This window comes from Acartia tonsa, chromosome 7 (assembly GCF_053477335.1).
Source record: "Acartia tonsa isolate MP-2025a chromosome 7, ASM5347733v1, whole genome shotgun sequence".
Taxonomy (NCBI): Eukaryota; Metazoa; Arthropoda; class Copepoda; order Calanoida; family Acartiidae; genus Acartia; species Acartia tonsa.
The window spans coordinates 29,484,511-29,616,931 of NC_137266.1; the positions used below are offsets into that span (position 1 = coordinate 29,484,511).

The 132,421-nt window shown below is 32.7% G+C and overlaps 4 protein-coding genes across 6 annotated transcripts in view; all 4 read left to right on the forward strand.

The window, feature by feature from the left end:
- Positions 1-49,669: 49,669 nt before the first annotated feature.
- Positions 49,670-70,797, forward strand: LOC145325231 (uncharacterized). The gene is made up of 21 exons (XM_080168153.1): positions 49,670-49,710; positions 51,420-51,455; positions 51,707-51,758; positions 52,516-52,688; positions 53,273-53,333; positions 56,662-56,768; positions 57,180-57,269; positions 60,664-60,761; positions 61,139-61,248; positions 61,680-61,748; positions 62,882-62,933; positions 63,138-63,183; positions 63,454-63,522; positions 66,668-66,728; positions 66,955-67,003; positions 67,354-67,409; positions 67,791-67,897; positions 68,600-68,727; positions 68,990-69,042; positions 69,589-69,657; positions 70,178-70,797. The coding sequence occupies exons 1-21, from the start codon at positions 49,694-49,696 to the stop codon at positions 70,292-70,294; spliced, it is 1,620 nt and encodes a 539-aa protein (XP_080024279.1). The 5' UTR covers positions 49,670-49,693; the 3' UTR covers positions 70,295-70,797.
- Positions 70,798-78,543: 7,746 nt separating this feature from the next.
- Positions 78,544-101,347, forward strand: LOC145324258 (uncharacterized). Of its 3 annotated transcripts, none has more exons than XM_080166880.1 (23): positions 78,544-78,622; positions 79,127-79,173; positions 84,623-84,724; positions 85,191-85,235; positions 85,503-85,566; positions 85,931-85,954; positions 86,688-86,783; positions 88,371-88,488; positions 89,016-89,074; positions 89,464-89,567; positions 90,426-90,468; positions 92,146-92,217; positions 92,765-92,877; positions 93,448-93,531; positions 94,398-94,455; positions 94,961-95,079; positions 95,719-95,799; positions 96,177-96,237; positions 96,844-96,962; positions 97,270-97,350; positions 99,819-99,879; positions 100,498-100,616; positions 101,228-101,347. In XM_080166880.1, the coding sequence occupies exons 1-23, from the start codon at positions 78,549-78,551 to the stop codon at positions 101,281-101,283; spliced, it is 1,800 nt and encodes a 599-aa protein (XP_080023006.1). In that variant the 5' UTR covers positions 78,544-78,548; the 3' UTR covers positions 101,284-101,347. The 3 variants fall into 3 exon arrangements, with proteins under 3 accessions (XP_080023006.1, XP_080023008.1, XP_080023009.1); XM_080166882.1 differs by having other exon boundaries at positions 85,506-85,566; XM_080166883.1 differs by lacking the exons at positions 95,719-95,799; positions 96,177-96,237; positions 96,844-96,962.
- Positions 101,348-101,485: 138 nt separating this feature from the next.
- On the forward strand, positions 101,486-105,518 carry LOC145324259 (macrophage receptor MARCO-like). Its single transcript, XM_080166884.1, has 7 exons — positions 101,486-101,736; positions 102,435-102,497; positions 102,771-102,876; positions 103,693-103,732; positions 104,141-104,213; positions 104,864-104,926; positions 105,415-105,518. Exons 1-7 carry the CDS (start codon positions 101,640-101,642, stop codon positions 105,435-105,437), a joined length of 465 nt encoding a protein of 154 aa, XP_080023010.1. The 5' UTR covers positions 101,486-101,639; the 3' UTR covers positions 105,438-105,518.
- Positions 105,519-131,965: 26,447 nt separating this feature from the next.
- The window catches only part of LOC145325236 (uncharacterized), a 14,548-nt gene continuing 14,092 nt past the window's right edge, over positions 131,966-132,421 (forward strand). Inside the window, exon 1 of the mRNA XM_080168162.1 lies at positions 131,966-132,037. Within this exon, the coding sequence (XP_080024288.1) occupies positions 131,991-132,037 (47 nt within the window). The 5' untranslated portion in view covers positions 131,966-131,990. The remainder of the gene's footprint in view (positions 132,038-132,421) is intronic.

Below are 132,421 nucleotides of genomic sequence, written 5' to 3' on the forward strand. Positions count from 1 at the left end.
ATAACCCTGCGTGACTTCCCAGAACAAAATTTAACCTAACCTAACTTAAAACAAAGTAGTAAAATAATAAACGAAAACTATTAACCCCCCCCCCCCTTACTCCTTTATTTTATTATTTATTATCAATAATACAAAGTATTACGATGTCTGTCTGTCTGTCTGTCTGTCTGTCTGTCTGTCTGTCTGTCTGTCTGTCCGTCCGTCCGTCCGTCCGTCTGAAGCTTAAGATCTCGGTAACCACTGAACCGATCGGATTCTACTCTTGAGGGTATATACCTATTGGTCCTGTAGTGGTTTTAAGCTATTTTCTTGGGGGGTGGGACACCCCTAACCCCCCCAAAAACAAAAAATCCCCCCTTTATTTTTTATTTTGCTCTGGTACAGGCTGCCGCAGGCTGCCCTTTTTATTATTTTTTATTCCAGCATTTATTTTGAATGTAAGAATAGCAACATTCTCTCACTAAAACAATAAATATTAATTTTTTTATCACCTCTTGGGGCAAAGCCGCTAGTTTCAGAATAAGGGAAGAAGGTTTCTGTGCTCTAAAAGAAAAGGGAACTTGTTAACAAACGCATAGCTTCTTTTCATTACATCTTCAGTGTTACATCCGCAAGTGATTTAGTTCTTTATGTTCCTACACTTTAATGCAATAATTGATTTTATATAAATACCAAAGTATAGAAAACAAATATTTACCTTGTTAATATTAAATGGCAATAAAGTAGAAACAATTGTTTTTGCAACAATTAACTTTTTTACCTTTGTCCCAGGTTCTTATTATAAAGTCTACACAAAACTCTAATTAAATTTGATTGTTTAAATGCATTTGCTTTAAAATATTAAATGAATAAAAAAAGTTAAAATAATTCATTAATAATATATGTAAAATAAAGGGGACAAATTTCTTTTAAACTTTTGGCATATTGGATTAATTATGAATTGCATTAATAGACAAATTATTAGTAAACAACCATAACATTTTTTGTAATAATATTTTTATTCAAAAATATTATTTTAAAAAGTAAGAAAATTGTAAAATCAACAGGCGGAGCAAAATATTATTGGATTTTTATATGTTTATAAATAACAAACTTTAATCTCGAACTTTTTTGTAATTCATAGTTGCGCACTCTAAAAAATGTCTAATATTGCATGACAGAATTGGAGAATAATTGCTGGGAATTATAAAATATCCCTTTTATAGGAATAATTTAACTTTTTACTGCCACAATTATTACAAGACTTTATTTAGAGAAACTCGGGTAAAACCACGTTGGATCATTCAAACTTATATTTTTGCAGTTGAAAGTAAAAAATGGCAAAACAAAATCGGCAACTTTTTAGTCAAACAGATATAGATCCAGAGTTAAGAAAGCAAAGCCTCGTAGATCACGTGATGAACCCGCCGGTGGGTGACTTAATCCTCCTCCCCAATTGTTTCCATTCATTTTAAGGCTTCTGTCCATGACACTCAAACGTCAGATCCAACAACCCAGGTTAGCTAAGGGGAGCCTAATCTCTCCTTTTCTGTCCAAACACCCGGGGTATTAGGTTAAGTAACAACCATCAGACAACCAACTGTTTGATTGAATGACCTTTGCCTCGAAGCCGTAACTGTGCATAATAATTAGTTACGCCTGTTTTGGGCCAAGGCATTCCGCCTACTCTAACTTTTATTGTTGCGCACATGACATAGCAGCAGTAGGAACCATTTTTAACGTCTTAAGTTTTATTCGGTGTATCACCTCCCCGACGACGAGCGGATGCGCTAGGTGTTGAGCCACGGTAGCGGACCCTGTGGGCACTTTGAGGGAAAGCACCGTACACGCTTTGTAAGTTAAACGTTCAATTTGTGTAGTTTTTTGTTTGTTTTTCTTTCTAGTAAAAGGGTTTACTGAAGCTGTAGCTTTTCTAAAATCTCGTCAAAGTTCTATGATATATTTTAAATCTTTATCAAACCAAAAAAATATTTTCAGACCATAGTGTTGATTTGTATTTGATGGTTTCTTTTTATTACAATTTCAACTTTTACTCTTCGTCACGGGCAGGTACATAACTTCTAGATAACATGAATGACTGTGATGCAACGCAACAGACAGAACAGAATTACTGTGCATGGTAATAATGACTCCTATCATGCAGAACCTCCCCCCCCCCCCCCCTCCCTCTAACAGAACCCCTAAAATAACAATTAATGCTGCATATTTTACATAATATCAGTAGGTACATGTTTTCAATATTTACTCATAATTTGAGATGGACCGTCGATTCAAATGGATTTATTACAGTTGTGACTGCAAAAGTTCTACAACAATTCCTTTTTCATAATAGTTATGCCAAACCTTGTATTTATAAGTTTATGGGTCAGGTTAATTTTATTTCCCAACAAAAAGAATTATGGCATGTGACTTTAAACTAGGCATAGTATGCAAACATTAGGCGCTGCGCCCCTAGTCTTCTTCTTAAAAAATGAACTGATATAAACAAAATAAAATGACTTTCTGTTTATCAATATTTAGTTTTCTTTATAAAAAAAATCTATTAATATGGAAAGATTTCTTTTTTTATGGTTTGAACTAACGATCATATTGATGTCCTTGATTGATAGCGAATGATACCGCTATCCCCTGGACCAATATAGTAATCCTTTACAGTTAAGATTGTTATATGACAAGGTAGAGTATATAAATATTTTTAGGAAGAGCCTGCATGCAATTTCTCAAGAGAAATTGCCCCTATAATAAATCCACCCTTTTCTTTCTTGCTCCTAAAGGCCTCTACAGGTCGTAGCCGCTAGCATATATTGTTCTTGTAATAAATTAAGCAAAGCCAACATGTTGGAACAAATCTTGCGATATGTTTGAAATGCTTAACTCCTAGTTCAATTTTGATATACCTTTCATATACAGATTCAATTCTAAATAAATTGTCAAATAGGCAAAGTTTCAAGATTCTTTGGAAAATACACTCACATACACACACACACACACACACACACACACACACACACACACACAAACACATATACGTATGCACAAAATAACTTCAGTTGGAAGCCTAAATTTGTTGTCATAAAGTCAAGTATCGAATTTTAGAATTACAAAGATGCAGACCATAAAGAGAGAAAAATAGTTTCTATAGGTTAAAGAATTTTTCAATAATAGGTCAAACTTCATTGATTCATGTCGTTTTTTTTACCCCGAGAAAGATTGTTTAGTCCTTTTAAACAATACATAATTTATAATTAAATGTTCAGTTCTTAGTTTCTTTCATTTTAACAGTATCGCTTCGAAACCAATTGATATCCAGTGGATTATAACCGTTTCGCAGCCACACTAAAAAATATGTATAGCATTAGCATTGTAATGTATCTAGTTTTTTTATATCCGTGGAAAGCTGTTTATGATAAAATAAATATCTTATTATTGTCATTGTTAGAGACAGAAAAAAAATAACTCTAGTAATTACAAAGTAAATGTAAACACTTTCAGACCCCCAACTGTGTTGAGGCTAAAATTGAAAAGTTGTGGGTAAGGGTTTATTGTTGACCCTCCTTCGTTGGTTATCAGGGATTTGAAGAATTTAAAAGTTGTTAATATAAACAAAACTGATTCAATTCAATATGCAGGTATGTTTTTTAAGTAACATTTTACAATTAAAATTTATTGAACACCCCCAACCCCAAGGACTTCCAATGGGGGGATGCCCCCAAAATTTTGGAGTTTGAATTTTACACCCCCCCCCCCCCATAAAAAAATTAAAAGCTTGATGTCCTTGCCATATGATATAAAGATCACCCCAACCCCCAAATAAATTTTGAATTTTTACCCCCCCTCCTTTGCCCAACCCCCATTAATTTTGAAATGAAAAAAAAACAAGAGAAAGGAGTAATCTATTCCCTACTCTTGCGGGACCTATACCTTCAATGCCCTAGGATACCTAACCTAAATAAATAAACAAACGAAAAACTACTACTTCTCCCCCTTAACTTCTTATCTGTTTCAAAATTATTGAAAGGCACTTTGAAGGAAAAAGCCGATTTATTCAATATTTAAATATATGTCTATTTACATATTCCCTGAACCCTGTTGTGGTTAAAGCTGTGAATGGTTATGGCAGAACCAATACAAAATTTTGGTTAAATTCTCACACAGCAATTCCTTAACAACAAAACACAATGTATTCTTTTAACACTGGCTCCCATTGTTAATTAAATACCTAGTTTTGTATCAAAATAATGCATTAACTTTCTGTTATACCTATAGCTATACCTCTAGCTTAAAGTACCTGGTTTTTTTTTATTGCCCCTAGGGCCTAACATCTAGGATATAAACAGCGGAAAACCAACTCAAAATATTTAGCTTCAGACAAATAGAAATATTACTTATGTTAAAGGGCAATTATACATTTAAGAACCTTAAATTATTATTGGAATGATTCCCTTAAAAGAAGAACTCAATCGGTATGGTAATATGCGAAATATTTTTCTTCTGACTAAAGCATAATGAAGAACATCATTTTGATTCGTCCTATCTATAATACAAAGTAGAATTTTGTCTGTCCGTCCGTCCATCTGTCCGTCTGTCTGTCCGTCCATCCCTTAAGATCTCGGAAACCACTGAATCGATCGGATTCTCCTCTTCAGGGAATATACCTACTGGTCCTGTGGTGGTTTTAGGCCATTTTCTTGGGGGGTGGGACACAACCGACCCCCCCCCAAAAAAAAAAAACAGAAAAATCCCCCTATATTTTTTTTAATTACCTCTTGGGGCAAAGCCCCTAGAGGCTATGGGTGAAGCCGCTAGTTATAAAAAAAGTAGCAAGGTTTTCTTGACTGTTCTACAAAATCACTTTAACCACTGAACCGATTAAGTTCTCAATTTTAGGCATTTTTGACATGGCTCTTGGGATGTTTTCTTTCTAATTTGTTATTGGAATAAGGTCTTGAAATAGTTTTATTTTATACCACCTCTCTAAGATCCCATATAGGTTAGGGTCAAAGCCACTAGCTAAATAAATATTGTGTAACGATGTTACATTTCTTAACCTTACATTATAAATTGTATGAAAACTGGTCTACTACTGGTTTGTACTAAATTAAGATTTTCCCTCCAATTAGGAGCCAATAAATTTGTCCAGACACTCACGGAGAAATAAAAGGTTTGGTAAATCAGTTTGGAGCAGGTTCATATACTCTGACGACCAAGGATTGTAAATCATAAGACAATAATAGACGATAAATTTATGTACATTTTCATAAAAAAAAAACGTCATTTCTTTAGAATTAAACCCTGGTGTTTGTACCAACCAATCAGTCTCAAAAGTGTTGAAGCTAACCTTGTTCGTGTTTATGAAACTTTGGGTATTTGTTTAATTAACAGTCCAATGTCCCTTCCCACCCTCCCTAACCATTCTAACAAGTACAAAAATAGTTTTTTTAAATAATATAATCAATATAAAACTTAGTGGTTGATTAGTCCACCTGCTAACGAGATCTTAATGGACATACAAACACCTATCTATTCCTTTTTTAGATTTATTTTCCAATTCTTTTATTCCTGATTTCCATAGTCTACACACTTCCTGGCCGTACAAAATATTATATTTTTACAATTTTTAGTAGATTCTTCATTTTTTTTGTCTAATTTAGAATAAAAATTAAACCAGTAACTTAATTCTAGCAATCCAATTTAATCGTAGAAGAGCTTCATTTTTAAAAATTGCAGCCCCATAAAATCATAATTTGATTTAAATAAATGCCTGCAATAATTGTATATGCAAAATTTATGTACAATTAATCATACATAATTTGTTTATAATTGCTTAGGCCACAAAACTTTCTGGATTAAGTCGGACGCATTAAGATAGGTCTCTTTTTTACTAGCTGGTTCTTAACAGCTAGTGGGTGTGCAGCGTACAATTTGTTAGGCTGCTGGCGGCTAAACGGCTGGTTTTATATACAACTCTATATATAGGCATCTGTTAGCGGTAAACTTGTACAGTGTATAGCATCTTTATATGCTGCTAGCAGCTGAACGGCTGGGTATAGCATACATTATTCAATATTTTTGGCTATTAAAAAGTTATGTAAGCATCGAAGTTCAAATCCTTTTTTAAGTTGTAGAAAATTAACGTTCTCAGTATTTTGGACTTGATTCAACTTTCTTTTTACAATAATTATTAGACATAATTATATACTTTCAAAAAACAGCACAAAATATTTTTTGAATACAATGCTTATGATTTTTTAAAATTATGAAGTAAAAGGGAGGGGTGGGAAACCGCGCATCAAATTTGAACCCGTTTGGATACTTTGAAAAGTTTTAGAAAAGAGGAATTGCTATATTTGTGTTATGTTTAGACTTCCAGCTGATTTATAAAATTGCATACATTGATATCCCTGAGGCTTACAGGCGGTTGACGTGCTGCTGCCGAGCTGTTAAATAGTTCATCTTTTTTAGTCCGTAATGTTTTTAAAGATGTAGTAAATTAATATTATATAACAATCATAAAGATAAAACTTGTTTAGAAAATGTTTAGTAGAAAAATATCTAGGCACCATTGGACATAATTGTCTTTGCACATTTTTTTTGCTTATTCGCCACTCCTTCAATAATTGCATAAGTAAAGAATAATTTAAATGCAGAGAAAATGCAATTTAAATTAAAATGCTTCTTTTACTTTGGAAAAATGCATTGGTAATTTTAGTAAAATATTTTTTTATGAACAAGGATGACAACATTCTACACTAGCAAAGAACAAAATATATTATAAATTGGCCAAGTGAGCTAAAAAGCAAATGTACAGGTGTCGTAAGTAAGAAAAAAGGGAGAGAGAATATAGTAAATCATAAAATCATGAAATCTTTATAAAAAATGTATTTATATCTTTTGAAGCATGATCGACAAACCACCGGACCAAGTTATTTATATACTAGATGCTTATCAGTGAAGGAAATCTTCACACACAAAAATCAGCAATATATCTTAAATAGCAATAGAAAAAAAATCACGATTCCCTATACCGTCTCACACAGACGGATGGACAGACGGACAGACATGTTGCATTATAGAGAATTAAACAATTTTGACTTTATTCAAAAGAGGCAAAGCTCAAAATAAAAATAACAACTTAAATCATTAGAACTATAAATCTGATGTAAGAACTATCTTTAATAATAACCAAGAAAGTTAACCCTTTAGCGCAGGGATCTTAAGGGATAAGACAATGAAGTATAAATTTGAATACATGCCACATTAGAATATGATTATTAGTTGAAAAGTTTGGCTTCTTTTAGTTGTTAACCAACAAAATAGAAAACAATTAAAGTACCCAAAGTTTTTGGAGCTAAAGAAAAACATAACAAAGTTATAAAACTTTGGGTACCAGTGTAATTTTCCCCTCCTCCAACTTTTACGTAACAGATAGTTACAATTGAATTATAGAGTAGCCATGTTTCTAAAATAGTAAACGATAGTATGTATTGTTTTTGTAAACCTATATTTGTAAACCAATAATAAAATGTGTGTGGAGTTAAATGAAATAAGTTTTCCAATATACCAAATCAGAGCTTAATTTACTTGGATATTTGAAGGTTAATCCGATGCTGAACATTGTGTAACTTCTTTTAAGTAGCGTAGCTACTATGTAATATACTGTCTGTTCTTTAGTACTTTCAGTCCATCTGTCAATCGCGTATGGGTTTAGTGTGATTATTTTCTTGGCTCCTATTTAAAAAAGGCTGTTGATTTTTGGTGAAGATACCCCTTACCAAAGAGCATTTGGCATTTAAACTTGAAAAACCATACCTTAGGAATTCTTTTGACAATCAAACACACTAAAAAGATCCTAATGTAAAGGTAACAGGGTGTTTGTTTGTGTCCTCTGACAATAGTTCTTCTTAACAGTTCTTCTTGTAAGTCTGCCCCCTCCAACCTCTTTCTTTTCAATGTCCCTAATGGACGTTAGATGCGTTGCCGCTAGTATTTAATTAAGAAGTATTTTGAATATAAAAGGTACTAATGTTGTTATTTTTCATTATTTCTCCAAGTTATATTTGTTAAGAATGCAGCCTCTATTTTCATTGCTCTATTATGGATGAATACTCCCTTGGGATGTATTATAACTACCATATTATAGCTCACATACGGTGTCCCATGCATTCTCATAAAATAACGTAATTGCAGGGTTCTTAATATGGGTAAATGATAGTTAAATTATTGTAAAAATTACCCATTAGTTATTAGAAGAAATGTTTGGACACTGCTAATTTGCTTTGTAGTTTACAAAGTCCCCAAAGTTTTTAAGCAAACGAATAAAAGAACATGTTTGTAAGATTTTATTTCCCCTCACTCCCTGAATAATTGCCAAGTGTTTCAAATTAGTTAATGAAGTTAAGTTAAAAGAATAGAAAAAGTTTGTTTTTTAGTTATGATTTGAAAAAAATGAGACTTTAAGCGGAAGCTATATTTCACCCTCACAAGCTAGGATTAAAAGAAATATTCTGAATCAACTAGTTTGAGAAGGTTATATCTAGAATTTAAATGAATAAAGCTTAAATATTTTTGTAAAAAAAGAAATTATATTAAAAATTATGATCTAAATTTTATAAAGGTACATACTTAAAATTAGTTAAAGAATACGCATTGAAGAATGTAAAAAAGAAGCAAGGTTATACAGGGTGTTTTTTTTTAATAAGTTAAAAGTTTTGCTTAATTTAACCCACTTGCCATTGACAGAAATTAATAATCTATATCTTAATCTCTTTATTTATGTGGGACATTTTGTATGAGAAAAACATATTTTGCGATTTTTAGCAAATTCTGCCTTAAAAACCGGTTTTTCCAAAGTACTTATATTTGGAAGATTTTTGGATCATGACTAATTTAAAGAGTATGCAAAAATGTGTACATTTTTAAAAATCAAATTGCGCGGCTTGTGTTAATAGTAGAAAAATGTTACGCATATCGTAGGAATTGTCATAAACTCTAGTTTTTGGAAATATATGTAACACATACATGCTATTTGTAGTATAGAAGCTACATTGGAAAATGTGAGAAATGTTGAAAATTTTAAGTAAGTCGGAACATTTTACCACGTAGCTTCTAAACTATACGTAGCACAGGAATAGTCCTTGAACACCTAAAAACTAGAGTTTATGACGATTCTAACGATATGCATAACATTTTTCTACTATTAACACAAGCCGCGCAATTTCATTTTTTAAAATGTACGCATTTTTGCATACTCTTAAAATTAGTCATGATTCAAAAATCTTCCAAATATAGGTACTTTTGAAAAACCGGTTTTTAAGGCAGAATTTGCTGAAAATCGCAAAATATGTTTTTCTCATACAAAATGTCCCACATAAATAAAGAGATAAAGATATAGATTATTAATTTCTGTCAATGGCAAGTGGGTTAAATTAAGCAAAACTTTTAACTTATTAAAAAAAAACACCCTGTATAAAACGTTGCCTGTAAGTTTTCAATTATTGTAATTATTCATCAAATTTGTTATAGCAACTTTTTAAAATATTTTTACCTTATTTTTTTATATTTTTACTCAACACACACAAACAGCCAATTTAATAAATAAAATCTCCTTAGATATGCAAAAAAAAAAGTTTCTATCCATTACATCCCTGGAATTTACTTTTCTGAACTCAGCATGTAATGTTTATATGTTGCGGATCTAACTATGTAAACCACTTCGCACAAAAACTATTAACAGTCGGGGATTTTTAGAGATATGACAATGGATGTTAATTGTATATAAATCCCCAACGATGATAAACAAAATTACTTCCTCCTTATATTCAAATTGTTTGGATACTACTAGTTTGGATATTACCAATTAAAATTTAATAAAAGTACTTAAAGCCAACGAATAAAATGAATTTTTGTACAATGTCCTCTGCTCAACAAGGCACTTTGAGAAAAACGCCGATTTATAAGTTCTTACTATTATTGTTCAATAAACAATTCCTGAACAAAAATTGGTTTCAATGAAAAAAACTTTTTAGCTTAAAGTATCGCCACTAATGTGCATGATCTTCCTTTTTTTCGAAAGAGTAGACATTGTAAATCATTATTAAAACAAGATAAGAACTATGGCAAAATATAAATAAAAGGATATTTAGATAATGAAATAATAGTGCATAATAAGAAAAGTCTTTATTAAATCGTCATTTTGATGATGATAATCTAATATCATATTGCCTAATCGCCAGGGCTGGGCAGCCGCACCAATCCCCGCGCATAAGCCTGAAGTTTAAACCCTCATGTGTGCAAAGGAAAGAGATTCCGAAAAGATAGATTGTCTGTTTAGGAACAGGTTTAGATAGCCAGCTAAATTTTAAAGTTATAAAATGAAAATTTCATTGAGGCTTACACGCGGCTTACGCGCGGCTGCTTAGCCCTGGTTATCGCCTATGTAATCACAGTTTCAAATATCTAGTGGATAGGATCTAAGTTGTCGTATTGTACGTATAGACGGATGAACAAACACAAAATGTAGAAAAGTTTCACAATTAAAAATTTTAAATTTTACGTAAACATAAATCAATTTTGTAGTTGTTATAATAATGAATATTAATCTCTGGAATAAAGAGAGTAAAGGTATTAATCTCAATTATCCATTATTATCAAAACTATTTTCTGGATGAAAAATCTTATGTGGTGTGTTGTCATTTACACACAAAAATAAAATAGCAAATCTCAATATGAAAAAAAATCATTAAAAAAGAAGCTTTATACTCTAATTTGCCAAAGATTACAAAACCGCTGAACCTATGTGGTTCTCCTTTACAGTGTAGCTTCTCATAGGTCCTGGATAGGTTTAAAACCTTTTTTGGGGGAAATACCTTAAGAGAAGTCGCTAAAAAATCGTTGTGTTTTTGCTTTTATACTTTTATAAATTGAAATATTTTTGGTTTTATGTCCCTTAGGATCCCAAAACTGTTAAAAAAAAAGGAAATAAAATGAGCTTTTTATGAGCATGATTGAGGTACAATACTTGAATAAATGAGGAAAAAAATGCCAAACCCAATTAAACTTTTTAGGCTAACCTAAAAGATGGGTTTTCCTAAATCTTACATATTTCTTGCTATCTATGTATGGCAAAGGAAATTCTAATTTTTAGGCTAGTCTAATAATTTGTTTTACTCAAATAAACTCTCTTTAATATTTGTAGCTTTTTAGGATAACTTTAAATATATAATCTGTTGGTTAGAATCATTAAGTAATGAAAATATTAAAATGTTTTAAAAATTATAATTTTCTTTATCTAAAATCAATATTGTTTTATATCAGAATCATATTTTAAATCTTAGCTGAAACTGCAATCTAGGTCATATATTATTGATTTGCTACATGAAAATACTGGACCTGATTTTCTCGGCTGCTATTCTAAATAGATGGTTGAATTTTTGTGAATATTTCATAGACCAAAGAGCATCCAGTATATACTTTACTATGTCCGTATGTCTGTAATGCTCTGACGGTCATTTGAATTATATTAGAACAATTTGATTACTTAAATGCTTTTATAGATCGAAAGCTTATTTTATTGATTGACTATTTTTCTATTATGCTTATACTCTATACCTCCCTTGGTTTGTATGTCTATCTATAAGAGTCTAGATGACATGAAATTTCTATAGGGAAAAAAAATTTGTCATAAATAATAATTACACATACTTATAAGCAAATATAGAACCCCTCTAATATAATACATTACATTAATTATTTGCTTTTAACAAGCAATTATTATTTTAGTTATTATTCTATTCAACTGTTTAGTAGCTCTATTGATGAGGTTTGTCCGTCTGTAACATTTTATTCACAATTCTTTCATATATTTTCTCAGGGGGCAATTTCTCTTCCTATAAGAAGATTGTACAGAATGTACATGTAAGAAATGTTTCATGTCGGTCCCTCGGTTAGCGAGATCTTATGCTTTAGACACACAGGCTAATAGATATTCCTTTCTGTACAGAGCTATACTATTGTGGTTATTAATGTCCTCGTTATTTCTTTATTGTAATAAATTCAGCATTTGTATGCCTATCAATTTGTCAAATTAAAAAAAGAATGTAATTACTATTTGAACACGTAAGTATCAGGTGGAAAGGAGACTTTAATTGAACTAAACCATTTTATATTAATAATTTATAGTCTAGATGTATAACCTGACACCTACCTGGATCCCCCTGTTGAGGACCTTTTTCATCTGCTAGCAAATTGCTTTTCTGTTCTTTTGTAGCAAATTGGCGATGTTTATATTTTTGATGCTATTGGTTGATATAAAGACCAAATTGAAAGTCGGCACAGGGTCCTCGGGAAGATGACATACAGTTATTTATTTGCTTTTTAATGCCTTTTGGTCAGTTAGTACATGCACACAATGAAATAAATGCACAGATTTAGAAACAATAGTTTAACGAAGTTTATTTTTAAAAATAAAATCTCAAACCAAATAATGTATCATCTTAAAATGTGGGTAATTATCGATATAGGTAGCCAGGCTGAAGCAAACAAATAGCATTTTAAAAATTATGTAATTGTACAGCAATATTCCCTTATAAAAGTAAAAGAATGTCTATTTAGATGTGTGTGCGTTTTAAGAAAGATCTCGTTAGCCACTGAACCGATACGGTTCTCATTTTCAGTAAAGCTTTTAATCGGTAATTAACTATTTTGGATAATGATCTCTGCATTATTGCCTTTTATTTGTTCAAATCACCTGTTCCTTACACCCTGAAATATTTCCATATATTTTTAATATTTTGATATTACCTCGTATTATTGGGTAAACATTGGAATAGGTAATATGTGTAATATATAGAATTTATAATTGGTTATTCAATACTTTACTCAAGACCCCAAAGCGATGTATACCCAATATCAAGTTTATTTTTGGTTTAATTTCTTAAATATTTTTTTTTGTAGCGAAGCTACTCTATAATTTCATCAGACACTAAGTTTGGGAAACGTGATTTTCTCGGTTCCTATTTAAGATAACATGCTGAAAATTCTTGTCAACATTCCCATTGATATGGAGCATAATTAACAATTAAACATCTATCGTGGTCTGGCTGCTTTTTAGAAGGTTTTTGGCTACTTTTCCTATTATTCACCTCTTGCATATTCTTAAGTGTATTTACACAAAAATGTTATTAAATTTGGAGGAAATTTATCACATGATGATTATGGTTAAAGCTTAGAAAAAATTCATTACCATTATTATATGAATGGTTGTGCAACTGTCACTAGAAAACAAGTAGGTGTCATTTCTATGGATTGTTTTATACAGTAAAATTACACAAAAATTGCTACCTATGACAGATTGTTATTATATTTCAGTTTTAGTTAATGGTGTTTAGGCAAAATAATCATTTTAATACTAAGAGATAAAATAAAAAGTTGAGATTAAAATTTATGCCAAAAAAAATTCGGACTATGAAAGGAAAATGAAGTAGCAGGCTTTTCACAGTAGCTTTTCTCCTATTTCTAGCCCCTGCGGTGGGCTCTAACTCTGAGGGCCTATTTCCCTAACCTGTGGGGCAATCATTAACATTTATCTAACCTAACCTAAAAAAAAATAAAAAAGAAATACTGTTAAATTACGACGAAACCCGCTACTTCGTTTTATTTCAATGATCCAAAATGTCTGTGCTATTAAAATGATTTTTATTAATTTAAAGATTTGTCTATTTTAAATATTTGGCATTTTTATACGAACGCCACATATAACCTAATATAAAGCCTGCTACCAACAAAACTAATGGAAATGATTAATCCAGTAATTGCCATACACTATTTGAAAAGCAGAACTTTGGGTATAGTCCTTTCCATGACATCGCTCCATATGGGGCGATGATTTTAATTGATCGCCTCTTATGACAAGGGGCGATGTATTGGCTCCTTGAAAGGAGCGATTTAATAGCCCCTTATAACAAGAGGCGATGTTATGACTCCTTGAAAGGAGCGATTTGATAGCCCCTTGCCCTAAGAGGCGATTAAATGATCCTTTATCGCTCCATAATCGCTCCTTCTAAAGAGGTAATGATATGTCCTCTTATCCCAAGGGGCTATTTAATAAAATATCGCCTCTTCATGGCCCCTTCACTATTATATATATCTTAGTCCCTTGATGGCCCCTACATCGCTCCTACATCGCCCCTTCATCGCTCCTCCATCGCTCCTTCTCCAAATTTATATTACATTGTACTTTGATGGCCCCTACATCGCCCCTCCATCGCTCCTACATCGCCCCTTCATCTCTCCTTCTTCAAATTTATATTACATTGTACTTTGATGGCCCCTACATCGCCCCTCCATCGCTCCTACATCGCCCCTCCATCGCTCCTACATCGCCCCTTCATCGCTCCTTCTTCAAATTTATATTACATTGTACTGTGATGGCCCCTACATCGCTCCTACATCGCTCCTACATCGCTCCTCCATCGCCCCTTCATCGCTCCTTCTCCAAATTTATATTACATTGCAACTTGATGGCCCCTACATCGCTCCTTCATCGCTCCTACATCGCTCCTTCATCGCTCCTTCTCCAAATTTATATTAAATTGTACTGTGATGGCCCCTACATCGCTCCTACATCGCCCCTTCATCGCTCCTTCTACAAATTTATATTACATTGCAACTTGATGGCCCCTACATCGCTCCTACATCGCTCCTACATTGCCCCTTCATCGCTCCTTCTCCAAATTTATATTACATTGCAACTTGATGGCCCCTACATCGCTCCTACATCGCTCCTACATCGCTCCTCCATCGCCCCTTCATCGCTCCTTCTCCAAATTTATATAACATTGCAACTTGATGGCCCCTACATCGCTGCTACATCGCTCCTCCATCGCTCCTACATCGCCCCTTCATCGCTCCTTCCACAAATTTATATTACATTGTACTTTGATGGCCCCTACATCTCTCCTCCATCGCTCCTCCATCGCCCCTTAATAGCCCCTTACCTTAATTTATATAAAAAAGCCCCTACATAGCCTCTCCATCGCCCCTTAATAGCTCCTTACCTTAATTTATATAACATAGCCCCTACATAGCCTCTCCATCGCCCCTTAATAGCCCCTTATCTTAATTTATATAACAAAGCCCCTACATAGCCTCTCCATCGCCCCTAATAGCCCCTTACCTTTATTTATATAACAAAGCTCCTACATAGCCTCTCCATCGCCCCTTAATAGTCCCTTACCTTAATTTATATAACATAGCTCTAACATAGCCTCTCAATCGCCCCTTAAAAGCCCATTACCTTAATTTATATAACATAGCCCCTACATAGCCTCTCCATCGCCCCTTACCTTAATTTATATAACATAGCCCATACATAGCCTCTCCATCGCCCCTTAATAGCTCCTTACCTTAATTTATATAACATAGCCCCTACATAGCCTCTCCATCGCCCCTTAATAGCCCCTTACCTTAATTTATATAACATAGCCTCTACATAGCCTCTCCATCGCCCCTTAATAGCCCCTTACCTTAATTTATATAACATAGCCCTACATAGCCTCTCCATCGCCCCTTAATAGCCCCTTACCTTAATTTATATAGCATAGCCCCTACATAGCCTCTCCATCGCCCCTTAATAGCCTCTTACCTTAATTTATATAATCCTTACCTTAATATATATAACATAGCCCCTACATAGCCTCTCCATCGCCCCTAAATAGCCCCTTACCCTAATTTATATAACATAGCCCCTACATAGCCTCTCCATCGCCCCTTAATAGCTCCTTACCTTAATTTATATAACATAGCCCCTACATAGCCTCTCCATTGCCCCTTAATAGCCCCTTACCTTAATTTATATAACATAGCCTCTACATAGCCTCTCCATCGCCCCTTAATAGCCCCTTACCTTAATTTATATAACATAGCCCTACATAGCCTCTCCATCGCCCCTTAATAGCCCCTTACCTTAATTTATATAGCATAGCCCCTACATAGCCTCTCCATCGCCCCTTAATAGCCTCTTACCTTAATTTATATAATCCTTACCTTAATATATATAACATAGCCCCTACATAGCCTCTCCATCGCCCCTAAATAGCCCCTTACCCTAATTTATATAACATAGCCCCTACATAGCCTCTCCATCGCCCCTTAATAGCCCCTTACCTTAATTTATATAACATAGCCTCTACATAGCCTCTCCATCGCCCCTTAATAGCCCCTTACCTTAATTTATATAACATAGCCCTACATAGCCTCTCCATCGCCCCTAAATAGCCCCTTACCCTAATTTATATAACATAGCCCCTACATAGCCTCTCCATCGCCCCTTAATAGCCCCTTACCTTAATTTATATAACATAGCCTCTACATAGCCTCTCCATCGCCCCTTAATAGCCCCTTACCTTAATTTATATAACATAGCCCTACATAGCCTCTCCATCGCCCCTTAATAGCCCCTTACCTTAATTTATATAGCATAGCCCCTACATAGCCTCTCCATCGCCCCTTAATAGCCTCTTACCTTAATTTATATAATCCTTACCTTAATATATATAACATAGCCCCTACATAGCCTCTCCATCGCCCCTAAATAGCCCATTACCCTAATTTATATAACATAGCCCCTACATAGCCTCTCCATCGCCCCTTAATAGCTCCTTACCTTAATTTATATAACATAGCCCCTACATAGCCTCTCCATTGCCCCTTAATAGCCCCTTACCTTAATTTATATAACATAGCCTCTACATAGCCTCTCCATCGCCCCTTAATAGCCCCTTACCTTAATTTATATAACATAGCCTCTACATAGCCTCTCCATCGCCCCTTAATAGCCCCTTACCTTAATTTATATAGCATAGCCCCTACATAGCCTCTCCATCGCCCCTTAATAGCCTCTTACCTTAATTTATATAATCCTTACCTTAATATATATAACATAGCCCCTACATAGCCTCTCAATCGCCCCTTAATAGCCCCTTATCTTAATTTATATAACATAGCCCCTACATAGCCTCTCCATCGCCCCTTAATAGCCCCTTACCTTAATTTATATAACATAGCCTCTACATAGCCTCTCCATCGCCCCTTAATAGCCCCTTACCTTAATTTATATAACATAGCCCTACATAGCCTCTCCATCGCCCCTAAATAGCCCCTTACCCTAATTTATATAACATAGCCCCTACATAGCCTCTCCATCGCCCCTTAATAGCCCCTTACCTTAATTTATATAACATAGCCTCTACATAGCCTCTCCATCGCCCCTTAATAGCCCCTTACCTTAATTTATATAACATAGCCCTACATAGCCTCTCCATCGCCCCTTAATAGCCCCTTACCTTAATTTATATAGCATAGCCCCTACATAGCCTCTCCATCGCCCCTTAATAGCCTCTTACCTTAATTTATATAATCCTTACCTTAATATATATAACATAGCCCCTACATAGCCTCTCCATCGCCCCTAAATAGCCCATTACCCTAATTTATATAACATAGCCCCTACATAGCCTCTCCATCGCCCCTTAATAGCTCCTTACCTTAATTTATATAACATAGCCCCTACATAGCCTCTCCATTGCCCCTTAATAGCCCCTTACCTTAATTTATATAACATAGCCTCTACATAGCCTCTCCATCGCCCCTTAATAGCCCCTTACCTTAATTTATATAACATAGCCCTACATAGCCTCTCCATCGCCCCTTAATAGCCCCTTACCTTAATTTATATAGCATAGCCCCTACATAGCCTCTCCATCGCCCCTTAATAGCCTCTTACCTTAATTTATATAATCCTTACCTTAATATATATAACATAGCCCCTACATAGCCTCTCAATCGCCCCTTAATAGCCCCTTATCTTAATTTATATAACAAAGCCCCTACATAGCCTCTCCATCGCCCCTAATAGCCCCTTACCTTTATTTATATAACAAAGCTCCTACATAGCCTCTCCATCGCCCCTTAATAGTCCCTTACCTTAATTTATATAACATAGCTCTTACATAGCCTCTCAATCGCCCCTTAAAAGCCCATTACCTTAATTTATATAACATAGCCCCTACATAGCCTCTCCATCGCCCCTTACCTTAATTTATATAACATAGCCCCTACATAGCCTCTCCATCGCCCCTTAATAGCTCCTTACCTTAATTTATATAACATAGCCCCTACATAGCCTCTCCATCGCCCCTTAATAGCCCCTTACCTTAATTTATATAACATAGCCTCTACATAGCCTCTCCATCGCCCCTTAATAGCCCCTTACCTTAATTTATATAACATAGCCCTACATAGCCTCTCCATCGCCCCTTAATAGCCCCTTACCTTAATTTATATAGCATAGCCCCTACATAGCCTCTCCATCGCCCCTTAATAGCCTCTTACCTTAATTTATATAATCCTTACCTTAATATATATAACATAGCCCCTACATAGCCTCTCCATCGCCCCTAAATAGCCCCTTACCCTAATTTATATAACATAGCCCCTACATAGCCTCTCCATCGCCCCTTAATAGCTCCTTACCTTAATTTATATAACATAGCCCCTACATAGCCTCTCCATTGCCCCTTAATAGCCCCTTACCTTAATTTATATAACATAGCCTCTACATAGCCTCTCCATCGCCCCTTAATAGCCCCTTACCTTAATTATGTAACATAGCCCCTACATAGCCTCTCAATCGCCCCTTAATAGCCTCTTACCTTAATTTATATAACATAGCCCCTATATAGCCTCTCCATCGCCCCTGAATAGCCCCTTACCCTAATCTATATAACATAGCCCCTACAAAGCCTCTCCATCGCCCCTTAATAGCCCCTTACCTTAATCTATATAACAAAGCTCCTACATAGCCTCTCCATCGCCCCATAATAGCCTCTTACCTTAATTATGTAACATAGCCTCTACATAGCCTCTCCATCGCCCCTTAATATCCCCTTACCTTAATTATATAACATAGCTCCTACATAGCCTCCCCATCGCCCCTTAATAGCCCCTTACCCGAATTTATATAACATAGCCCCTAAATAGCCTCTCCATCGCCCCTTAATAGCCCCTTACCTTAATTTATATAACATAGCCCCTACATAGCCTCTCCATCGCCCCTTAATAGTCCTTTACCTTAATTTATATAAAATAGCCCCTATATAGCCTCTCCATCGCCCCTTAATAGCAAATTTATATAACATAGCCGCTACATAGCCTCTCCATCGCCCCTTAATAGCTCCTTACCTTAATTTATATAACATAGCCTCTCCATCGCCCCTTAATAGCCCTCCATCGCCACTTAAAAGCCCCTTACCTTAATTTATATAACATAGCCTCTACATACATACAGACAAAGATCCTGTTACTTTATTATAAGGATTAAAATAAAATAGTTATTAACCTCCCCAGGACCTATGAGAAGCTACCCTATTAAGGAGAACGATCTCAGGACCTATAGGAATCTTCACTGTAAAGGAGAACCATATTGGTATAAGGATTAAAATGAAATAGTTATTAACCTCCCCAGGACCTATGAGAAGCTACCCTATTAAGGAGAACGATCTCAGGACCTATAGGAATCTTCACTGTAAAGGAGAACCATATTGGTTCAGCGGTTAGCAAGATCCTTCGGTACAGACAGACATTTATACATACAGACAAAGATTCTGTTAATTTATTTTAAGAAATACAGATAAAATTGTTATAAACCTTTCCAGGCCTAAAACCATCTCAGGACCTAATTTCTGCCGTTGACAACTCGAGTTAAGTTACTATATTATTTTTACAATGTTTAACTTATCTGTTATTATTGGCTGACGAAAAGTTTGGGCAAAAAAAAAGATTTATTCTTCAATGAAATATCTCTCCAGTATAATTTTGGCAAGTGCTAATTTATTAAGAATAAAGTTTGCCACAAATTTACCAAAAAATCTCATTGTCATTTCGCCAGGGAGGATTAGGATAGTTCCCAAAGTGTTATAAGTTGGCTTATCCAAGAGTGCTGTCTAGTCTCCAAAGTTTTATAATACCGTTTTCTTATTCGTTAGATTAACAACCTTGGGGACTTTTTATTGTTTTGTGATTGTTTAGTTCATTAAGTTGAGTGTCTAAATGTTTCAACCACTAATTCTAAACTAAAGAAGGGGTAATTTTGTGAATCATCAATGGGAATAATTAATATATAAACATACATATATATACAGTGTTTTTTTTATGAGAGCATTTTTGAAAGCAATTTTACCCTACTTATAGTTATCAGAATTTAATGAGTAATGGCTTATTCTCTTCGTTTTTTATAACCATTAACAGAAAAGCAAAAAAATATTTCAGTTTTTATTTAAAAAGTACAGTAAATTCAAAATTTCAAAACATGGGTGTCAACATCTAAAATAGTTATTTCTCGCATAGTATTATAAACGGCTTTCCGCGGATATAAAAAGTACAATTATGAGATTAAAACTGGGTTTAATCTTATGATTGTACATATCTATATTCGTAGAAAGCTGGATATAATACGATGCTAGACATAGTTTTTTCGTATGGATGAGAACCGGTTCCTATCCACCGGATTCAAATGAATACGAGAAATGGTTTTAGCGCATTTTTCTTATGCTCAAATCTTCTACCCTTTCCAAGAATGGAGGGAGTACATTGGGGGGCCAGTATTCCCTCCCTGGTTGAGATATGGCCTTCAAATTTCAAAATGTTCTAGTACATGTCACAAATAGTATCTATATAAATTTTTAGCTCTATATCTCAACTTTGAAGCGTTTTGCAGCCATTCTTGCAAAGGTAGATTATAAGAAAAATGCACTAAAACCATTTTTAGATGTTGACACCTAAGTTTTAAATTTTTTAATTTACTGTACTTTTTGAATAAAAACTGAAATATTTTTTGCTTTTCTATTAAAGGTTATAAAAAAGAAGAGAATAAGCCATTAATCATTAAATTCTGATAACTATAAGTAAGGTAAAATTGCTTTCAAAAAATTTCTCATAAAAAAACACACTGTATATATGTATATATATCATTTTATCGACAATCGTCTTATCCCTGTAGATCTCTGATTATCAGAGCATTTTTGAAATATTTGCTGCTTATTTTTTGGCTGCCTTTGGCAAAATAATTTTTTTCATAAAAAATGTATACAAAATTATCGTATTAATTTGGTAAATATATCATTGCACTTGAATTATTTTTAAGTCACTAACGGCTAATCCCATAGATGACCCTAGGAGTACTTTAATGAATAGATGTGGTGGAGAGGGGGGGGAGGGGGAAGGTTAAGAATTTAAGGGAAGTGATACCTTCCGGGGGCTGAAAGTGTTGGTCCCCTCCCCAAAATGAAAACTTTTCCTGCGAGTAAAATAAGCTTCAATGTAAAGGAGAAGCATATCGGTTCAGTTGATACTGATAAACATCCTGTTACGTTAATGTAAATATTAGTTTAAGGATAGTCTGTATAATCTCAGGGAGAAAGGAAACATTAGGCAATTTTTACAATAGTCTCCAAAGTTTTATAATGAAGTTTTCTTATTCGTTGGCTCAAAACTTTGGGGACTTTTGTCATATTTTGGTTGTAGTGTTGCAATTTTGTGTATCGTTATTAGGGATGGATAAAAATTTATCGGCCATTGTCTTATTCCTTTAGATCCTTGGTATAATCAACTGAATAACAGTTCCAACAACAAAAATTAAGATATTGCTTCGCTTTTTATGGACAAATATCCTGTTATTTTATTATAAGGAAAAAAAATAAACTATCTTAAAATCATCTCAGGACTCAGCGGTTAGCAAGATCCTACGGTATAGACAGACAGACATACATCATATCGGTTTAGCAGCAAACGAGATCCTTTGCTACAGACAAAAAAAAACTTTGTATATCGACTAGCGGCTACGCCCCCAGCATCTATTGGCTCTGTATTCAAAGGGGAATGAATTAAAGCCTAAAACCTTCCCAGGACTTAAAATAGAATAGCCTAAAACCATCCCTCGACTTAAAATAAAATAGCCTAAAGCCATTACAAGACAAATATTAAGCTTACCTGAAATAGAAAGCCCAATCTGTTTAGTAGTTATTGAGATCTTAAGTTTCAGAACAGAAAGCCTTACTAACGTGGACAAACGCAGGATGTTTCGGACAAATGTCGGAGTGGACATTATATAAGTAAAACGCAGAAGTGTCTATAATATCTTAAAAATTAGGTTTCAACAACATTTGTTTAGTTATTTCTACACAGGTTAGGTTAGGTTAAGATATAAATATACAAATAAGCCCCCTGCAGGGGTTAGGCATATAAAAAAACATATTTGACAGTTGTAAACAATGTGAGAAAAAAATATGTTTTAGTTTAATGAAATGTTCTATCTGTTTCAAACCTTTGCCTTTCGATAGAACTTACCTACTTTGGAAAACTGTTAGACTGATTTTAAAATTTCAGTCTGTGAGAAAAGATATTCAAGATTTTTTTTTGTTTTGAAAGATTTTTATCTTATAAATAAAATAAAAGACACTCCTGCGTTTTACATAAGCAATGTCCACTCCGACGATTGTCCCATTCCTAGGTTTGTCCACTCCAACGTTTGTTTATGTTTTACTACTTTATATAATAGGATAATATGTATTCTTCTTTTATATTTCTCTTTTCTTATTCACTTGCAGCTGCGCTCTTTTTAATGTAAGGAGGCAGAAAAATAGCCTAAACCAATTAGGGGCTTAAATCTGAAAATGAAAAAGCAAAAAACCATCCCATGACCTATGTGAAGCTTCCCTTAAATGGAGAATTTAGTCAGTTTATGAAATTTTTAAGCTTCAGACCAAAAAAAAATACTTTTTTTGTTAAAAGAGAGACTTTTCTACAATTAGGGTTAGTCCTTTCGTCATTGCTCTTCTCATTAAGTTAAGCATGTGGTTTTCTCTGCTATTGTTAAAGATAGACTGTTGAGATTTTTAGTGAATATTCCCATGACATATGTATATCCAGTCTATAAATTATTTTGTCTGTCTCTCAATTATGCTTCAAAAGACTTAGGTTTCGTGATAATCTTTGAGTAATAGCATATTCTCTTAAAGTCTGCTCTATAACTTACTTTGTCTGTTTGTCCATTATATGATCCTTATTCAATATTCTATTTAACTAAAAAATTTCATTCTCTTAGTTTATTCTTTTTTCTTTATTTCATTATGTTATTATATTATTTATATTTATTTTATTAATTCATTATATTTTCATTATAATTTTCCTTTTTAAATGCGAAACTTTTCTATAGTAAGGATTGGTTTGTCCGTACGTCCAAACGGTTTGACGACATTTTCTTTAATTTAGACATGTTATAAATATCCTATCGATTTCAAACTTTGCAGAATGATTTCTATAACAGTTGGGTACAATACTATATTCATTACTAGAAAGTATGTACGTCCATTTTTTTTGTATAATATCATTGTCCCATTCATCTGGGTTTTGGAGTAATGTTTCTTAGGACAACAAGGTTTAGTATTATAATCAAATACTAAAAATAAAATTATGCCCTTTTACTATATTCTATACTAGCAGATTCGCCCCTAGCCTCTAGGCCTCTAGGCCTCTAGGGATTTTTTTGTTTTTGGGGGGGTTGGGGGTATCCCACCCCCCAAGAAAATAGCCTAAAACCACCACAGGACCAGTAGGTATATTCCCTGAATAGTAGAATATAATCGGTCCAGTGGTTACCGAGATCTTAAGGACTGACAGACGGACAGACAGACGGACAGACAGACAGATTGATGGACAGACATCATTCTACTTTGTATTATAGATTTACGCTAATTTTAACAAAATTTATGTTTGACCTCCTGATTTTAGAGCTTTGCTTTTGTGAATGTTGTTATCCTTGTTATCTTGCTTTTTTTCCTTTTTCATAACCTATTATATAAAGTAGTAATCTTTTTTTTGTCTGTAGAAAAGCTAACCGCTGAACCTATATGGTTCTCCTTTACAGTGAAGCTTCTTTTAAGTTCATAGAGGGTTTATAATTATTTCGAGGGAGGGTATCTCCACCCTCCCAGAAAATTCACCCCAAGAAAAATATTACCCCATCCCCTCAAAAAATCTTTTTAACTTTTTAAAAGCAAAGCTTTTCTATATTAAGGATCAGTCCGTACGTCTGTAACGGTTAGCTATTTTTGTTAATTTAGGCATGTGATTCCTGTAGTAGAAAGGTACGATTTAGAAAGTCTATAATCATTATCAGAATATCCGTACGTCCATTTTAAGCATACTAATTATTAACTTAGAACAAATTTTTATGTATCAAAATTATCCGATTAATCTGATTTCTGGGATACTGATTCCTAGGACAACAAAATAGAATGTTATAAGCGAATCATATCTATAATCAAGTCCAAAAAATGTGAGTACGTCCTTAAGCATTTTCCTGCATGTAAGCAATTTCTCAATAAATTTACTTACAATTTTGTTTCGAATTTTAAATTTATGTTCTGACTATTCAGTTCTGACACTCTACATTATTAATGTTCATTAAACTTTTTTCTATCGTTTCAGAGCTTTGCTTTTATAAATGTTGTCATCCTTGTCATCCTTTTAAAACTTAAATTTAAAACTGTAGAGGGTCACATTCCTTCCTTACCTTAATGCCCTACCTTCTATAATGAAGGGGCAATACAATTACAGAGGCTGTACAGGAGCCATAAAGGGCCTATGTTATATAAATTAAGGTAAGGGGCGATGAAGAGGCTATGAAGGGGCTATGTTATATAAATTAAGGTAAGAGGCTATTAAGGGGCGATGGAGAGGCTATGTAGGGGCTATGTTATATAATTAAGGTAAGGGGCTATTAAGGGGCGATGGAGATGCTTTGTAGGGCCTATGTTATATAAATTAAGGTAAGAGGCTATTAAGGGGCGATGGAGAGGCTATGTAGGGGCTATGCTATATAAATTAAGGTAAGGGGCTATTAAGGGGCGATGGAGAGGCTATGTAGGGCTATGTTATGTAAATTAAGGTAAGGGGCTATTAAGGGGCGATGGAGAGGCTATGTAGAGGCTATGTTATATAAATTAAGGTAAGGGGCTATTAAGGGGCGATGGAGAGGCTATGTAGGGGCTATGTTATATAAATTAAGGTAAGGGGCTATTAAGGGGCGATGGAGAGGCTATGTAGGGGCTATGTTATATAAATTAGGGTAAGGGGCTATTTAGGGGCGATGGAGAGGCTATGTAGGGACTATGTTATATATATCAAGGTAAGGATTATATAAATTAAGGTAAGAGGCTATTAAGGGGCGATGGAGAGGCTATGTAGGGGCTATGCTATATAAATTAAGGTAAGGGGCTATTAAGGGGCGATGGAGATGCTTTGTAGGGCCTATGTTATATAAATTAAGGTAAGAGGCTATTAAGGGGCGATGGAGAGGCTATGTAGAGGCTATGTTATATAAATTAAGGTAAGGGGCTATTAAGGGGCGATGGAGAGGCTATGTAGGGGCTATGTTATATAAATTAGGGTAAGGGGCTATTAAGGGGCGATGGAGAGGCTATGTAGAGGCTATGTTATATAAATTAAGGTAAGGGGCTATTAAGGGGCGATGGAGAGGCTATGTAGGGGCTATGTTATATAAATTAAGGTAAGGGGCTATTAAGGGGCGATGGAGAGGCTATGTAGGGGCTATGTTATATAAATTAGGGTAAGGGGCTATTTAGGGGCGATGGAGAGGCTATGTAGGGGCTATGTTATATATATTAAGGTAAGGATTATATAAATTAAGGTAAGAGGCTATTAAGGGGCGATGGAGAGGCTATGTAGGGGCTATGCTATATAAATTAAGGTAAGGGGCTATTAAGGGGCGATGGAGATGCTATGTAGGGCTATGTTATATAAATTAAGGTAAGGGGCTATTAAGGGGCGATGGAGAGGCTATGTAGAGGCTATGTTATATAAATTAAGGTAAGGGGCTATTAAGGGGCAATGGAGAGGCTATGTAGGGGCTATGTTATATAAATTAAGGTAAGGAGCTATTAAGGGGCGATGGAGAGGCTATGTAGGGGCTATGTTATATAAATTAGGGTAAGGGGCTATTTAGGGGCGATGGAGAGGCTATGTAGGGGCTATGTTATATATATTAAGGTAAGGATTATATAAATTAAGGTAAGAGGCTATTAAGGGGCGATGGAGAGGCTATGTAGGGGCTATGCTATATAAATTAAGGTAAGGGGCTATTAAGGGGCGATGGAGAGGCTATGTAGGGCTATGTTATATAAATTAAGGTAAGGGGCTATTAAGGGGCGATGGAGAGGCTATGTAGAGGCTATGTTATATAAATTAAGGTAAGGGGCTATTAAGGGGCGATGGAGAGGCTATGTAGGGGCTATGTTATATAAATTAAGGTAAGGAGCTATTAAGGGGCGATGGAGAGGCTATGTATGGGCTATGTTATATAAATTAAGGTAAGGGGCGATGGAGAGGCTATGTAGGGGCTATGTTATATAAATTAAGGTAATGGGCTTTTAAGGGGCGATTGAGAGGCTATGTAAGAGCTATGTTATATAAATTAAGGTAAGGGACTATTAAGGGGCGATGGAGAGGCTATGTAGGAGCTTTGTTATATAAATAAAGGTAAGGGGCTATTAGGGGCGATGGAGAGGCTATGTAGGGGCTTTGTTATATAAATTAAGATAAGGGGCTATTAAGGGGCGATGGAGAGGCTATGTAGGGGCTATGTTATATAAATTAAGGTAAGGAGCTATTAAGGGGCGATGGAGAGGCTATGTAGGGGCTTTTTTATATAAATTAAGGTAAGGGGCTATTAAGGGGCGATGGAGGAGCGATGGAGGAGAGATGTAGGGGCCATCAAAGTACAATGTAATATAAATTTGTGGAAGGAGCGATGAAGGGGCGATGTAGGAGCGATGGAGGAGCGATGTAGCAGCGATGTAGGGGCCATCAAGTTGCAATGTTATATAAATTTGGAGAAGGAGCGATGAAGGGGCGATGGAGGAGCGATGTAGGAGCGATGTAGGAGCGATGTAGGGGCCATCAAGTTGCAATGTAATATAAATTTGGAGAAGGAGCGATGAAGGGGCAATGTAGGAGCGATGTAGGAGCGATGTAGGAGCGATGTAGGGGCCATCAAGTTGCAATGTAATATAAATTTGTAGAAGGAGCGATGAAGGGGCGATGTAGGAGCGATGTAGGGGCCATCACAGTACAATTTAATATAAATTTGGAGAAGGAGCGATGAAGGAGCGATGTAGGAGCGATGAAGGAGCGATGTAGGGGCCATCAAGTTGCAATGTAATATAAATTTGGAGAAGGAGCGATGAAGGGGCGATGGAGGAGCGATGCAGGGGCGATGGAGGAGCGATGTAAGGGGCGATGGAGGAGCGATGTAGGGGCCATCAAAGTACAATGTAATATAAATTTCAAGAAGGAGAGATGAAGGAGCGATGTAGGGGCGATGTAGGAGCGATGAAGGGGCGATGGAGGAGCGATGTAGGGGCCATCAAAGTACAATGTAATATAAATTTCAAGAAGGAGAGATGAAGGAGCGATGTAGGGGCGATGTAGGAGCGATGAAGGGGCCATGGAGGAGCGATGTAGGGGCCATCAAAGTACAATGTAATATAAATTTCAAGAAGGAGAGATGAAGGAGCGATGTAGGGGCGATGGAGGAGCGATGAAGGGGCGATGGAGGAGCGATGTAGGGGCCATCAAAGTACAATGTAATATAAATTTCAAGAAGGAGAGATGAAGGAGCGATGTAGGGGCGATGTATGAGCGATGTAGGGGCGATGGAGGAGCGATGTAGGGGCCATCAAAGTACAATGTAATATAAAATTCAAGAATTAGAGATGAAGGAGCGATGTAGGGGCGATGTAGGGGCCATCAAAGTACAATTTAATATAAATTTCAAGAAGGAGAGATGAAGGAGCGATGTAGGGGCGATGAAGGAGCGATGAAGGGGCACTGGAGGTAAAGGACTATGGAGGGGCGATGGAGAGGCTATGAAGGAGCCATCATGGGGCTATAGTATAGCCTCTTATCATAAGAGGCGATATTAACGCCCCTTCAAAGGAGCTATTAAGAGGCCATGAAGGAGCTATAGCATAGCCTCTTATCATAAGAGGCGATATGAACGCTCCTTAAAAGGGGCTATCACATCGCTCCATATGATAAGAGGCTATGCTATAGCTCCTTGAAGGAGCTATAGAAAATCATCGCCCCATATGGAGCGATGTCATGGAAAGGACTATACCTTTACATTTATATCGTTTCTGTCTGTACGTCATTGACTGACAGCACTCAAGTAAGGGCTGTTTAAATAGTTCTATCAATTCAAAAACTTGACAATTTCTTTAACTCTAAGTCAAAACTAAAAACGCAGAAACTGTATAAATTGAGTTTAATTTTTTTTTTAAATATTATGATTTCTGTTATAATTATTAACGACTTTTAAAGCATTGCTAAAAGCACCTTTTATCTGAAATAAATAAAAGATTGATAATAATTAGAGTAATGTCAGTACTTGATTTTTATTTTATGTTCGTTTTTTCTAATGTCTGATTTGTTAGGCTTCGCTTTTATAATGACCGTCATTCTTGTTACAAGAGGGATGGGGGATGGGAGTATATGGGGGTTGTTACAGAGTTTACTTTTCAATATGTTAATTATTTAACCAGGATTAATGTGTGGAAAAACAGAAATATTATTACATGCAAAATACATTCATGAGTTGAGTACATATTACACCTAATAACAATTTTAGGATATTATATTAAATACAAAAAGCTGTATATATTTTATGAAAAATTGTGTTTACATTCTTAATAAAAAGCTTTTTATTGGCTCTCAGCAGTTTTTTTTTCAATTTGGGGGGATAATTCAATCCCTTCCAAAAGAAATGGCAATAAAAAATGTGAAATGTTTTTTTTTAAATATGTATTATAAAAACACATTAAATGCAAGGAGGAGAAATATTTGATTTAAAGAAAATAAAGAAAATAAGAATACGTGCATATTTCTCTTTTTTATTATGTTTAAAATCAATATTCTGCACAAAATTGCTATATTTTCACTATTTTCCAATTTTTCCATGAAACGGGCTAATCAGAGAAAGATTTCAAATATTGAAAATTTGACATTTCCGTCAGTTACAACAAGTAGAGGGTGGGGGGAGGGAGGTGTGCCATCATTACCTTCAGTTACAACAAGTACAGGGTGGGGGGGGGGAGGTGTGCCATCATTACCTCCAGTTACAACAAGTACAGGGTGGGGGGAGGGAGGTGTGCCATCATTACCTCCAGTTACAACAAGTACAGGGGGGGGGAGGGAGATGTGCCATCATTACCTCCAGTTACAACAAGTACAGGGTGGGGGGAGGGAGGTGTGCCATCATTACCTCCAGTTACTACAAGTACAGGGTGGGGGGAGGGGAGGTGTGCCATCATTACCTCCAGTTACAACAAGTACAGGGTGGGGGGAGGGAGGTGTGCCATCATTACCTCCAGTTACAACAAGTACAGGGGGGGGGGAGGGAGATGTGCCATCATTACCTCCAGTTACAACAAGTACAGGGTGGGGGGAGGGAGGTGTGCCATCATTACCTCCAGTTACAACAAGTACAGGGTGGGGGGAGGGAGGTGTGCCATCATTACCTCCAGTTACAACAAGTACAGGGGGGGGGAGGGAGGTGTGCCATCATTACCTCCAGTTACAACAAGTACAGGGTGGGGGGAGGGAGGTGTGCCATCATTACCTCCAGTTACAACAAGTACAGGGTGGGGGGAGGGAGGTGTGACATCATTATTTTCAGATACAACAAGTACAGGGTGGGGGAGGGAGGTGTGCCATCATTTCCTTCAGTTACAACAAGAACAGGGGGAGGGAGGGAGGTGTGCCATCATTTCCTTCAAATACAACAGGTAAAGGGTGTGGGAAGGGAGGTGTGCCATCATTACCTCCAGTTACAACAAGTATAGGGTGGGGGGAGGGAGGTGTGCCATCATTACCTTCAGTTACAACAAGTACAGGGTGGGGGGAGGGAGGTGTGCCATCATTACCTCCAGTTACAAAAAGTACAGGGTGGGGGGAGGGAGGTGTGCCATCAATACCATCAGTTACAACAAGTACAGGGTGGTGGGAGGGAGGGAGGTGTGCCATCATTACCTTCAGTTACAACATGTACAGGGTGGGGGGAGGGAGGTGTGTCATCATTACCTTCAGTTACAACATGTACAGGGTGGGGGGAGGGAGATTTTTTATATAAGAATTTAATTAGATGAAAATTTGATTTACTTTTGTCTTACCCATGATTGTTAGAACACTTTTATCGAAGTTAAAATATATAGAGAAAAAAAGAGTTAAGAAAAGGCAAGAAGTGTAGATAGAGGGGAAAAAAGGATGAAAAATAGAAGTTATATTGTTAAATATATGTAAAATGACAAATAGTTAAGAGGGATATTATTATTTTTCATGACATTATTGTATTTCTATAGAATTTTTTAAAATCTTTTTATCTTAATTTTTGAAGAACATTGGACTGTAAATTAAACTGGTACCTAAAGTTTTAAAACCACCTTATCTTATTTGTTGCCTTTAAAATTTATGGTTCTTTAAATCTACTTAAGGAGTAATATTATTTATCATCATTGAGATGTACATAGATTTATAATTCATTATCTTGTCCCTTAAGATCCCTGGTTTTAACTTCTAATATCACTAAGCCAGTGAACACAAATCTACCTAATTTTATCAAATGCTTTGCTGAGTTTAAAGTAACAATAATTATATTTTTTTCATTATCATTCTTTAGAAGATTTTATGATTATTATTTTATTTCACTTGACGGTGACGCAGTGTTTGCTTATTTTATTAATTTTTTAAAGCTACTCTAAAATTTATGTTCGTTCGATTTGTAGGTGCTTGATTTATTGAACATAGAAGAAAAGTCAATATTTAGAAGTCTGGTCAAAACACTTTACTTTGCCGTATTTATATTTAAATGTTTCAAATGCATATCCGGACTTTTTGCTGATTGTTATTCCATTTTATTACAGAAATCGTTATGGAAACCTTTATGTAGAATTTTTTCTTTAAAATATAAACAAAACTTAGTGTTTTTTTTATTTTCAATGTTTTTTTTTAAAATTAATCTTGTGATATGACTGTCCTATTAAATTGAACTGCTCGGACCCAGGAATCTATAGGGATAAGACAATGACCGATAAATTGATGTACATCTCCAATGATAATACACAAAATTACCCCTTCTGTAGATTACAATAAGTTGTTAAAACGCTTGGACACTCAACTTAATGAACCAACCAATCAAAATTCAATAAATGTCTCCAAAGTTGTTAAGTTAACGAATAAGCAACGTTATTATAAAACTTTGGGGACTAGTGGAATTAACAGTCTCCAATGTCCCCTCCCTCCCTGGCTGGGAGCCCCAGGGGAAGAAAATTTGTATCCTTACGAGACACCATAATTGTAGAACAATAAACAGACCTGAAATTAAATACAAATATTGGTGTTGAATATTATTAAATTAGTTGCTACAACAACTGTATTTGAATCAAGTATTTGTTTGTTTGTAGTCGGGCAACTCTATAATTATATTTTACTTCCTATTTCAACATTCTATACAAACGTCTATAACAGAGAGAGAGAGGGCTGTTTATTATACTAGTCCCCAAAGGCTTATAATGATGATTTCTTATAAGTTGACTTAACAACTTTGGTTTCTTGAATTTTGATTGATTCGTTCATTAAGTTGAGTGTCCAAACGTTTCAACCAATAATTGTAATCTAAAGAATGAGTAATATTGGGTATCATCATTGGGTATGCACATTGCATATCAATTCATCCTTCATGTCATATCCCATATGATCCCTGCGTCTATAAGCCTAAGGATATTTATTTTTTCATAAATTTTCTGTAGCTTTCATATTTAAAGTAAGTAAGTTACAAGCGTCTTTTCGATTTCAATGTTTGCTTGATGATTCCTGTAACAATAGGAATCAACTTGCAAGCATAGCACCTATATAATCGAGAAATCAATAGGTCTGCAATGTAAGTATTTTATATCAAGTATCCTATTAAAAGCGGTGTCACATAGCGGTAACACTCCTATTCGGGATTCGATGTGGCAGAGAAGGGCTAAAATAGCTTAAACCATCACAAGACTTAAATCTAAAAATAAAAGAGCCTAAAACCATCACAAGACCTATGTAAAAATTACACACAAAAAAAACAATCAATTCAGTAGTTATTGATATCTTAAGCTTCGGACAAAAAAAATCTTATTAGTTTATTTATTAAGATAATAATCATTAGTCCAAATCTTGAAATGCTGTGCATCAATGTATAATTTCATCCTTGTTTATTTGTTTATAATAATGCATATATCCTATGCATTTAAACTCAGACTTTCCTTTCTTATAATTAAAAACATATTCTATACATCAGTTTGTCAGTCAGTCCGTTTTGTATAGATAGCTTAATAGGAGGAAAAAAAATAGTTTTTATTTATTCAAAAACAATTTTAGGAAATACCAAAATCAGAAAGACGTATATATACCTAGAGTTTTAGAGAAGATGTTCTTTGAATAAAGTCCTTTTGTCAAGACAATTAAGATTAATATCTTAAATACTAAAAAAAACTCATCTTCAACGTAGCAAAAAGCATTGGACTGACGGACAATGTGTGTTATAAAGTAAATGTTTATTGGTTTAGAAAATAATCAAAAAAAAAGTATAGATCTTTATATTTAATAACGAATAATTCTTTATTTTGCTATATTGCAACAATCATTCTTAAATAAACAAATAAAAATAAATAGATATTGAATCAAATGCATTTTATCAAAACAATACAAATGCCGTATTATCGTTTTCTTCTTTTTTTGTAAACCAACAGAGATGCAAAAACTTAAGAAACATAATTAGCGCTTATCTTTGGACAGGTTCAGTACAATGGACGATGAATAATTAATAATGTCGAACAAAATTACCCTGCCTATTGTTGAAAAGGTACTAGTTTTAGAAGAGACTTAAGGTAAAGTAACTAATTGTATGTTTTTCTCTATATCCTTCACTGAAAACTAACTGAAATATCCGTCCTGAAAATTATAAAATTATGAGTCGTAAAAAGTCAAAATGTATTTTTCAGGGTTGGCAATCCGTATCCGAATCCGGAATCCGGAATCCGCCCAATTTTTGGTCAATATTGGAATCCGTATCTGGAATCCGTTTTTTAATAGCGGATTCGGATTCTTAATTGGTAGGCTAAAATTAGCGTCTTGAGTTTTTTCTTTCAACTCCCGCTTTTTGAAGGCAAAGATTATCATCATTATATATAAAATCTTTTAAAATCTGGTTTGATTCTCGGAAGTGAATTATAGAGAACACCAAGAACATTAATTTTTAGGACATATGTAGCACTTAATTTTTAAAAAAAATTTTAAAAAGCCTTTTCAAATATTGCTAGAATCCGGAATCCGCGGGAATCCGCTATTTTTTTTGCGGATTCTTGTAAGAATTCGAATCCGCTCCAAAAATTTGACGGATTGCCATCCCTAGTATTTTTACTTGAATATGTACAATATGTCTCTCTAAATGTGACTGAAAACTTTGTTTGCTAAAAATACATAAGGGCGTTTTAAGTTGAACCTTTGCAATCGAAACTGTAAAAAATGTTTTACAAAATTGTACATAATTATAAACGACAAATAGAAGAGCAATTAAAACCCAATAAGAATAAATAAAAATGCTGGGTAATGGATATGAAACACTATAGATAACTATGGAATTGCCCTCTTACTGAATTGCACTCAATTTTAACAATAGCACAAAATAGTCAATAGGATAGGTTAAGTTCGATTCTTTGAAGTTTTTAATAGTTTACATATATTTGCCCCACGCAGTGGTTAGGTTTCCCCAAGGTTGAGTCCCACTGCTTGGGCAAGTTAATGGGTGCAATCCCATTTGGGTAGAATTATAATGGAAAATAATATCTACTTTTTTTTAAGTTCGACTAAAAAAAACTTTAAAATAAGCTACAGTTATTACAAGTAATGAAAATAATTGTTCTACTTTTGATAAACTTTGACTAACATTAATACTTTTTTGACTTAATAAAAATCTTTAAAAGGGCCTGCATGAGGCAGACAATGATTATTATTCTATTATAAAACATCTATTGTACAATCAATATCAATGACACTTTGTGTCTTGGCTTGACTTATAATTATACTCATATGTTTAGTGTCTTCTCAATTCCGCATATTTATCACACACCCTTAAGTAATTAACTGAAATAACTCATCAGGGGCGAGGTGTCGCTTCAGGCTGTAGTGCTATCCGCGCACCTTATATCCAAAGAGAGAGAGAGGGGACAATGGCTGTTTATTACATTAGTCCTCAAAGTTTTACAATAACGTTTTCTTATTCTTTGGCATAACAACTTTGGGGACTTTTACTGAATTTTGATTGATTGTTTTATTAAGTTTAGTGTTCAAACGTTTCAACCACTTATTTTCATCTACAAAAGGGATAATTTTGTGAGTCGTAAATGGGGATGTATCTCAATTAATCAGCTATTGTCTTATCCCTGCCTTGAATCATACTGCACGTCTTTGGATTCCAGTGTGAAGCGACTTTGCGCCTGTTGGGTTATATGTTAAGTAACACACAGCAGACAACCAATACTTTCATTGTACGACCTTTGTCTGCAAATAATAGCTGTGCATGGCAATGAGTTGTGTCAAGATATTCCTCCTATTCTGACTATTGATACAGCGCATCAGGAATTACCATTTTTAAAGTCTCTATCATGAAGCAGTGTTGCCAAGACTCGAACTCGACACCTTTCTAACAACAAGCCACCACGTTACCAGTTTTGATAAAATCAAAAATATTTTACATTCACCATAGTAATCAGAACAGCATATTAGTAAATACACTAAATCTATACACTATGCATTATCGTTTCACACATGCTTCTATATTAATTTGCAGATGTGAAGACTCACCCTAAATGTTTTATATATTACAGATAAACGATAGCGACTAAAGTATAGGCTTCACACTTACAATTAGGATTCCATAAAAAATGCACACAAAATAAAATTTGTTCAGTTAGTTTCATTTTTTTCAAATGCGAATAAATTTTATTAATTTGACATTTTTGGGAAAAGTTTAGAGCAAAAAGAACGATATTGATATTGTTATTAAACTTATTTATATGTAATTTTGGAGCAGTAATAATATTGCTATTTATACAAGAAATTTATTGACTGCTACCAAATGTTATGCCACAGCCATAGAAAAGACATAATAATTCACAGTTTTTAAGAAATACTGCGGTACATCGGTATAATTATATCTACTTGTAAATTGAAGGTAGAAAACCTAAATGATTAAATATTCATTAGATATAAAAGGTGTCAATTAGTATTTGTACCAACAAATCAAGGAAGGCGGACACTTTTGTAAAAAAAAATTAAAGCATTTCAAAGTGGATTACATAAAACAAGGATGAAAACTTAAACATCCATAAAAGCGAAGGTCTGAAATCAAGCGGTAGCACAAACGAATGAGAAAACTTTTAGAGTGTAAAAAATCAATATCAATTAAAAGGTGTAAACAAAATTGATTATAGAGATGTAAGGCTTAAAATATTATACCTTGTTGTCCTTGTAATCAATGTTCCAAAATCAGATGATAATTATATCATACAAAAAGTTGTTGCCAAACAAAAGTCATAAGTCAAATAACCGTTACGTACGGACCATAATTATAACTTTGCTTTTTAAAAAGGGACTACAGATTGTATAATAAATCGGAGTGGTAACGTTGCGGCTACCGTCGGTAAGGTTACGGTTTGGTACGGCTAATTTAAATATTATTTCCAACAATTTTTCCGAATACTTTTCCCTTTTTGGTTTTATAAGAAAGAATATACACATTGTAATTTACTACAAATATGATTGAAGTCTACATATAAAAACCAATTTTAACCCAATTGATGGGTATTTTCCCTTATAAACACAATTGGACACCAGAACATCCCCCCTCTCCCCCCAATACCTTTTTCAAAGCAAGCATTACAAGCAATTACAGTGGTCATATAAAAAATATATTAGAATTTGAAAATCACAAAATATATATAATTTAAAGCAGGGTTCGGAAGCCGCGCCTCAGCCGCGCATAAGCCTCAGTTTTAAACCTGCTTGTGAGCAGAAAAAGAAATTTTTGAAAGAAGGATTGTCTACTAAAGAGGCAGTTTTATACATCCAGCTAAATTTTATAGTAATAAATGACGATTTCACTGAGGCTTACACGCGGCTTACGCTTTTAAAGCATGGCCATCTATCTCGAATACCAGCCCAGAAATTCGGACAGAAGACGAATATACATTTCAAATTATAGAATTGTTCCTGTGTAGAGTAACTCCACTACTAAAAAAAACATGTATCTTGCCTTTGCGCTACCTACTCCCATAAATGGTTCTAGTAATCATACCTAAATTAAGATTAATGCTATTATGTTTTTGTTCGTGGTCCACTTTCAGTTATAGGGAAATTACCTCTTGGTTTATATTTGTCAATCTAAATATTCTTTGGTTGTGCCCGTCAATATGTACATTTTTCTTTTAAATATCAACTTACAAATAAATTTTCTTGAATTGAATTTTTGCTATTATGCACCTCATTTATTGGTTCGTTCGTTAATCTAGAAGGAGGGGAGGGTATGTGGTAAAGAGTGTGATAGTGGTTCAGCTGGGAGCATCAATTTATCAGAGTACTGAAATCTGGTGTAATTATATATCGATTGTTAGAGCATAAGCACTTTAAACATTCAAAACATATACAAATAAAATCGATATTAAATTATTTTTAAGCAAATTCTTTGAAAAATGTTAAAACTGAACGTACTGTAGAAAAGTTCCGCATTTCAATAGCTTCGTAAACAAAATTTCGAAATTAATATTTTTTATTATTTGTTTAATATGAATTATTTTCTTTACAATACGTATATGACATAGTAATAATAATAATACATTGTAAAAATATAATCAAGACTGTCGTAAGTTTTTATATCAGCGTAGTTTCTATATAAGTAGAGCTAGCACAAACTTTTCTCTATACCAATTAAGGATATCCTATATTCATAAACAGATAAAAAAAAGTTTATAACCTCTACTCTATACCTTGGTGTTTGTCTGTACGTCCGCTTCCAATGATTTTAAAATATATCTTTTTTATTCAATAAATAACTAAATATAATCTCACATAATTTTAAAAAAATTCAGGCTGTTTTATTAGCATATTAGTGCTTCGCTTCTCATGGACAAAATTTTCCTTGTTATTTTTATAGTAAACAGGTGGGGAGGAGGGGGGGGGGGGACGAAGTAGTAAATTGTTACAATTAATGCTTTTAGCACTTTTTATTGAATAACATTTGGTTATTTCATAATTTTGTTAATAAAAAGGGTAAATAAAAAATAAATAATTTAATATACCTTTTAGTTACCCTCTGATAGTCGAATAAACGGAAAAATGAGCATATGTGGTAAGACGGCAGTATACGGACAAGCCTTTCATAGAGTTGCTATGCTTCGGCTTATCAAATTACAACCCAGCACTAATCCTATTATCACCATTTCACCCTGCCCCTCCGGGGCCTTGCCGATACCTCACAAGCAGCGGTCAGATTGGACATCTCTGATAGTGGGAGGGGCGCGGCCCCTCTACAACCCCAAGCCCCAGTCACCTGCCTTGCCGCAGCCGGACCTTCCCCTTTCTCTGCCATCACCTGCCTACCCCAAGGAGGCAGCCTTCCCTCCTACCTTTGCGCCTGTGGACACAGCCCCCAGCTCAAAGGAACCCATCACCAGCTACCCCTCATAATCTATTGTTATACTTCTATTTGCTATATAAACCTGTATATCTCTTGTAATGAATCAGTTCAAAATATATCCTTTAATCAGTAACTCCTTGTAGTTATTTATTAGTAGAATCTTTAAGGCTAGGGGCTCGTTTGAATCGAACTCGCTCAGTAGGGTTGAACTGCTTCACCTTACCACAACTTGGTGTCAGCGTGTTTCAATCGAGCCCTGCTAAAACTAGCCGATTCTACCTCTGGCCGAGGGATTGGACCCTTTTGCAAGTAAGGGGACAGTCAACTGACAACCTTAGAAGCACTCCTGGCCGAGAGATTGGACCCTTTTGCAAGTAAGGGGACAGTCAAATGACATCCAACAAGAATTCAAGAAGCCAACTGACCCGAGAAACGGCCTTTTTAGGCCACTTTTTATCATTTTTTATCATTTTTGAACGCACCACGTAGGTATTTTTACCTACTGCGGGTAAATTTTTGCCTGCTGAACGCACCACACGGCACCCTTAGTGACCGTCCAAGCCGCTTTGCGGATTCATCCTACGCTTGCTGAACGCCTTATCGTCTAGGCCAGCAAAGGTAGGACCCACTAACGGGGCACTTCCGCAAATTTTACGGCAAATTATCTCACAGTGCTGAGAAATGTGCGAAAAAGGCCTAATTTACGCGTTTTTTCTTCAGTGAATCTTTCCCTGTGCATCATTGGATCTTGGCTATTCCAGATTATTTGTAGGCCTTCTTTCAGCCTTTCGTACGTTCAGCCGCTTGGCAGCTAGCAGCCTTTAAAATTCATAGATTTTGGGCAATATTTTACCGTTAACTGCAGTAGATCCCAAAATTCAAACCTTCTCTTACATAGGAACTGAAAAAAACGAGAGTAACATTAAATAATTCCCAAACAAATATTTCTATCAATTTGTGTTCTGCAATTAATATTTAAAAAGGCAATAGGTATTATGTATTTAAACCAAATGTGTCCGCGCCCCCTATAAAGGCAAAACCATTGATTACATGTAAATGGCTTCACAGAGGGAGTTTTACCATGTTTATTTCAGGGTGGCAGGGAGAGATAAATAGGAATAAATAAGGTAAAGAATTACACACCTCTCCTTATAACAAGAGTTTGAAATCTTTGAAAGAAACTAAGTAGGGACAGGGTAATTTTTATTTTGTATTACTTTTTTCAAGCAAAGCTTTTCTTTCACAAGGACTCTGGTAGGAAATTGACAACTTATTCATACGTACTGTACTAAATCAATCATTACTTGTACTAATTTAAACAAATTAGGTTTTTTTTAAGTTTTTGATATTTCATACAACCCCCTTAAGTTATTCATTACAGTAAAATACAATTTTAAAATCTATTTACTGTGTAAATATGCATAAATATGACGTTTTTACTGACAATTATGTTGATTTTTACTCAAAGCATATATCTTGTAGACAATAAAATGATTATAACTTTCGTTCTATTTAAGATAAATTGATGAAATAAAAAGTACATTCAATTTTATTAAGCTGAAAAGTCACTTATTGATATTAAGAAATAATAAACCCCTTTGAGTGGGGGAGGGGGGGGGGGCGTTGAGTATCGAAAAAAGAAACTAATGTAAATTTCTTTTCTACGGTGGGTTTTAATGATTCATATAGCAGCCAAACTGTTTTAGGCAATACCCATTTGTCTGTCTGTCCCTCTGTCTGTCTGTCCTTTTGTCTGTCTGTCCCACCACTTGTCTGTCTATCTGTCTATCTGCCTCTCTTTTGGATTTCAATGAATCATCTAGCATAGCCTAATTGTAATTTGTTAATGCCTCAAAGACTCTCTGTTACTATTTACCTGTCCCTCTGTCTGTCTGATCATTCACAGGTTCTCTATTGGATTTTATCTAAATAATTGTCTATTTTAGTAAAACTTTGATAATTCTTCTTGCCCGTCTGTCTGTCTATCTACTGAGTTTCTACCCTTGGTCTAACAGACTTATTCACTTAATTTATAAAAAAATTAGTTTTAACTAATAATATGGTGGTATCTTGTACCAAGAGATACACAAATAACCTTGTGTTGAAAAAAAACAAATAAAAAATGATTCAATTTCTTCTATGAAGAAAAGTGTAATACATGTTGCTTTATTCTCTTTGTACATCAAAAATATGTTTCAAATTTATAATATCAGGTTATATTCCATTAATGTATTAACAACTAAATTTTTTGACACCCAACTTATGACTTTTAACAGCCCCCTTTAACTAAAATCAAGGGTGATTTTATTAAGATTTTACCAAACTACTTTACATAAGAAATTTATTACATTTTAAATTTTTTTTTATAAAAAGAGGATTGGGATATATCTCCCTCCCAACATTAACTTTAAAAACTATTGTAAAATATATTAAAAGTTATAAGTTTATATCTATCAAGATCATTAATGGAATTAACTCAAGTTTGAGGGGGGGGGGCTTAATGCAACCATCTCGTAATCAATGCACAAATTGCACTTAGAATTCGAATTTTGTTACAAAACTTGTTATGAGTAATCCTTGGTACATCTATTTTCCCAAAATGAAACAAAAAGTTGGAAAAGTTACGGCTAACAGCTGGCGGCTCAGTCATTTAGCCGTTTTTGGGCTATATTCAGGGCGAAACTATCATTAATTGCATAGGAATCAACTTTTTGAAACATATTTTTGCTTTAAATATCCATTTTCAAAATTTCTTGTACCAGCTGCTAGAACTGGCTGAAAATGGCTGGGAGCGGCTAAGAGTATAAAGAGTATATAGGGCTTGTGACATGTCTAGGGGTAGGTTTTTATTGGTACTGAGCTCAAAAATACTACTATAAATAGTGGGGGTCCATCCATTTGGCAGCTGGGGCTGTTACACAGACTGTTAAAAACCTACCTAGAGACACGTCACAAGCCCTATCTACTCATTCTACTCTTGGCCGCTCCCAGCTGAGCTGTGGCCATTAGTAAGCTGCCAAATGAATTTTTTTGTGGTATTTTTAAAATTAATAAAATAAAATTAATGGTCTTCTTATCAATAAAGGGGGGTTTGGTGCTGGAAGGTGGGCAAAATTGATATATATTGAGCTAAAATTTTTAAACTACCTGGTCCAGTAGTTACTGCATCTAAAAGAAAAACAAAATTAAAATTTTTTTTAAGTTAGGTAAGAAAAACTGCAAGAATGGAATTTGACTTTGCAGATTTCTTGCTACACCTTCATATGTTATTATTGAGACTGCTCCATTTTTTTTGGTAAATTTCAGGTTTATATTGACATACTAGAATTGAAATTTTGTAAAAATCTTTAAAATTGAGATCACACAAAAGAACTAAAAAAACATTCTTTTTGCAGATTTCAAAAACTTTGAAGTGCTCGTGAGGTCACAATTATTGCATCACAGAAAAAAATATTTAGCATGGGTCATTTTTTTGCTTAAATCAACCACATTTTTACTGGGGGCAAACAAATTTTCAAAATTTTTTCATGGTGGGATGATTTAATCTACAATATGTACTTTTGGCTGTTGACAGCTGTTCTCAGCCATTTTTGGCAGTTTTCAGCTGTTATGACAGCGAAATCTAGAAATTAAAAAAGTGTTTCTAGTAATATGTCCTTGTCCATGACATAAAGTTATAATGTTAATTAAGAAAAGTTTAATTCCATGGAAATATTCAATTTTTTATATCCTTATAAGCCATTACCTAGCTACCACTATTTTTGGTAGTATTTTTCAGCTCAACACCCCTAAAAACCTATCCCTAATGGATGATTCCTACGTAATTATTGCTGGATTTGCCCTGAAAATAGCCCAAAAATGACTAAACAGCTGAGCAAACAGCCCTTAGCCATTACTTTTCCAAATTGTTGTTCCATTTTGGGAAAAAAGATCTACCAAGGATTACTCATGCCAAGTTTTGTAATGAAATTCGAATTCTAGGTGCCATTTGTGCATTGATTACATGATGGTTGCCTTAACCCCCCCCCCCCCCTGAAGATTAACTTTTTGTTAAATTTTGAAAAACAGACCTACTAAGGATTACACATGCCAATTTTCATAACAAAATTTGGATTAATTGATTATGGGATGGTTGCATTAACTCCCCCCCCCCCCCTACATATGTATGAGAGTTTCTTCATGTCTCAATTTACTAATTAAAAGTTGTACAGTACAGTTGTACAGAATATTGCAAGATTTTTTTTAGTAAAGTCTGGAAATTAATGATTAATTTATCTAAAAATAGATAGCATAGAATTATCTTAATCAGTGGCTTAATTTTATACACCCGCCTTAAACACCTCCCCCCCCCACTCTTTATTTTAAGGGGTGTAAATTTATTTCCTTTACACCCCCTTGGAATTTATAGAGGGGTGTATCTGAGGGTGTAGCCTCTTGTCAAGAGGGTGGACATGGGTGGACACCTAGGGAGGTGTATCCATCCCCCTTAATTTTACAAGGGTGGTGTAAACAACCCCTACACCAACCTTTTGCACGCCTTTGATCTTAACTATACTTTTAGAGTACATAAAGATGTAAATTCAGTAACTATTCTACAAAAATTATCTTCCTAAATTGATATATGATTTTCAGGGTAATCTCCGGTGGACTAAACATTAAAATTTTATGGAAAAAAAGATATCTTTGGAACATGCATGTCTTGAAATTATCCCCCCTTTGTACTCAATACGCATTATTAATTCTAAGTGCGTCAATTTTGCGTTTAAAGATACCCTTAGTTTAAGCATTAATTTCTCCAAAAAATGATGAAAAAAGATAATTTTTTTTTGATAAAATGATAAAAGTATATGTAAAATGAAATAACCAGCAAAAAAAAATACAAAATTACGTTAAATAGAACGAAAATTAGAGCGTTTTGTATGCCTTATAAAATGCGTATTTCTCATGAAAATTGTAACAATTTAGTGTGTTGAGTAAAATATTTACAAACTTCCCGCTTTTATAAGTAGCTAGAGCCTTTGTGCTTTATTTAAGTTAGATCCGTCCGTCCGTATTGGATAGCTTTTATTGTTAATTCATATATGTTAGAATTAAGGGGCAAAAAATTAAAGGAAACACAGCAAAAATCAAAAAGTATATAAAGCAACTAAAATTTCATCATCTTAGAATTATTCAGAAAAACTTTTTTGGGTACATTTACATACCTTATTTCAGATATTTATAGACATATTTTAAACCTAAGTTAGACACTTAAAACATGAAATAATGGTTTAAAATGATTAAGACACAGAATTGTTATCAAGAAAGCTTTATATAAAACTAGCGGCTACGCCTCTAGAAGCCTCTAGTGGCACTTTAAATGTTTGTTTTTTTAATGCGTTCAAGTTTCTACGATATGTTGCGTAAGAGTCTCTTTATACGATACCTCGCAATGTTACGTAGGAGTCTCTATAATTAAAATAAAAATTTCGATTTATTATTATTTCTCTTGGGAGGGTGGTGGTACCCTCTCCCAAAATAGTTATAAACCTTCCCGGGACCTATGAAAAGCTACCCTGTTAAGGAGAACCCGATTGGTTCAGCGGTTAGCGAGATCCTTCGGTACAAACAAACACACAGACACACAGACACACAAACATCCTGTTACTTTAGTATAAGAATTAAAAGCAGATTATTGTTATCTGACCTGTGCATCTACTCTGATACTCACTTGGTACGTCGGAATTCCCATAAGAAAATAAACTTTTTTTGGTTTCTTTTCCCAACCTTATAGAGCATTGCTGCACCTCGAGGCTCTGTATTCGTTGGTATACAGAAATCAGAAAAATAGCCTAAACCCAAGACTTGAATCTAATTAATAATTTAATAGCCTTGATAACCATCCCGGGACACAGAGATCTTAATCAGCTCAGTAGTTTTCGAAATCTTAAGCTACAGACAAAAATACGTTGCTACTTTATAAAATAGGATTTAGTCAATCATAGTCCTATCAGGCCTGACGAACTTATATATTGTACCCTGACTAACTTATAGAACATCAGCTTGTTAATCATGGAAGCAATAATTGGCTACCACAATACTCAAGTATAATAATAATGTAATATGAATATCATGTAATAAAGATATTATTTAAAAGTGCAAGTTAGTTAGAACTGTTTCTTAGTTATATAGCTATTCTAAAACTGGAATTAGAAGGTTGGTTAATCTTCAAAAATGTACTTATCCCATTGTATAAAGTAGTAAGAATTTTTATCTTTAGGTAACTTCTAACGGGTTGAGTTTTACTTTTTTGGACGCTTCACATAGTTCTCGAAAAGTTTTGAGGTTATTTTATATTTAGATATAATCCATTGGATGGCTTTAGGCTATTTTTCTGCCCCTTCTAAATTATCCCTTTGAATGCTGTGCCCTTAAATTGTAGGGGCGTTGCCCTTAGTAAATACATACAGAAGGTGGTAAAAATGGGGCGGTTATTGAAAAGAAGTTCTTAAGTGTCCTAGGCAGCCTCAGTCGCATTCAGCGTTCAGCAGAGCGGCTTATACAAGACACCCATTAAGCCACAACCACCCTTGGCTACTCTAAGGCTAACAATTCCTTAAAAATGCTTTATTGCATCAAGATCCATAACAGATCTATATAGGAAATAAACGTCCATAAATGAGCTCGAGTCTTCCAATGGTAAAGTGTTTAAAACTCATAGTACTCCAATAATCCTAATTAAACTCTCATTGACCAAAGCGATAAGACCTTTATTCTATTTGTTTATGGAATGAATTAAGTTTTTTACTTCATGTAGATATTTGAATTACATTGAAGTATTTAATCCTATTTTCATAAATATAAAAATTATACGTTCATAATAGAGTAAATCTAAGAAAACTGTATTTTAAAAGAATTTGATTGTGGCGACACTTCCTTTGTGTTAAAATATTAAAACTAAAATTTTAATCATATTAACCCTTTGGTGATGGTAATGTGAAAAAATCTTTTTAAAATCATTTAAATTAATAAATATTTACTTCTTTCTTTTAGATAGTAATGGCGGGGGAGGAAAATTGATTTATTGAGAAATAGATAAATAGATATGTACTTATAGAAAACTAGCCAATAGCGACATAGTTATATTGAGCCAACTCTAGTTTTAATAATATTTGTTATTTTATTCCATCTTTTGATTGATGCTTTGCTTATAGACTTTGCTTGAGGTTTCGTGATTTTATATACATGATAATTTCTGGGAAAATGTTCTTTTTGTTAAACCCATTAATGGAGGGGACATTTGACTGGTATTCAAAGATTTAGAAACACGTTGAATTCATCTATATATCTTGAATTGTTGATTAGAACTTGCAGAATCCAAATGTTTCAACTAAATAATAATTGGGTATGTAATCATTTTATCACTTTGTATTATTTCTAAGATACCTATATAACTTAAAAACTTTTTTCCTCTCTAAAACATTTTTTAGCTTCATTTATCTGAGAGAATTTTTTTTGTTAGATTTACTCTTAATTTAACATAAATTACATTAGTTTAAATAAATATTAAAAGAACATGTTATAGAGTTGCTTTCATAAAATTCCAATATTTATGATAGAACAGTTTACAAGGGGGAACTAATTATAATTATATTTCATGTAATTAACTTTTAGTTTTATGCCTTGATTAGATATTCACAATTTTACCTATAAAATTAGTGAAAATTAATTCTATTGCATCAGAAAATATAATTTACTTTATTTTCTATTTTTATCAATTTTGTACGATCATTGTTTATGCAATGTAATAAGATTTTTTTATGGTTTTTCATAAGTTTATTTCATATCCCAACTTAGGAGCAAATTTTTAACCTTTTTTGTGGGGGGTATTCATCTCCACCCCCCCCCCCCCCAAGTCATTCATGAACGACCTTGTAATATAACTAAAAAGTCTTTGATAATATACGTCCTTTTCAGTTACAATTATACAGTTGCTTTGCTTATAAAGATTTGAAAATAAAAACATTTTGAACGAAGATCAACCTACATATACAAAATCTTGACTTGTAAAGAATTAGTGATATTTTGTTGATTTTGTTGTAAACTTTTCTACGACGACTTTGTAAGCATCAAACTTTCATGTTGAAATACATGAAATATTTGGCATGCCTAAATAATGCAAAATTAGTTTCTGTTGCAAAAGAAACACTGACATTTTAAAGTAATTAAAGAAAGTATCTCCCATGGATTTATTAATTTATGGATATATGGTAAATACATAATGTTTGTACAGTTTTGGATGGTTGGTTTTGTTTTACGAAGCATGGAATTAGTTTTTATCATATACAAAAGTGTTGGGGAATCTCTCCTGATTTCTATTTTTGTTTAAACAAAATTATTTGTTCAAGGGCTTAGGATAGAAATTTTACCTCAGGGCCGGGGTAAATCTAACCCACCGTCTAATAGCCTAAAACCTATCCTTGACTTGTAAAAGGTCCATGAAAATTGTGGAGTTATCAATTCAATCGTTGATGAGATCTTAAATACATATTGTACAGCCATACGGTCATCATGTTACTTAAGATATTTGAATACCTATAGGATAGCTACTTATGTAAAATTCCATTAATTTTTCTGACACCTGTTGTTTCAGAAGCAACGCTTCGCTACATTTAGGTATGATTTGTCCGTACGTACATCAAAAGTATAGCTATGACAGTTAACTTAGGTATATTCCTGTAAAGTAATTAGATATTATCTAGGGGAAAAATCAACTTGCTACTCTATAAGTGTAACTGTTAGCTTGTCTTCATTTCCCTTTAATTCAGCTTTTCTTTTACTGATTATATCATCCTTGTTAAAATTGCAAAACAAAATTTGCACAACGTAAAATAAATTGTTATGTTTAGTCTAATTTGACGTATTTGCACAAACTTCCTTTTCTTAGTGGCAAGGCTATTCTATAATTCCAAACTTTAAGAGTTGACCATTCATAGAGAAGAGTAGAGGGTGAGATGTCAACAGAAAAGACAACTCTTAATGATAGTATATCCTATAACAGTAAAAATCTTTGTCTGTAGATTAAGATTTAAGATTACTGAAACCCAAAGAGTTCTGTCTTATACGGAAGTTTTACATATGTTATTTTATTTTAGATTTAAGTCTTTTGCTTTAGGCTATTCTACTACCCTAACCCATAGGATATGAAGCCCCTAGATAAAATAACATCAAATTATCGTTCAAAATTTCCTATTATTTAGCTTTATCACAAGTTTAATTTTGGTTTTATTGGTGAGGAGAGTAAAGCTTTCACAGACGCTACTTTTTGGGGGAGGGATGGATGACCTATTACCCCTAAGATAAGATAAAACCTAACAAGCAGACATAAGTATTTTTTTTGTAAGGATTCCAAAAATTTGAAACTGTTTTAAAATTGTTAAAATACAGAATATCTTTCTGCATCATTAGAATATTTAAAATTTGCTAAACACAAAAAAAATCTTTCTCCTGTATTTATTTCCTTTTCTATCCTTCTCTCTATGTATATAGTTGGAGCATTTTTTATTTGCAGCTGTGCTGATCTGAACGAATTCACTTTTTAGCAAGCTTTTATATTACTTCATGGATATAATAGTTTTTAAAAAAAACTATTTAATCAAATATTGCTTATGTATTTGATTAATATTAAAAATATTTTATCAAATAAATCGGCATTCATTTTACCAGTTGAATGAGTTTTGCATAGATTAGGATAGCGGGTGGGGGATGGGGTATATGGGAGATGAAATAGAATATAGGGAAAGAAAGAGGTTAGCATTATTTATTTAAGAAGTCGTGTAAGCTAAAAGCGAAAAGAGAAAGGGATGGTGTTCTTAAGATTAAACCAAAATACCTTTAAATTATTGCAAAATTTACATGTAATTATCTTAAAAACAATAACAAAAGTTGTTTTCCTTTCTATTTTTCATATTGATATTCATAGGTTTATTTATATAATACATGTTCTAAAGTTTGAACTAAAATAGTCAAATTTATTTTTTTTCATTCTACTAAATTTTCTCTATGGCTGACCAAATTTCATAAATCTTCTCTACTATTGGATTTAATCGTAATTGTTTTAAATTTAAGCCATTCGAAAATTTGCTAAAATGTCCTTATTATCCAGCAACGTATGACCATAACATGAGCATCGGAAAGAGGAGAAATTCTGATGTAAACACAAGATGTAGGAAAAAGGAATGTTTAAAGGACAGACAGACAGACACACATACATATATCACATCACTGAAAATCACTGAGTTTTTGATTGCTTTGAAAAGATGAAAGTAGCAGTAACATATTTCATACCTTACCTTTCAAAAAAACAAATTTCAGTGAACTTTCCCGCATTTCTCTCTTTATAAAAAAAAAGATGTTATTTTTGTGTTTTAAAAGTGTGAAAATTTAGTGTGTTAAAGTGAAATCTGATAGTCGTAATCTTTCCAGTTTCTTGTCTACACATAACAAAGTGAAAAAATTAAAACAAAATTGTTCTTAATAAGAAATTTTAAAATTAAATTTTTCATCTGTTAATTAGAGATAAGCTTGGGTTACATTCTGTATCAAAAGTATACAAAAAAAATTAATGATGATTACTTATAGTTTAATATCTTAGTTAATGACAAAAAGATTGAGAATTTGTTTTCACCACGCTAAGGGTGTCCAACAAATATTTTTACTTGAGGCTGTGATTCAGCAAACTAGTTCCATTTGAAATTGTTAACAATTTGAATATTTGTGTGACGTAGTGTTAGCAACAACCATAATTTAAATTCACCAATTTAAGATTTTAAACCACTCCTGAGAAAAAAATTGTGCAACTAATGGCATGTGCAATTCTAGCTGGAATCGAATAAAATATGTATGATTACCTATAGAAACAATGATATGATAGCCTAATTAAAGTATAGGTTTGTCTGTCTTATTGATATTTTTATTGAAATAATGATTAAACTCATATTGATTTCCATCTTTCGTTACCATTTCTAAATTGTTTGCTTTTAACCTTGTGCATAACAGACAGACATATACAGTGTGTTTTTTTTATGAGAACTTTTTTGAAAGCAATTTTACCCCACTTATAGTTATCAGAATTTAATGATTAATGGCTTATTTTCTTCGTTTTTTATAACCATTTATAGAACATCAAAAAAAAATATTTTAGTTTCTATTAAAAAAGTACAGTAAAATCCAAAATTCAAAACCTAGGTGTCAACATCTAAAAATGGTTTTAGCGCATTTTTCTCATGCTCAAATTTTCTACCCTTTGCAAGAATGACTGCAAAACGCTTCAAAATTGAGATACAGAGTTAAAAATTGATACAGATACTTTTGGGGACATGCAGTAGAACATATCAAAGTTTGAAGGCCATATCTAAACCAGGGAGGGAGTACTGGCCCCCCAAAGTGGACTACTGAAAATCCAATTTTTTTCTTGCAAAGGGTAGAAGATTTGAGCTTAATAAAAATGCGCTAAAACCTTTTTTAGATGTTGACACCTAAGTTTTATACTTTTCTGTACTTTTTTGATAAAAACTGAAATATTTTTCTGATGATCTATAAATGGTTATAAAATACGAGGAAAATAAGCCATTAATCATTAAATTCTGATAACTATAAGTGGGGTAAAATTGCTTTCAAAAAAACACACTGTATATTGATTTGTACATTAGCTTCGCTGATAATATTACTTTTTAAACAACTCATTTACAAAAAGGAAAAGTATGTCTTGAAAAAGTCAAATATGAGACATTTAAAATCTCTTTAATCTCTTAAGATCACACTTTTTGTTATTTCAGATTTTTGTAAATCTCTTGTAAAATGCTGCTTACAGATTTAGGAACTTAGTTTTGAGGGAATTAGTGATATAAAAGGATTAGGTTTCTAAACGTGTATGTGATATCATTTCCGCTTGTTATTAATAGCACAAAGAGGGTCATATTTTTCGCATATTTTCCAAAAACTGTGTATAAGCGTTTAGTCAAGTGCTATTATAATTTTGACCAAATTAATGGTCAAAATTAAGAATGGTTTGACTAAATAAGCGCATTTGACCAAACGCTAAAACACAACTTAGTGGAAAATACGCGAAAAAAATTACTCTCTTTATATAACCGATAAAATCAGAAAGGTAAAACATTAAATAGTTGCCTTTGCCAAAAGAACTATTTTAATGATATTGTGTCAAAATATTGAAGAGCTCTAGTTTTGAATTTCCGAATTTCTAAATTAACCAAGGTATCAAAATTTTACATTAATATTTATATATGATAATCAATCCTATTAATTATTTTGATTATATAAATGTTGACAAATCTACATAATTTGAAAACATCATAAATGCTTTTTATGATAAATAAATGAATTGACTGTAATAATTCTAAGTCAGTGATCTTTAAAACGTTTGACACATAAATGTTCTCCTATTCTAATCAGGGAGTAAGGGAGGGGACAATGGGCAATTAATTCAATATAAAAGTTATCAAAGAAAGGGCATGAAATCCAGTTTAATCCAATAAATTTGTAGGAAATTAAAGGGATTGTTAAATTAATTAATTGAATAATAGATTTCCATAGCGTCATGTAAAGTGAAATCACAACTTGTTTTTGATGAAATATATTGAGGTTTTTTGGTGTGATTTTTATATTAAAAGATTATTGGACCCGGCCAGCTGCTAGCAAGAATATGACTGACCCTTTTTATTCTGTTTATTTCCCTTGCCCCTTGCCCCCACCTCCCTTCTCCCCGTCTGCTACATTCCAAACTAACACAACGAGTGATTATTTCCCTTGCCCCCACTTCCCTTATCCCTTCTTCCCGTCTGCAATATTCAAAACATACATAACGAGTAGCGGCATTTCATGCGCAAGTCCCCAAACTCAGTCAGAAACTGCTAAATTCTTGCACATTCCCTTTAAGCCAGTACCCAAAGTCTGAGACTCCTAAAAATTGAATATTCGATCCATTGTCCCCTCCCTTACTCCCTGTATTCTAATTGTAGCGATTCTAATGATTGCCTTCTTGTGGCGAAAGTGATGACACACCTTATAAACTTTGAGAATGTCAACACACAAATTAATTTAGTTTGTCTTTTCTTTGGTTAATTAATATATGTTGTGAAACATTATCTTGAATTAGAAATGAAAGAGAAAAGTCACCAATGCAAGTACAAAACATCTATAATGCAAAGCTAAAAAATTAAACAATCTGATAACCAAAAGTTAATGATTATAGAGTGCCAGCTTTTTCCTCAATGACCCTAAATATATACGTAATAATCATTTACGATTTAATTATAGAAATGCCATATGTGATCTATAAATGAGGTGCCATAAAGCGCAAATACATCTGGATCTGAATGGACATGCTGCCTTTCTTAGAAATATTAAGAGTTACTGCGCTTTCAAAATTAAATACACCAATCACAAAAATTGCTTTACTTTGCTATAAGGGCTATATTTTATATGGATGAAAATACCTTAGATATAGAAAATTTATCAAAACAAATGAAAACTAAATTATTCCTCAAAACTAAAACCTGTTGTCAGATGCCATGGTTGACAGCCTCCAAACCACACTCAGGTACAACTATAAATTCATTTCAACCTTTCTTTTAATTGTTCGATTTCTATGACACTCTAATAATCGGGCGATTGTTATGTCATATTAACACCTTTGCATTCGCGTTATCTGGATTATTCAAATTAGTAAATAGATCCAAAAATTAAAAGTTTTGAAACAGTAAAAAGAGTACTTGCCAATCTGCTAAATATTTTGTAATTTTAAGAAATCATATAACTTTTACAGAATACAGTTTAATTTGTTTATTTTAGAGAAAATTCCATCTATAAAGAAGAGTTACAAGAATCGAGCAACTTTATTCAAGTAAGTTTTTGGAGTCATGATTTACTACGAAAACCCAGGCTAACTGGTATTATTCCTACGCTTTTTGTTTTATTGTTTGTGGAAAATTGTTTGCAATACGCTGCTATGCATGATTTTTAAGTATGGCCGAGAATAGCGAATATTAATTAATTTCGAAGCCAAGGGCGTCCAAGCTTTTCATATGGGGGGGGGGGGGGTAATCTATATATAGTCAAAGACGTCCAAGCCTTTTACTTTTTTTTTGGGGGGGGGGAATACAAAATTCAAAATTTTGGGGTGGGGGGGTAATCACCCCTTTACATCCCCCTCATTGGACGTCCTTGAAAATTTATTTCATTATTCAAAAGATCTATAAATTATTTTTAACATTTCAACATCATTTGTGTAACGTAGAAACTGTAAAACTCTAAACTAAAATTGCAATTTAAATTGAGAAATTGAGGTATGAGAGGTCAGAATACCTCAATCACTAAATTTTACTATTTTTACAATCTCCCCCCAAACATTCTAGAAACTGAAAAAATGTAGAGTATTTAAAACAAAGCTTCCTTTGTGCTTGGAATTTATTTTAATTTGAGTAGGTTTAGAATTATTTTAGATTTACTATTTTTAGTTTATAGTATCAAGATTTAACCTGGATAACCTAGGTATATCTATGCCAAATTTTGCTAATTTGGGGTCAAACGTCTTACAGATGTTGGATGTTGATAAGATTGCAGCTGGGCTGCGAACTTTTATTGACTATAGCAATTTTTAGAGATCTGAAGTAAGTACAAGAACAAGCTCAACCAAAACAAGTTCAGAATGTAAAACCAGCTACAATGAATTTTCAACGTCGTCAGAATCAAAGACGACATCCGGCAGTAAACCTCCGAAAAAGCCTGAACGAGGAACCTTACTAAGAAAATCTTCCAAAAAAGAAGAACATAGGTTTGGTGATTTTTCTTAATTTTATCTACTATCCTTTTATACATATAAGCTAGCGACTACGCCCCTAAAGGTTTTAAGGAGGAAGTTGACCCTACACTTTTAATCTAGTTTTTAAATTGAAAGAAAAAAATATTGAGAGGTTCTATTTTTTCTAGGGGAGATTTCTCTTGGGTAGGTGGTGGTAGTTATCCATAATAGTTAAAAAAAATTACCTAGATCTATGAAAAGCTACAATGTAAGGGAGAATCATATCTAATCCCCAATTCTTCGATACACACAGACAGTTAGACAGACAAACATCCTGTTACTTTCAAATAAGGATTTTTTTCTCCATGGTAGTGTTACATATTAACCGATGCCATTTTCATGAGAATATGTTCTTACATTGCATACCGTTTCTTATGGATACCCAGACGAAAACATTTTGAATTACAGAAAAGTTTGAAATAGATCGGACAAATCTAACATGTCTAAATAAACAATAAAAGCTATCCGCTTCGGACGTACGGATGGACAAACGAACGGACGGACCGATAATAATTATAGAAAATATTGAGAAATTAATCATATTTTTTTCTTTTTAGAATAATATCTCTAATTGATCCCATGGACGAGGCAAATGAAAACTCCAATGGAACAGAAAAGGTAAGCTTAGAGGACAATTATGCCCTAAAGGAATACCGCTAAGACAACATAAATTGTGTATTTCTATTAACTTTATTAATGTTTTACTGAATATAATAAGTTATTAACTGCAGTGGCGTGTGCAGGGATTCACAAGGGGTGTGTGAATCCTTGTGGGGGCGAAAAAGGAGATTTAGTCCTATTCAATTTGACGCCCCCCTTTAACAACTTTAGTGTTAAAGATTATAAATAAATAGAATATTAAAGACATAAAAAGACTTTAAAATTATATACATTCTACAAATGATGAAGTGACGCATAAATGTACGGATTGATATGCTCTAATTTTAAAGTATCTGTATTTTTTTTTTTTTTCTCATATTCATTCGAATCCGGTGGATAGGAACCGGATCTCATCCATACGAAAAAACTATATCTAGCATCGTATTATATCCTGTTTTCTACGAATATAGAAATGTACAATCATAAGATTAAAACCAGTTTTTTTAGCCGGTGCCTCCGGCACCTCGGGGCTAAAAAAACTAGTTTTAATCTTATAATTGTACATTCTATATCCGCGGAAAGCCGTTTATAATACGATGCGAGAAATAACTATTATATGTTTTTGTTTTTCTTACTCTTTTTTCTTGCTCTCCCTCTCTTTCTCTATTTTCTGTTTCTCTTTTCCCCCTATCTCTTTTGCTTTTGCTTTCTCTAAATCACTGACACCTATTCACCTATGTGTTTGTGTATGTGTGTGTGTATGTGTATGTGTGTATGTTTGTGTGTGTGCTTTCAAGGCCAGTTCATTTGAAATATTTAGTCTCACAAGCCTATCATAACAAAATATTCTTTTTCAACATTTTTAAAAGAGCAAAAAAAATTATAATTTAGATTTGAAAATTTGAGGATAAATTAATCTTAAAAAAGATTTAATTGATCAACATTCATTCATTTACCTTGCAAAACAACTGCAATTTTCCCCCCTTACCCTACACCCCACTAGAAATATCTGTGTACGCCTCTCAATACAAATATTGCCTTTATTTTACTCTTTCCTGGCATCTATGTCATCCCTGTTCTGTTGCTTTCCAGCTGTTTAAAGATATTCTTTATTGGACATACCTTAAAGTCATACCTACACGTCTTTATTACTTTATAAACGAAGCTTCTCTGAAAGTCTTTTTAAGAATGATGACCACAAATAAATTTTACCAAAAAAATCCTATCAGTTATTATATAAGATAATTTAACAAACCAACAAAAAACATCCTACGCTATAAATCGTAATCGTTCTTGTTAGTTGTTACGTCACCTGCTAAACATTGAGAATAAAGCTTAACTTCGGATGTAATACGGAGAAAAAGTAACTTAGTCCCAAGGCTAAATATTAGGATAGTTTAATTAAATTTTGGCACAATTTAAATAGGTGTCTGTGATCTAGGAGAGAAATTAGAGAAAAATAAGTAAGGGAGATAAAATAAACTAATGATAGTGTTGCTGTGCTACTTATAAAATAAAGTTTTTTCTAGACATCACATTAATAAATCTTTTGTAATAATAATTCCCGTTTTAATAACCTTGGTAAGGTAAGAGCTAAAGAGCATGAGCAAGCAATAAAAGACTAAACAGTTGGGGGGTAAACACAATACCTTACAAACAAAATTGGGAAGGTGTCCATTGGCCGGTCAGAGCACAAACAACTAGTCTATACACTTTCTTGTAGTTGTGTCTGTATGTAAACATTACAATATCCATGTTGTACACCATCAAACGCCTTTGTGACATCAAAAATTTGATTATGTAATTAAACTGACAGGTTTTGGCGTTACAGTTTGGCTAAATTTATAGCATATGTCTTTAAAATTGATTTTAAAGAATTTGTTATATATTCTCCTTTGAAGTGAAGTTAAGTGACCACATATTTCAGATTTCAAAGCACTTTAATTTAAACTTGAAAAGATAAATTGATGTCTTATCAGTGAGTGAGTTATTTTTTCAAGTTTCTTGGATTTTAATTAATAATCTTAACCTTAAATTTAACTTGAAAGATTGTTAAATCGGTCCAAGTATAGAAATATATAAAAATTGTTTTTATATATTACAATAATTGGTTTTAGCCTATTTTTCTTGTTTACAGTCAACCCACCATACTGCTCTAAAAAAAAAACAATTGATCACCCCCCCTCCAAAAAAAAATATCAGCAGTCTTTAGATTCAAATAAAATTTAAAAATAAATGAAATCCCGACATGCTTAGTTTGTAAAGAACATGTCCTAACTTTTGTGATTTTTTAAATAGCTAGTCGGTGCTTTTAGTGGGAAGTAGATGTAAAATGATCCATAGAATTTATATATGCAATCGGTTTTTTATAGACCTCTTATTTTTGAAGTAATTTAAGTTTTAAAAGAGAAAGTTAAGTTGGTTTTAAGGTAATAAAATGCAACAAAAAAAAGAAGAAAATTGCCATTATGAACAAAATAGTAATATCTTTAATTTGACACCTTACTTTTTGAATTCTGTTAAGTAATTATTGAAAAAATCTATTTTGTTAAACCCAGGAGCATCAAGACTAAAAAGAATCAAATGGGTTAAATAAAAATCACAAAAGTTAGGACACATTCTTTCAAATTTATTTTCAAAGGATTTTTTGTCAAAGCTTTTTTCAATTAAGGTGTGTCCATTAGTATGTGCATAACTATGTGATGGATTGCACTAAATGAATATTAAGGCTATTATTTAAAAGCATTGCAACAATATGAAAAATATGATCATCAATTTTTTAAACATTGTAATGGTTTTTGAAGCTATTTTGAATTTTTATATTTGTTTGATTTTAAGATTTTTGTATGGATATCCAATACTAATCTGTTTCTTCGATGTTAAAAGTGATTTACTCTAAATTTGTAAGTTTTCGTTTGTTCCATTATCTGATATGTTAAGCTCTGCTTTTATGAATGTTGTCATCATATCTAAAATAAAATCTTTGTTATTTAGAAATTCTTTGTTCTCCTACCTTTCTTCACATTTATTTTTACAAAGAAGTGCATCTAAATAATTGAAATGAATTAGAGCATAATAAATGTAAATTTTGTTGTTGTTTAATTTTGTTATTGGGACTATTTATATTTTATAATATGCGCAAATAAGATGAAAAAGCAATGAAATATAAACAAAAAAAGTAGTATTAATTTAGTCCATGGAAGTTGAAAAATTGGATAAATTTAATTTTTCTCATGAAATTGGGCATATTAGCTTGATATGAGAAAACATTTTGACATGTTTATTCTGATTCTTTGCTATGAAGCTTAAAAATTTGTTTTATGATACCAGATAATATGTTGGTTAGGTAGAGACATCAGAGATGCCGGTCAGTCTTCAAAACAATCTCTCAGAGTTGGACACTCTGTTGGCGGATTTAAACAGTGCCAAATACAGGGTTGATCAAGAAACTAGGTAATTATTTTTTTATCAATGTTGGACACTCTGTCAGTTCTTAAAAACCATCTCTTAGAGTTGGACACCCTGTTGGCGGATATAAACAGTGCCAAATACAGGGTGGGCCAAGAAACTTTTTTCAATGTTGGACACACTGTCAGTTCTTAAAATGGCCTGTTAGAATTGCTAGTGGATCTAAATACAGGATGGACTAAAAAACTAAGTAATTATTTTTTACTTGTGAGAGAGCAGGAACTATCTCCTTGCAGAATTGGCACCAATAAAAATGACCAGTCATTCCTCCCCACCCCCCAAAAAAAATGAAAATTGAATATAAATTGCTGAGGGTGACCTTAAACTTCCCCTTTCCTCAGAAGCCTTTACGTGCGTGGCATTTGGTATAAATTTTTAAGTCATTAATTATTTCAGGACAGTATCCGGGTCTGTGAGCAATTCCTATGCTTATGGTGATTACTACAGTGATCTGGACTCTGTAGCTGATGATAAGGCTCCTGATAGGTACACAGATCTTAATGTTAAAGTAACAGGATGTCTTACTGTCTTTGTATTTTTAGTGATGGATATCGCTAACCGCAGAACCTATGTTGTTCTCCTTTACAGTAGAAGTCCTTCTTGGTTGGTTTACAGCTTTAATTTTACCTTTCCGCTGTAAAAAACAAAATTAAAAGTCGATGACTCCGCTCCAAATTTCCGATAGATATAAAGAGACAAGCGGACATCGTACCTTTTTAGAATTAAAAGAAGGACAAAATACCAGGTTTGTCCTTGATCTGAGAAGTGAGCTCACATTTAATATTTGTGGATAAAGTACTACTCCTGTTTATAAGGTTTTGTAGTGTGGGAGTTTGAGGGAAGGAGTTTAATTTTATGAAAATATCTTCGAACCATGTTATAAAAGAACCCAAGGACAATCAGATAGTTAGATCTTAAGTTTTATCTGGACGGACGTAAAGACAGACATCATAATACTTTCTACTAAACATACATACTTTAATAAACTTTAGATTGTGATGTAAAGGTGAAAATTATTCTAAACTATTTGTATTTCCTGTCTTAGTGATAGTAATAAACAGTTCAAACAGTAAATTTAACAAGAATCCTATTATCCAAAACTTGCAAGGCAAAAATGTAATTGATTATATTTTATCGAAAATCTAAAGACGTGAAAACCACAGAGAACAACTTAAGTCAATGCTTACAGTCTATTATGATATAATTAATGAGTTGCTACGGTTAAAGTATCATTTAGACAGTTGAATGATACTAATATATAAAGAAGTTTTTTTGTCTGTAATTTAGGATCTCGCTTACCATTGAACCGACCCAGGTGCAGGCTGTTTTATTTGCAATTTATTATTTTGGGATGGTTTTAAGCTATATTTATGTTACCTCCCTCCAACTTCGAATAAAAAGCTCCTAGTTACAAGGATCAAAGCCTGTAGTCTTAATTATAGAGTAGATAGACTACAAGTAAACATAAATAAACTCTACTACATAATATGTAATATCTGTATATTTGTTAAAATATGTACATACTTACATAGATACAGCATTTAAACGCCTAAAACTAAAACTCTTAGGATACAGCGATAGTACAATGAAATAAAAATAAAAATTCCATTTACTATTATTTAAAAATGTATTACTGACTTCTTACATATATAATTCATATTAATTGTAAAATTAAACATATAAACTGTTAATTACACTGGTCCCCAAAGTTTTATATTAACGTTTTCTTATCCCTTTAGATCCCTGTAATGTACCTGCCTAAAACTATTTTGTTTGCCCTTGAACTTCAAGAACGCTTCTTAATATTTATCATAGAATAATACAGAAAAATAGTCTGAATTGAAAAAAAGCATCTTATTTGAATTCTGAAACGATTCAAAGTCAGTTTGTCCAATTTTTCATATTGGTAATTTTACATTTTCGTTTTAAAAAATATTCGTTTGGCTAAACATTTAGCAAACAAAATTATTTTATCTATTAGTCCCAATAACAAACTAAGCAAAAATGGGGATAGCGGGAGGGGAGGGGTTAAACCATTTGAAAAGTACATTTAATAAAATTCATTTAATATATTTGTTAAATAGTGTTATTTTTATATCATACTTATCTGCAAAGCCTTTAATAATTGTAGACAGCCACCTTTCTAACATACGGACTTGTTTTAGTTATATAGCAGGTATGCTACTACTTAGCTACCTGAATTTTATCTATTCTTATCTGTGACTCTCCCCTTGATATTTTGTGAAAATTAAAGTTTACAGGATTTAAGTGTAATGCAGTCATATTCCCCAAGGCTTAGAGATGGAAAATTGTTTGGAAAAATTATAAAACAATAGGACTTTCCTACGTTTTTAATAGAGTATCTCATTTGCTGCTGGCTGCAATTGGATTATAATTTTAGTGTATAAACCCTTTCGTCGCAACGCCCCTTAAGGGGCGATTCGTCATATTTTTAAAATGGCTTTTAATAGGTTATTTTAGGTTACATTAGGTTATATTGGGTTAGATGATTGGCCCGCAGGGTTAGGCAATTAGCCCCGCAGGTTTAGACCCCCGCAGGGGCTAGAAATAGGATAAAAGCTACTGTGAAAATACAAAGAATAGCCCCTTAAGGGGCGTTGCCACGAAAGAGACTTTACCCCAAATTTATCATCTGTTTAGCAGGTGCAAATTATCAAGGACTTTACACCTGATGATCAAGATAGGCCTGGATGTTACATCCATAAAAAATGCAACGGTCGACACCCTATACTAGTTGATATGTTGTCGTAATTCTGTGCATTCTAAAGAATGTGATCGAGTCATAAGAGCAAGAGAAATTGAGACTTATAGAAAATATTTTACATGTCAAAATAGTCTAGAGTTTTCGAATATATTTCTTTCCCTCATCAGTACCAAGAAAACGAGAAAGAAAGTAAAGGTTTGTCTTATTTTAAATCTTATTATTTCTATAGTGCTTTAAAAGATATTAGCATTGCAATGTATTATCCTGAGAAGTTTTTTTGGATACATATTCAATTTTTCTCCTTTTCTAACCTTTTTTCTCTTACATATTTTTATTATAAAAATATTAGGTGAGATGTTGATATAATAATATATATATCAATATTGATATATTAAAGAATTTTAATTTTTAAAACTGAAAGATTTTGTTTACAAACATTGCAGAGACAGGTGTATAAGTTTCACATCATTTTATTAATTTTAGATAAACATCCATAGATAGATACAAATTAGATTAAATAAATAAAACACATTTTGCGTATTCAAATGTATTTTTAAAAGAAGATTTAGTGCTTAAGCCTCTTCAGCTATCCTTACCCCCCCCCCCCCATTACTTCAAATTTTAAATAAAATAAACATATTTTTAGCCCCTGATGGGACTCTTGCTTCCAGAGGGCTCTTTAAACATTCATTTCACATAGCCTAACCTGTCAAAAGAATTTTAAACAATTTTTGTACATATGTGATTTGAGTGTAACCTCCTAAGGTTTCCAAATTAAGATTTTAAAGAATTAGTAGAATGTATATTTGTCAGGTCCTTTGAATATTCTGCATATTGGCCGTTTTAATTTGATTTTCTGTGTGTTAATTCATTTTAATGGAGATGATGATACTTACAATTTTTGGGTATAGTCCCTTTCGTGGCAAGGCTCCTTAAGGGCGTATTTTTCACAGTAGTTTTTCTCCTATTTCTAGCCCCTGCGGCGGGGGGCTCTAACCCTGCTGGGCCAATTGCTTAGCCCAGTGGGGCAATCATCCTAAAAAAGCCATTTTAAAAATACGACGAATCGCCCTTTAAGGTGCGTTGCCACGAAAGCGACTATTCCCCAATTTTTTAAGGTTTAAAAAACTTATTTTCCAATGGTTGTATTTTTAGACCACCCCCACCCTCTGCTTATGAGCCAAAGAAGAAGCCAAAATCCAAGCCAAATGTTCCTGATCCACACCTCCTCTATCCACCTGATCCTACTACAGGTTAGTTTAGTTATGCTTCCTGCCGCCATATGGAATCTATAATTATAATTTCATAGAAATGTTCGAGATCCACATTTTGTATCCACCTGATCAAAAAGGCCTTCTTAACAGTGAAGATTTTTCACATATAGAATCGGGGCATGTTATCGTTTATTTTGGCTAGTTTGAATTTTCCTTTTGATTTCAAACTGGCCATAATGCTTCCTGTAACAGTTGGGTATAATTTAAAAAGAGTAGCAATTCTATTTACTTGATTTTTGGATTATGGATTCCTAGTACCATTAGGTATAATGAGCGAAAGATCTCTATAAATTGATAAAAGATAGATTCATGATAAAATCTTATTTAAAAATCTTTTTCTAAACGTCTTTTTCCAGGTCGGTCCAAATCTGGATCCGAGAAGTCCCGAGCAGGATCCACCTCTCCCCTGCCATCTATTTTATCCAGGAAGCCAAGGAAACCACCAAAGCTTATGCATATTTTGAAGGTAAGTTTTAATATTTATAGTGAGATGGGGGGCGAGTAAATTAGCGTTCAATAAATAACACACTATAGTATTTTTTGTTAGAAACCGCAACCCCAACCGATCCCAACAAATTGTATATAATTTTAGTTGTCATTTTTACCCCCTTGATTTTTTGGGTGGTGTAATTTTACCCAAAAAAATGGCGTTAAAATGTCCACATTACACCTAAATATGGAAATATTGAATTTGAACCAAGGCCCCATAGATAGATTTTGAATCTAGAGGGGGGGGGGGGGGTTGTAATCTCCCATGCAATTGGACTTCGGAGGGGGGCGTGGGGGGATTGACAAAGTATCCCAAAACAAACTCCTATGTACATTATACTGATGGTTATAATTGACATAATTTACAAATATTTAATGTTTATGTTGATTCAATGTGGACTATTTTAGGAGGGAGAGAAAAGAAAAGTTCATGACTTGGCCAAGGAAAACAGAGAAGATTATTTTATGGATATCGATGTAAGTTTTACATAAGCAGCAAAACTAATCTACAAGTCTTATTAGACGGTGGTTTCCCACAAAAAGCCTAGTCGAGCAAAGAACCCCCCTTCCGTTAATAAAGAAATAAATTGAAAATGTCGTTCCACTTTGTATTATAAACTAGCGACCCTCCATAGCATCTAGAAGATCTGTGGGGAATAATAAAATAGCTTAAAACCATCCCAACTGAAATCTAAAGATTATATGGCAATAGACCATCCCAACATCTTTATTACGCTCCTAAAAATGGATAAGATATTCGATTCAGTAGGTATAGTAGCGATAACTTAACGAACTAACAAATAAAACCTAACTATTTTATTTAATACTAGCAGTTACACCTCTCGGGGCGCTAAAGGGGGAGGGGAAGTAGAACTCAAAATATAACTGTAGTTTTTAAAAGAAAAAGTATAAAAAAGGTTTTTTGAGGGCGGTCATTTTACTCTAGGGGCGATTTTCGTTTGGCAGGATTGTGTTACCCTCCCCCAAAATAGTTATTAATATACCAAGGACCTAGGAGAACTACTCTTTATAGGAGAACTATATTAGTTCAGTAGTTAGCAAGATCCTTCGGTACACACAGACAGACACATACAGAGATCCTTTTACTTTATTATTATACTAGTTGCTCCGCCCCTAGCCTCTAGGGGCTTTGCCCTTAGAGGTGATCAAAAAAAAATTTTGGCAAAATTCGTAAAAGGACCAAGGAAATCTTCATGAAAAAAAAAGGACCAAGGAAATCTCCTGCAAAAAAAAAAGGACCTAGGAAATCTCCTGCAAAAAAAAGGACCTAGGAAATCTCCTGCAAAAAAAAAAAAAAAAAAAAAGAAGAAAAAAACGAAAAAAAAAGAAAATAAAAAAAGAAGAAAAAAAATTGGGGGGGGGGGGATTTTTTCATTTTTGTGGGGGTTGGGGGTGTCCCACCCCCCAAGAAAATAGCTTAAAACCACCACAGGACCAATAGGTATATACCCTGAAGAGTAGAATCCGATCGGTTCAGTGGTTACCGAGATCTTAAGGGACAGACAGACGGACAGACATCAAGCTACTTTGTATTATAGATTGATATAGTCTTAAGCTTGTACTAATCAGTATGTTATTTTTATTTTAAGGTCCCTGATGAGGGTGATTACGGGGACTACACAAACCGCTGGGAATATAAAGGTATATAATTAATACAATTAACTTATTATTCCTTATAATTTAAAAATTTAAAATTGTACAACTTGTGTTTAAAAATATCAATCTTTTCAAGTTTTACTTTATGTTAATCAAGCAAGCTTTCTTTAAACAATTTAACTTTTCTTATATTTCTTAAAAGGTCAATTGAAATTAGGTATTATGAAACACAAACAGTTTTTTTTCTAGGTTTGAGCGATTATGGAAGTGTTAGCAACTACAGTACAATGAAAAGGTGATAAATACTACATGAAACATTTCAAATTTTTAAGATAAATATCCATATTTAAAGATTAAAGTGTGAAAGTGTTATTAAAACGAGGGTTTGTTTTTCCTATAGAATTAAAGTACCACCTTCCATTAAATTATGTCTATTTCTAGCCAGAATTGCTCCTATGTGAAGTCTATCATTTGACCCATTGTGCAGTGGTTAGCGTGTTTTTAGCAGACAGATAAACATAGACCTATATTTTCAACCTTTTTAACAGATTTTTTTTTATTTTAGAGAAGATTATGATTATTCCACACTTTCAAAATCTCCAGTTCCTGTGTTGAGTGAAGATGAACTTGAAAAGTAAGGTTTTGGTAATCCTATTATATAAAGTAATAAGCTTTTTTCTGTCTGTAGCGAAGGATCTCGCTAACTAACGAACATATATGGTTTCTCCTTTACAGGGAAGCTTCTAAAAGGTACTAATGTGGTTTTAGGCTATTTTTTGCCCATCCATATCTCTTTGATTATAGAGCCCCTAGATAGGGCGCAGCCACTATTGAATTGATATAGAATATACGTGGATATATCGACGGATCCTATTTATTGGTCAGTAGTTTGTTCATTCAGTAGGAGGGGAGGGGATGAGAAAAGAGGGTAGATGGGGGTATTGGTTTTTTAGCCAGCTGCTAGTCAATTATATAGTAGCGATGCTTAGAACTAGTCTTCTTGTTTATTCAACAAGTATAGATTCATCCCTGTTATACCATTTTGTAATAATTATAAGACTGTAGTCGTAATATGTCGATCAGATGTAATCACATATATGCACAAGCAAATTTGAGTAGAGAAACCTTTTGCATTTCACAAGATTGTTAAGATCCAATATGCTTATTTAATACCTATATTTGCGACAACTTTTATTTAATGAAATCTTCCAATTTTAACATGTACAAAACGGGCTGCTGTATTGCATCAAGATCCATGACAGATCTATATAGGAAGTAAACGTCTATAAATGAGCTCGAATCTCCCAAACATTTATAGCTCAAAACTCATAGTGCTTCAATTATCACTATTAAATTCTCATTGACCAGAACGAAAATACCCATAATTCTACTTTTTGCATCATAAATGTATTTTTTATATTCATGTTGCTATTTAAATAACATTGATGTATTTGATTTGTATTCATAAAACAGAAAAACTTAAGTTTATAATATAGTAAACGTAAGAAAACTTAGTTTTATAATAAATTGATTCGTGCGACACTCCCCGAAATGCGGTCAGATATTAAACTAATCATTTTAACCCTTTCGGGACAAAAATTTGAAATGAAAAATATTAGGATTTTAATCTTTAAAAAATTATAAAAAAATGAAGCAAAACGTTAAATCGTGTATTGTTACATTGTTATATAAAACATTACTGAATAAATCAGTTCACAGATATTATAATACGTTAAAGTTGTAGAAATCTTTACGTGTAACAGAGAGAGAGAGAGAGAGAGAGAACGGGGAGAGGGAGAGAGAGAAAGAAGGAGAGAGAGAGAGGGGGGAGAGAGAGACACAGAGAGAGAGAAAGAGAGAGAACGGGGAGAGGGAGAGAAAATATTTAGATTTTACCAAAAAGACAAGATATTTTATTTTACATACTAACGTCATGGTGATAGGGTAACTATGTAAGGCAATGGTAAAAAATTAAGATTTTTACTTTGACTTCATTGAAGGACATAACAATTTCAAGAATTTTATTGTAGAGTTTGAATTCAATAGGACAATTCTAATATGCCTAAATTAACAATCAGAACTATCTGTTAGAGACGTACGGATGGACAGACAAACCCCCACTGTAAAAAATTTTTGCTCTTAACAAGAAATAGATCATTAACAACATTATACAACCCTTTTACCCAATTTCCCTCCCTCTTACTGGATGAATGAACTAAACAATAACTGAGGCCCATACTGGCAAGCTATGTAGGGAATATTTACAGAACTTTTCAGCCATTGAATAGCAAATGAGAAAATCACATTTTCCTCTAATCATAGCAAACAGACGAACGGAAGGACATTTTGAATTATAGATAATCTTCGCTACTAAATGAAAATGAATTTTGCAAATGTGTCATTATAATCTTAATTAAAAATTTAAGCCATCTAATTGTGATAATATATGAAAAAACAAATATTTTAGCTATTAAAATATTATGTCTCGATCCAAGAGACTAATGGACCATGTGAATTATAGAGTAAGAAGGATAGTTTCAATTCCAAAATTTCGTTTGCTCAGGGAAGGAGGGAACATTTGACTGTAAATAACACTGTAAACCAAAGTTTAGTAACCACTTTGACTAAAAAACTTTATCTGTGTTTCGTCACTTCTAACAAGAAGTGTCCAAACTTTCAATCAACAGAAGGCTTACCTTTATTTATCATCATGGGGGATGTAAAATAAATATAGTACATTATCTCCTAAGATCCCTGAGTTTAAAAATCATCAACAAGGATGATAATATCCACATGAAACAACGTTCCTAATTGTAAAAGTAAAAACACAAAAGCAAAAAGAAGGAAAAGGAGCATAACCGACTGAATGACGAACAATGATCAGTGCAGTGGTCATACAAATCTTCACACAAAATATTAGCAGTCTTTGACATCAGAAAATAAAGTTGTGTTTATGCAGTACTGATTGATTGACGGTTAGGCGGGCAGAAGTGCATTGGTCTCAAAAAAATTCAATCTTCTATGTTAAATAGCAGATGGGAAAATAAACATTTCCCCCACATTAATTTTATTTATTCCAAAGCACTATAGACAGAAAAACAAAGAAGGTGAGGAATAAAACTTTTAGCAGATAAATAAGAATGACAACATCCATAACTATAGAAGCTCTTGAATTAAAAAAATAAAAGACAAAGCAAATGAAAGCAAAAATGGTGCACAACAGACAGACATAGTAAGTAATGATACTTAGTGGTATTTGAATATTTACACAACATTTAAAAGTTTATCGTTAATAAAAGCTATAAAAAAAATAATTTAGAGCATTAAGGATAGATCGACGGACAATTTTATTCATAGAGTAGAGGTGCATAGGTCAGCAAACATAAAAAAGCCTTCTGTCTTATCCCTGAAAGATCAGGCCCTCTACGAATTCTTAATTGACCGGATTTTATACTATAATAATTGCATCAGCCTTCTACCTTTTCCCTACAGATATTTAATGTTCTCAATAGCATTACAGACCAGCGAACAACGTGAGCTGTAGTTTTAAATATAAGCTGCTTTGCAATTTTTGTCGTCGAAAATACTCAAAATTACATCACCCTGGCAATTTGAGTATGGAAGTTGTTCTCTTTTAATTATAAAGCATGGTTATAGAGAAATTTATTTTAAGAACAGAGCAAACTTACATATAGACATTTATTACACACTGTCAAATATATAGCAATCACAGAGTGCTTTACTAATGAGTAGAAAAAGAACTTAATTTTGTATTACAGAGAGACTGGAGCAGGACCAAGAGGAGAGCGCAGCAAAGTTATTCCAACAGATCATGGAGAGGTAAAATTATTTTATCTGATCTTATTAATGTTGAATGATTTTTTTACATTTTTATAATATTTAAGGCTCTACCACCACCCCTTAGACTTGTAAAGCTTTACTTTTTGTTCATTTATAACACCTTCTATATTATCAGTATGTATAACTTTTATATTATTTTGTCTTGTTATTTTTAATAAGAAATGTATTCTAATCTTTAAATTTCAATAAATTTACTTTTGTGTAGGTGAAATCAAAGTATCATTACCTAGGCTTTGGTTTGTGGGAAAACACAGGTACCATTTATTGTGACGAATATAACAAGTATGACTATAATGCACTATGACAATTTAGATTGAAGTCTTATTCAGCTTCAGTACTTGCTATTTTACCAGAGGACAAGGATAAGGATGTTAGGGGAGATATCTTCTAATATTTTTCCATAAAAAAATAGGGGGAAACAATGCTTTATTCCCACCTCTTGTGCATGCATAAAACTATCCTTTAAATCAAAATGTCTGTAAGTCCTTTTGATTGAAAAATTCTTAATGCATCAAGGATTTTTATTTGTCCATCTTTCTAACTTAAATACGAAAAAAAAATGAATTAAAAGTATAAATTAAGTTCAAGTGGTTTTCTAATTTAGATCCCACACCCCGACCTAAACCAAAGAAGCCAAGTCCTCCACCACCTCCTCCAAAGGTAAACATTAGAGGCTGAGAAAAAGGACTGTAATTGAATCTTTCCCTCAAACTTTAAACTAATCTCTGTCTTTGGTGGCATAAAATTATTGCAGAAAAAGGGTAAGTACAACAGAACAAAAAATATATTTTTCAAAAAAGTAAGATTGATTTATCCCTTATTGTTCTATCCCTGAAACCTTGGGTAAATATCCGAGGCATTTTTAGTAAGAGTTAGTAAGCAACTGGAGCCCTACAAATTCTCTGGAAAGAATAAGTTTTAGTCATTATCGGAATAAATAGGAAAACTATTATCCCACCATTCAACCTCTATTTTCTAATTATAGAAGAAAAAAAACGAAAAAGGTGTTACATTAATAGAAATATGTTTGATATATTATAGGCAGAACCAGTTTGGTATAACTGTACAGTATCAGTGGCCACAACTTTGTCCAGCAAAGAGCTGGATGACCTCCAGATGAAGGACATGTTTACAGACCCTCCAAGCAGGTAATTTAGAATTTAATGCGCGGCGTTTGTTTGTTTATTACTTTAGATTAGGTTAGTTTAGGTTATATTGGGTTCTTTGTAGACCTGCAATTAGCGTCCCTTATTTCTACCTTACTGTAACTTTAAATTTGTCAAATATGGCTTTAAAGTCAAAAGGACAATAATTACTAATTTCCTACACGAATATTGTACAAATTTCAAGTAATTTTGACTACGCAAATCTGGGTATGGTTGTCCTTGTTTTTTCTTTTATATCTATAATACAAAGTAGCATGATGTCTGTCCATCTGTCTGTCCGTCCCTTAAGATCTAGGTAACCACTGAACCGATCGGATTCTACTCTTCAGGTTATATACCTTTATGTCCTGTGGTGGTTTCATGCAATTTTCTTGGGGGGTGGGACACCCCCAACCCCCCAAACCCCCCCCCCCTCATATTTCTTTGTTTATGGGGAAGGTAGTTCTTCACATAAAACTACTGGCAGCACCAGTAGTACTTAATTTTATATGTTTTGCCCCAAGAGGCTAGGGGCGAAGCCGCTAGTATATTATACACTAGTTGGATAGCGGGAGAAGTAAAAAAAAGCCTAAAACGGCCCAAATACATTTAAAAGTTTCTCTGAAAAATGCAACCAATTTGGACCAGAATTTTCCGGAATCATTAGCTTCAGACATAAAAATTCTTTTCTACTTTATATTCCAGGGAGGTTGAAGTTGGGGAAGGTTATGGCGACCTTGGTGCTGGTATTGGTGAACCATTTGAAATGTTTGAGAAAGAAGATATGTCAGATATGTTCAGAAGAGCTGCCTTTGAAAAGATGAATCTTTTTGGTAAGGATAATTACATATTTCAATACTATATTACATCCCCCCAAACATCAAAAAATGCTTGATATATCAGAAGAAAAAATCTATTTGCTTATTCATTAAAAACAATGTTTTTTGTTAAAATTTTATTTAAGCATGAAAATAAATGACTTTCTATTTTTTAGTAACTTTGTTACTCGACAAACACACACAGAGATTCAATAAATTATAATGCAGGTTTGCTTCTGGTTGTTAATTAAATTTTCATTATCAATATATATTTTAGATGATGACAACAGAAAGAAGTATGATTGTTCCGTTTGTCATGAAGGAATCAATGTAAGTTCTAATTAGTAATACCTTTTATTCATAATTTTATTTCAACTTTTAAATATTGATTTAAAAGGGTATTAAAAAAGTTTATGCGAATAATTTTGTCTACTAAGATAGTCATTAATCATGTTCTTTAATGTAAGTATGTCCTTAAACAGTAAGCAATTTTGTATCAAGTTTACATACAATTTTGTTTAGACTTATGAAATAATATTTAAAGTTATGTCACTCTACAAGTTGTTAATGTCCATTTTTATACCGTCTTATTTGAGAGCTTTGACCTAATGAATGTTCATTTTTTCTTTAGACACAATACAGTGGTTAACCTAATAACAGACCTTACTTATATACAAGAAGCAGAAGATGATTAAAGTCCCTCAACAGATTATGACGACATACCATAAAATAACCAACGAGAGGCCAGCATAAATTTTACAATTGCTCAATTATTGGTATACTTGCCTTTCATTGGCTATTCTATCGTATGACGTCATAATCTGTTGAGGGACTTTAATCATCTTCAAGAATCAATATTTTATTTTTTATTTTTAGGGAAGAATTATTACAGCTATGGCAAGAAAATTCCATCCCAAATGCTTTGTTTGCTCTTATTGTAGACAGGTGATACTTTTTATATATTTCTTTTTAAAAAAGGAATCTAGGTTTCACTTCTTCAACTAATTTTAAAAAAATCAATGCTTTCTCCTCATTTGTGTGGCCTTTAGGACATTCAAAACGATGTTTTTTTCATTAATATTGTGGTGATATTATGTATGTCTTGACACGAAAAAGGCAACAGTTTTTACGAAAACTATTCTAGTTTAACTAGCGGTTGCACCTTTAGCATCTCGGGACCCTGTATTTAAAGGGTTTAAGACGGTAAGAAAATAGTCTAAAACCATCCCAAGAATGAATTAGAAATAAAATAAACTTCAAACTATTAAGGGACCTATGTGAAGCTTCCCTAAAATGAATTACTCAATGCTACCTAATAGACTCAAATTTGTAAGTTTACCTAGTTTCCCTGGGGCTTTTAAAATCTCCATAAAATAGCCCAAAAACTTTCCAGGAACAATACAAAACTTCCAATCATTCTTGCAATATTAGAAGACTTTCTAAATGTCGTATTACTTTGATTCAGGGTTTCAAGGGTAAGAAATTCAAGAGTGACCCCCAGGATGGAACTCCCTATTGCTATGACTGCTTTGAAAAGCTGTTGGGTCATTACGGAGATGCACACGAAATACACGGAATCTAATCTATTCATCCATTGTTATAGTGTCTTTAATTTAACGAAACAAAAAAGCAATCTATGTAAGATTTACTTGAAATCTTTAATGAAATTTTAGTAAATTTCATACATTGATAATAATAACCCAAATTTATAATTAAGATTGGGTATGGGGGGGGGGGGAGTGGCCCAAACATCAGAGAAATGTAAAAAACTATCTGATTGAAAATAGAAACAGATTTTTAGGAATTTAAAAGTCAACTAACACTTTAATGAAATTATAATAGAAAAACAAATTCTCTTTGACTGTTGTTTAGTTCTTTAACATTTTAAGTTATGTGTTGAAACAAGTATCATGAATTTACTTAGAATTAAGAATGTATCATTAATTAACAAATTAATCAAAATTTTCAATAAAAAGAACAAAAAAAATTTCAATTGTAATTTTACATAAAATTTAACAAATTTCATGAAAAACCTGTGATTTTTAAGAAAGTTTTAATTAGAATTAATAAACCATTGACAATCAATTCTGTGTTTTGTTTACCCAGATATTCTCAATTACTGTCTACCTAACACTATGATTCCTGTTACATTAAAGAATAGTATCCAGTTTAGACACAATATAATAATCAAATAAAACGCAAAGTAATTAAATATTTGTTTGTTTAAATTATCCTGTTGTATTTTCTTTTACATTTTGTTAAATTGTTAAAATATTGTTAAAATTTAGAAGATTTATGAATTTATTTTTATGTTATATATATGTATCTTTTAAATGCATTTATTTTGAAACTTTTGTTTGCAAGATCATTAATTTTGTCACTGTACATTTTTCGGCAAAGATTTTGGAAGAATATTTTCAAAAAATTAAAATAATGAACACTCCGGCTTTTTACTTATATAATGTCCACTCCTAAGTTTGTCCCTCTCATGCATTTGTTCACTCCAATGTTTGTTCCTTCTATGTTTGTCCACTCCGATGTTTGTTCCTTCTATGTTTGTCCAATCCGATGTTTGTCCTCTCCGACTTTTGTATTAAGCACAGCTGGAAATCAGTAACAATTGCAATGTAATTAATCAGATTTGACTTTCGGATTTTTGCTCATTTAAGTTATTTTTATTATCAACTATTATTTTTAAATTAAAAAAAGAAGGTCCTTTTAAGATTTATAGCTTAGTTATGATATGATTAATACCTATTTTGAATGACCGCCTGGTTAAAAGTGGAAAAAAGTATATTGTTCTTTGTATAATTAATTTATACAAAAATGATTTATTACCATATGCAACAGAATAAATTCATAAATTAGGAAACAAGCAATTAAGAAGAAAAAAATTAAGTCAGTCATTGAAATTATAGGATCTACTGCAGTTCATGGTAAAATATTGCTGGTAACGAATATTGCCAAAAATCTATGAATTTTAAAGGCTGCTAGCTGCCAAACGGCCGAACGTACAGATCATACCCGCACACCAGTTTAAGCGGCATAAGAAGGCCTACAAATAATCTGGAATAGCCAAGATCCAATGATGCACAGGGAAACCTTTATTGAAGAAAAAACGCATTAATAGGTCTTTTTCGCGCATTTCTCTGCACTGCGAGATAATTATACAATATTGATTTATGGCTATTCCAGATTATTTGTAGGCCTTCTTATGCTGCTTAAAACAATGTGCGGGCATGATCTGTACGTTCAGCCGTTTGGCAGCTAGCAGCCTTTAAAATTCAAAGATGTTTGGCAATATTCGTTACCAGCAATATTTTACCGTGAACTGCAGTAGATCCAAATTATATAATATGAAGTATGTAGAATATGATTGGATTTTATGACAGGGGAAAAATTGTCATCAAATAAGGTTGCTAACATGAAACTTGTTTATTGGTCAGTTCGTTATCCAAAAATAATTGGAGGGGTAGGGATAAAGGGAGATAATGTTATTTTAGCTCGCTGCGTTTTTCACTTTATTAGAGAACAGGAAAATCTGGTGTATGATCCAAATAATAATATATCCATTAATGTAGACGTATAAAAATTTTACCATGTAGTTATAGATGTAAAAAAGAAATTATACTCAATTAAAAATCATCTTTCTGTGACAATAATATTATATTCTAACTTGGCATGAAGAAAAAACATGTTTTGAATGGTTTTGAACTGTACTTTGTAAAGTTGCTACACCTTTAGATTACTCTTGATCCATATGCAAGATTTAAAAAAGATTGGGCTATTTTAACATACCTCATTTATTAAACAAAACAAATGAATATAACATAAAAGTAGAGAAGCTTTGCTTTTAATGAATAATGTTTATTTTTATTTGAATTATTTCATTTGACCCAAAATAGCACAGAGTTTTGTGTTCAAATTAAGACTCGTACTATATCATATGACCATTACAATGGTAATTTTTTTTCAGGAAAGGTGTATATTGGTTTTTACCAGGTTCTAATCTGATATGTCAAGGCATTTGTAAGTTTAAAGTTATAAAATTATATATAAAAAATAATCAAACGCCACGCTTAAGTCTAAGTGTATGAAATTGTAAAATAAAAAAATCCCTTTTGTCTGGGTTAAAGTAGATAAATACATTCACAAGTGTTTAATAAAAGATATCGAACAAAAGATAGATGTATTATATCCTTATACTAAAGTAACAGGATGTTTGTTTGTCTGTGTGTGTTTCTGTGTGTGTATCTGTGTGTCTGTGTGTCTGTACCGAAGGATCTCGCTAACCGCTGAACCGATCGGGTTCTCCTTAACAGGGTAGCTTCTCATAGTTCCCGGGAAGGTTTATTTTTTTGGGGGGTTGGACACCACTAACCCCCCCAAAAAATGAAAAATCCCCCCTCCCCAAAAAAAATTTTTTTTCTTTAAATTTTTTTAACTAAAATTAAAAATGAGGGGGGGGAAACCCCCCCCCAAAAAAAAAAAAAAATTTTCGCCCCCCACAAAAATCTTTTTTTACTTTTTCTTTATTTAGAATAAGAAATTGGGTTATTAAATTTGACTCTCTCCTCCTCATGTGCCCCTAGAGGCCTCTAGGGGCGTAGCCGCTAGTATATGATAAATCTACTAATTTAAATTTCGCCCATAAATCTCTCCAAAACTGCAACGGCTACTAGTCTGCATAAATTCAGTGATTGAATGATATGTAAATAGAAAAAAAAATATTGTTTAATAATAAAAAGTAAGTTTTTATTGTTCCTTTAAATCTCGCTAATCAACATTTTAGAGAAGCTTCACATAGGTCTTTGGAAAGTTTACGGCTATTTTCTGCCCTTTTCCTCACCATTTGATTATTGGATCACTTGTATTCAAAAATAGACTATGTCAGTCTGTCTGAAGCAAAATATAAAGACACATGGTAAAAATTTTATTTTTCAGAGAATCTCCCTGGCAGTTTTGCCAGCCCCGAGGGGCGTAAGGCCTAGGCTCATTTTACATATAACATAATCATACTTTGGTAATAGTTTATTATTTTTTAGAAACTAAAAAAAATAATATTTTAATACTTTAATTATATTTTTAGCACTGTAATTTGTGACAATTTGAACGACACATTAAATTAAATAGAAACCACTCATTAATCAAAAAAGTAAATTGCAATCTCACTTGTCCACAATACATCATTTTAATAAATTTCATATTTATATGAAAATGAATACAGGGATTGAATGGGATAAGACAATGGCCGATAAATTGATGTACATCCTTTATGATGATAACCAAAATTACCCCTTCTGTAGATTGAAATTAGTGATTGAAACGTTTGAACACTCAACTCAACCAATCAAAATTCCTCAAAAGTCCCCAAAGTTGTTAAGCCAACGATTAATAGAACGGTATTATTAAACTTTGGGAACTAGTGTAATAAACAGCCCATTGTTCACTCTCTCTCTGTAATAAATAATGTTTTATGTTATTTTAAGCTTTATAAGACATATTTCACAATAACTAAGGTTTAAAAATAATAATGAATAAGGTATACAAGTTTATAAATAGTCAATAAAACATTTATTTTAATTAACTATGAGTTACATTTATTTTCAAATTTTTAACACTAGTTCCTCACCTCTACGTATCTTTTTGCTGTTTAATATAATATCTTAGGTGTATTTTTACTATCAAAAGGTACTCTCCGTTATAAAGTTTACTAGCGGCTACGTCCCTAGAAACATCTAGAGGCACTTAAGGTAGTAGGGTATAAAGACACCCCAACAGTTTAAAACCTTCCCTGGACCTAAAAGAAGCTTCACTGTAATGGATAATCATATAGATGTTAATTCCTGCGTTACAGACAAAAAAGCTTACTACTTTATATAATAGAATAAATCTTCACTAGACCTATGAGAAGTTTCACTGTAAAGAAGAATCACATCAATTCAGTGGTTAGTGACATACACAGACAAACAGATAACCTATTTCTTTTAGATAAGGAAACTGCTTCACCATAGCTTCTAGAGGCTCTATACTTGAAAAAAGATTAATGCAGTTGAAAAATAGCCTAAAACCATAAATGAAATAGGGATTAATATCTTAATACCCAACTGCATTTTTGTTCATGTATAGCTCATGGCCAATATACCTTTTCATATTTGTTAAAATACAAAATGAAAACCATTAAAAAGTCAGTTAATCACAATTTTACAAATTGTCAACTTTTTAAATTTAATGCAGAATCAAATACCATGTTTAAAAATAGTTTAATAATAAAATGAAATAGTACGAACTGAATTTTTAGAAGCGAAGCTAATCTACACTTGGGATCTAAAGGGACAAGACAATGGTCGATGAATTGTTATAATTCCTCAATGATAATCACACAAAATTACCCCTTCTATAGATTTCATTGAATTAATGGTTTACACGTTTGGACACTCAAGTTAATAAACCAACCAATCAAAGACTATGAGTTGTTAAGCCAACAAATAAGAAAACATTATAAAAATTTGGGGAAAAGCGTAAATAACAGCCCAATGTCGCCTCCATCCCTGCCTACACAAACACATACTATGAAGTGGTGCTATTTTTCACAAACACATACGATAATCATTCAATAGTAAAAGAGAAGTCAAACTTTATGAAACAAAAAAAATTTCAACCATTGAATTTTCCGTTCTTGTTTAATTTTCACGTGTACTAGCTGACGCTGAAATGTATATCAAATATATAATTGCTTAATAATGATGATTAAATGTTAGCAACTTGCAACAATACCCATATACCCCCGTGAAACTTATGAAACAGGTGTAAAAATTATTCAATATTAAGTAATATTTAATCGTTATTGTTGTATAAAAGTAGCAGGCAGTGTTGCGGAGCCGGAGCCGGGAGCCGCCATATTTTGCTGGAGCCGGAGCCGTAATTTTCGTTAAAAAACGGCTCCGGCTCCGGACTAGATAAATAAAGAGATATTTTATAAATTATAATTTGGTAACTCTGTTTTGTCATGTGCAAATGCCCTTTTTAAGTTTTTAAAGCCCATTTTTATCCAAAATTGAACTTTAAAAACCTTCAAAAGTCAAAAATAGACGTGTGCAAAAAAAAATATGTCGAGTTTTTCTTGATTTTAGGTCGGAGCCGGAGCCGCACCAAAATGAAACGGCTCCGCAAAGCTGGTAGCAGGATATCTGTCTGTGTCTAGCAAAAGACTTTTACCTAATTTTTTAGAAGAATACCTCATCCCTTCTAAGAGAAACAATTCCGCCACAAAAAAAAATTCTTTTTAAAAATAAAATAAAAATATGGAGGGCCAATATCCTGCAATCCCTTCTTAAGTTTCACTCTAGATTTAGAGCGTAGCTGCTTGTTATTAATAAAACATTAAAGATTTATGTACTTAAATGTAATTTAATGATCATTTTTTAAAAACTTTAGCTATTTTAATTTTAATGACAAAATGTCTAAAATCCGCCTGATTGAGTTGAATTAAACATACGGTGTTGTTTGATTTGTTAAGTTTAGTTACAGGTATCTTAAGGGATAAGACAATGGCCGAAAAATTGATGTACATCCCCAATGATGATGCACAAAATTTCCTCTTCTGTATATTAAAATTATTGGTTAAAACGTTTGGACACTGAACTCGATAAATCAACCAATCAAAAATATTAAAGTCTTTGGGGACTATTGTAATAAAGGGCCAATTTTCCAATTTTCCCCTTCCTTACTGGTTTTATACGCATACAACATAAAACCACGTACTAAGATATTAATTCAAAAAAAAAACTTTCATTAATGCACTTCTACGAATTAATAATACTAAATATTCATTATTGCTTTCATAAAAAGAAGGTTACTTTTTCTTAATTAATTGATTCAGTTTTAACTGACTTTTTGGTAATCGCATAAATTTGTGTAGTGAAATATCATCCTATTATATAAAGTAGTAAGCTTTTTTGTCTGTAGCGAAGGATCTCGCTAACCGTTGAACTGATATGGTTCTCCTGTACAGTGAAGCTTCTTATAGGTCACAGGATGGTTTTAGACTACTAAATTTTTCTAAAAAATGCCTGGATATGGTTTCAGGCTATTTTTCTGCCCTTCTAATATAGAGCCCCTAGATGCTAGGTGCGCAGCCACTAGTATGACATAAAACTCTAAATTTTCAAATGTATAGTTAGCTATATGCTACCTATTAACATTCTCAACTTGTTTACCTAAAAGTTGAAATGATTAAAATGATATACATTTGAATATGTTCATTCTAAAAATACCTTTAATGATTTGAAATAGAAAAAGGTACATTTATATTTTGTACTATTTACTATGCGTATTTTTCTACTTTTTAAGCTTTAAATAAAATTAGAAATTTATAGGAACCTTACAATACAAAAGTTTGATAAAAAAAATTAAAAATAATCTTTATATCCTTTTATAAAAGTAACATGATGTAAAATGAAGATTCGCATAGGTCAAAGGAACTATTTTGGGAAAGAAATCGCTGGAAGAAAAAAATGAACTTAAAATTTTTCTTCCTATTCGAAAATGGGGGTTTAATTAATATTCCTCCTCCACTCTCTCAATCAAGTGCCCCAAGAGGCCTCTAGAGGGGCGTAGCCGCTTTTTTTATTATAGTAGGAAGATTGACAGGAATTGTCTCTAAAAGCATATATCAAAGCTCATTATAATGCAAAAAATAAATTGCACTAAAATAGACAGACATATGTACATTGTACAACTAACTAAGCTTCATACAAACCAACAAAAATGTGCCTTCATATAACACGTCTATATAGAGATAACTACTCTTCCCCCCTTTTCCAAGGACCTTTTTAGTCTGCAAATTGTTTTCTGCTACTTTGCTTTGTTAATATTTCCGACACAATTGGTTGATTTTCAAAGACCCAATAAAGCGTCGGCCCATGGTTCTCGGGATGGGGACATATAGTTATTTATCACCTTTCCCCCCTAGTGTTTTACTCTAATCTTCATAGTACATAATCATTCCCATATAAACAACCCCTTAAATAGTGGATGTAAATATTCATTTATTTCCCTGGTATCTCATTTATATCCCTGGTATGATTTTAGAAGATTTTTAATTTTTTTTGGAAGATTTTAGAATTTGGTTGATTTTCAAAGACCCAATAAAGCGTTGGCCCATAGTTCTCGGGATGGGGACATATAGTTATTTATCACCTTCCCCCCCTAGTGTTTTACTCTAATCTTCATAGTACATAATCATTCCCATATAAACAACCCCTTAAATAGTGGATGTAAATATTCATTTATTTCCCTGGTATCTCATTTATATCCCTGGTATGATTTTAGAAGATTTTTAATTTTTTTTGGAAGATAAAATATCGGTCCATCATTTATTCCCTCGGGTAAGAAATATTCATTCCTAAACAAAAAACTGGACAGGAATACCCCATTTATGCGATAAACATAATCCATAAAACAAAGTAAAACAATATCTATTGGTCCATATGTCTGTCCGCTGAAGATTTTGCTAACCGCTGAACCGGTTGAGCTCTGCTATTCAGGGAAAATGCTTACTGGTCATAAGAAGGTTTTATGCTATTTTTAAAGGAAGGTGGATAATGTTTACAAATAAACCAAAAAAGAATCTACCAAATCTGAATTTCTAAATAGGTATTTACATAATTTATTTAATATGAAATAGAAGACAAATATTTTTCACTTTTTTAATATTTTGCTGTTTACTAATCTCGTATTTAAAAAAATATTTTTTGCTGATTTGTATGTAGGATAAAAGTGTCATTAGTCCTTTTGTCAACAGAAAGTTTATATATTTCTTTCACTCCTACAGAATGCCTCGTCGAAGACACAGCATTTACGAATCTTTGGTTCCAATATTGTTCTATAATCTTACAGTTTCGTATGGGTAAGTTATTCTAGTGTTTTTTAAAAAAATAGTTAATTAAGATAGATTTTCTGTGAAAATGTTTACCGTTAAATAATAGACGGAGGGGACATTGGACTGTAAATCAAACTTGTACCCAAATTTCAAGAACTAAGTTGGTACAAAACTTTGGTTATTATTATTTGGTTAAATTCAAACTATGTAGTAGTGACCATTCTTTTTAACAAATAATTTTAATCTGGATTTTAAGGGAATTTTTTATCATTTTTTGCGATATATATCAATTATTGTCCATTGTCTTTTCCCTTAAGATCCTTGAGTTAAAATCGATTAAAATTAAATTATTACCTAATAGATATTGAAAAGAATATCAATGTACAAAAAAAGTGAACATAAAAATTTAGGCACTATTCAAGTTAAAGATACTGTTAAAAGCTTATTGAGGTTTTTTTCTAGTTGCAAGTTAAAGTTTTAAATAAACATGCGTAATAAGTTGTGATTTTTATATATTTTATATTTCTTAAGCTATGTTTATGAGAAGACATCAAATATAAGTGTTTCATCTTTTAATCAGGAAAAAACTTAAATCTTCACGAAAAAAAATTACTCAAAATAAAATTGTAAGTTTTAAAAGCGAAGCTTTTTTAGTATTAGGGCCGGTCCGTACCTACGTACGGATTGCTACTTTCGTTAATTAAACTTTATATGATGATTTCTATAACTTTTAGGTTCGATGTAGAAAGCAGCTCTATTATGATATTTTTGTATAATATCCTATTCATCTTTTTTTGGACAAATTAATGTAAAGAATATATACTAAATTTAAACTTTTGCATTTAAACTAAAACTTAATGAAGAATTTTATCTTTATCATGAACTATTTTACCTTTTCCGCCATCCTTATACTAAAGTAACAGGATGTTTGTGTGTTTGTGTGTCTGTACCAAAGGATCTCGCTAACCGCTGAACCGATCGGGTTCTCCTTAACTGGGTAGATTCTCATAGGTCCTGAGAAGGTTTTTAACTATTTTGGGGGAGGGTACCACCACCCTCCCAAGAGAAATCACAAAAAATCGAAATTATTTTACGTTTCTTGATTTTAGTAAGAGAGTTCAACGCAAACATAAACGTCAAATGCAACATAGACATATTTTAAATATTAAAAAAAAACATTTAAAGTGCCACTAGAGCCTCTAGGGGCGTAGCCGCTAGTTTAAAAATAAAGTAATACTTATTTGAACACCATAAGGACCTCTAAAAAAATCTCCAAAAAGTTTGTCAGTGTGTGTAACTTTTTTTATTAATTTCATATCAAATTTTGTGTGTCTAGGCATTTTTCCAATTTTTTTAAGCATAAAAATAATTTCCAGTCGTCATTTCGGATCTTGGACAAAGTAGCTTCGGACAAAGTAGCTTCAGACAAAGTAGCTTCGGACAAAGTAGCTTCAGGACAAAGTAGCTTCAGGACAAAGTAGCTTCCGGACAAAGTAGCTTCCGGACAAAGTTCTCCTAAGGAAAGAAGCCTCCCCTGTTAATAAAGGTCATGGCCGCAGCGCTCGGCCCCCTGGCCTGCCTAGCCGCGGGCGCTCGGCCCCCTAGCCTATAACCTAACCTAACCTAACCTAACCAAAAAAATTGTGAAAACATTATTCAAAATTGTAAAAACAATATTAAAAATTGTAAAAATCTATCAACCACTTTTTGCAAAATCCACGGAATTCTAACTACCTATGTATTATCGTTTGATGATATTTTTCTTAAATAAATGTTCTGAGGCTAACATAGGTTAGGTTAGGTTATAGGCTAGGGGGCCGAGCGCCCGCGGCTAGGCAGGCCAGGGGGCCGAGCGCTGCGGCCATATTGGAGACTATTTTTCTTAGAAAACTACTTTTCTTAAGTAAATGTCCTGAAGCTACTTTGTCCTGAAGCTACTTTGTCCTGAAGCTACTTTATCCGAAGCTACTTTGTCCGAAGCTACTTTGTCTGAAGCTATTTTGTTCAAGATCCGTCATTTCTGCTAAAATAATTATAAGTTAGTTGATTTTGGATGTTTATCTGCCCAAGTTGTTAGGCTTATTTTTGTCTGTCAACATAAAATTAAGCATATCTGTTATTTTGTAACAGATCTTCATCTTTAGACGACTGTAGACGAAAGGACAGATTTTTTTAGCTTAGTTTATAAAAAAAAAGATTTTTATAAAGTAATTATCCTATTCTCCAGATTCTTGAAATATAGATTCTACTATTGGGATATTTTTACAAGGAATTTTCGCTCAGACTACGTTCTTTAATTTATTAGTATATTACATGTAGAGATTCAGTTTAATGGATGATTTCATCTTTGTTTTCATGAAGAGCCAACTAAGCAGGCCCCCGGTAAGGAAGGGGCATTGGGCTGTTTATTAAGTTAGTCTCCAACGTTTTATAACAACGTTTTCTTATTCAATGGCTTAACAACTTTAGGGACTTATTGAATTTTGATTGTTTGGTTCATTGTTTTGTTCATTGAGGTTAACGTTCAATCAATTTATCAGCCAATGTCTTATCCCGTTATCTCCCTGCGCGGCCCCCCTTCTGAGCCTGCTATGCCAGTACTAGGAAAATTGAAATGATAATAATTAATAACCACCCAGGTGGAAATAAATGTGAGCTTCTATTTTTGTGATTTCCTGCAGATTTATGAATATAAATATAATACATTATATTATAAATATTTGTCAAAATTTAGTACAAAAGGAATTTTAAAAATTGCGCGACAGTGGTTTTGTGTTGTCGATTTATGCAGAAAATGTGATTGCACTTCAGGAACACAGTAATAGTGTCTGACTGATTATGACGTAACAAAAAAAAGTAGCCAATGAGAGGCCACTATATACAGGGTGCGCCACATAAATCCGGACTTTTTTTAAATGGCCATAGCGCCAAAACTACTTGACCTATCAGGACATTTGACCCCACTATAAAAAGCTTAGGTAATGACCTTTTTGCCCATGAAAATCTTTGGACGATGGAGGACGTGTACGCCGAGCTGGACGCGCATATGTTCAACAAGGCAGATTCGAAGCGCGCATAGTTTACCATGGATTTTTTTACTTGGGCCTACTAAATCTGACCTCAGCCCATCTGTAGGTGAGATAGAATGTAACTTGCTGGAGATATTATTAGATACCTAGTGAAAACACTAGAAAAGACTAGAGCTCTCTATCACAGCTGACTTGGCTGTAGTACTCCGACAAAGTGAATCGTGGTTGATTTTAAGATGTCCAATACGTCAAAAATCTTGAAAAATTTCTCGGTTCTTGACTTTAGGGGTCCATATGGAACCTTGAAACTAGTTTTAGACTATGTGTTGCGCTGACAACCCTATCTTAATCTTCATGCCATTTTTAAAAATGTATAAAACGTTGTTCTAGCTCAACTGTGGCCCAAATGAGAGCCGTCGTGTCAAAGGGTAGCTTGAAAGATGGGTTAATTTGGATCCTGCTGTTACTCACGTCCTTAAGGAAATGTGGCCACCCAGCAGCCCCAATCTTAATCCAATGGACTTTTGGGCATGGAGCGCCATTAAAGCATGAACCAATAGACAAGCCCATACCAAAAAGACCTCTCTCATTGCTCCTATTATGGAGAACTTGGCCATCTTGGACAGGGACTTGGTGACCAGGGTCGGCAGGCGGTTCAGGGGGCGGGTAGAGGCGGTGATTGAGGCTGGCGTCGATTTTATTGAATAATCTAATTGTCATATACCTAGTTTGCTTACCAGTTTTTAAAATTCAATAAAATCTTTAAAATTGACGATTTTATGTTTATTTATTTAAAAATAAGAAAAAGTCCGGATTTATGTGGTACACCCTGTATTTTACCATTGGTCAATAACGGTCTCTCATTGGCTAATTTTTTTTGTTACGTCATAATCAGTCAGACACTATTACTGTGTTCGCACTTCAGTAGCATCTAAAAAAACTTTTTAGTTTTAGGAAGCTCACTTGATAGAAACAGCGTATAGTGTCCAATAAAAATTGACGTTATACAGTGTGTTTTTTTTTATGAGCACTTTTTTGAAAGCAATTTTACCCCACTTATAGTTATCAGAATTTAATGATTAATGGCTTATTTTCTTCGTTTTTTAAGGGAAATTATGAAACAACCAAAAAAAATACATTTTTTGTTGAAAAAGTACAGTAAAGTTGAAAATTAAAAACTTAGGTGTCAACATCTAAAAATGGTTTTAGCGCATTTTTCTTATGTTCAAATATTCTACCTTTTGCAAGAATGGCTGCAAAACGCTTCAAAATTGAGATATAGAGCTATAAATTTATACAGATACTATTGGGGACATGTACTAGAATAGGTCAAAGTTTGAAGGCCATATCTCAATCAGGGAGAAAGTACTGGCCCCCCAAAGTCGACTACTGAAAATCCAATTTTGTATGACGTAATTTTTTATTGGACACTATACGCTGTTTCCACTTAATAGCAAAAAAAGCTTCCTAAACCCTTTTAAGGGGGGGGGGGGCTATTGTATTTTATTATCCTTATACTAAAGTAACAGGATGTCTGTGTGTCTGTGTGTCTGTGTATCTGTGTGTCTGTGTGTCTGTGTATCTGTGTGTCTGTGTGTCTGTACCGAAGGATCTCGCTAACCGCTGAACCGATCGGGTACTCCTTAACAGGGTAGCTTCTCATAGGTCCCGGGAAGGTTTATAACTATTTTTTTGGGGGGTGGGACACCCCATCCCCCCCAAAAAAATGAAAAATACCCTCCCCCCCAAAACTTTTTTTACTTTTTCTTTAAAAATTTAAAATAAGAAATTGGGTTATTAAATTTGATTCTCTCCTCCTCAAGTGCCCCTAGAGGCCTCTAGGGGCGTAGCCGCTAGTTAATGGATATAGTCATAAACATTTCGGACTGCAAATACGCAATTTTTGGTATAAACATACAAAAAAGTGATTTTTTAGCTTATTCATATTTATATCTAGATATATGACATCATTCCAATATGACACTAAAAGGACAGAATAATATTTTACACAACCCCATGGTCACAGTTTATTACTAGTGTACAAATATAAGCTGATATGCGTTTTTGTGTATAAAGAAACAAGGATGGTAACATTCTAGTTAAGACTTTAGGATCTACTGCAGTTCACGGTAAAATATTGCTGGTAACGCAATTTTCCAAAAATCTATTAATTTTAAAGGCTGATAGCTGCCAAACGTCTGAACGTACAGATCATGCCCGCACACTGTTTTAAGCGGCATAAGAAGGCCTACAAATAAACTGGAATAGACATAAATCAATTATGCATAATTATCTCGCAGTGCAGAGAAATGCGCGAAAAATACCTATTTTACGCGTTTTTTCTTCAGTGAAGCTTTCCCTGTGCATCATCGGATCTTGGCTATTCCAGATTATTTGTAGGCCTTTATATGCTGCTTAAAATGGTGTGCGGGTATTATCTGTACGTTCAGCCGTTTGGTAGATAGCAGCCTTTAAAATTCATAGATTTTTGGAAAATTGCGTTACCAGCAATATTTTACCGTGAACTGCAGTAGATCCAGACTTTAAATAATTTTTCCGAGTAGCTTCGAATTTTATAAGTATCCGTCGGATCAATCCGGTTCATTGAGTCATAATGAAAAATCATATGACTTTCTTGAAATCTTTAAAACAATTTTACAACAGATCAAAAATTGACTTTCCTAACGTCTGTTTTGATGAGTTTCGCCCTTGAAGGTTTGCAGGAATCTAAAAGGAAAAGACAATGGCCGATAAATTGATGTACATCCCAAATGATTATACACAAAACTTCCCCTTCTATAAATTACAATTAGTGTTTGAAATGTTTGAATACTCATTTTAAGGAACCAACCAATAAAAATGTAAGTGTTAAGTTGTTAAGCCAACGAATTAGAAAACGTCATTATAATACTTTTGGAGACTAATGTAATAAACATCCCTATGTCCCCTCCCTCCCTGGTAGCTTTGTCATCCTTGTTCGAAGATGAAAGTTGTTTATAGTATGCCTTTGAGAGTAAACCATCGCGATCCATTCTGCAGTGTGGCCAAAGATGTAGTCTACAAAACCACACCTGTAATGCTTTTAAATTTGATAATACAGGTAAATATTATTTAATCGCATTTTTCAATTGATGCGCGGATTTGATAGACCATGTCCTTTTACATATGGTCTATGGAGGAAGCCAATTCAAGAATATCATACATATTTCAGTACTTTTCTATTTTTAATATGGATTTTATAAAAGTTGTTGCCAATTAATTTTTGGTAACAAAGCAACTGTATAAGTAATCGTGTCTGTTGTCCTTTCTTAATTATCTCTGTTTGTATTGCTGATATCTTCTTGGTTATCTTTCCTGTATGAATACACTTATACTACATATCCGACCCTAACTAACGTATGTTAACTGTCTTTCTTTTTCTCTCTCAACCCCCCCCCCCCCCTCCTTTCTCTAGCTCCCAACCTGTGTGTCCTTTTGTCTCTCTCCTTCTCTCAATGTATGCCTCATGTTTAGCTTATAATTTCAAACATCTTAGCTGCTATTAGTAATTATCAACCTAATTTTAGATAATACATGTACACTTGCCAATTTACTATATCTAGAAAATCCAGGTATAGAACTTCTTAAAACCAATGAAGTAGAATGATGTAGGTCTGTCCATCCGTCCATTTTTTGCAAAATATTTCGCCAACCGGTCTTCCTAAAATGTTCTTCTTTACAGAAAATTTAACTATTTGTAAAAACATGCTCCTTATGAGGTTTAAATCAAAAATATAAATTTATAAAGAATAAGAATATGATATACGTTATTCTCTCGAGTAAAAATATTTTACTAGGGACGACGCCACTTTCATTTTTAACTCTTTTTTATGTATTAGTAGGAGAAAGTGTTTCAATATATTTTGATGTTCATCAACTTGAAAATATAACAATGATCTGTAGGTAACATTTTCAACTATATCCTAACTTTTGAGAATAAAAAGTGTTTATTAGATATTGACTGAATTTACTTGCAGGGCAATTATTTGGGGGTAAGGACAACAACAACAACAACACCCCCCTCCCCCTCCTCGCACTATACATATTAGTTTTAAAAAGAAATAGTAAAAAATTTGTTGGGTGATTTCTCTTTGGAGGGTGGAGGTACCTTCCCGCCAAGTAGCTATTAAACTTTTCAGAGCCTAATGAGAAGCTTCACTCTAAAGGAAAACCGTATTGGTCAAGTGGTTTTTAGAGATCCTTTGGTACACATTAAGAATAAAAGAAATTATATTCCAGATTATTAAAATTGTTATTTACTTTTCAGGGGAGCACAGGATTGTTGTCACAGGTAATTGGCTGTAATGGATATAGAATATACGTGGATATTATGACAGTGGAAAAATTGTCGTCAATTTAGGTTGCTAATTTGGACTTCATTTATTGGTCATACATTAGGAGGGGATGGTGTGAAGGCGCTGAATAGAGGGTATTATTAGAGTACATGATAATCTGGTGTAAGATCCAAGTAATAAATCCATTTTCGCTGTAAATAGAATCGTATTTTTCGTCACCTTGACTTCAGAAGCGTGTTTGATTATTTGTGGGTGAAGTAAATATTTATATTCAAGTAACGAATGTGTACCGAAATAGCTTGATAACCACTGAACAGATATGGATCTCCTTTAAAGTGTAACTTCTAATTTATTAAGAAGAATATAAATTTAGGAGTCTAAAGATAATTGTATATAAATTTGATGGAATATTGCTTAAATTCAGAATTCTGTTTAAAGACATACTTTTTAGACTTAATTATAAATATGCTTTGCTTATAACATCGTACTTTAATTTAAATATCAGCATGTTTTAATCGGAAGCCCGGACTTTCAAGTTACGATTATAGAGTTTCTAAGCTTTGTAAATCGTACCTGTCTGTTACATAAATCATCATGCAAAGTTTTGAATGGACAGTACAAATATTACATGTCTAAATTAACCTAGACGTTACAGAGATGGACGGATGGGTCCACCCTAAGTATAGAAAAGCTTCGGTTTTGAAAATTGAATGAAATAATAATTATCAGATCATATTTGGGAGAGTGTGGCGAAGGAGAGGGAGATTGCGATGATGATGTGGAATGTGCTGGCTCTCTTGTCTGTGGAAATAATAATTGTCTAAAGTAAGTCCAGGCTAATTGGTAACATGTCCACTTGCTTTCAGGGAGGTATAACGTTAATTATGTTAATTTAAACATTTAAACAAAAACCAACTCATGGATTGTACGTCCTTTGTGAGTCAAGGCATTCTCACTACTCTTACTTTTAGAGTCACGTGCCATGGTAACAATGTGCTGCTTCTCCAGTCTGTCGAAATAATAATTGTTTATGTTCAGCGTAAATGGTAACGTGTCCACTTGCTCAGGTTCGTGCCATACTAAAGTTGTTTAAAATGGTACCTGTTGCTGCTATGTCCTCAGATTGTGATAGTAAGAGTAGAGAGAATGCTTTTGTCTTAAACAGGCACAACTGTTATACAGGGAGGAAGGAGACATTAGACTGTAAATTCAATTATATTCATGTTATGGTAATATTGGCTTAAAAACTTTGAGCACTTTTATTCATTTTGATTGGTTGGTTCCAAACTAGTAGTTTTCAAACTTTTGAACCAATAATTTTAATCTACAAAAAGGATAATTATTTTTTATCATCATTTGGGATGTATTTTAATTTATTGACCATTGTCTATGTCTTAAGATCCCGGGAATGGTTATAATATATAATACTAGAGTTGGCTCGATATAACTATCTCACTATTGGCTAGTTTTCTATGAGTACATATCTATTTATCTATTTCTCAATAAATCAATTTTCCTCCCCCGCCATTACTATCTAAAAGAAAGAAGTAAATGTTTAATAATCTAAATGATTTTAAAAAGATTTTTTCAATTATATTTTTTTTCACATTACCATCACCAAAGGGTTAATATGATTAAAATTTTAGCTTTAATATTTGAACACACAAAGGGTGTCGCCACAATCGAATTCTTTTAAAACAGAGTTTTCTTAAATTTACTATATTTAAAACTTAAATTTTCTTTTTTATGATTAGAAATTAAATACTTCAATATAATGTAAATAGCAACATAAAACGAAATAAATGAATTTATTTTTAATAAAGTAAAATAATGGGTCTCATCGTTCTGGGCAATGAGAGTTTATTATGGATTTTTGGAGCACTATGAGTTTTAAACATTTATTCATTGGAAAACTTGAGCTCATTTATAGACATTTATTTCCTATATAGATCTGACATGGATCTTGAAGTAATAAAGCAGGCTGTTTTGTAAATGTTAAAAATTGGAAGAATCTATTAAATAAAAGTTATCGCAAATATACTTAGTAAATAAATAATTTTCTGTGCTATAAATATGGAATTGTATCAGAATCAGAATTTATACCAACAACGAAATAAATTCGGGAAAAAATCACAAAATTGCTACGTATTTTCAGCTTTCGTTACGGGACAACACATAGTAAAAATTATGACATTTCCATCTGCCCCCTAATTATTATTTTAGATTTATTTCGCTTGTGGGTTATACCTTATTCCTAATCAGAATTAAACTCAGGAATGAGAAGCAAAACTTTTCTGCAGGTCATCCGATTCAGTGATCACGTGGTCTAACATTTCTGTTGCCTCTTTATAAGTTCTGTGTCTATTCATACTTTGTATCGTGTGTTTAAGCTAACAAAACTTGCTGTTACAGGTATCATTCAGCTGGAGGGTATTGGGATGAAGAGGATGATTGTTGTGAACCATTGTGTAGTCCTGAGAGACCTTGTTCAGCTGGGGAGGGATCCTGTAGCACTAATCAAGACTGTCAGGTAAATTATTGAAGCGCAGTAAAGTGTTATGTGTGACGTCCTAAAAAGGAGGAATGAGAGGAATGGGAGGAGAAGTGGAAAAGGAAACCCATAAAAAAAAAATGGATTATAGGCGTATTTTTAAGACGTCGCACATGAAACTTTCCAGCGCTTTAAATTATTTCATCACTTTGAGACAAAAATGTAAAATATTTGTGTTCTAGTTACAAAAAAAATAATAATAAATTAACTAGAGGCGTTACTCCTAGCAAAAAGGGGCCTTGTTTTCAAAACTGAAGGAAAGAAAAAAAGAAACATTTTAATTTAAATACAAAATAGCCTAAAACTAACTTGGACGCTATGAAAAGCTTCCCTAAAATTGAGATCTCAATCGAGATAGTGATGGTAAAATGTTTTAGTCAAAATCGCCTTAATGTAACAGGATAATAACGTACTTACTTCATTTTCTACTATTAATTGTCAAAATAAATTTAATTTTTTAATTTAAATTAATTTTTTTTTAAAATTATCAGTTAAATTTTTTTCAGAGTTCACTTGGATTGGTATGTGGTACTGCTAATTGTCTGGATAGATCCTTATTCCCAGAGTAAGTTTATACTTTCATTCCTTTCATAGCTTTGACAAAGTCATACATTTTATAAAAAGATGGTCATATGTTTTCATAGGGTTAATGTTGATTTGGGGGTTCTATACAGTCCAAGATAGTGATAAACGCCTAAAAATATTTATTTTTTTGTCGGGGGGGGGGGGCATTTTTGTTCTATGAGCAAATTCTCTTGGTTGGGTGGTGGTACCCTTCCACAAAACAGTTACAAACCTTCCCATGACCTATGAGGAGCTCCATTGTAAAGGAAAACCATATGGGTACAACGATTTTTAAGATTCATCGGTACTAATAGACAAACAAACATCCTGTTACTTTTAGATAAGGATAAGGATAAGTTATAAGATAAAGAAATTGAATTTGAAATTTAGAGACAAGTATCCATGGAACACTTTAGAAGACTTTTCAGCAAATGATAACTGTTGCTACCGACCCTGTAATGTGGAATATAATGTTTGTGGACTTTACTCTTCAGGTAATAATATTAAGGATGTCTCTATGTTTGTCTTTTTGTACCAAAAGATCTCTCCAACTGAAGAAAAAAAACATATTAGGTTTTGGCAGGTTTTTATCATTTTGGGAGAGCTAAGGGTAATCCTTTACAAGAATTAGCGATACACCGACAAACGTCATATTGCAACAAACCTCATAAAGGACAAACGTCCTAATGCGACAAACCAAATAATGCGACATCTTTTAAATAACACCTCCTAAAACATTTTAATTGTAAATCTTCCAAAAACTTTTTTTTAATCTTTTAAAAGTTATGAACTAACAGTGAAACAATGTAAAAATCCAATCCAATATAAACACACAGGGACGAAATTCAAAACTGAAATTTATTTCTTGAATAACTTTGTTCACAGGGTGAAATTTTAAAATCCCTCTGACAGTTTTGCCAAAGTCTGTGTTGGCTACCCAACGGCAAGGTTTCAAATCCGATACAAAAAAGTTTTAAAAAATCGACCCTTACCTGACACTTAATAAATGTACTAACACATGAAAAAAAATTTTAGGAGGTTTTACTTAAGAGATGTCGCATAAGGAGGTTTGTCGCATTTGGAGGTTTAGGAGGTTTGTCTAATTAGGAGGTTTGTCGGTGTACCGAATTAGCTTATAAGAAAAAGATTTTTCAATATGACCAATTGATTTGTGATTTTTAGCGTTAATTTTCTAATTCTTAATCAAAGAAAGAGTCATGAGGCTAGTGGTGTAGCTGATAGATAAAATTATAACTAAGAATAGATTATGTTGAATTATCTGCAATTTTGTATGGGTTAAAATCTTATTTAAAGTATTCAAAAATAAAATTGTTTATTAATCAATATTCCAGGTTGTTTGAATGACGAGGATTGTGAGACAGGACTATATTGCAAGTATGATACTTTTTTTATACCTGGGGTTTGTATTTAGAATTCAATGATTATACTTAATCTGACAATTCTAACTATTTCTAAGGCTTTAATACCTTTCAGATAAGTCCTTAAAGGTTACTTTGGTGTACATATTTTAATTGTTATTAAATATCTTCATTCTGAAATTTACTAAAATAATGTACCAATTAAAATGACATTAACTTTGATTTTTAATCTATTTTTGCCATATATTCAAGGGTTCAAGGAATACATTGTTTAATTTATTCCATTGAAATGAACACTGATTTAAATTCATTAGAAAAATGTTAACATTATGACCACTTCTGCTTATAAATGTGTAGCATTATGGGGACCAACATGACACATAAACAGGCCCATTACATACTGAACAATAAGCTCCAGAAAAAAATAATGCTATCAAAGTATTTGATATCAGATAGATATTGCCTAATAACCAATGGTTTATGCATATAAAGAAAAGGAGACTCTGACCAGTTTAGTTGTCCTTGACTATTGGATAACGTTACAATAACCTTGCCCTTATTGAGTAATAAACAATATAATTTCACTTCACTCTTCTATCTTCTATTTTCAAAATTATGAAATAAAATATTATTTCACAAATTTTATAATTTAAAGATTAACAAGTTCCAAAAATTAAGATTAAAAAATGTCAATTAAATGAAAAAAAATAATCCAACATAATGTTTTCTTACATAAATCACTGCAAAATTCTAGAAAGAACTCGGCTTTTCAAAATGATTGATTTGATTTTCATTACTTTTGTTGCACTTAATAAATACCAGACAATAATTTAGATTAACTTTCAAAACAATAATTAGTTCAGTTTTTGTTTTCTTTGACGCTTCAAAGTTTTGAAAATGTGAAGGTTGCTGAATATTTAATTATGTTGCTAGGAATGAATAGCAAAATTTAAAATTAATTTATCAAGGATTGTGCAAACTTTTTAGTCAATCAAAATGATATATATATACTAAATTGTGCTTTTCTTAAGCATGTAAACAAATTATTTTGATAATATTTGATAAGATATGTTCAAAAGTGTCAAGATTATTTTATAATAGAGCTTACAGTTTTAAGGAAGAATCTTTTTAAAAATTTTCAGTCTATTTCCAACAGCAGCCAAGCAAATAGCACTTTCTCAAAGAAATATTAGTAGCTGCAAAGCCTGTTTAAAACAAGGATGGGCAAAGCCAGTTTCATTATATAAAAATAAAGAGGATATTTTGTTTGTCTGTGTGTCTAGCTGTCTGTCTGTACCGAAGGATCGTGCTGATACGCTGAACTGATATATTTCTCCTTTACAATATAGCTTCTCATAGGTCCAGTGAAGGTTTTAAATTATTTTGGAGAGGGTACCACCCAGGAATAAGGTATAACCAACAAGCGAAACAAATCTAAAATAATGTTTGGGGGGCAAATGGAGAGGTCGTCAATTTTACAATGTGTTTCCCCCAACGACAGCTGAAAAACACGTATAGGTTTCGTGATTTTTTTCCGAATTAATTTCATTGTTGGTAGAAGCTGGGTACCACCACCTTTCAACTATTTTTAAAACTAACTTTTAAGACTCCAGCTTTACCCCCCCCCCCCCCCCAACTTCAACTACCCCTAGAGGCCTCAAGGTGCGTATCCGCTAGTATGTACATATTCTAGGAAGCAAGATACAGGAATACCATATTGTGAAGATTTGAATGAATGTGAATATGATGGAAAATATTACTGTGGGTAAACATCTTTCACAATTATTTAACATCCATTTTCTACAAAAGATCATTAAAAATGTAAAAAAAAAACGACAAAGACCAAATTGCTGCAAAATTGTGTCAAAAATGATCCATATGACGTCATAAAATGAAGGAGATGAGAGGAGAAGTGGGAAAAAAAACCTAAAACAGAGATGGATAATTCCTCATTTTTTTGACACAATTTTGCAGCAGTTTGGCCTGTGTCAAAAAATCTATCCTATCATATAGAATTGTAAGGTTTTTTGTATTTAGTTTAATATTTAGACAATTAAACTAAAACGATCGAGTTATCCATTTTAGAGAAGCTTCACATAGGACATAGGATGGTTTTAGGATTTTTAAATTTTATATCTAAGTCATAGGATTATTTCAGGCTATTTATTTCCCTCTCCTTCATCAATATAGAGGCCCTAGATGCTAGGAGTGCAGCCGCTACTGTTACCAAAAGTTCTATTTATGTATAATTGAATAAATATTCTTGAATGTTATCATGAAAAGTTTTTTTTTATGATAATTTTAATTAATAGAAGAAAAAGCACATGCATTAACGGACTGGGTAGCTTCAGCTGTGAATGTTCGGCTGGCTATGGAAATTTTACACCACATGAAGGCTGCTCTGATATTGATGATTGCTTAACAGGTATTATACATGGAGGAAGGGGACATTGGACTGAAAATTAGACTGGTAACAAATTTTTGACACCATGGAAACTGTCCCAATTTTGTATAACTTTTGCGGAACATGTTCCAGTTACGTCATATTTTTCTTTCCCGAAAAAGAGAAGGGGGGAAGAAAATCTCTTCAAAAGAGATGGGGAAAACCCCCTTTTCTCCCATCTCTTTTTTCTTCCCCCCTTCTCTTTTTTTTCTTTCCCCCTTCCCTTTTTCGGGAAAGAAAAATATGACGTAACTGGAACATGTTCCGCAAAAGTTATACAAAATTGGGACAGTTTCCATGGTGTCCAAATTTTTATAACCCTGTTATCTTATGTGCTGGCTCTAAACCTTTAAATCGATATTTGTGACCTATAAAAAAGGGTAATTATCTTAAACTGAAATTTGTACAAGAGTTATGTTAAATTCATCCGCCAAACCCTCAGAAAAGAATAGACTGCATATTTTTTTTTGTTAATTAAAAAGTGTAATGGAAAAGACCAAAATACCTGGAGATTTAAGTAAAACCAAATCTTTGAAATCTACCTTTTTTTAGCAACCTGTATAAATGGTGACTGTGAGAATTATGACGGAGGTTATTTGTGTGCTTGTCATGAGGGATTTGATAGAGGAGCTGATCAGGAATAATAACCATTTTTATTAACCAATCAATTGGGTGTTTGTATGTCTGTTTATGTGTTGTCTTATATTGATACTAAGATACCTCTAGTAGAGGCTTCTGTAAAGAGTGAGCTGGAGAAGTTATTTTTTATAAGAGTGATTTCTCTTGGGAGGGTAGCAGTGCCCAAAATAGTTTAATGAATTAATAGTTATATTGTATTATTATTTTTATTTCAAACAAGATCTAAGGTCTTAGTAATCCTTTTTTCCCAACACCCCTAGTCTTTCCTAAAATCTTTCTTTAACCCCAGAAAAATGAAATTTAAAAAATATTTTTTTATGTCAGAACAAAGGTGCGATAACAATGACATATAACTACAAGCACAATCAATAACATATCCTTATACTAAAGTAACAGGATGTTTGTCTGTTTGTTTGTCTGTGTGTCCCGAAGGATCTCGCTAACCACTGAATTGATCGGGTTCTCCTTAACAGGGTAGCTTCTCATAGGTCCCGGGAAGATTTATAACTATTTTCTTGGGGGGTGGAACAACCCCAACACCCCAAAAATTAAAAATTTCCCCCCCCAAAAAATTTTTTTTTTATTTTTTAACTAAAATTAAAAATGGTAGGGTGCACCCACCCAAAAAAAAAATTTTCTACCCCCCAAAAATATTTTTTAAAATTTTTCTTTTAAAATCTAAAATAAGAATTTGGGTAATCAAATTCGACTCCCCCATCCTCAAGTGCCCCTAGAGGCCTCTAGGGACGTAGCCGCTAGTAGATAAAGAAAGTAACAATAGAAAAATATTCCTAAGATAATAAACCAAAAAAGCATATCAATTATTTGTATCGATATTTTGTAAAAAATGGTTTTCAATAATTAGTATTCATGTGGGGATACTGATGAATGTTTGACTCTCAAGGGTCAAAGATATTGTGGGTAAGCCTTCTATTTTAAAAAACTAAAAAGCAATATTCCCCTCACACTGTCTATATGTAACTATTTACATATTTTTAATAGTCAAGCTGTTCTATACATCACTTTGTGTGTGCGTCTGCCCTTAACACTATGGGGAAAATGATTTACTTTACTCAGCTACTATTAAAGCTAGACCTCTTTTAGGGGGCGACACATAATTTAGGAGTAAAATGAAAAAAAATAATCTGTTTTTTTTAAAGCGAAGTGTCAAAAATTGTTAAGGGGTATTAGAGGTTTGATAACCCACAAAACTATTTTTAGTGCCTGTGGCACTCCAAAGAGGGGAGTAAAATTTTAATATGGGGTGGGTATTCACCCCATTACCCTTCCCATTGAACATCCTTTGGCATAAGAGTGGTACGGATTGCTCTTCAGTGATAAAGAGACAAACATGTAAAAAAAATTCTACTTTTTAGTTCATTAAAAGACACCAAATGACAAGCTGCTAAATGTTTTGAATGTCTAGGGACCACTCAGAATGTTTGAATACAGCTGGCGGATTTGATTGTCTATGTGTGGCGGGGTATGGTAATTTTGTCCGTGATGTTGGGTGCTCTGACCTCGATGAATGCCAGCTTTTTACAGGTTACTTATACTTATTTATCGCGTCGTATTACAGACTGCTTTATTAAAATGAAAAATTATAAGATTTAAACTTGTAATAATTTTATGATTCAATTTTAATTTTCGTGGAAAACTGGAAAAGTTATTCTGGCAGTCAGTCTTTAACATTTTGGGGACATGTGGTTTTTCCGGCTATTACTGATGATAAACTAATGAAATTTTTAGTGAAAATTTTCTATGACATATATACATTCACTCTACACATTGTTTTGACTGTCTGTCTGTCGGCTATGATCCAAGAGACATAAATTTTATTGTTTAAGTTTTCGTGTTTTCCTTTGTAATTTGCATATTCTCTCTTTTTCATATTTGTTATTACAACTTAACATATGGCTCAATTTTATCCGTTTGTCCATCCCATATTTTTTTGTGTTTCAATGCTCATGAATTTTGTTTTCAGTATGTCTTCGAAACTGATTAATTTCCACTGGATTAGAACCGTCATGTATATAATCTTATTACAGACAATAAAAATCATAGAATTAATGTCAGTTTTGGTAGCTCGGGCCTTTGGCACCTCGGGGCTAATGAAACTGTTTTTTTTTATTTAATATCCGCGGAAAGCTGTCTATAATACGATGCGATAAATAACTATTGTAGATAACTGCACTAACAGCCAGTGTGAGAATGTGGCGGGAAGTTTCCAATGCAACTGTGACGCAGGATATAAACAAGGAGTTAATCAGGGATAAAAACATTATATTTTCATTTTAGTAAAATACCTAATTTGACAATTTCTTTTAAGTCGAAAAATAAAACACAAATCTGATTTTTGAAAACTTTATGATAGGAGATAGATGAGCCAAACAACCCAATAGGCTATAATGAATTTAAAGAGAGGAGTAGGTTTTTGTGGTCAGCCCGTCATTTCCAGAAAGGGGATCTAAAGAATTTTTTTAATTAAACTTTTATATAGATTGTTTGGGAAATAAAGGTTACCAAAATAATAAACAAAAATTTGGTTCAAATATTTTAAATAAAATAATTGTTTTTTTTACAGAATTATTACTTTTTAAATCTTATCTTATTTTGTTTTATGATTAAGATTAATGTTTTGTATCAGTTTACTTGTGTTGATGACGATGAATGTTTGACCAGTGTTGGAACAGACTTTTGTGGGTAGGTTTTAAATATCAGTGATGATTGTCTGTTCGGCCACTAGCATCTACAAGCTGTACCCCAATATGATATAGATAAATGAAATAAATCTAAAATATATTTTTTTTTTTGAGGGGGGGGAGGTGGGCAGAAACAAAGGTCGTCATTATTACAAAGCTTGGCCTTCCAAAATCACAAAACCTTTACAAATATTTCTTTCGCATTAAAGCTGTTGGTGTTTAAAGCTGGAAATGAAATACTTGATCAAAGAAATCTTCACGAAAAATCAAAGTAATCTATCTAGAATGAATCACATCTTTTATATCAATATCTAATGTCGGAGACATTTACAAAAATAAATAAAGACTAGATTCTCATTGGTTATTACAGAGTGCCTACATTAGAGTAAAACACTAGATGAGGAAGGGGTTAAATAATTGTTTGTCCCCATCCGATTGACCTTGTGTTGGCTCTTATTGGTAAATCAACCAATAGTATCAGAAATATTAACACAGCTAAGTAGCAGAAAACAATTTGCTAGCAGACAAAAAAGGTTCTTGACAGGGATTTATACATCTATGAATACTCTAAATCTATTGTGCCTACAATACTAAAATATTGTTTTAGAGGTAACTCCGTGTGTACCAATACAGTTGGCAGCTTTTACTGTACATGTGTGAGGGGATATGAGCTACATGTCGGCAATGTTGGCTGTTCTGATATTGATGAGTGTGCTCTTTATGAAGGTAATCAATATAACAGGGATCTAAGGGGATAAGGCAATGGTTGATAATTTTTTTGTGTTTCAATGCTCATGAATTTTTGTTTTCAGTATGGCTTCGAAACCGATTAATATCCACTGGATTAGAACTGGTTCTCAGACATACTGAAATCATGTATAGCATCGTATTAAAAATAATTTTCCACGAATATCAAATTAAAATCATTATCTTAATACCTGTTTTGTTAGCTAGGGCCTTCATCACTATTTTTTTTTATTTTAATATCCGCGGAAAACTGTCTATAAAACGATGCTATAATTAAATATTGTAGATAACTGCACTAACAGCCAGTGTGAGAATGTGGCGGGAAGTTTCCAATGTAACTGTGATGCAGGATATAAACAAGGAGTTAATCAGGGATAAAAACATTATATTTTCATTTTAGTAAAATACCTAATTTGACAATTTCTTGTAAGTCGAAAAATAAAACACAAATCTGATTTTTGAAAACTTGATAGGGGATAGATGAGCCCAATAGGCCATAAGAAAATAAATTTAATTGCAATTTAGGCTTTTTTAAAGCTTGCCTTTTTAAAATGATTAAAATAAGTGAGTCAAAAAAAATTACTCCTATAACTAAGCTAAAAGTACCCATTTAGTTTCTAGATTCTGATTCTATGTTTCATAGATAAATTTTTGTATTAAATAATTTGATTTTTTATTTTGTTACATTATATTAATTTTCAATAAATTAAATATGCTATTAAGGGGAAAAAATATACTACTGATTTTTATTTTCAAGAAGCAATTACATGATCTAATTTGTCTATGATGCATATTGGGTTTGCTGTACACTTCAGGTATCAGAATGTAGCAGGCCTCAGGAACTTGGGCGACTTCGCCATCTTGTCCAAGGCAGGGACCAAACTTGTGCTACGCACTTGTCCACAGACCCATCTGCTTTGTTACCACTGTTCTTGGCTAGCAAACCTAAATAGTATATGTTAGCCTTCTCTTGTTGTGACATGATGTCTTATGTCCGCCTATAATATATGTTTCTCTAAACTTGTGGTTTTAAACTCTAAATTTTCATGTTTTTTTTATAAATTTCAATATGTGCTTGAGACTCAAGGTATGGAAGTCTTTGGTCCGTATGGTGTTGTTACCAAATAGCTCCAGCCTGAGCTTGTTGTATCTGGGGCAGTAGCCGATGAGGTGTTCGATGGTTTCCTCATGGAATCCACACTGTTGACAGCCTGGGTTGTCTGCCAGGTTCATTCTAAATAAGTGTTTATTAGTGTTAGCGTGGCCAGTCAGGATCTGGCATGCATACATGACAAAAGTCCTGTTTTTGTTCTGAATGAGTTTCCAGACATTGTTTCTGGCTTCTTTCAGAAACATTCGTGTTTGTCTGCAGAATCTTGGGTCAGCAGGACTCATCCACTTCTGTTGATGAGCCCTGTCGGCCCATTCTTTGATTATACCATTGATGTATGATATAGGAATGGGTGCATGTGGTGCTGTACACTTACACTACGTTAGTTTTAATTTCACCACAGACGTATTAGGTTCTATAGATTTTGCTTTAAAAATGAAAAGTGCGAGATATCATAACACGATGCCACCTAAAAAACGGCTGAGTGTGATTAAAGACGACAGATTTGATTGTAATGTAGATTTCTCAGTGAACGATTGCAAGATAATATCTGTAAAAAACTGGAGCGGAGTTGCTGATGCCTTGCATGAGAATTTTAATGGCGACCCAGTTGTGATATGTGGGTTAAAGCTGTTGGCTGATAATCACACTATTACGGATTCTGCAACAATTTTGGATGGCAGCATTTTTAGAAATGAGGCGAAAACTTTTAGCACGGCCAAATTGTGGCCATTTGGCGACGGTTTAACGCTGAAAATCGGGAAAATAGAATGTTCAAAATTCGTATTCAAATATGGTTTAACTTCTGAACTATTAGACCATAGCCTCATTGACTACTCCTTAGTTAGACAGAACGGCAGCACCGTAAGCCTCGAGGATCTAAATACAATGGGTTTCACAGGATTCTGTTGTCGAGTTTTGATTCAACCTGTCTCGGTCAGCAAAGCCAAGTTAACAGTTCTGTTGTTTCCCCTACCTGTTGAGCAGCTAACTAGTGATCACCCACTGGCCAAAGATCCTGGGTTTCCAGAGATTGTGATACACAGGCAAGAAATAGACCTGGGTTTAAAAGCTGCGGCGATTTTTGATAAACGAATGGGCAGCCCGATAGTGCCTGCTATCCTGCCAGGGAGCCCGCTTAAAACCGGTCAATCCATACCAAAGTGCTGAGATGTGTGACAGTGTAAGTCGAAAAATAAAAAACTTGATAGGGAATAGATGAGCCCAATAGGCCATAAGGAAATAAATTTAATGAGGGGAGTAGGTTTTTTGTGGTCAGCCGTCATTTCCAGAAAGGGAATCTTAAGAATTTTTTTTAATTAAACTTTTTAATAGATTGTTTGGGAAATAAAGGTTACCAAAATGATATACAAAAATTTCATACAAATATCCTTATAATAAAGTAACAGGATGTTTGTGTGTTTGTCTGTGTGTCTGTGTGTTTGTATGTTTGTACCGAAGGATCTCGCTAACTGCTGAACCGATCAGATTCTCCTTAACAGGGTAACAGGGTGAGAAATCGCCCAAAGAAAAAAAAAAAACTTTTGTATATTTTTCTTTATAATCTAAATTAAAAAAATGGGTGTTCAAAATCAACCGCCCCTATCCCTCATGTGCCCCTAGAGGCCTCTAGGGGGCGTAGCTGCTAGTTTCAAATAAAATAATTGTTTTATTACAGAATTATTACTTTCTAAATCTTATTTTGATTAAAATTAATGTTTTGTATCAGTACACTTGTGTTGATGACGATGAATGTTTGACTAGTGTTGGAACAGACTTTTGTGGGTAGGTTTTAGATATCAGTGATGATTGTCTGTTAGTCCACTAGCCTCTACGGGCATTGTGCTAAAATGATATTTCTCAACAAATAGAATGTGAATGAGGCAGGAATAAGGTATAGCCTACAAGCGAAATAAATCTAAAATAATTTTTTGTGGGGCAAATACAATATCGTCATAACTACGCAGCATTGTCCCAAAAAATCACAAAACCTTTACAAATATTTCTTTCGCATTAAAACTGTTGTTTAAAACTGGAAATGGAATACTTGATCAAAGAAATCTTCACGAAAAATCAAAGTCATCTATCTAGAATTAACACATCTTTTATATCAATATCTAATGTCGGAGACTAGATATAGACTAGATTCTCATTGGTTATTATAGAGTGCCTACATTAGATTAAAACACTAGAGGAGGAATTAGTTAAATAACTGTTTGTCCTCATCCCATTGACTATGTGCTGGCTCTCAATTGGCTATTCAACCAATAGTATCAGGAATATTAACACAGCCAAGTAGCAGAAAACAATTTGCTAGCAGACGCAAAAGGTTCTTGACAGGGGGTTATACATCTATGTATACTCTAAATTTATTGTGCCTACAATACTAAAATACTGTTTCAGTGGTAACTCCGTGTGTACCAATACAGTTGGCAGCTTTTACTGTACATGTGTGCGTGGTTATGAGCTACATGTCGACAATGTTGGCTGTTCTGATATCGATGAGTGTGCTCTTTATGGAGGTAATCAATATACCAGGGATCTAAAGGGATAAGGCAATGGTCGATAAATTGATGTACATCCCCAATGATGATACAAAAAATTACCTTGTTTGTGGATTACAATAAGTGGTTGACCCGTTTGTAAACTCAACTTAGTCTCCAACCTTTAAATATCAATAAAAGTCCCCAAAGCTGTAAAGCCAACGAATAAGAAAACATTATTATAAAACTTTGGGGACTATTGTATTATTAAGCCCAAGGTCCCCTCCCTTCCTGCTAAATACCTCTTTGTAGGGTGGGGGGCATTGGGATGTAAATTATAACTAAATTTCTAACAACCTCTCTTGTATGTTGACTTTAAAACTTTGGGTACTTTTATTGAATATTGGTTATTTTGTTCTAAACTAGCAGTTTACAAACTTTTTTTTCATATATTTCATTCTACAGAAGGGGTAATTTTGTTTTTCATTATTGAAGTTGTATTTTAATTTATTGTCTATTGTCTAATCCCTTAAGATCCCTGATCTCTCACAAAGATATTAGGATAAGCCTTTTTAGATTCGAAGATGTAGCATTGACAAGCCTCATAAAGATTGATGTTGAATTTATTTATTGTGAAAATTTATTTTTAGATAGAGATGCTTGCGGTCCTGATGCTTATTGTGAAAATGGAGAAGGAAGCATTTAAATCACACTCTAAGAAAATGAAACAAACAAGGATGATAACATCCATAAGTAGCAAAGCACAAGATAATCATGGATGAGAATACGAACAAAAAGATTTAAAGACCATTTGTTCAAATCAAGAATCACAAAACCCTACTTTATATTTTATAGCATGAAAGACAAACTAACTGGATGCTAATTGGTACAGGGAATTTTCACCCAAAAAAAATGTTATAACAAATCCAAAATACAATGTCGTCGTTTTATTTTAAGTGAAAATGCCGCGAAATTGTAGCATTGTTGCGGCATTTCTTGTCTTGAAACATAAACAAACATATATTTTCAGCTTTAGAAAACTAATCTCAGTAGTTGATTTGAATGCTTACAGGAAACTATTATTGTGGATGTAAGGATGGGTATGAGGAATGGTATGATTCTTATTATGGCTGCTCTGATATTGATGAATGTACTAAAGGTAAGGATGATTATGAGGAATGGTATGATTCTTACTATGGCTGCTCTGATATTGATGAATGTACTAAAGGTAAGGATGATTATGAGGAATGGTATGATTCTTACCTTGGCTGCTCTGATATTGCTGAATGCACTAAAGGTAAGAATGGTTATGAGGAATGGTATGATTCTTACTATGGCTGCTCTGATATTGATTTAAAATACTAAAGGTAAGGATGGGTATGAGGAATGGTATGATTCTTAATATGGCTGCTCTGATATTGATAAATGTACTAAAGGTAAGGATGGGTATGAGTTTGTTTGTTTGAGAGGGGGCATGGTGGCTCAGTGGTAGCACTCTGAGCTACGGTGGTGAGAGTTCGAATTCAAATCATGGATGTTTGGTGCTCATAATCAAGATTTAAAGATGCTTAAAATATATATTTTTGGAGTATTACTAACAGACTGATATATCAAATAAATTATGTAATATGCTTTTTTGGTATAGGGAATCGTCCAAAAAAAATTCAGCCATCTATCTTGAATAGCAGCAGAGAAAGTCATATGTACTCCATAGCATTACCGACTGACAGACAGACAGAGTAAGTTGTAAAGTATTTTTGCTACTTTCAAAAATCTAAATTATAGACTTTTTCTGTCAGCTAAATCATAAAACCTGCATATCCTTAAAAATGTTGAAATAAAACTTTGTTATATCAGGACTAGATAATTGTACAGCATCAGAGATATGTTCTAACACTCTCGGAGCTTTCTATTGTAGAGGTAATTTTTTTCAACCAAAAATAATTTCAAGAAAAAAAGTTTATGAAAAGTTGACAACAAAATTAAAACTGCTGCAACTAACAACTAAACTAAATCGAAAAAATAATTGGATGATTTTTCGTAAATTTTAGGGGCAACGCTTCGTAGTAAAGACTACCTTTTTGTCTGGCCGCTTGGCCGTAAGCTGCTTTTCAATTTGCATTTTATCCATCTATTTCTCAGTGTTAAATGAAGTTTAGATAGACTTCAATAATACAATAAATCCTTTTTTAGCACCGATAAAGTTAACTGGTGGAAGTGTACCAAACGAGGGCAATGTGCTTTTGTGGTACGCGGATTTAGCAGATTTTAGAGAAGTCTGCGATGACTATTGGGACGAGTAAGATTTTTTAAAGTAAAGCTTTTCTTTAATTAGGATCGGTATATCCCTCCGAATGTCTGTCCAAAATGTATAGCTCTTTTCGTTCATTTAGACACGTTAGAATTGTCCTATCGATTTAAAACTATACATTATGATTCCTGTAACAGTTAGGTACGATTTTGGAAGCATAGCAACTCTATAATCGTTAACAGAAAGTCCGTTTAAAACATGCTGATTATTAATTTTGTGACAACACCTGTTTGTTTTTGATATGATTATCCTATTCAACTAATTTCAGGAAAACGAGGTAAAATATCATAAGTGAAGTATCTATTTAATTAAATCTTAAAAAAGCAAAGTATGTCCTTATGCAGTATCCTGTATCTACGCAATTTTAACAAATTTGTGTACAATTTTGTTTAGGATTACAAATTAATTTTCTCTCACTCTACAAGAGTTATTGGTTGTTTGTCCTTACTTCTTATTTTAGAGCATCGCTTTTATGGATGTGTGTCTTTCTTGTAAATATTCCAATTATGTTGTATAAAGCTTCATTTCTCTGACTCTGCTTGTAACTGTATTTCTGACAGGGATTTCTCTTTTGACCTTTATTCCTTCCATATAAGATAAAATAAAAAAACAAGGATAATTGAATATGGGGCAATGAAAAAATATAAATTCAAGAATTTAACCTTTAAATATATAAATGTGTTATAGCATGGCTGAAAATAATATACAAACGCCTCCTAGAGTACAAATTTCACCTTATTCCTTTCAAAATGTGTACGTCCCTAACATAAATATGTTATTTCCAATTTTATTTCTATATTCTAGTGTTGATGCGACTGTGGCCTGTAAAATGCTCGGATATACTACAGGAATATTTCATTTGTACATATCAACTTTTAGATAGGTATTTATATATTCAGAATTGTGGGGAATTTTATGGATATTCGCCAAATGGTTAAACTACTAAGTATTTCATATACGAAAAAAAACATTAAAATTAGTTGATTTAAAGAGTAGATTGTGCTGTAGTAATAATTTCAGAACTTTAAAAGAAATAAGAAAATTGCATTTCTTCATCAGAAGTCAAATTGTTTTTAACGACAGACGATGTGATTTATTAAGTAAATGTTCATTGCATTGCATTGACTCGGGAAATGTTTACAAATTTTTGAGCCGTCTCTCTTTGATATCTCCCAAGAAAGTATAGCTCAGATGAACATACATTTACATACAATTTACAACCTTCTCATCTCAATAATGAAATATTTGACAATCAGGAACTGCTACGACTGTCAGTTACTTTGGATATGCTAATTACATTACTTTTGATGATTTCGAATGTACAGGTAAATTAGCAGCAATGCTCATCTATTATCTATGACATATAATTGAAAAAGTATGGATGTGTAAATGCCAGTGTCAGATGTAGTTTTGACATATGTATAAAAATATTGGATGTATTTTTGCCAGTGTTGGATATTATTATGGCAAGATAATCGATTTTACTGTCTTTTATACAGTAAAAATTCAGTTTGTCTTAAGTACATCCATTGCACTGGTGAAAACACATCCACTGTAAATTTGCTGGATTTGTAAATGGCAGTCCCCCATCTATTATTGTCATTGTAGAATTGTTTTTTGTTATTTTTTGTATCTGAAACCTGCTTCAATGCTTTACTTTATGAAAAACTAGCGGATACTCCTCTAAGAGGCCTCTAGGTATTCAACCCTACCTTCCGTTTCAATTTTAGTTTTTTTTTAAGCGGAGAAATTTTTTTGAGTGAGGTCCAGTTTTTCCAGGACCGATTTCTCTTTGAGAGGAGGGGATAACCTCCACCAAAACCTCCAGGACACATGAGAAGCTACATTAAAAAGCGGAACCTTATCGGATCAGCAGTTTGGGGGTTCCTTTTGAACACACAGCGAGACACACAAAGACAATCATCCTGTTACTTTTATATAAGTATTTCTTTAGTTTTATAAAGTTTTTTTTAAGGACTTGAATCTAGTTTATATGAATGTAGTTATATTGACTATGATAATTGTGATTATATGGAAGGTAGGGTAAATTATTAGAAGAATAGTAATTTATCGCATCGTATTATAGACAACTTTCCGCGTATAATACAATGAAAAATTATAAGAATAAAACCAGTTTTGTTAGCTGCAAGGGGCAAAAGGCTCGGACTAAAAAAAACTACAAAAATCTCATAATTGTACATTAATAAATCCACGGAAAGCTGTTTATAATACGAAGCAATTAATAACTATTATAAATTTTTATATAAAGATATTCATATGATGTAGCACATCAATTTAGTTGGAAAAACATTTCAAACTATACAAGCAAAGAATCTTTAAACGCTAAAATTGACATCATTAACAACAAAAAAGTACTTTGTCGAATTGAATTAAAAAGTCTATTTATAGAATAGCCGTTAGGTTACTTAAAAATCATGTTACAGAGCTTAGCAAATTTAATATTCTAGTTTTTAAAAATCTGCAAAGATTTTAAAAAAATATATTTTACATTTCTTTTTGTTTTAGGAGCTGGAGTTATCTGTTCATAATTTTATGATAAAGCTTTATTTATAAATTTAATATTCGTTTTAAATATTGTAATGTTATTAAAAAGTATATTTCAAAATTCATTGTAGTTAAAATTAATTACTAACGTGTACGGCTCTAAAGGTCTCTTAGGCACTGAAGAAGTTCTTGGGAGTTTTAAACCTTCCCTGGACATTTTATATATTTAACTCTTAAATAAATTTTTAATTATAAAGTATACAACTTCCGAATTCCAGTGAATTAGTAAATCATTGAGTGCATCATTAGAATGAAGGAAAAATGGAATACTGAACATAAAAAATTGAAAAGAATAACCAACAAAATTTACTTTAAGAGTATCTGCACTGTAAAGTAACTCTAGTTGCAGTAGCAGAAATGTTGAATCAGTCCTAATAATTGTAAAATAAATTCTCCCCTAAATGAAATTCTCATTTCTTCTGAGTATTGCTGACCTTGACTTTACACAGAATGGGGATTAAGATCCTGATTATAAAAAGTTCAGGGTAGTTGCCAAGTTGGCAATTTTTCTAACTCTAGTTTTAAAAAGAAAAAGTAACAATTTTTTTTTATTATTGGTAATTTTTTTCTAGAGTGATTTTTCTTGGGATGGGCGGTGGTGCCGTATATAAAATAGTTATAAACCTTTCCAGGCCTATGAAAAATCTATATTGTAAAGAAGAACCAACTCTGTCTAGCAGTTAGCGAGATACTTTGCTACAGACAGACAACCTTACTTTTATATAAGAATTAATAGACAACAACGAATAGAACACAATGGATTTTCCATATATTTACACCCCTCTAAAACAGACATTTAGGTTGTTAAGGTAAAAAAAAGTCACACCCCCATTAAAAAAAAAATTTCATTTTTTTTATGTCTTATACTTTTCATTAATTTATCAACATCTACTGCTTTCTAAAAGTCAATAAAAATTTTTTACTTGTATGATAATCAAGTTTATATATTTTAAAGAATCTTTGTCTGTCTTCAATAGCTTATACTCAAGTATGAGGGATTTAGAATATACAAGAAGTCCAACAAATGTTGCATTGAAATTAAAAATAGAAATTAAAATATTAATTTAATAAAATCCAAATGCTTAAATAATTATTATGGAGGCATTTATTTATTTGATTTTTTTCTTGGAGGGTTAACAAACCCTCCCTCTGTCTCCACTCTTCAAATAACATGTAAGAATAACATCTTTTTACTCCCTTACTCTATTTCTCCCCTTCATACCCACTTCCCATAACTTACATAATAAAATCAGTGTTTTGGCAGTGGGCCAAATAGATCTTAAGCTGCCTGCTAAATAGCAACGGAAGACAAAGCACCATAGATACCAGATGGATTAACAGAACAGAGTTTACAAATACTATTTTATTGATAGTATGAAAACATACAGCCTAAAATAAAAGAACAAAATTAGCATAATCAAATATATAATGTAATACTAGTGATTAAAATTCTTTTTAAAGGATTGTTTTCAAGTGAAATATGAGAGGTTTCGTGTCTCCTTGTTTCTTTTGACTTTGGCAAATTAAGATTAAAGTAAGCTTAAATGATGAAAAGCATTACTAAAATTAAATTGATTTGACATGGAAAGATCCGAATACAGTTTACTATTATCAATATAACATATTATATAGATAATATTGGTCTTTGATGAAATAAATGATTGAAAAGAATACATGGACTTTTACTTCAAATAAAAGCTTATACATTCTATAATTAGGTCCTATATATGTTACGCATGAAGAAAAGTTGTACCTGGTCTCATCCATGCAAGCAGGGTAGCTTACAGGTGAATTTAAACACAAAGACACGATTCTTTCACAGAAGACAATATACACATCGCACCTCTTTCATTCTCTAACATATACAAAGGGGGAAGCTCTCGGAGCGCGCGTTAGAAAACAATGCCACAACAAAACTTCCGACAAATGGGATGGGAAAGATCGTCGTCAGAACTAATGATAAGGAAATTAATGTTATCACTAAGAGAATTACTGCTGGTACAATCAGATTAACTTTATTCTACCATATGAACAAATTTTCTGGCCAGGCAAATTTTAGAGCAACTAATTCACCTGTTTTTAGACTTTAAGTAAAAAAAAAACAAATTATCATTACCAGCAGTTTTGTTAATTGTTTTTTGGGACACACTCTATGATGATGGGAATTAGAATTTAAGAAAGGGAAAGGGTAATTGTTAAGAGGGGTATGGGGAATTGACAACTGCAAGAAAATCTGCAGAATTTTATTCTTTGTCGTCATACCTTGTTGGGCAATATTGTACACAGATGGTTTGGCTTTCTTCTTCTATTAGTTTCCATATGATAGAAAAAGGGGGGGGGGGTGTAAATCGACCCTCTACCAAAACAAAATTTTGAGGGTGATATTTATTCTATCGGCAATTTTTCTTGGGAGAGTGTAGTACCAAAAATTCTTTACACCTACAAGGAAGAGAAGTGTAACTGTAAGTATGGTCCCTTTCGTGGCAACGCCTCTTAAGGAAAGTTTTGTCGTATTTTCACAGTAGCTTTTCCGCTATTTCTAGCCCCTGAGGGGGTTCTAACCCTGTGGGGCAATTACCTAACCTAATCTAAAAAAACCTATTAAAAGCTACTTTGAAAATACGACGAAACGCGCCTTAAGAGGCGTTGCCACAAAAGGAACTATACACGAAGCTTTGATGTAAAGAAGAACCATATCTGTCCAGCGAGATCTTTAGCTATAGACATATACACATTCTGTTACTTTTATATAAGAATATATTTGAGAACCCACTTAGATGTGACGAAATCTTGCAAAATAAAGAGAGTTAGAAATAATACAACTGCAAGCCATTTTACAGTTTCACTAATAAGAGTAAAGGCCTATTTATTCAGGGATCCAAAGGGATAAGACAATGGCCGATAAATCAAAATACCTTCCCAATAATGATACACAAAATTACCCCTTTCGTACATTACAATTAGTGGTTCAAACTTGTGGACACTCAACTCAATAAACCAAACAATCAAAATTCAACAAAAGTCCCCAAAGTTGTTAAGCCAACGAATAAAAAACGTTATAAAACTTTAGGGACTAGTCAAATAAACAGCCCAAAGTCCCCTGCCTCCTGTTATCTATTATTTTTATCTATACTATACACTTATACAGCATGACCCTCGAAAAAGTATTTTTAAGCATCTGCAGCCTATATTTCTCAATAAAATATTAAAAGATTCATATGTACTTGTTCTCTATAATTTTCTACATCAAAGGATATCAAAATATTTTTTTTACATCAATTAACAGCCGAGATTTTTAAAGCCAAAGTTTGGAAAAAGTGCTTGAGAAACTGGATATTGCTAAATATTTCTTAGTTTTTTATTAGTATATTACTTTTTATCAACCAGTTTAAAAACAAATAAGAAAGAAGAGCAAGTTTACAATTGATACATTTTTATTGCATTAAAAAACGTTACTTTTACATATAAAAAACTACTTTTCAAATTTTACTGAATACATTTTTCTTATAACCATTTTCCCTCAAATCTTATAATATCTCCCACTTATTAATATGACCTTAAATAAACCCCTCCCCAATTTATGCTCATTACCGTAAGGATTAGCGCCACCTTTACCAATAAATTCACGCCCACTTATCAAATTAATCTAAGACACATAAAAATCATTTAAATTGTTAAATGTTTAATAAAAGTTTGTAGCTGTAACTTTTTGGTTTTTTAACTTATTTTGATAAAATAAAAAGTGTTTGATTTCTGTTTATGTAAACTTTCAATTTGCTACTATTTTTTATAGGATTTCTTTCTGTAAGGGTGTTTTTGCAATTTACACTAATCTAAAGTGAAAAAAGTGCTTTCAGCATGAAATAAATTTCTTGGAAACATCTTTATATAAGTTTTATAAAAAGTATTGAAAGTATGAGGAAAACACGTCATTTCACTTTAAAAAACATTTTTCTTAAAAAGTTACTTTTTCCTCAGCCACTTTTTCAAAACTTTGGCTCTAAAAATCTCAGCTGTTAATTGATGTAAAAAAAATATTTTTATATCTACTTATGTGGAAATCTACAGAGAACAAGGACATATATATTTTTTGATAATTCATTGAGAAATATGGGCTGCAGATGCTTAAAAATACTTTTTCGAGGGTCATGCTGTATTTGCAGCATGCATAGAATAAAATAGAAAGAACAGTTTAGTGATTTCATTAAATTCTCAGTTTTAGGTAGGATTTACATCTGTGCGGGGTTTTGTTGTAGGTTTTAGTTCATATCAAGTCTTGGGGTGGTTTTAGGCTATATTATTCGTAATTAGGAGTATATATCAATTTATCATCCATTGTCTTGTCACTGAGGTATTTTACATACTTAATATTAGTGTTGTCAAATTAAGCTTTGATCAATGAGGAAGGGTTATAAATATAACAAGGATCTTCATATTCAAATCAGTGGAGTTGACAAAGATAAATTAATCAGTGGCATGGGGTATAAGGGGGTGTAAACATCCCACTTAAGATATATATTTGGAAAAGCTAACTTTCCCTTTTTTCATCTCACAATAGTTTTACACCCCCTTAATGAATCGCTGTGCACGACACTGAAATTATGATAGAATACAATGTTATTGCCAATATATTAGAATATGTCTTTATTACTTACTAAAAAATGGAAAGAAACAAAATTACCTATTCCGTAGACTAAAACTGTTGTATGAAAAGTATAAACGCTGCTAATATAAACTATACTAAATTAAAGATTTCTGTATTTAAAAGGTTTTGCAACAAATTTACGTATAATTTTATCAAACCTTATATTTTCATATTTTGTATGTTCAGTTCTGACACTCAACAAAAGTTAATGTTCGTCTGTCATATCGTTTCAGACCTTCGCTTTTATGGATGTTGTCATCCTTGTTTTAATACTAATTTATGAATTTTCAGTCCAATGCCACCCTCCCCACTCTCTGCTTTCATTGCTTATTGGGGTAAAAAATTTACTGTTTATAACTCAGGAATATGGAAGGGGTAGCAACACTGGAAAATAAATTTTTAGTATTGTAAATTTAAGTTTGTTTTGTTTTCTAAAGAGTTTTTATTTTAGAAGTGTCTTACTCATACAAGTAAATGAAGGTCATATTTCTTTATTGATTGAAGATTTTAGATTTGAAGTCCTAAAATTAAGTTTGATCATGACATAAATATCATATTTAGTTATTTATTGACTTATTTTTATATTCTTCACATGCCATATATATCCCTGATGTCCATGCTAAAAATATTATTAATGAATAATTAAAAAATACATATATTATTATTAACTACCCTATTATTAGAATTATTGAACACCCGGCATAAATATCCTATACAGTTGAAAATGTTCTCTTTTTAATTTTTTTTTGGTCTTTTTTGATCAGTGTCGCTTTGTATTGCTTTTCTATAAAAAAAAACAGACTAAAACCTTAACTTAACCTGAAACTTAATTGGTTCTGTGGTTATTGAGATCTTAAGGTCAACAAGAAAGACTTTTGACTTTTTATATAATACTAGCTAAAGGCCTCTAGGGACTCTTGAGTTGGGGGGTATATCCCTACCCATTTTCAATTTTCTATAAAATACTTTTTTCCTTGGGGTTTATGTACCTTACAATCTTTAAAGGAAAAAACTTGCACTGCACATTGGGGCAAATCAACAAAAAAGGGGATTTAATTATTTAGTACCCTTAAAATTCATCTCACAAAAATTTCATTTTATACTTTTTTGTAGGTAATTTAACAACAAACAAATTTGCTTTTATGTTTTTTTCTGTCATTTGAAAGGAACATGGAGATAAAGGTCATTTTATGAAGGTAGATAGAAAATTACCAGATTAACCCCTCCCGAAAATAGCCCCCCCTTACCCTATCCATCTATCTATCCATCAATCTATCCATCTATCTATCCATATATCTATCCATCTGTCTATCCATCTATCTATCCATCTATCTATCCAGCTATCTATCCATTTATCTATCCATCTATCTATCCATCTATCTATCCATATATCTATCCATATGTCTATCCATCTATCTATCCATCTATCTATCCATCTATCTATCCATCTATCTATCATTCTATCTATCCATCTATCTATCCATCTATCTATCCATCTATCTATCCATCTATCTATCCATCTATCTATCCATCTACCTATCCATCTATCTATCCATCTATCTATCCATCTATCTATCCATCTATCTATCCATCTATCTATCCATCTATCTATCCATCTATCTATCCATCTATCTATCCATCTATCTATCCATCTATATATCGATCCATCTATCTATCCATCAACTATTCATCTCTTTATCCATCAACTATCAATTTATCCATCCATCAATCTATCCCTCTATCTATCCATCCATCTATCCATCTGTCTATCCATTTACTTATCCATCTATCTATCCATATATCTATTCATCTACCTATCCATCTATCTATCCATCTATCTATCCATCAACTATATTGAATTTCGTGTTTAAAATGTCTAATTAGGGGTTTTGGTTATCAGAGCAATATGAGAATTTTTTAGTAGCGCGGCTACCCTATCACTAGCTTTTGGGGCCCTTTAAAGTGTAACTAAGTTAATTGTAGTCCGATTTTAGTGTTCAAAGTGTCAAATTATGGGTCATGGAATTCATTTCAGTAGGAGGGGAGGGGATGGTGTAAATGGGGTTGGATGGGGATCCTTATTTTAGCAAGCTAAAAGTTTCACTTTATTTTTATGTTTAATAAATCCATTATAAATGTGGGCATGATTAACATAATTTTTTATTAACTAATATCTATATTTATAATGATATTATGATTCTTGTTTACTGTTTATATGTACACTAGCGGCTTCGCCCCTAGCCTCTAGGGGATTTGCCCCAAGAGGTAATTAAACAAGGATGACAACATCCATGAAAGAAGCGAAGCTCTGAAATGGAAGGACAAACGAACATTAACACTTGTGAAGTGTCAGAACTGAATATTAATGCATGTCTATACAAAATTGTAATTAAAACTGATTAAATACATGTTACTTTTAAGGACATACTGACGTTTTTAGGACTTGATTATAGAATGCTTCGCTTATAACAATAGACGTTATTGAAATAGAAATCAGTATTCAAAAAATCAGATGAATAGGATATTTTTAACATTCAAAACCATTATTTGTTGTCAAAAAAGTAAAAATCAGCTTGTTATAAATGGATGTACGGACTTTCTGGTAACGATTATAGAGTTGCTGTGCTTTCTAAGTCGTACCTAACTGTTGTAGAAATCAGCATGAAAAGTTTGAGATCAATAGGACAATTCTAGCCTGTTTAAGTTAAGTAAAAGAGCTAACTGTACCAGACGTACGGACGGACCGACCCTAATTATAGAAATATGAAAAAATTGAGGGGGATTTTTATTTTTGAAAAAGATCTTTAAACAACCACAGGACCAGTAGATATATTCCCTGAAGAGTAGAATTCAATCAGTTTAGTGGTTAGCGAGATCTTAAGGGATGGGCGGACAGACAAACAGACATCAAGCTACTTTGTATTATATATTAACACCTAGGGATCTAAGGAACAAAACAATAACTGATTAATATGTACATTGTACATCCCCAATATTGATACATATTTAATAAATACATATTTAATAAATTATATTACAAAATTATTTGTCTGTAGATGACAATTAGTGGTTGAAAAGTTTTGACACTCATCTTAATGAACCAACCAATAAAAAATCAATTAAATTTCCTGAAGTTCTTATGCTAACGAATATAAAAACGTTATTATAAAACTTTGAAGTTTGGGGACTAGTGTAATTAACAGTCCCCTCCCTTTCTAAATAAAACTGCTGACTTTAAACATGAATACCCTGTAACTACATAATTTAAAACAGGGTTCGGAAGCCGCGCCTCAGCCGCGCATAAGCCTCAGTTTTAAACCTGCTTGTGAGCAGAAAAAGACATTTTTGAAAGAAGGATTGTCTACTAAAGAGACAGTTTTATACATCCAGCTAAATTTTATAGTGATAAAATGACGATTTCACTGAGGCTTACACGCGGCTTACGCGCGGCTTCCGATCCCTGATTTAAAAACAAAGCATTACCAATAGACAGACAGAAGACTACTTGCTAATTCCAATTTAGAATGATTATAAGAACCTCACGTTATTTGCATATTAACTTTACCTTTCCGCAGTGAGGTAGGGGACATTGGGCTGTTTATAACACTAGTCCCCAAAGTTTTACAGTTGTGTGTTCAAACGTTTTAACTACTAACTTTAATCTACACAAGGGGTAATTTTGTGTATTATCATTGGGGATGTACAACAATTTATTGACCTTTGTCTTATCCTTTTAGATTCCTGACATTTGTAATAATCTATAGAAACGATTATTTAGTTACATTAAAACATCAAACATAAAGAGGTTTAGATTTAGGTTTAGCCCCCCCCCCCCTCTCCTCCCCATCATTTAGTGCAATAGAACTTGAAAATATTTATTATTAACATTAATTCTAAGTCAGAATAAATATTTCCCAATATGTCTATGTTTCTGTGTCTTTTATTTATTTAAATTATATCTTAAGTTTTGACTTTAAAAGCGCATTTAAACACCTTTTCTTACAAGCTTTTCGTGCACCCACGTTCAGAAAACGGGCTAAAAACCCCTACGGGGGCGCGGGGGGGTAAATGAAACCGGTACTGGCGATTAAAATATGTCTTTGGGTAATCAAATATCGTGTTTTTAGCCGGCGACACCCGGCGAAAGCATGTTTCCTCTTACTGTCTTCTTAAATGTTGATTAAAAAACAAACAAATAAAAACTAAAATCTTGACTTCAACTAGAATTATTTAGGACTAATTTCTTCAATTTGTGTTTTTTTCTTTTATACTGTCAAAATATATGTAATGCATGACTCATCAGAAGTTATTTTGTCTAATTACGTTAATTCTAAGAGATTTTATAATACTTTTAAAATTGTTGGTGAAACACAAAAAGTATGCCTTTTTCTGTAAGAAAATTTTTGCATTTCTTGACTTCCATGCATTAGAATGCTTACTTAAAAAGCGTATTTTTACGATTCCTTTGAAATCTGATGTACATTGGGTGTGATAATACTCATAGAATGTTTAAAACTTGATTTGAGGGTGGTGAATTGTTGCCCCTTGTTGCCCCTATGTGCACTGTATAATTTCAACTGAATTTAAGGTATAACTAAATTAGTTTTTTAAATAATTTTTAAAGGTATCAAATGATTGAATTGTATTAAGATGTATAAAATGATTCATCAAATGAATTTTATTATTCTGTAACTATGGCTAATGAAGGTTTTTTTTCTCAATATAATATAAAATATTTTTGTTGTTCTTTACCAAAATTGGCAGAAAAAAATCGGAATCTCTTCATGCTATGGATTTATTATTACTTGAATCTTATACCAAATTATCATATACTCTAACAAACCACCACCAACCCCCCAAACCCCTTCCTACTGGATGAACATACTAGCCAATAAATGATGTCCATATTAGCAAGCTAAATTGACAATTTTTCCCCTGCCATAATATTCACATACATTATTTATCCATTCTTCTTGAATTTATCACAAAAATCCTTATAATTGCTTGAAATTTTAATAAGAATTAAGTCCTTGCAAATAATTGTCACAAAAAATCAATTAAAAAGTTTTTTAACATTGATTTGTTTAATACATGACTTACTTATCACTATATTGCTAATTATTATAATTATATGCATGTCAATTTTTACATTTCCTATTATTTTGGTGTTTGGGGTTAGTTATTGATCAACTGGTGGTGAAAATGTTTGTAAATAAACAGTCATTACTTACAGGTATAAGACAATGAAAGATAGATTTATGTACACCCCAAATTGTGATAAAATCACCCCTTTCGTAGATCAAAATTCTTTGTTGGAAATATTTTGACACTGCTAGAGCGGCCAGCCAATCAATATATAATACAATTCCCCAAACTTTTAATGCCAAAAATGAAAGAACCTGCATTTAAACTTTTTTAGACCTAAAGAGTTAAAGTCCAATGTAACAGCATAACCCGATAAATTATGCTTTTCAGAAATGCTTCCTGTTAGTTTTATGGTGATTTTATATCATTTCCTGGTTTATCTTTGCTTTTTTCTAAAGTGTTTGGTCTTTACTTTTTTATTAAAAGGTAGCTATTAAAAAGATATATCTATTATTATTTTATTATCAACGTAAGTAAGTATGCATGCATAGACGTCCAAGGGGGGGGGGGGGAATTTACCCCTACCCTGAGGGTACAGTAGGCACCCCTAACTATTGAGGAGGGGGTATTTACCCCCCCCCCCCAAAAAAAAAAAAAAAATCTCTAACAAAAAAAATTTTGCACGCATTTAATACTAAATATTTAATAAAATTTAAATTACCCCCAAAAAAATTTTAGGGGGGGGGGGGTAAACAAAATTTACCCCTGCCAACAGATTTCAGGGGGGGTATTTACCAACTCCCCAAAAAAATTAATTACCCCCCTCCAAAAAAAAGCTTGGACGCCCCTGTATGCATGTACATGTAATAATACCTACTTCTACTTACATAAAAATGAATATGTACATCTAAACCAACAATGTGTTTATCCAAAGTAGAGTAGTTTTAAAGGAATGGGAAAGCAAAAGTAGTAACATGCACCACAGGGGAAACTATCATATAATTAACACAAACTATATCATACAATTTAACGTACATTTTTTTTTTGAATTTGTCTGCTGTAGAGGGTTAACATACCTTGATCAAGATAGCCTGATATCTAGTTGCCGAATGTGTACGCAGTTTCCTGGGTGTTTCCTCATCCTCGCTCAATATTTACTACTAGCTACAAATCTTCAAACTTCCCTTAAAAAAATCAAAATTTGAATGTGTAAACGATTTATACAATATACATTATAAATTTGAATTTTTTAAATTTTGATTTTTTTTTTTTGAAGTTTGAAGCTTTTTTAGCTAGTAGTAAATATTGAGCTAGGATGAGGAAACACTCAGGAAACTGCGTACACATTTTGGCAACTAGATATCAGGCTATCTCGATCAAAGTTAGTTGAAAAACAAACCACATGGTCGCTAAAATGTAAATATATTTTTACTTATTATGAATTGAATTTATTAAAAACATAGCATTTATTTGTTTAAGTTACAATTTAATTAATTATTTTTTTTATGATCCCAATTTTTGGTAAAACTTTACTTATAAAATTATTGACACCCTTTAAAACGAATAAAACAGTTATATTAAATAATTAGTTTCACGTTTCTACATTACTAGTAGAAACATCAAATCTTAATGCTTGATGATTTTTGAAGAACTTTTGTTCTTTTCAGTTTGCTTATCTTAACTTTCCGTATGGCTTCGAAACCGATCAATACCCACTGAATTAGAACCGGTTCTCAGCCATCATGTATATCATCGTATAGTTTTCTACGAATATTGAAATAGAAATCATAAAATAATAAAGGTACTAAGAAAGAGAGGTAATGTCTGATTGAGCCAATAAATGAATCACATCGGAGCATACATGAAATCTCATTGGTTGAATTAAACTGAAGTTTTCTAGTTTTTTCATTAGAGTTAACTAGAGCTGTTCTTTCAACTTTTACTCGAATCAAGTCCATCACATGAAGTACTGCCTTCATATTGTTGTTTCACATCTATGTTTTATCTGTGCATTAATAATAAATATGCTTCATCTATTGCAATCGTTGTAAAATAATAAAAATCCCTTTATGAATTTAAGTTAATAAAATTATATTTTTTTCTTGAGTTTCTATTAAAACAAAAAATAATATCTCGGACTTCAAATGTACATGATTTATAATCTTTAATTCGCAATTCGTATCTATTATAAACATTTAAAATAAATAAATTCATAATTTGTTTGATGTTTACCTCAAAATAAATTATATAAAAATAAAATAACAACAAATAGCAATACAACAGTACGTTCGTTACGTTTTCAACAGGACCTAGCGTTGTACTGTGTATACACTGTACACACATTTTTTTCATTTTGTTCATATAAAGAGTCAGCTGTAAATAGTCGCATTTCTTAAGATAAAGCTTTTCTCACGTAAATTATATCGTGTTAAAATTTATTTTCTAGTATAGTGTAAAGCATATTACAAATCCTTAATAAGTTAAGTATGAATTGTTGAATTCTTTAATATAAAGTTAGCTTTCTAGAAATTATATATTTTAAAGTTTTTTGTCAGCTGGAGGAGTTCCTTTGTCAGATTTACGAAAAAGGGGTTCACACTATAGTTCTTCTCTCCTATTTCTATTCATAAAATTATTATCAGCTTTGTTAGTCCTGGTCTTCGTCCCCTCGAGTTAACAAACCTGGTTCTTATCAAATAATTTCATTTTAATGTCCGTGGAAAGCTGTCTGTGTCTATTATACGATGAAATAAATAACTATTCTGTAATATTCACTTTTTTATTGCTAAACTGCTAATTTACTAAATAAGTGAAAATTATCGCTATCTTTTTGGAAAAATGTTCTCCTGTTCATTTGAACATTGCTATTATACTAAAAAGCTTTATTGCAGGAAAAGGGTTTTTAGTTTATTTTTAAGATACATACTTCTATATTTACTCTTACAAATAGAAGCATAAACCATTTACAAGGTGTTCTGTTGACATTGCTGAATTTTTCAAGTTTTCTGGTGGTTTTCATAATTCTGAACAGATTCTTTTTTGAAACAAAATTGGTCATTTGATTTTTAGAACACACGTACTTTTTTATGGCTATAAAATAAAAGACAACCAACCCTTTGGTTGCACGATCTTTGACTGGAGGTGCTTTGTCAAGGTATTAAGGAACATTTTAAGTGTCTTATGTTATTACTCTGTTTATACCGACATTAAGAGGAATGATTTATTAGTGACCCCTATAATAAGGGTTTCCTTAACTTTACTTGAGAAAAGGGAGTATAGGCTTGTATTAATTTATTAATGTCTTAAGTAAAGTTTTTTTTTAATGCATACTTTAGTCTTATATAAACCTCTCAATTATCTCTTTGATACAAAGAAGTCAATATACAATATACATATATTTTTAAAAAATACTTTTTTGGCATTATTTAAGATTGGTAAACAGTGTGGTTTGTATCCACATCCACTTATACAAATATGAGCATAAACCATTTACAAGTGTACCTTCACTGACGTAAAATATATCTCATTGTCACTTCTACAGAATCACAGAATAAAGTGATTTTAATCCTTTGCTTTACTCTCTTTATAATACTTAACCTATCCCTCCCACCTCCCCTTCCCCATTTAATATAATATGTATGCTATTGTGTCATTTGGCGCATATAAAATAAATGCGGATATGACAATATGGAGAAGTGATGGCATACCCATTTAGAGAACTTATTCATAGAAACCAGACACTGTAACTTTTACCCAGGGATCTTAGGGGATAAGATAATCACCAATGAGGATAAATAAAATCACACCTTCTGAGTTTGGACACTGTTAGTTTCAATCTCAAAGATAAAGATACTTAAAGTTTTAGGCCAACAAATAAGAGAACGTTTTTATAAGACTTCGAGTGCAATTGTATATTACAGTCCAATATCCCTTCCCTCCCTGCATTTACCTTACAAGAACAACTAAGTCTGTAAGCAGCGCAGCAATATCAAGTACATATACTCAAAATAAATACACTGGAAAAATTTATAAAACTATGACAATTATGTTCATATGTAGTGCAGAAATTTATTTAGCAATTTTTTATGCAATAATGTTCGAGTCACGATTTTATTCAATTTGAAATTGTCCAAAATATAAAAAAAAGGTCAAATAATGGGTTAAAAACAATGGGTAATAAGGGTAGCAATTGAAAGAAGTGGGCGAAAAAATCATTCAAACGATCAAAACAGCTGAAACCATGACCCTTAATCATATATGTGAAAAGAAAATAGTCGATTTGAAAAGCAATTTTAACTTCTATCTTTCAATAAAAATGAAGATATTCTGTTTGTCAAAGTTACTGAGGCTTACGTACCAACTAACATAGCCTAGTTATATAGTAGCTACACTATATGAACGTACAGATAAAGTAAAAAAGTAAGTCTTACATAATATTAATGTCTAACAGCATTATGAGTCTCAAAAAGAAAATATTAGACGTAAAATAGAATAATCATACATTGTTTAGAAATTATACAAGTTTCTTTAACTAAAATGTGGTAGTTGAATACATTTTAATATTTATAAGGTTATTAAAAAAAACTTGAAACTAAAAAATACTTAACTTAGATAAACTGAAATAAGAATAGATAAAATTAAACTGTAATTTGATAAAAGAATTTAGGAGACATAGAGAAGAAAGTGTTATCCCTGTGGAAAAATATAAATATAATTTAAATATCGCAACCAGTAAGCTACTTTAATGCCATACCCTGTAAATAGCTAGTATTATTTTATATTATTTGTGAAACTTGTAAATATTTTTAAAAAATTAAATGAAAATTGGGCCGAAGGACAGTCAAGATTGACTTTAAAGGCCCTGTAGTACAGTTACCCTAATTATGTCAATGTAAATAAATATATCTATAAAAATTGATGTAATTTAAAATTTATTAAATTATTTGTAAAATTAATCTGTAATTTACTGCTAATAAATCATATCATATCATAATCAGTAAATGCAACATTTAAAGTCAAACCTTTAAAACAAATAATTGACAATAACTTTATTAATATTTGTAAATTTTCTTTTTGAAGGGAAGTCAATATTTGATTCAAGTTGCTAAATCTGAAGATTTTTCGTTGAAGAAAAACATAAAAAAAATACTCTAGTATTTCTTTATTCCATATTAGTTGCATTAAAGATAAGAAAGTAAAAGATGCTTCGTGTATATTACATTAGATAAGAAGTACATTAATTTTTTCTTACATATAAATAGATAGATATACATATATAATCCTTATCATAAAGTAATCGGAGCTCTCTCTGTTTGTCTTTGTGTCTGTCTGTAAGTGTGTGTATACCGATAAATCTAGCTAACCACTGAACCGATGTGGTTCTCCTTTATAGGGTAGCGTCTCATAGGTCAAGGGAAGGTTTATAACTATTTTTGGGGAGGGTACAACAACCCTCCCAAGAGACATCGCTTCAGTAAAAAAAAGACACCCTAGAGGCCTCTAGGGGCGTAGACGCTAGAATATGATACGTTAATAAAAGATAATTTAGATAATTTAATATGTAATATGCTTTGCTTAGGTCGTACTGTCATTAAATTTTGCCTGTATATTATATTAAAAGAGGAATACTTAATCATTTGTATATGCAGAAATTGTATACACATAACAAAATCCAATCAAGAAAGCGCAAAGCAGCCAAAAAAAAATTAAACACCTATGTTCATTGGGGGGTGGCATTTTCCTATTAATATTATAAGAACGACCTTGATCTTTCTTCTGTCCATATGAATGTAATTATTTTCAATGCAGAGAAATATTTCTATCTATATTAGATGTCCATACCATAAAGCAACAATAGGACCACTAAGCATCTACTATAAAAATTCTTAAGTCCGCCTGTTTTCTGTCCTTGAGGTTGATATTTTGTTCTTATTCATAGTTGATTTGATGAATTTGATAAATTTTGTGTAAGATTTCAAAGAATAATTAGCTAACTCAATTTTTTCTTTCTTTTTTTCTTTTATTTGATAATCTGTTTGACTTTTGCAGTATTCTAATCTGCACTAATCTTGCTATCTCTTTCTCTAAAGTTTACAATCCTTTAGGATAATACAATTTAGTTTATTTTGGGATTTGTACAGAGTATTTCTGTACACATATAGGTATCCTCATTTAAAAGTAACGAAATATATCTGTAAAAGCTAAACCAATATAGTTGTCCTTTGCTGTAAGCTTTTCATATATCCAAGAAAGGTTTATAACTTTTTAGTAAGGTTACCCATAGTATTCCTTTAAGTCATACTCTTGGAAGCACATTCAATACCCTAAAACCATCTCAAAGCTTTTATGTTGGATTAAAGTAGCATAAAGACCCTATAGGGACGAATTTAAACATTTCTAAAAAAAAAAGAAAACTTAAACAGTATAGTAGAAATTGAAATATTAAGCTACAGACAAAAATCTTAACTATCTTACAAAAAGGATAGGATTACCATGTGTACAAATCCCATTTAAAAGTGATGTCTATTTTATGGAATTATTTTGCTGCGGACTTTTCATTTCTAAGAGTTTTCTTTGTTTAGTTAAAGTAGTTTCCCTTATATTGCAAGTTGACCCTACAGGCCCCCCTGAGAATTGTCGATTTGCAATTTGAATGATAGAGGTCTCACTTAAGGTGGGGTTTGGGGAAGTTAAACCCTTCACTTAAAATTTTAGTTTTTGAAAGAAAAGGTAAAAAATAGAGGGGGGAGGGGTTTCTAGTTTAAACAATTCATTTTAAATATAAAGAATAAGATAAGGGGTACTTGGTTCTCTGTTCTCTAGCTAATATATGGATAATGATATTGAATTAATGCAAGGTTGGCGAGTAGCACTACTGAATTTTAATAATATGTAAAAGAATGTTTATAAAGAAATCGCCCCTAGAAAAAATTATTAACCTTCCTCAAAATTTTTTAAAACCTTTTCTTTTAGGGTTAAAATTTAAAGTGGAAATTCTACTCCCCCCCCCCCCTCCATTTCATCGGTATCATTAGATAAAATATTGTCGAAATAAATATTAATTTTAGCGATTTTACATATCTATATTATTTCACAAGCTTTATATTAGACCTATACCATTAAAACATTTTTTAAAGAGATATTTGTGTGTTATGGCCGTATGTAGCCTTTAATTATTGTGAGTATGGCAGTGGTTGTATTGTGGTAGCGGCCGCAGTTTGTCAGCCGCTTCCCGAGTCCGGGTATTACGGCAGTGTGAACAGACATGGACAAGTATAATTATAGAGAAGCTGGGCTTTTCTATGTATCACCAAATAACAAACAGAATTTAATTGGGTGTTACTTTATTTAGAGCTCACAAGATACTGATTTATAATACAACAAAATGGTCAATGCATAAATTGGAATAATTAATACTAAAATCAGAGGTTAAAGATATATACATACAATAAACATAATAGGCAATATTTATCCCCCATCCCTGAAAGGGGTGGGTGAAACAAGATAATCAGATTAAACATAATAGGATTGTCAAACTATAAATACTTTTAATACATGGGGGGGTTCAAGTGTCCCCACCTCCTACTCAGGGGAGGTCCCTCGGACCTCCCACAAGTTGGGAGCAAGGTTGCCATAAAACCAGGGCCTAGGGGTGCCGAATACCACAGTATAATATGAACAAAATGCTTTAGTTTTCAAATAAATGAAGTAGTGTTTTTATATTTGTCTATGTTTTGCAGGAAGAAAGGGGACATTGGAATGCAAATTATATTGGCCCAAAAATTATATACATATATATAAGTTCCCCTTTTTATTTTCATGAACACTTTAGGAATTTTGATTGATTCTTGATTGTGTTTTATAACAAATAATTTGAATTTACAGAAGGGATATTTTGTGAATCTTTATTGGGAAGTGTATCTAAATTTATAGTTCATTGTCTACTTAGACATGTAAGAAAAGCTTAAGTTTAAAATTTGAAGTCTCTAAGTCAAAAATTGCGGCCACAGGAGCCTTTAAAAGATTTCTGGAGACCTGGAGGATCAGGACCTGCAGGATCATACCTGGAAACTGAAATTGACTTGAACACATGTATTTCATATAGGGATGTATTATTAGAGGATATTTTAGTATTTTGGTAAGATAAAATGCTTTGTTTAAGTCAAAAAAATATTTTTGCTCTTTACCTGGATGACCCTGCCAGGTTTGCTGGCATCCTGTGCCCGCCAGGATGGAGATATTCAAAAAATTCCAACTCTCAGTTATTTGTCATACCCATACTTAAAAAGTCACGCAGTTTGGGCTCTTTATCTTTCACACACAGAAAATGAGATAGAAAAAACCGGAGGGGGGGGGGCGTTCAACGCCCGCCCCCCCCCCCCCCGACCGTTAAGGGTTAAGATCCCTAACATGTTTTAGGGGTAGATATATAAAAGAAGAAAAAAACCTTTGTATTGTCAGTTTCGTGACTTTTTATCACAATTCGGCTGTTATTCAAAAAAAAATTATGAAAATATTAACATATTAACATTTTTTAAAATGAAAGACAAATAAACAATTATAAACATATAGATAAAACAAATAAAAAATATTAGAGTAAACATAAACCATAGTTAGGCGGTTTTTTTCTTCGGTTAGGTTCAGAAAAGGTTAAATAATTCCTCAGTAACCCGTATTGATAAAGCCCAGTAGGGTTTTAGACACTCGAAGGTGCTAAAAATAAGTTTTTCATAGGAAATTAAAGGCAAGGGGGGATTTCGGTGGTCATCATGAAATAATTTTGAGTGAAAATATTGATTAGTGAATATATTCTAAAAATGACCCTTGTTTGTTTTAAATTATAAGTTTTTTAAAACATTTTTATCCCTGTGCTTAAGTTTAACGTCTGCTTTTCAAAGATATATCCATTTATCTTCATATGGTTATTAATGTTCCTCCAGCTCTATCCGTATGTATTTCTTTTTAGAAGTTGCGCTGCTATTTTGCAACAGGCTTTGTCCATCTGTCATAGGCGTCCAAGGGGGGGGGGTAATGGGCCATTTGGCACCCCCAAACGATTTTGGGGGTGCCGTTGGCACCCCCAAAATTTTTTGAACAATACCCCCCCCCCAAAAAAAATTACCCCTACCTTGGGGGTGCCGTAGGCACCCCCAACGATTTTGGGGGGGTAATTACCCCCCCCCCCCAAATAAATGTTCTTTAAAAAAAAATTTTTGGGGGGAGGTATTTACCCCCCCCCCCAAATTGAATGTTCTTAAAAAAAAAATTTTACTGAAAATTTTTTTTTGGGGGGGGGGAGGGAGTAATCCCCGCCCCCCCCCCCTAAACCATCCCGGGGATCTATGATGTAATTGTAAAGCACTGAAGATTCCATAAAATAGATACCTAACTAAATTAAATATTTCATTAAATAATGAAAAAGAATTTCTATAGGCGATTTCTTTTGGGAGGATGTCAGGGTGTCTTAATTATTGTATTTTTATGTTCTAAAGAATGAGATACTACTATATATTTGAATAGTAGTGGCGCCCTTAGCATCTAAGAACTCGTGTGTTCTAAAGGGTAAAAAGGGAGGAGAAAAATAGCCTAAAACCACTCAAAGGATTGACCTATAATAGTGTGGAACCATCATGGGATCTATGTGAAGCTTTCCTAAAAAGGAGAACTCAGTATTAAAAGTAATGAAATCTGAAGCTATAGTCAAATAAACCTTACTTACTACTTTATGTTTAGGTAGGTGCTTTTTTTACATAATTAAATTACCCCCCCAAAAAATTTTACCCCCGGGGTAAATTAGTTTGGGGGGGGTAATTACCCCCCCCCCCCAACAGATTTGGGGGGAGTATTTACCCCCCCCAACAGACTTTAGGGGGGGTAATTACCCCCCCCAATCAAATTTTACCCCCGGGGTAAAAATTTGGGGGGGGGTAAAAAAAATTTCGGCGCGCTTCGCGCGCCATTTTACCCCCCCCAAACACGAATTACCTCCCCCCTCAAATTTTTTACCCCCCCAAAAAAAAAAAGCTTGGACGCCCCTGCCATCTGTCTATCTATCTATAAATGTATATAGCATTACCAGATAACATAAGGGATTAGACAATGGATGATAAATTAATATAAATCTCCAATGAAGATAAACAAAATTACAACTTCTATAGATTAAATTCTAAAAAAATTTAAAAAGCTTGGACGTCCTTGATTATTTCTACATAATTTTATTTTAAAATTCTATTTTTATTAAGTTATATTTACTTTTAAAGTAAAGTAAATTTTCACATTTATATATTTGTGTACTACAAAAAAAGTCATAAAATAATATAGAGAAAAGTATGGAAATTACAAAAAGTTGGTTTCAGTGGCGTGCACAGGGTTTTGCCAGGGGTTATGTGAAGCTCACCCGATAAATTTTAGCACCCACCAAAAATAAAAATATAGGTATGCAATTTTGACTTTGGAAGATTACTTGCTACACCTTCATATGTTATAATTGAGACGGCCCCTATTTTTTTGGTAAATTTCAGGTTTATATCGACACACTAGAATTGGAATTTTGTAAAAAATCATTAAGATTGAGATGGTACAAAAGCTTTAAAAACAGTTTTTTTCTTCAGATTTTAATAACTTTGCAGTTTTTGCATAAATCAGCCATATTTTGGCTGGAGGCCAAAATTTTAACAAAATTTTTCTAGGACGGGACACTGTAAACTCATACATAATCATTATACTAAAGTCCCAAATCCTTCTCTAGACTGGTAAATCGGCGCGTTGTCTGATGGATGTTACTTAATCTAATATCCTAACTTTAAAAGGTAGAGTTCTTTTAAGTGGAGACAGTGTAACATACGGACGGAATACAAAAAAAAGGGGGGGGGGGTTAATGCAACCATCTCGTAATCAGTGAGCAAATGGCACTTAGAATTCGAATTTCGATCTGAACTTTTGCATGAGTAATACTTGGTAGGTCTATTTTCCCTAAAACGAACAAAAAGTTGGAAAAGTAACGGCTTGCGGCTCAGCCGTTTAGCCGTTTTTTGCGTATTTCCAGGGTAAATTCATCATCAATTACGTAGGAATCAACTTTTTAAAACATATTTTTTGTTTAATTCATGTTAAATGATAGCAATAACCATTTTTAAAACTTCTAGTACCAACAGCTACCATCTAGAACAGTTTGATAGCGTTTTGGAGGGGCAAAGAGTATTATGTGGAGATAGGTTTCGTGACTAATTTCACTATATAGATAAAAAAAAATGGCAAAACGGATGAGCCGCCAGCCGTTAGCCGTTACTTTTTCAACTTTTTGTTCGATTTAGGGAAAATAGACCTACCAAGCATTACTCATGCAAAATTTCAGATGGAAATTCGAATTCTAAGTGCCATTTGCTCACTGATTACAAGATGGTTGCATTAAAAAAAAACCTTTAGTGTAGTTGTTCGTCGCATGACCTTCCGCAAATAGTAAATTAAACAATTAAAAGATCAAACCTAGTTTTGTTGGCCCAACGGGGCCGAAAGCCCGGCCTAACCAAATCAGCAAATTTTAACCTGTTTAGATTTCATACTGGGAAAAAATATTTGTAGCAAAACTAAGTTTATGGGTAGCATGAAAGTAATAATAGTTATTTCTCGCATCGTATTATAAACGGCTTTCCGCGGATATAGAATGTACAATTATGAGATTAAAACTAGTTTTTTTAGCCCCGTGGTGCCGAAGGCACCGGCTAAAAAAACTAGTTTTAATCTTATGATTGTACATTTCTATATTCGTAGAAAGCTGGATATAATACGATGCTAGACATAGTTTTTTCGTATGGATGAGAACCGGTTCCTATCCACCGGATTCGAATGAATACGAGAAAAATACTTACACAAATATTCATAAGGAACTGCAGTTACACCAGGAATAAAGGGACAATAAATGAATCTTTTTACATAATATTTGTCAAATTTTGTCTTCCAAGTAAGTAATAAGTTTTAACTGAATCTTTAGGCTTATCCCTCATAAAAAGTATGAATAATTATTTGTCATAATTGATCTCAAAAAGAAATGAGCAATTGAATCTAGAATTTTAGGGTGGCTTTTCTTCCTTATCTAAAATGTTTTTTTTACACCCTTTTGTTTGATTTGTTTTTGTTCAAATTGTGCTTTGGCGTAGATTCATTAAAAAGAATTAACCTCTCTTCGAACCATTCATTACAAGAAATATGATCCTTAGAAAAATATTTTTTTCAGATGCCAAATCCTTGTCCCAAGCATACAATGCAAGTCCTTAACATTGAAATGTTATTCAGTAGCAGAGATTAAAGTATAGGCTAATGGATAAAAAAAATATTATTTAATTTTGGGGACAGGGCAGCGCAACTTATAATATTTTAGTTGATTTTTAACTTTTTGGGTTTAAGAGACATAAATAATGTTATACAAGTGTACTATATGATAATAAGAATTCTGATATTATAGCACATTTACTATATAACTAATGCGTATCCATCTGTTACGTAAAATTGATATTATATATATATTTTCGGATTTTAGTATTTTTGGGGCAGGGCAAGCGCAACTTCTATTATATTGGTTGATTTTTAAGCTTTTTAGGAGTAAGAGATACAAATGATGAAATACAAGTGCGTTTTATGATATAAGCATTTTGATATTATAGCACATCAGCTCTTTATCTAAGTTGTAACTCTACTCCATCCAACTGTTACATAAAATGAATATGATGTAATCTAAAACCTATGGGAATAACTGCATTATTTGTCCATTATCTTATCCCTGTATCTTTGTTGATCGCCCAAAACTTGGGATAGAAAATTTTGTACAAATGTAAAAGTGTTGTCCTTGTACAGAACTCTTCAAGATTAAGAAGATATTTACAACAAAATGTTATAGAAAATTCATACTCTAGGGATGATTTACATTAGCAGAGTCAACACTTAATTTAACTAATTATTTGAACACTTTTGATAGTAATGCAATTATAAATTTTTAGTATTTTCACCCATGCAAGGCACTAATTTAGAATATGATGTTTATAAATTTTGTGTTACCTACACAGTAAAAACTTCATTTATAACCTAAACATTTTAAAAATCAAATGTTATATCAAACACTTTGTTGAGTTCAAAGTTCTACAGTAATCATAAGAATACAAGGATGATTTTAGACACAGTAGTGTAGCTCTTAACAATGCAAACAATTCAAGATTTTATATTTAAAAAGAAAGGTAAACTTTCAATAGGAAAGGAAAGATAAGTACAACCATGCCAATACTCATTTTTTTTAAATACACTTAAAACGTCCCGGGATCTATGTCAAGCACTAAAAAGATGAACTCAATCACTTTAGTATTTCTTGAAATCTTAAGCTTCACGTACAAATAAACCTTACTACTTTATATAATAGAATATTTAGATAGAAACAGCGTATATACTTCATACTCGAGTATTTGAAATAATATATACACCACCCTTAGAATTAAAATTGGGAATGCCTGCTTCCCCCTTACAAAGCTCAAGTTGTAAATACTGTTCAAACAAACCCTGTGACGTCACTAGACAATACATTAAGAGTATAGTCATAGAGTTGCTTCACTTGTAAATAACAAAATGTTTTTTTCATGATTCAAGAGGGCCGTGGAAAATATGTATGTTCCAGAGAGAGTATCTTGTATGTGTGTGTTTGTGTGTGAGTTTGGGTGTAACATGGGTGTGTGTATGGGGTGCAGGGAGTGGGTGTTTTCCTTGGGTGTGTTGGGGTGTGTGTGTGTGTGTGTAAGTGAATTGAGAAAATGTGTAAAAAATGAGCCGCAGTAACATTTACAGAACTGCAGTATCTGGACGTACAAAGGGTCCACACAAACTCATATTTAGTGATTCTAGCCTGGGATCTAAAGGAATAAGACAATGGCCAAAAAATTGATGTACATCCCCAATGATGATACACATAAATGCCCCTTCTGTAAATTATAATTTGTGGTTGAAACATTTGGACACTCAACTTTCAACCAATCAAAATTCACTAAAGTCCCCAAAGTTGTTAAGCCAACGAATAAGAAAACGTTACTATAAAACTTTGGGGACTAGTGTAATAAACCGTCCATTGTACCCTCTCTCTCTTTGGATTTTAATCCAATAAATATAGAAGATCTATATTCATAATCTGTCAATTGAACCAATAAGAACACTGTGTAGAATTAATCCGTCCATATTATTATCTAAAACGTGTTTACTTTTTGGTACAAAAGAGCAGTTATGTTTTTCATTTCATCCGTATTTAACAATAAAGTTGAACTTCTTAGAGCAAAGCGTTTTTTGAAATTATTTAGTCCAAAATTTCGTCGCTAGTTTTTTTGGAATGAATCATATGTGTCTTCAGAATATGTGCTTGAAATTCCTTTTTAAGTTTGACGGATTATTGTGTCTGGCATCCCATCTCGTGTAATATATCAATTGCAAATACCCTTTTAAATTTATGCTGTTATTATGTCTCAATATGTCAATGTAAATATCAAAAGCTAGTAAAAGTGGCGGCACAGATTATGACGTTAAAAAAATTAACCAATGAGAGGCCACTATAAATTTTACCATTTACCAATCACAGTGTTTACTGGCCTCTAATTGGTAAATTTTTTTTACGTCATAATCTGTGCCGACACTTTTACTATATATAGCTTCTAAATATCAAGCAAATCATGACTCATAATAAAATGTTCTAATTAATTCCTCATGTTACTTAATAACATATAAACATCATAACCCTTTGATATTAATTTTAAAAGTATAATTTATCATTTATAATCATAATATTTTAGAAGTAATTGTACTAACTGATGTATTATATAAAAAATATGATTTTCTAATGTATATTTTCATTCTTGTTTATTCTATTATATTTCACCTTGTTACCCAAAACCAAAGTGATCAACATTTTGTAAAGCAACTCTATGGTTGATATTATAAAAATTATCAATATCCGTATATCCTGATTATTTATAGTTTTTAAATAAACAAAATTATTGCTTAATTTAACCCACTTACAATTGAACAAATTATGGCACAAAACCCGATTTTTATTTTTTTTTTTGTTGAGTATTTAATTGATATGTCTGTAATTCTCTAAGTGATAACTTTGATATCTTGTTAAATCTGAATATCTGATCTGAAGTACCCCATGTTTAATTTTCTATTGAAAGTGTCTGTACCCTAAGAATTCTGTAACCGCTAGAACTAAATGGTTCTCAATTACATAGAAAACTTCTTATAGGTAAAGGAAGTATAGCTAAATTAAAATGGTGCGTCGTCTTCCCCCCCCCCTCAAAGTAGGGGGAGTAGCTGCTAGATAAAGGGAATAGGTCATAAATAATATGAATAGAATGTACAAAACTTTGATCTCTAGACATGCCACCCCATGGGTAACCTTTACAAGTTAATATGATTCAAGATTCTTCAACATAAACTTTAGAGAGAGGTTACAAAATTACAAATTTTGAAGTGTTTTAAAAGATATAAAAATGTAAAGAATTTATATAAAAGCTATTATTATTGGTGCAGCTACTTTCCATCACTTTGTTAAGGAAAGTTTGGCAATATTACTTAATCAACCTTGTTTTTGATGGATTTTAAAATTTTGAAAAAAGAAATACATTATTTGAAGGATATTCAGTGCTCTATTGTCAATTCCTTCTCTAAATTTTTCATTTTTGTCATTTACCCTAACAATTTTAAACTATAAACTGTATACAAAAATTTTCCTTGTTTAACACTGACCACAACCACCCCCCACCTCCCGCCACATTATTTTGAAACAAATTAAAAATAAGAAAAAAGTGGGGTGGTTGGTTTTCGTTTGTTTGTTTATAACTTTAGGGTTTGAGAACCTCATGTAAGAGCTTGGTCAAGCATTTGAAAAATCACCCACCACCCCCTCCCCCTTACTTATTTTCAATATATATTTTTCTGCAAGTAATTTGTGGGCAATTCTCTAAAATTGTCCTTGTTGGATGTTGATTTTAAATTTACAATTTTTTGTTTGTTTTATTTTAAAGTTAAAATGTTTTTCAATTATGGAATCAAGCATATTTTGATTTATATTACCTGGGTCGTTTTAGACAAATATTTTTGTTTATTTGTAACCCCACCGCCAACTTACTAAAAAAACTGCGGCTGGTCTAACATTATAAAACAAAGTTTACTCTCTCTTCTTCAAATACAATAAAGAATGAATAAATTATCTGTAAAGGGGTTAACAGTGGAATTATTTATCTCTTCGTCTAAGTAATTTTTTTTATTTTTTTTTGTGTTTAAAAATAAGCATAATGTAAATATAAGAATTCAACATTTTATTGTTGACTAGTGGTAGCAAATAAAAGTGGTCATTGCTGACTATGTATTAAGAACCTAGTAAAAGTGTCTGACTCTGATTATGACGTAAAAAAAATAGCCAATGAGAGGCCACTATAAATTTTACCATTGGTCAATTACAGTGTATACTGGCCTCTCATTAGCTATTTTTTTTTACGTCCTAATCAGAGTCAGACACTTTTACTACGTTCTGTATTACCATATTGTTAAGCAATGTTTCTTATACTTGCGTCGTTAGAATGGCCAATGACATTATCATTACAATTAACACTATATATTATTTATTAATGCTTTTTATAGCTACAGTCTGTTTTTTTTTATATCAACTGCACTCTTACAGTTGTAATTTAAAAAAGGCTTGTATCAAACGCTTTTATCAAGTCAAATTATATTTAATTACATAAATTATTGTATTTTTTCAGAGGATTAGAAAGGTGATTCCATAATGCCTAGGGTGGAGGCGGTCGCAGAGCTTACTCCTCTGTCTGACAGGTAAACAGATAGGGACAGGTAGTTTTAAAGACTGACAGACAGACAAAAATCAAGTCTCAAATATTCCTAGATGAGTGATATGTAGATAGAAAGACAGTTCAATATAAAGATGTTCATTGATTGCTAGTTTGATAAATCAAAGATAAACTTAGTTTGATTTGTCATTGGTTGAAAAGGAATTTGAACATAGATTTAAGAATTGATTTTCATAAAGGCAAGATAAAATTTGCAATAGATATATTGATTGCCAGTTTGACAGATTGAGGAATAGAGAAATTTGGATAAATTGGTGATATTATTCAGGAAGGGAGAGAACATTGGGCTGTTATTACACTAACACCCAAAGTTATATAAAAACGTTATCTTATTGGTTGCCTTAACAGT

Excerpts from the sequence above, each read along its gene's own strand:
- LOC145325231 (XM_080168153.1), top strand. Across the intron at positions 53,334-56,661 it reads ACTCCAATGGAACAGAAAAG|GTAGAGACATCAGAGATGCC; the intron begins GTAAGCTTAGAG and ends TATGTTGGTTAG. Across the intron at positions 60,762-61,138 it reads TCCACCTGATCCTACTACAG|GTCGGTCCAAATCTGGATCC; the intron begins GTTAGTTTAGTT and ends GTCTTTTTCCAG.
- LOC145324258 (XM_080166880.1), top strand. The coding sequence starts at position 78,549 with ATGCCTCGTCGAAGACACAGCATTTACGAATCTTTGGTTCCAATATTG. Across the intron at positions 79,174-84,622 it reads AAGTGTTTCATCTTTTAATC|AGTATGCCTTTGAGAGTAAA; the intron begins AGGAAAAAACTT and ends AAAGTTGTTTAT. Across the intron at positions 92,878-93,447 it reads TATTGATGATTGCTTAACAG|CAACCTGTATAAATGGTGAC; the intron begins GTATTATACATG and ends ACCTTTTTTTAG.
- LOC145324259 (XM_080166884.1), top strand. The coding sequence starts at position 101,640 with ATGCTTACAGGAAACTATTATTGTGGATGTAAGGATGGGTATGAGGAA. Across the intron at positions 102,877-103,692 it reads TGCGATGACTATTGGGACGA|TGTTGATGCGACTGTGGCCT; the intron begins GTAAGATTTTTT and ends TCTATATTCTAG. Across the intron at positions 104,927-105,414 it reads TAATTGTGATTATATGGAAG|GAGCTGGAGTTATCTGTTCA; the intron begins GTAGGGTAAATT and ends TTTTTGTTTTAG.